This window comes from Zeugodacus cucurbitae, chromosome 2 (assembly GCF_028554725.1).
Source record: "Zeugodacus cucurbitae isolate PBARC_wt_2022May chromosome 2, idZeuCucr1.2, whole genome shotgun sequence".
NCBI lineage: Eukaryota > Metazoa > Arthropoda > Insecta > Diptera > Tephritidae > Zeugodacus > Zeugodacus cucurbitae.
In genome coordinates this window covers 43,436,942-43,581,120 of record NC_071667.1, presented here as the reverse complement: position 1 = coordinate 43,581,120, position 144,179 = coordinate 43,436,942, and the positions used below count along the sequence as shown (strand labels likewise).

General features: G+C 36.3%; 7 protein-coding genes, 1 long non-coding RNA gene and 1 pseudogene across 9 annotated transcripts; 7 read left to right on the top strand and 2 right to left on the bottom strand.

Moving 5' to 3' along the window:
• Positions 1–16,625: 16,625 nt before the first annotated feature.
• On the top strand, positions 16,626–24,105 carry LOC105218614 (esterase B1-like; annotated as a pseudogene).
• A 125-nt stretch (positions 24,106–24,230) lies between these two features.
• Positions 24,231–29,676, top strand: LOC105218603 (esterase B1). Its single transcript, XM_011194299.3, has 5 exons — positions 24,231–24,390; positions 26,346–26,616; positions 26,704–26,854; positions 26,910–27,643; positions 27,715–29,676. Exons 1-5 carry the CDS (start codon positions 24,320–24,322, stop codon positions 28,168–28,170), a joined length of 1,683 nt encoding a protein of 560 aa, XP_011192601.1. The 5' UTR covers positions 24,231–24,319; the 3' UTR covers positions 28,171–29,676.
• A 26,725-nt stretch (positions 29,677–56,401) lies between these two features.
• LOC128922986 (uncharacterized) lies at positions 56,402–59,644 on the bottom strand. Its single transcript, XR_008472127.1, has 2 exons — positions 59,098–59,644; positions 56,402–58,905 (listed from the first exon to the last, which is right to left on the bottom strand). It is a non-coding gene; the product is annotated as an uncharacterized LOC128922986 (long non-coding RNA).
• Positions 59,645–61,860: 2,216 nt separating this feature from the next.
• Positions 61,861–63,226, top strand: Eh_1 (eclosion hormone). Of its 2 annotated transcripts, XM_011194300.3 has the most exons (3): positions 61,861–62,020; positions 62,140–62,279; positions 62,339–63,226. In XM_011194300.3, exons 2-3 carry the CDS (start codon positions 62,162–62,164, stop codon positions 62,521–62,523), a joined length of 303 nt encoding a protein of 100 aa, XP_011192602.1. In that variant the 5' UTR covers positions 61,861–62,020; positions 62,140–62,161; the 3' UTR covers positions 62,524–63,226. The 2 variants fall into 2 exon arrangements, with proteins under 2 accessions (XP_011192602.1, XP_054091365.1); XM_054235390.1 differs by having other exon boundaries at positions 61,862–62,279.
• Positions 63,227–69,787: 6,561 nt separating this feature from the next.
• Positions 69,788–109,910, bottom strand: Pxt_5 (peroxidase). Its single transcript, XM_011194303.3, has 10 exons — positions 109,129–109,910; positions 91,096–91,269; positions 76,659–76,738; positions 74,398–74,488; positions 72,156–72,544; positions 71,921–72,094; positions 70,750–71,680; positions 70,409–70,687; positions 70,214–70,313; positions 69,788–70,142 (listed from the first exon to the last, which is right to left on the bottom strand). The coding sequence occupies exons 1-10, from the start codon at positions 109,137–109,139 to the stop codon at positions 70,092–70,094; spliced, it is 2,280 nt and encodes a 759-aa protein (XP_011192605.1). The 5' UTR covers positions 109,140–109,910; the 3' UTR covers positions 69,788–70,091.
• Positions 77,228–80,323, top strand: LOC105218605 (uncharacterized). The gene is made up of 5 exons (XM_011194302.3): positions 77,228–77,629; positions 79,143–79,334; positions 79,442–79,753; positions 79,807–79,936; positions 79,996–80,323. Exons 1-5 carry the CDS (start codon positions 77,399–77,401, stop codon positions 80,079–80,081), a joined length of 951 nt encoding a protein of 316 aa, XP_011192604.1. The 5' UTR covers positions 77,228–77,398; the 3' UTR covers positions 80,082–80,323.
• Positions 109,911–133,978: 24,068 nt separating the features above from the next.
• On the top strand, positions 133,979–134,848 carry LOC105218607 (salivary glue protein Sgs-5). Its single transcript, XM_011194304.3, has 3 exons — positions 133,979–134,351; positions 134,403–134,585; positions 134,649–134,848. The coding sequence occupies exons 1-3, from the start codon at positions 134,093–134,095 to the stop codon at positions 134,681–134,683; spliced, it is 477 nt and encodes a 158-aa protein (XP_011192606.1). The 5' UTR covers positions 133,979–134,092; the 3' UTR covers positions 134,684–134,848.
• A 1,808-nt stretch (positions 134,849–136,656) lies between these two features.
• On the top strand, positions 136,657–137,560 carry LOC105218608 (uncharacterized). Its single transcript, XM_011194305.3, has 3 exons — positions 136,657–136,918; positions 137,002–137,157; positions 137,232–137,560. The coding sequence occupies exons 1-3, from the start codon at positions 136,675–136,677 to the stop codon at positions 137,288–137,290; spliced, it is 459 nt and encodes a 152-aa protein (XP_011192607.2). The 5' UTR covers positions 136,657–136,674; the 3' UTR covers positions 137,291–137,560.
• Positions 137,561–138,170: 610 nt separating this feature from the next.
• Positions 138,171–142,581, top strand: LOC105218610 (dnaJ homolog dnj-5). Its single transcript, XM_011194306.3, has 6 exons — positions 138,171–140,770; positions 140,829–140,982; positions 141,048–141,172; positions 141,250–141,352; positions 141,416–141,729; positions 141,786–142,581. Exons 1-6 carry the CDS (start codon positions 138,453–138,455, stop codon positions 141,898–141,900), a joined length of 3,129 nt encoding a protein of 1,042 aa, XP_011192608.2. The 5' UTR covers positions 138,171–138,452; the 3' UTR covers positions 141,901–142,581.
• The last annotated feature ends 1,598 nt before the right edge of the window (positions 142,582–144,179 follow it).

The following is a 144,179-nucleotide window of genomic DNA, read 5'->3' as shown; positions in this document are numbered from 1 at the left end:
GCACAAAAGACACAGACATTGAACTTACATATATCAATTTTAGTCAAAGTGGCAACCATGGCAATAACCACATCTCCTTCGAAGTATGTATGTACATATATGCAGCTCAAACATACCCAGTGTGCCGAGCGTGTGAAAAGTTGTGAGAAGTTCGAGGTTGTCTGTGCATTTTCAGCATCCAAGTGCATTACGGCGAAATGATTAGCTTATGTTTGCGCTGATGAATCGATGCATTACAACAACAGCGACAACGAAACCAACGGCACTGCGAATAGCAACAGTATTGCATGCTTTTAAACTAACAGTAAATAACAAGTTGACGGAAAACGCAAAAATGCAGAGATGACAAAATAATGGTTCAGCAAAATATATGGGACTGATAAAAAAATCGAACGTCGCAAAAAATCAAAAATATTTAAATAAAAAACTCGTTGCAAAAAAGTAAACAATAAAATAGTAAGAATTGCGCCAAGTTCACATACGGAGCGTGCAACCGCAGCGCAGCAGTGAGTTACAGCAAACGGAAGTGGAGATTTTATGAAAAATGCGCTGCAACAAATTGCGTAAAAATATTCGCAAGCACACATGGCTATTTGATATAAATACATACATATATATTAATAATGTCTGTTTGCGGACATTCGAACATATGTGCATCTGGGTGGCAAGCGTCGGGGAGTTTGTTGTGCATACCTTTTTTTGTTTTCAAATTTAGTTTTTACTTTATCGCTTTTTTATTCTTGCCCCATCCAGTGAACTGTAAAAAAACAGAGAGAGAGTGTAAGAAAAATGATCACAAATGTTGTCACTTTATAACCAACCCGTTTTAAGTAAATGACATTGTGGAGAGCGCATGCTTCATTTCGCAGATTGAGGCTCCCTCTGCATGTGTATTTGGGGAATTGCGAGCAAGTTGCATACTGCTGTTGTAGGTTGCATCCAGGATCAGCAGGCGGCTCACAAACAAAAACACACATTTATACTATGAATACTTATGTATGTACATATATACACCCCGAGTCACTTGAATAGGTACATTTTATGTTGCACATAAGATACATAAGATGCACTTTTTGAAGTCGAAAGGACCAAATTTAAAGCATTTACCAATTAAGGCCTTTATGGACTATTGCTTCCAAAATTAGTTAAAGTGCAAATGTCGGCTTTAATTTTTCACCCCATCCGACGTCATATGAAAACAAGTAAGGAAGCGCTAAGTTCGGGTGCAACCGAACATGTTATACTCTCGCAATTATTTTATTTAATTTTATTAATATAACACACAATTTGACTTACATATTCGGCATATATATGGTATTAAGTCCATTGAAAGTTTGAAAACCCTAATTTTATATAAGGGAAATAGGTATATGGGAGCTAGGGGAGTTATGACCCGATATCACTCATTTTTGGTACGGAGACATATTAGTGGAAGAACAAGATTCCCTTTGAAATTCATTAAAAGGTATGGGAGACTTACCTATATTTTCGGTAAAAAAAATTATTCGAAGCATTGAGGTCCTCATGTTCGATATATGGGGCCTTGAAAACTTATGGTCCGGTTTCAGCGATTTTTAGAAGGCCGATGCCACACTATATGTAAATGCAGTATTTGTTAGTGTCCGACCGATACCAAACCGATGCCGATGCCGATTCTTTAATCAACAACTTTATTTAGTAAATTAGTATAGTAACAAAAGAAAAACAAAGACAAATAACATCACAAAATAAGTAAACAACTCAGTTATATGAAGAAAATATGAAGTTGTTTATTCATTTAATTAATATTCAAAACTAAATAAATTACATATTATTATAAGATATATGTTGATAGTAAAAATTAGTTATTCGCGTTTTCTCAAAACGAATCAGCAATATAGCTTTTTTTCTTTAAGGACAAATATGAGCATTAAAGCCAATATTCGAAAATAGGAGGTCTAGTAAAAAGATGGAGACCTCCACTCCGATGGAAGGACCAGGTGTAGAAGGAACTGTATTCACAAGGTATTACCAATTGCCGCCAAGCTGCCAAAAGGAGAGATGCGTGGCGCGCAGTTGTGGACTCGGCTATAACCGCGTAAGCGGTGTCTTCGGAAGCTTGTTTGGGAGGTTCTTTTGCATGCACCTTATAGTCCAGGCCATCACCAAGTGATTATCACGTGATCCTGCATAAGGCGAACTTTTAAAAATAGACTCTCCTAGTTACGTATGCTTCTAAAATAGTGGCTTTATGACATTATTTCAAAATCTCAACAAGTTGTTAAACAAAACTGTGAATATTTGTCATAAATCGAATCTTTCTAGCAGTGCTAAATAAAACCTTATATTTAATGCAAAATTATTGAATTTCTTCATACTAGACTTAAATTATCACCATGATGAATTATTAGTTTAGTCAAATGTGAATCACTGTGTTTTATATGGTAAAAAGAAGAATTCAAATTTTATGCTTTAAAGAAATCAAAAAAGTAAAAAAAGTGTATTTTAGTAATCCGAAAGAAGTAGAAAGAATCGGCTAAGAACCGATGCCGATGCTGAATTTTGTGGCCGATACTGGCCGATGCCGATACCAAGGCCGATTAATAGTTCGGTCTCTAGTATTTGTGCAAAGTTCTGTCCCGTTTAAGTGCCACTGCTTTAGAGGCACTAAACTAACAAAAATACTTATTAATACTAACAATAAATATAGAAGAAAAAACATAAGCAAAATATGTATATGTTTTCCTGTAAACAATACTCAGCGCATTCAATGTCAAAAATATTAAAAGGCACTTAAAAGAGAAAATTTGAAAAAATGAAGAAAATTTCAGGCATTTAAGCTGAAAAAGCACTTAAGCGGATACTCTTAAGCGGGGAATTTTATATGTAAATTTAGATAAAAAAAAAACAAGTAAGGAAAGGTTAAGTTCGGGGGCAACCGAACATTTGAATTTATTTAATAAACTTGCAAACATACAAATGGGTAAATTTTCGGCATAAAGTTTTATAGAATAACGAAAATCGTAATATATACTATATGCTGAGGAAATTATTTCATTTTCACCAGCAGGGTACGCTATATCCAAGACTATGCGCTCACTTAATTTTGCTAAGATATCTTACATTTTAACCAATACATATATGCGGAATAAAGCCCACCGTATTTTTGAAAAACCTATAAGTATGTATGTATATGGGAGCTAGGAGATGTTATAACCCAATTTAATAATTAAAATAACAGAACACTATTAGAAGAAAACAATTTCCTCTGAATTACATTAAATTATCTGAGAGATTTACCCAAATTTTCGGTTAAAATTTACCTTTGGCGCTGAGTTCAACATGTTCGATATCTGGGTCCTTGAAAAGTTATAGTCCGTTTTCTACAATTTTTTCACAAGTGAAGTCAGAGATGATATGATTGTGTAAAGTTTTATTTCACTATCTTCATTGGTTCCTTATAAATACATGATAAAGTGAAGGTATCAGATGGAATTCAAATTTGAGTTACTCGTATAAGGAAAGTAGTCGTGGTTGTAAACCGATTTCGCCCATTTTTTATCCGTGTTATCAGGGTGTAAAGAAAATATTATATACAGAATTTCATTGAAATCTGTCGAGTAGTTCCTGATATATGGTTTTTGACCCATAAGTAGGCGATGCCACGCCCATTTTTCATTTTGTAAAAAAATCTGAGTGCAGCTTCCTTCCACTATTTCTGTGAAATTTAGTGTTTCTGTCGTTTTTCGTTAGTGAGTTAACCCACTTTAAGTAATTTTCCACCAAACATTTGTATAGGAGGTGGGCGTGGTTATTATCCGATTTTAACTATTTTCCTGGTGCGTGGTGGGGTACATAAGAGAACCGACTGCAGAAAGTTTTGTTTATATAGCTTTATTGGTTTGCGAGTTATATATAAATAATTGATTTGTGGGCGGTACCACGCCCACTTCCCCAAAAAAAACTACACGCAAATATACCCCTTCCTAATGCGATCCCTTATGCCAAATTTTACTTTTATAACTTTATTTATGGCTTAGTTATGACACTTTATGTGTTTTTGGTTTTCGCCATTTTGTTGGCGTGGCAATGGTCCGATTTCGCTCCGATTTCACTGCCCCAAGGAACATATGTTCCAAGTTTCATTAAGATATCTTAATTTTTGCTCAAGTTATAGCTTGCACAGACGGACGGACGGACAGACATCCCGATTTCAAATCTACCTGTCACCCTGACCACTTTGATATATGTATATGACTCTATATCTAACTTGTCTAGTTTTAGGTGTTACAAACAACCGTTATGTGAACAAAACTAGTATACTCTCGTAGCAACTTTGTTGCGAGAGTATAACAACGATGCCGCGAAATATTGGCACATAAGCGGGAAAGGCACTTAAACAGGGAGGCAATTAAGGGGGGATCACTGTAAAACATAATCAGAATTTTTGAACAAAATGATAAATCGTTGGTAAAGGGGTTTATCACGACATAAAATTCGTATATAAATTTTCAGTAATACTTAAAATTAAAACTACAAAATACCGACGAAAATCTTGTCGGTAGGATGTATTTTTGATTAAGGACCGCATTCAAAATAATACAATAATTTCTACCAAACAAATAAAAACAAATATCAGTTAGTCTCTTAATAAATTAACATTGAGCAGACGATCCATTGAACCACAGTTGGTCACTATAACCAACATAGCCGACTCTATCCAAAAAAAAATTCTAAAAATATAACAGGAGTTCAAAGCAAAAACGAATATCAACGAAAAATGAACCAATTACAGTAAAACCTGTAAAGTTAGACTCGCTCAAATTGGAATAAATGTTCTGTACCAAGATAACATAGTACAAAATAGCCATATATCCACTGTTTAATTTGGACACTGTCTATCTTGGATGTTGGAAAAATGGAAAGCATTAAAATACCTTTCTATCTTGGACAATACATTTAATATGTATGCATATTTGTATGTTATTTACTTATATTAAAGTCGGCAAAAGTCCCCCGCTGAACCCTCAAAATTGTAGCTTGTGACGACGAGCCATCGGTACAGCTCTACAAAGCCGCTGTAGCGAAAGTGGGAGAGGTATATCCGGAGCTAACTAATAGCGGTGGACAGAAAGGATATTCCTTCCAGGCAAAGGGCAAGAGTCTGGATACCGGCTACACCATCTCAGCCGGACCAGATTATGCAGCTTATCAAAGCAATAAACCCAAACTTACCAACGTGTGGTTGGAAATTTGTTAAATCATTCGACGAAGCGTCACCCGAATCGGGCAAGGAGACCAAAAGGGCCACGATGCAGCTGCATATAGATTATGTTGTTTCTGACATATGACTCAATCGAACCGTTGAACAAAAGTGGCGGCCAATTTAATTATGGCTTCACCAAGGTCAAAATGAAGGCATAAAAAGCAGATGCCGGCGCTAACGACCATCTTATCTCTGGTAACGAGATGGGTGAAGTGGAGGAAGATCCAATGGAGTCCAATACTACGGTCTTCTAAGGGCATATAAAATGGATATTAGGAAGTCAAAGTCAATTAGGAAGTTAGCGTCTCGGTTAAGAATAGTAATAGCAAAATCTGCACATAACATTGAGTACCTTCAGAAGCCAGATCAGAGCTGGACTGTATCCTGTGAAGGGTCCTTAAAATTGCTGATAGATACACACATCCCGGGCTCGGTGGTAACAGAGATTGAAAGGGTATCTGGAAGTAAAGGAATACGCTCTTATAACCTTCTTGGACATATAAGGCGCTTTTAACAACGTCCAGCCGAAGGCCATAATCAGCGCGCTTAAAGATCTGAATGTCTCGGAATCAGTCATGAAACTTATAGAACAAATGCTTCTAGGCAGGTTCATAACTTGAACACAGTGGGTTTCAACGATGTGCACATCTGTCCATTGGGGCGCACCTTAAGGAGGCGTGTTATCTCACTTCTATGGATCTTAACAATGAATAATATGTTGTTAGGTTAGAGAAAGGGGAGAGTTCATGTTGTGGCCTATGCTGACGATGTTTGTTATACAAACAAGGCTAAATGAGATAATTCGGTGGGCCAAATCCTGTGGATTAAGCCTAAATGCAAGTGAAACTGAGATAGTGATGTTTACCAGGAAACACAAGATTCCACAGTTCACACCACCTCGCTATAAATTAATAATTTCATTAATTTGTTTTAAAATAGGGCCAAAATCGTTACCGTATGTATACTTACGTGAGTTGGTGTATTTATGTGAACATTATCTCATAATAAAAATTTAACCACCAAATAAGCTACTAAGCTTAATATAGTTGTTGGTTTATGTGATTACAGTAATGGGCAAAAACTTGTTAGTGTGAAATGACGGGTAGCTTAGTCCTTAAATATGTGGGTGTGAGTTTTATGAAGCAGAGTGTTTATATAGTATGCCATATATGTGCTACCGTACATATATACCCGCTTTAAAACGATTTATCAGCTCAGCAAAAACTAGTGATGGTATGGTGATGGTGATATCTAAACATATACATATATAACATATACCAGCATAGTGTCGCATACAAAAAAATGGGTTATCCAGTGAGCATTGCGGGGGGTTTGGCGAGTAGCATTGGCATCGCATTATTGGATGATTTATTGATGTCGTTGTGCTTAGTTTAGCAGCAGATATTGCAATGTCAACGGCACACAACCGACACTGAAGGCGGAAAACACCAGCGAATGTATATTCAAATAAAAACACACAAGCCAATAAGACGCACACGACTAGTGAAGCCGTTAGTAGTATAACATCAGCGGAAGTCGGCTGCATGAAACAGCAATGCAGCAATGCAGCAAAACGTTGGGTGAGCACGTCTAAACCAACGGCTACCATATGGACGCATTTCACCGTTATCTTTACATTTCCAAATCTATTACAACCAAAGTAGTTCGCTTAGTTCATAGTTATCATTTACTGCAGTATGAAGATCTTCCGGAATAGATTATGTATGTTTATTTATCAGGAATACACATTCTTTGGACCTGGAACTATGCCAGCTCTTACTGGGTGCAGCAGCAGGTATATAAAACGAGGACTTTGCTAGCAGCGTTTTAGTTGTGCACATAAAAATGCTAAAGCTAAAGCACCGGCATCTGCAAGTCAGCACGATTTACATTAGCCTTATTACGCTTTGGCTGGCATACAACCAGCTGAGCATATCCTGCTATATATGTATACGAAATAAAATCCGCAAGCAAGCAAAAATACACTTACATATGTATGTATGTACATATAAATAATGCAGAATGAAGAAAGCAGGAAAGTGATGCAAAGTGGAAAAAACTTGAGTCGAAAGAAACATGCCGAAATTGCGGCAAATATAAATGAAATCAAGAACGATTTTCCTCCTTTCCTCCACTACATCCGTGAGGCATCATTCCACGCAAAAGCTGCGAAACTCGTATGACATTGTGACGTGGCGTTTGAATAAGTGTTAGCAATTGCGCCAAATTAAATACAGGAAACTAAACGCTAAGATATACATTATTTTATTTTATAGACTGTGATTATTTTAATTTTTTTCTGTAAAATTCTGTAATGTAAAGGGCATAAAATCCTGTTTGATTCGAAGTTTGCATTAAATCTACAAATATATGATCCAACAAATTCTGTATAATCCTTTAAAAAGTAATGGTAGTGTACTCTTTATGATTTGTTCTCTTCCCATAAGGAAAGAAGTACAGTCGACTCTCGTTAATTCGAAACTCGAGGGACTCTTGATATATTACGAATTATCGAGTGTTTGAAATATCAAATGGTTCGAAATTTGTGAGAGAAAAAAAATAAAACTTCGAATTATTAAGTGTTAGTTAATTTTTATTTATTAATATAAAAATGACAAGAATTAAGAGGTACATTCTTGTACATACATGTATTCATAATGTGAATTAATTAATCTTTCGAAAGAACTTTGTTATACTGGTTTGCTTTAAAGCACAATTCTGCTGCTCACACTGCTCAATCACTTTTTTTAAGAGAAAAAGTGCTGAAATGCTTTTTCATCACTTTCGTTTTGTAGACAGAAGCTTTGTAAGGTATCAAATGAGGATCTTGCTTCCTTAACTGCCACCTCTGCCTCATCTTCATCGTTACTTTGTATCTGACGCAGATAAAATTTTGCCATCGGTTAGTAAACCTGAGACAGCAACATTTTCATCCACTTGAACAAAATAGAAAAACTCACACCGCAATCGTCAAACATTTATACTTTCTAGGGCTCATAACTGACGCTAACTTTTAGTCTGCATACCAACGAAAGAGTAACAGTAACTGAATAACTAAACAAACCAATTCGTGAGAAGTGTGTGCGTCAAATAGTCAAACTAATCATAACAAAAACAAATGCTCGTGTATCTTGATACAAGTTTGAACTTGTCGCAAAATCTACTTACAATCTTTCCGCCTCTTCTCTCTGCAACTTTGAATTGTCGAGTGTTGGACGCTGATGAGTTCGAATTAACGCATCGTTTTGTTAAATAGCAATGATTTTTTCGTTCGAATTACCAAGTGTATGAAAATGTATTGATTTAGTTCGAAATATAAAGTGATTTTGTAGGGAACTCGTGATAACTTTGAATTATAGAGAGGTTCGAATTATCGCAGGTTTGAATTAACGAGAGTCGACTGTATGTGAATTTGATATATAGCTGCCTTAGTTTTAATAATGTTTGATTAAAACTTGTTCAAATAGTATATGTCGAATAGTTTTCGAAACAGTAGTTAGTTGATAATACAAATAGCCTAAAGATAGACCAGCGGATAGACCAAAACAGCGGTAGTTGGGCCCATCGTTACTATCGATATCATCGAACATTTTTTGTTTATAATCATTATTTTATTCTTTTTATGGAAATCAAAAATTACATTATGTTTATAAACAAATATAACAAAATACAGTTGAACTTCCATAACTCGAAGATCAACTAACTCAAAGATCTCCATAACTCGAACTCTTGAATTGGCAATAGAAGTAAAATTTCACACAAAAAATTTTACTATCGAGGCAGAATTTGAAAAGAGTTCCTCTATATCTGTGGAGACAAACAAAATATATGTATGATATTAAACATATAGTTTGCATAAATCATCTAACAAAGGCATTGGATACAGACATTAAGAGCCAAGCAATAGCAAACTGCACTAAATAAAATTACAGAATACATGTTTTAAAGTACCCAAATCTTCAAATATGAGTTAATCGCCATTTTTGCATGTCTCATGTGTTAGTTTAATAATTTTTTATTCATAATCTAGAGGAAATTTGTAGAGTTTGAACTTGAAACGGTTTAGTACTCAAATTGATCAAGTCGGCTTATAAGATGGCCTAGCACCCATCTGACTGATTTAATGATAATCATTCGTTTAGTGAGGGCAGATTTTTTAAAAACTGCGTGAGGATATTTCGTCAAACATAATCTAATTTGGCAATTAAATTTAATAACGGGAAAGGAAAAAGGAAAGGAATGGACATAAAGAGTCTCATAGCAGAACTTTTGCCGAAGCCAAAACGACGTTTGAGTACTCCGGGAGTCAATAAGCTAATAGCTGATATTGTACTTTTAAACTTTTTTAGTTAAACTTTTCCGTAAATTGTGACCGTGGCCACAATGACATCGATAGTTCCATTAACGATTGTTTCATTCTCTACTAGGTATGTGTTTTTATGAGATTTCAACTTTAGAACATTTTCTCATTTTTGCTTGTCGATTTTTAAATGTTTTTTTAGTTTGGTAACAATTTGATTTTACCAACTGGTAGTAAAAAATTATTTGCAAGGCAATCTATCTAAAGTAGTATGTACTCGTATATGTGTGTATTTCCCATGTTTATCTATGATAAATGCATGTGTGCTCTTGCCTTATTGCTCGGTCAACACACACCCGCCTGGCTAAATGGCCTTTTCATTTATGTGCCCACATGCAGCTGGGTGCCCTGTGCCGCCTTCCTGATTTTTGTCATTATTCTCTCGTGCTTTTTAGATCTTCGTAACTTTATATACAGTTTTTTCACCAGGAATTAATCTGCATTTGGCCTTTGAACGTTGACAGTGGCCGAACGGCCTGCAACAGGCTCCAGTGGCTATGTAACTGTTGATGCATATACATATGTATGTATATTACATGCAAGTGTGAGCATGTAATGGAAGCAAGCTTTAAATTGCTTTTGTAAAGTAAACTTAATTTGCTATGCTGTTTCGCCACACCGACGCACATTGGCTGGTTGCGCATCTGGAGAGTGTTCGTGGAGCATAGTGCTCTTACAGCCATATTTCACGCCCTAACTCTACATGAGTTGCAGCTGGACAATGTCAAATGAAATTTAATTCTAAGACACCAGAATCCTCCGAGCTTGGCAATAAAACTCACAGGAGTAGATGACGCATCACGCTCAACAAAAGCATTTGCTTAGCTAGCTGCTTGTGCTGCTTGCTTAAAATGCCCGGCACGCTCCACACGGCAGCAGGACCGAATTCTATTCTGCTATGTCCTGTGTTGCCTGATGACATTCAAAATCAATTTCCAATATACAAGTTGCAACATTGTGACTACGTCTGCAACACAAGCTGGGAGTGGCCAGAGATTGGATATAAAATATCATATCAATTTCATTCTTCCACAGGAGTTCTTGTTGCTAGTTGTATTTGTGTTGATTTGGATGGGTTTGTCGACGGGAAGGAAAGGTATGGAGCATCAATCTATGATTTCGAATACGTGATGTTTGTAACACCAGGTAGTGCTTTCGGGGACATAAAAACATACATCATCTAGATGTAGCTTGCTTAATGAGAGATGCTTATTTTTCACATAATTATTTTATCTTTTACCTCTTTATAATATTAGTATAGATTAAAAACTCTTTATTGAAACATGAACATTGAATAAAACGAAATAACAAACTAAGTTCGGGTGTAACCGAACATTTTATACTCTCACAATTTATTTATTTAACTTTATTTATATTATATGATACACAATTAGATACCGAGAGCTGAAGAGGGAAGCGAAACGCATCTGCAGACAAAAAAAGAAAGAGGCCGAAATGCGTGAGTACGAAGAGCTTGAGAAGCTGGCAGACAGAGGGAATGCTCGAAAATTTTATGAAAAAATTAAGCGACTGAACGAAGGTTTCAAGACCGGAGCATCCTCATGTAGAGACCAAGGTGGTAATCTGGTAACCGATGTCCAGGGCATACTGGGATTATGGAGGGGACACTTCTCCGACCTGCTGAATGGCAGTGAAAGTACAACACCAGGAGTTGGCGAACCCGATTCCCCAATCGATGACGATGGAATAGATGTTCCATTACCCGATCATGAAGAAATTCGAATAGCAATTACCCGCCTGAAAAACAACAAAGCGGCTGGGGCCGATAGATTACCGGCCGAGCTATTCAAATACTGCGGCGAAGAACTGATAAGGTGCATGCATCAGCTTCTTTGCAAAATATGGTCGGAAGAAAGCATGCTTGACGATTGGAATCTCAGTGTGCTCTGCCCAATCCATAAAAAGGGAGATCCCACAAACTGTGCCAATTACCATGGGATAAGCCTCCTAAATATCGCCTATAAGGTTCTATCGAGCGTACTGTGTGAAAGTCTTAAGCCCACCGTCAACAAACTGATTGGACCTTATCAGCGTGGCTTTAGACCTGGAAAGTCCACCATAGACCAGATATTCACCATGCGCCAAATCTTGGAGAAGACCCGTGAAAAGAGGATCGACACACACCACCTTTTTGTCGATTTCAAAGCTGCTTTCGACAGCACGAAAAGGAGCTGCCTTTATGCCGCGATGTTTGAATTTGGTATCCCCGCAAAACTAATACGGCTGTGTAAGCTGACGTTGAGTAACACCAAAAGCTCCGTCAGGATCGGGAAGGACCTCTCCGAGCAAGGTGACTCGCTATCGTGTGACTTCTTTAACCTGATGCTGGAAAAAATAGTTCGAGCCGCAGAGCTAAACAGAGAAGGTACAATTTTTTATAAGAGTGTACAGCTAATGGCGTACGGCGATGATATCGATATCATTGGAAACAACACCCGCGCCGATAGTTCCGCTTTTTCCCGCCTGGATAAGGAAGCGAAGCGAATGGGTCTGGAGGTGAACGAGGACAAGACGAAATATCTCCTGTCATCAAACAAACAGTCAGCGCAGAATAACTCTTGCCAACAGGTGCTACTTTGGACTGAGTAGGCAATTGAACAGTAAAGTCCTTTCTCGACGAACCAAAATCAAACTGTACAAGTCGCTTATCATTCCCGTCCTGCTTTATGGTGCAGAAGCTTGGACGATGTCAACATCAGATGAGACGACACTAGGAGTTTTCGAGAGAAAAATTTTGCGCAAACGTTCAAATAAACACGTCAAGCATCATTTTTTATTTGCTATGTGCCGCGCGTCGGACCATGTTGAACGTCAGAAGGCAAATGAGCTTTTTTCGTCAAGCATGAGTGTAGACGATCAAATTTGCGGCCGTCAAATTGAAATATCAAAAATATCATTCTGCCGATTCTACTATACCAAGTCTTTACAGGTGGCCTCTTCGAGGTAAGTTCCCCCTAATAACTCCTGTGATACAGCTTATTTATCTTTTGCTGAAAAAATGAAGTTGTTTAGCCTGTCCACTGTCAACATTACGCCACGGTAGTTTTGTGGTACGACCCGTGGTGTAAATTTTCCACTGCCTGAGATGTTCTTCTAGCATCGTATAGGTAGTCAGGTGATGTTAACTGAGCCCATTAATTGCCTCATTGCATATTCTAACACAGTGAGACTTAGCGTTGGCGCAGCGGATGGCCTCTATTGCTGCTTGGCCATCGAAAAGTTGATGAACCTGGTGGTTAGGGTGCAAGCACACTTAGCGCTTTTCCTTAATTCGTCCTGAAAGACCGCTGTTGTAGTCATTTAGTTTGAAGATGCTTTCTGTATGTGGGTTTTTATTGAAGAAGCCTACTCCTGTACCTGTTTCACGTTTCGATCCGTCAGTGAATATATAGATTTCACCATTGGTACTATCGTAACTTCTCCTCGTAGCAGACGACATTAAATTTCTCCCAGTCATGTTGGAGTATTAATTTGTTGATCAGAGTGACCCAAAGCAAGGGAGACAGGATTACAAGTCAATTACATGGCATTCGTCCGGAAATAATTGAATAAAAAAATAAATATTTAGTTTAATCTTTGTATTGTCTTAATCATTTAATAAGGGAATCGAAGAAAAATATTTAAAACTCTACCATTGTAACATCATTTCCGGCAAGCCTTCGCAAAAAAGGCATGTCCTATTTTTTTATACTCTCGCAACATGTTGCACAGAGTATTATAGTTTTGTTCACGGTTGTTTGTATCACCCAGAAATAAAAGAGTTAGAGTTAGGAGTTATATATACAAAATGATCAGGATGACGAGTGATGTTGAAATCCGGATGTCTGTCCGTTCGTCTGTCTGTCCGCCACTTCTTAATACAGTCGCCCACCTCCAATACAAAGGTTATGTTGAAAATTACTAAAAGTGAGTTAACTCACTAACGAAAAATGTCAGAAACACTAGATTTTACAGAAGAAATGGCAGAAATAAATGAAAAATGGGAGTAACGTCGCCCATTTATGGGTCAAAAACCATATCTGAGGAACTACTCGACACATTTTACAGGTGAAGGTTTTTTTTAAATACTTTTAACCATTAATGTGGTAGTAATTTAATTTTTTTTTTTTCAATTATATATGTAAATTAATGTATAAGAAATTTTAAATTACTACCACATTAATGGTTAAAAGTATTTAAAAAAACCTTCTCCTGTAAATTTTGGTTTTTGTCGCTTACGCTAAAATGGCGGTAAAGGCTCGATATTTAATTGACACCCTGATAACACGGATGAAAAATTGGCGAAATCGGTTCACAAGCACGCCTACTTCCCATATAACTAAATTTTTTCCATCTGATTCGGCGTTTTTCAAAAATACGATGAGCTTTATAAATCGTTTAATATGCGATATATCTTAGCAAAATTATCTGGGTCGTCTGAAGTCTTCGATATATTTTATCTTGTTGGTGAAAATGAGTAAAATCGGTTCAGGAATTACTTCAGCCCTCATATACTATATATGATGATTTTCATTATTCTATTGGACTTTATGCCGAATATATGGGTCGAATTGTGTTATCTTTATAAAATTACTAGATGTTTTTCAAACCGTTAAACCCATGTACCACCTTAAGTTTAAATGAATTCGTACAGTTTTTGGTATATAAACGATAACTTCAAGATTTCTCTAATTGTTTATCCTTTGCGTGAAAGATTTTGTTTGATTAATATTTCAATTTTCTCAAAAGAAAAACGTTAAGGCAAAAATAACTCCGTAGTCATAACCGCAAATAAATTTAGATACACATGTATTTGTCATTGATTGCCTTTCAGATTGAACATCTATTGAGCGATTTTGAGAATTCATGCAAGACGGATTGCATAAAGTAAGGAATTAATTGAAATATATTATGTACTTATGACAAGTGCGTATACTATATCTAGATATTATGTATATGTGCACATTTGTAGTCACATGAATTTATATGCAAATAACACGTGTGGGAACAGGTGTTCTGTGCACACGCGCACACGCATTATGCAAAATTGGCAAACTATTCAAAGCTAATGGCCAGCAGCATTATGCAATTTCAATATTACTCCGTGAACTGTGTGAAATAACACATGTTACCTGAAAGAATATTATACTTATATTTATGTATATTAATTTCGGTTAGGAAATGATTTTAAATTTATGCATACACAAAGGTATACATATGCACCGGTATATTTTAAGACAAAACATTTTCAACTTTCTTTTCAGTTGAAACGTGTGATTACAACATCTAGTTACCTGAGTTTGATGGAGCTATCATCAATGGGAGGAATTAGCCTCGGGATATAATGAAGTAACAACAAGTAAGGAAAGGCTTAGTTCGGGTGCAGCCGAACATGTTATACTCTCGCAATTTATTGCTATATTATTATTAAGATATCACACAATTTGACCCATATATCCGGCATAAAGTCCAATAGAAAAACGAAAATCATCATATATAGTATATAGGCTGAGGTAATTCTTGAACCGATTTCACTTATTTTCACCACCAACATACATTATATCTAAGATTATATGCTTAATTTCGCTAAGATATTTCACATATTAACCGATTTATAAGCGATTAAGCCCATCGTACTTTTGAAAACTCTATAATTAGGTATATGGAAGCTAGCGGAAGTTATGACCCGATTTTAACCATTTCTGGTACAGAGGCACAATTTTAGAAGAAGCCCCTTACTAGGGCCATCAAATTTTACTTTCATAACTTTATTTATGGCTTAGTTGTTACACTTTATGTGTTTTCGGGTTTCGCCATTTTGTGGGCGTAGCAGTGGTCCGATTTTACCCATCTTCGAAAGCAACCCTCTCAAGGTCCCAAGGAACATGTTTATCGAGTTTCGTCAAGATATCTCAATTTTTAAGTTATCCGGACTGACGGACGGACAGACAGACATTCGGATTTTGACTCGTCTCATCACCCTGATCATTTTGTATAACCCTATATCTAACTCGTTTAGTTTTAGGTGTTACAAACAGCCGTTATGTGAACAAAACTATAATACTATCTTAGCAACTTTTGTTGCGAGAGTATAATAATATCGAGAATAGAGCAAAGAAACCATCGGTTGTACTGTTGCAATCACAATATAAACAAGTAAGGAAGGGCTAAGTTCGGGTGTAACTACATTATACAATGTAGGCAATAAGCTACAATATATCCAAGATTTTACGTTCACTTAATTTTGCTGAGTTATCTCACATATTAACCGGTATATACGGTGTTAAGGGGGTTAGAGGAAATGTAGGCCTGAGTTTGCCCATCTTTGGCAAAAGGCAAAGGCACACTACTAGGAGGAACACATCTCCTTGGAGTTTCTTTAGATTATCTAACAAATTTAGCAATATTCTCGGTAAAATAGCTTCAATGGGCTACAAGATTATAGAGAATAATCGTGAAAATTTCGCCTATCTCAATGCATTGCAATCTAAAAATTTGGACGCCAGAAGAACTGGAGCAAGACAATTTTTTGTACAGTAAAGCCTGTAAAGTTGGACACCCTTATAATTTGGACACTCATTCAAATTGGACAGAATGTTCTGTACCAACATAATATAGTACAAACAATCATTTCTTCATAACATGGACACTCGCGTATCTTGGACAAAAAGTGCTGAACCGCAGCAGACCCCAGGTGTCCAACTTGGACAGGTTTTACTGTATGCTCTCTTACACGCGAAAATGAGTGTGTGCCAGATGCTTTAATCACTGAAGATAAACGTGGTTGCTAAATAAGCAAATTTACAGTATTCCTTATCTTTAGCACTCTGTTAGGTTCGTAAGAAAAAAACTGGATTAAATAGCATTTTACGAGTATAAGTGATTGTTCCTTGTGTATACAAGTTTTAATGTATTTTCAATGCATCAGAATCTCTTAAGTAATTTGTAAATAATCTCTTAATCTTACATTTCATTATACTACAAAAGATAAGTTAATAGCAGCATGTATGGGAGTATTAAATTCCAGCCAAACTGATAAGTCTGTATGAGCTTTGTTTTAAGGGAGAGTTGCGTTTCAAGTCACCATATCCAGTTGATCGGTGGGAGGGTGTGCGCGATTCTACTGAAGTTGCGCCAAATTGCATACAATATAATCGTTATACCGATCGCACTGAGGGTTCCGAAGATTGTCTATATCTAAATATTTATGCTAAAAAGGTATGATATGATGCATATACATACATATGTAGGTATATTCTATAATAAGAACAGGTGTGTCTACTAATTGTTTTTGCCAAATTTTAGTTATAGTCGGAAAAGCGCCTGCCTATTATGGTTTATATACATGGTGGTGGGTTCACAACTGGCAGTGCGTCACGTCATGTCTGGGGGCCAGACTACTTTATGATGAGAGATGTGATATTCGTGACCATTGGATACCGTACGGGAGCGCTAGGTAGGTATAAATGGAATAGAAAGAAATTAATTTCATACTATTTATCTGTAATATGTTTTGGAAAATATAATTTCTGTTTACTATTCATTTACATTCGAAAATCGTTAAACATATAATAAGATCGAAGGCATTAAATTATGTCGGCAGGTTTCCTCAGTTTTCCCGAACAGAAACTGCAAGTTGCAGTTCGCTGGACTCAAAGATATTGTGGCAGCGTAAAAATGGCTTAAAGAAAATTATCAAAATTTCAACGGTGATTCAGATAATACATATTACGGTCTTCGGACAAAGTGCGGGTAGTTGCGCAACGCATATACTTATGATGACACCACAATGTGAGGGGCTATTTCACAAAGCCATACTCATGTCCGGTCTAGTAGTACACATTAGAGAAATGCCTACGTTTTGCCAGGCATGTTGGTTATGAGGGATCTGATGATAACGCAAGCATATTATAGTATCTGCGCACTCTTGAAGCAGAAAAAATAGCCAATTCAAATTTTCTAACACAAGAAGAAAATTATCGGAACTTAACCTTTGCATTAATTCCCACGATAGAGAATGCCAACACACCGGATGCTATAATTACAAAAGATCCATTCAACGCGTTTGCTGAGACAACAGCTTGGTCTCATAAAATGCCATTAATTTTGGGCGGCACTTCTTCGGAGTCGCTGCTGAGTTATAAGTTCTACACAAACTCCCAGGCGCAGTATGAAACATTTAATGTACATCCAGAATATTTACTTACATATGAAATCACGCAAAAATGTGAGCTACCAATACAGAAAGCACTGGCAAATAAAATCATCGAATTACATTTGGAAAAGAAACAATTGTCAGTAGAGAATGCACTCTACGTGATAAACGTAAGTACTAACATATTATCTTAATTTTAACTAAAGCTATTAACATTCCTCTACTTTTTACAGTTAGCCTCGTATGTCTCTTATTACCACCCTATGCATCGGAATCTATGCGCTCTTCGGCACGCAACAGCAGCTACGTATCTCTACCGCTTCGATTTTGATTCACCCGATTTCAATTTGTATCGCATTAAGAGATGTGGTCGTGGTGTACGCGGCGTTGCGCATGTGGATGATCTTTCCTATTCCGCGTGATTCAGAAGAGTTCCACATGATCGAATCTATGATAGATTTATTCACTAATTTTGCAGCCAATTCAGACCCCAATGTAGATCGCATAAAACCAACTGTTTGGGAACCGCTGTCTGCACTTGGTGAACGCAAATGTTTGAATATCTCTAATGAAATTCGGTTTGTGAAGTGGCCTGAATGGGAGAAATGTAAGCTGCATGATGAGTACATCAAAGAGGCGGGCCTAAAATTGTTTTGAGAAATAAAAAAAAGTGTGATACCCATCTATGTTATATGTCGTGTTGTGTTAAATTTCGCAACAAAGTTGCTAAGAGAGTATTATAGTTTCATTCACATAACGGTTGTTTGTAAGTCCTAAACCTAAACGAGAGATATAACCCTATATCTATGTTATACATATATATACATACATATATTAAAATGATCATGGTGACAAGTAGAGTTAAATCCGGATGTCTGTCTATCCGTCCGACTGTCCGTTCGTCCGGTCAAGCTCTAATTCGAGTAAAAATTTAGATATCTTGATGAAACTTGGTACACGTGTTCCTTTGTTTCCTTTCCTAAATAAGCGAAATCGGACCACTGTCACACCCACAAAATAACGATAACCGAAAACTTATTAAGAGCTACATATGTATATCTAAGCCATAAATTATGTTATTAAAAACAAATTTGGTACAAAAGATCGCATTATTTGGATTTAATTTTTTTGGGAAAGTAGGCGTGGCCCCGCCAACTACTAAGTTCTTCATCGATTCAAAACCACGCCTACTTCCAATATACTACAATTTTGAAGTCCATCTCATTCTTTCACTTTACAATAAAGTAAGCACCAGTGAAGATATCGGAACAAAACTTTACTTTTTAACTATACCTACAGTATTTCAAGTGTGGCATAGCCCGTATAATCGCCGAAATCGGACTATAACTTTTCAAGGGCCCAGATATCGAGCAAGAGAAACTCCAAGCTTGCTGCTAATTTTTTATTGAAAATATCGGACAATCCCTCAGATCTTCCAAACAAATTCAAAGTAGATATGTTTCTTCTAATATTGCTCCTCTGTGCCAAAATTAGGCAAAATCGGGCCAAAAATTTTTCTAGCCCCCATATATAATATATACCTCATATACTGATTCCAAACTTTCGATGGACTTTATACCATAGCAAAATTAAATTGACGGAAAATCTTTGATATAATGTAGCTGGTGGCAAAAATAGTTGAAATCGGTCCAGGAATTATGCCAGCTTCCATATACTATAAATATAGTACATATTTAATAATTGTCACTTGTGTCGACTTGTGTGTTATCTTAATTAAATAAAATAAATAATTTGCGAGAGTATATAACGTTCGGTTACAACCAAACCCGAGCCCGGTAAATTTTTACACACTCTTTGTAAGCACATAACATATTCTAGAGTGTGTAACATATTCTCAGTGATGTGTAGTAATACACATATAGATGAGGGTCAATGTGCTTGCCATCAATGGAAAGCTTAGATAGGAATTTTCTCACTAGCGCTAAGCAATCTTTCGACTGCCAAAGCGTGTGTTTGTGCGAGAGTGTGTGCGTATGAATGTTTTGATTCTCCACTGTGTTCTTCTCTCATTGCTTGAAAAGCAGCTAGTATTTTTGAAGCCATTCCTTTCATTGGATGACTGTTTTCATTACAACAGACAAATTTCCTGGCTTGCTTGAATATATTTCTTTTTTTTTAAACCATAGTACTATTTTAGAAAATACAAAACAAAGAAATAAATAAAGTACTTTTCGCTTAATTTCACCAATTTGCGTTCAATTAACCGATGAATCAATTAACAGATACTCGCTTAATTGAACAATTTGTTCAATTACAGGAATCACGCTTAATTGGACCACATGGCGAATTAAGGGTGGGTTTAAAATTTTGAATTTTTTTGTCTTATTAAATAGTACAATATTAAAATAGCCCATCAAGTCATGTAAAACTTAAAACGGGTTTATCTCAAAACACAAATTTTGAAGTCAGACGACAGGATTTGTCGAAGAGTTATGAAGCAATTCTAGAAAAATTTTCCACACATCTTTATTACAACTATTTTTTCGAGTCAGTATATGGCGAAAATTTTACTAAAAAATTTAGTTTTTTGTTCAAAACCTGTCAAAAATAATTTTTTTTTCCTTCGTTCATTAACAAGATTTATCTATGCACTATCGAAATATTTTTGGTTTATTGATTTGGATGAACCAATAATGAGTTATGCTGTCCACGCTAAGAATATTTTTTTTGGACATTCTATGGGGGTTGAGCTTTCGGGATTTGTAAATAAAATTTTCACAAAATACTGTTTAAATATGTTTCTTTAATATGCTGAATAGTTGAAATGAAATATATGATTGTATATATAAAAACAATTGTAAAAATACTCATGTTTTCAACCCCTTAAAACCACTTAACCCAAATGATTTTAAAACACATACTTTTAAGAACTTTTTAGCTTTTTTTACACAGGAGCAAATTGTTCAAAAAACGGCCTCTGCTCGATTAAAACGCTGATTATGATCGATTTACAATACAAAATAAAAATCTACATTATTTTTTGACTCTGCGACAAAGACCGTATTTTTATTATATATATGTTCAATGATCAATTAGCTCCTGCGTGAAAAGACTATAAAATGCATATTTAATGCTCTCATTCACTCAATTTATTCTCTCAGCTTCGCTTTTTTTGTTCAAGTGCCGGTGAGGCCTCTACTCACTTGCTCATGCGATGTGAGTAGGGACGTGATCTCTTTAAACATGCCATTGCTTTACCTGGTTGAGTGCTAAATTTTTGGGTTAATATGCCGCAAAGAAATAAGGCCAATCGCTTGGCAAAATTCCATGGCTACTATATCGATTCAAACGTTTTACAGTTTTTAAATAGGCCAGACCTTCCAAAATTTGTGGTTCACACATAGTGATGGTACAGAGACAGCGTAAATCAAATATGTTATCATTTGACCCGATAGTCGAGCCTTATGAAGAAGAGGGTTGTATGATACCGGAGCGTTCATTTGACGCTGATCCATCATGGCGCAATAAAATATCAATGATAATCGGTGGCTCATCTTTTTTAGGTATTTACACTCAAGGGATCATGTGTAGAGGATGGGATCATGTGTAGAAGTTTAGTAGAAGTGAGGAAAGTTTTTGATTATCATTCACTTGGGAGTGGCCAGAAACGATTTTTCTCCACATGATTCAAGGACCTTATCAGTGTGGCTTTAGACCTGGAAAATCCATAACTGACCAGATATTCACCATGCGCCAAATCTTGGAGAAGACCCGCGAAAAGAGGACCGCCTTTTTGTCGATTTTAAAACTGCTTTCGACACCACGAAAAGGAGCTGCCTTTATGCCGCGATGTCTGAGTTTGATTTCAGATAAGGTTGATGCTGGAAAAAATTATACGAGCTGCAGAGCTAAATAGAGAATAGAGACAATCTTCTATAAGAGTGTACAGCTCATGGCGTACGCCGATTATAGTAATATCATCGGAAGCAACAACCGCGCCGTTTGTTCTGCTTTTTCCCGCATTGATAAGGAGGCGAAGCTAATGGGACTGGAGGTGAATGAGTACAAGACGAAATATCTCCTGTCATCAAGCAAACAGTCGGCGCAATCGCGTCTTGGCTCCCACGTCACTGTTGACAGTCATACCTTTGAAGTATTAGATAGTTTCGTTTATCTGGGAACCAGCATTAACAACACCAACATTGTCAGCCTTGAAATCCAACGCAGAATCACTCTTGCCAACAGGTGCTACTTTGGACTGAGTAGGCAATTGAAAAGTTAAGTCCTCTCTCGACGAACCAAAATCAAACTCTACAAGTCGCTTATCATTCCCGTCCTGCTTTATGGTGCAGAAGCTTGGACGATGCTGTACGAGTTATACGACGACATTGACATAGTTCTGCGAATAAAAAGACAGCGGCTACGCTGGCTAAGTCATGTTGTCCGAATGAACGAAAACACTCCGTTGGAGGGACCAGGAGGGACCTGGTTACACTTGGAATCTCCAACTGGCGCCGAACAGCGAAGGAAAGAGAGGAGCGCCCTCATCGATTCGGCTATAACCAGCTAAACGGTTCAACGCTAATTACATACATACACTCAAGGAAAATCCTGATATTATGAAATTTTTTTTTTAATGAGCCGGCATTAATACTACTTAAATATTTCAGTTCAAATACGTCAAAAGAAAACAAGTAAGAAAGGGCTAAGTTCGGATGCAACCGTGCATTTTATACTCCCGCAATTTATTGATGTAATTTTATTAAATTAAGATAACTCACAATTTGACTCATATATTCGGCATAAAGTCCAATAGAATAACGGAAAAATATATATACAAAAATATCATGTATATGAGGTATGAGGTAATTCATGAACCGATTTCACTCATTTTCACTACCAAGGTACACAATATCCAAGACTATACGCTCACTTAATGCGAAATAAAGTCCACCATATTTTTGCGAAACCTATAATTCGGTATATGGTAGCTAGGAGAAGTTATAACCCGATTTTAACTATTTATGCTACCGAGGCACACTATTAGAAGACACAATTCCCTCTGAATAACATAATATTATATGAGAGATTTACCAATATTTTCGGTGAAAAAATACACTTAGGCACTGAGTTCTTCATGCTCGATATCAGGGACATTGAAAAGTTATAGTCCGATTTTGACAAATTTTGTCATATATAAAACCCTAAATAGTATTTATAAAAACTGGAAGCGTGGGTGAAGTTATATATGTATGTAAGACTCCGGAGCAATTGCGTGGTGCCCAAAAGGTAGCAGAGAACTCGAACTACAATTGGGGCTATACTTAGATTTGATTCCTTATTGGCAAAAACGGGTCTTAGAAAATTAAAACATATTTTATTTCTCAATGAGATATTTTTTGAAAATATTACATAAAAATTGTAAATAATAAATAGCATTTTATATACACATGTCTTGTATTTAAAAAATTATAATGTGGAGTACAAATTGTCATAAATTCGTTATTCTAGCAATATAAAATCACGGTGATTTAAAAATCACAATATCGCTCATCACTAGTTCTAACTATATTATCGCCCTAATGCGCGCATTTCTTGATTACAGATTATTATTATAACAATTCAGTTTTTATACGTATGAGGAAAAGAACTTATTAAATTCCGCTCAAGGTCCATTAGCCTTACATACGGCCCACTCACTGTTGTTGTTTACATTTTCAATAATGTTTACATTACATATTCAACAGTGTGAATGTGTTTTTATAAATATGTAGATATATGCAATATGCTAATTTATGTATTTCACATAAATATTTAGCAGTGTTGTTGGTGCAGTAAGCAAGTACTGTAATTTGGAACACTTACCGATAAGATAGTGATTTCATTAGACAAATTAAGACAAGCTTACAAACAATTATTGTTTCTTAAACATAAGTAAACTAATATAAGGGAGCAATGCGAACTATTTCTAATTGAAAGTCCAACATTGTTTTAAAATATAGCTTGAAATGCATATAAGTAGACATAAGTTGTTTTAAGTCGCAAATACAAAAAAATATATTTTTCAAATATATATATATATATATAACACCTTCGGGTCATTATTGCTATATAAGCGGAAATCTACAAATTTATTGTATGACTTTGAAATTTATTCATGAAATTTGTTTACGTTCCGTCTAGTAATATTTGCAATGCAAATGTACTACAAAATTATATATTTATTATAAGGCAGGGAGTACGTAGTTCCTTTTTAAAAGGAAAAAATAAAAAAAATTTATGTACCTCCTCTTCCTAACAACGTAACACATTTGTCAACTACATTTTCGAAATGATCTTGTGCACTTTAAACAAAGTTGCATTCATAATCAGCTACAGAAATTATTGTTTTAATTGTTTTATAAAAATGGCAATCAGTAATCGCTGTTAACCTCTTTTATTACTAAATTGATAAACTTTACATGTTTAACTAATATGTGTCTCGTATTATCATTTAAATTATTTTCAATATAAGCTTGAATTGCAGGCAATCGCCCTTTAGTTGTGCATACCTCGTTAAAGCAACAGTTTATTAAAGTGTTCTTTCAATTAAAATCTAATGATTAGAACACGTCTTTTTATTACAAATATTTACAAAAATGCTAAATTACGAAGATTACACTATAAACAGTAAGTAATAGAAATGTACAATGTAATAACTGGTGATAAACGATATGTAGTGCACATTTTGATCGACGAAGTTGTATTCATAACAATAACTCGGGGGAATGGGGAAGTGCGTGCTTATCGTAACCAATGTATTCAGTGTAAAGATAATAATAAATATATATAAGATAGATCATTCCATATCCAGGTAAAATATTGGGTCGTTTAATAAGTAATTTAGTTTTTTTAGTGCAATCCAAACAATATTTTTTATTGTGTAAAACATTTTATGAAAATATATATTCTCCATTTTGATGCTATACCTTTTGTCATTTTTGACGATTTGCTTTGACCAACGACTTTATATTATCCACACCGGCTTGAAGAGGACGCGGTGCATCCTCAAGTGTGAAGTTGGCTGCGTGTTTATTTGATGAGATGAGGAGATTCGTCTTGTTCTCATTTTCCAACAGATTCATTCGTTTCGTTTCTTTGTCAAGCCTGGAGAAAGCAGAACTAACGGCGCGGTTGTTAGCTGGCCTTAAAACTATATATTTAGCTCTCCTGCTATTACTATTTTCTTCAGCATCAGGTTAAAAATCCAAACGATAAAGAGTCGCCCAGTCTGAAACCTCGTTTGGTTTTGAACGGCTCGGAGATGTCCTGCCCAATTCTAACTGAGCTTCTGGTATTATCTAATGTCAGTTTGCATAGCCGTATAAGCTTTGCAGGAATACCAAATTCAAGCATAGCGGCATATAGCAGCTCTTTTTCGCGCTGACGTAGGCAGCTTTATAAATTGAAAAGGTGGTGTGTATTTTCCTAGAATGCACAATACGCTCGATAGGCTTATGATTCTTATCCCATGATAATTGACGCTGATTGTGGAGTCTCCCATTATGTGGATTGGACAGAGCACACTTAGATTCCAATCGGCAGGCATGCCTTCATCCGAGCATATTCTGCAAAGAAGCAGATACATGCATCTTATCAGTTCTTCGGCGTCGTATTTGAATAGTTCAGCCGGCAATCCATCTGCCTCGCTGTTTTGTTGTTCTTCAAGCGGGTGATTGATATTTGAGTAGAAAATATTTCGGTTATCTGTTGCGACTGCAGCTTTTCAACGTCGAAGCTTTCTTGAGTTTGTTGACGGGCGTTCTTTGTTGCACAGAGGCGGGTGCGTCTTCGCTGATACCGAATACTGGAGATTGTCATGATTGATTTGATTGCGCGTGTTTCGATCAGAAGACAAACGGAATCTGGTACTACAGACAACCATATTTCCGGCGAAGTCGATCTGATTCTAGTCATTTGTTTTTTAGTTTTGTCATGGAGGCTGAATTTTCCGACTGATTTACCGAATACTCCTTCTTTACCTACGCACACCGAAATAAAATGTATATTTGGTCACATCCTTCTCTTCCGTGGACGCAAATCGGCGATATGTTAAAAAGCTGTGCCTTTTTCCGTCCTTGTCCCCTCCAACGAACTTCTAAGATAGCAGTAATATCAGCCTTCAATCGTATGAGGACATCAACCAGCTGGACAGAGGCACCTTGCCAATAAAGGATGCGGGCATTCCAAACCCTACGCACAACTGCAGAAGCGGGCTTCGCTTTCTCACTTTAGCTCGTCTCCAAATGGATGTCTGTTGGCTACCCAGAAAATACTTGGTCTAAGACCGGAAGTCGTGAGCAGCCTAGGACACTGCCAAGTGAATGGCAGTCAGAAACTTTCCTCACTTACGTGAACTTATAGGACAAGTATTTATGAGTAGAATCAGAAAATTACTGTTTATGTGAATGCTTACATTTCCAAATACAGAACTCAGAAGTTTATTCTTAATAGAGCATTATTTATGAATAACTTACAGAAATTACAATTACATAAAATTTCATTGCGTGAAATCTGCGACGCCAGTTACTACCTCATTAACTGTTACAAAGAATTGTGTTAATTATATTTAAACATTTTTTAAGGGAAAATCCACAAATTACACTGCCTTTGGGTGCGGTCAAAGGCCAACAATGTCAAACCGTTTACGCGCAAGATTATTACAGCTTCGAAGGTATACCCTATGCCAAGCCGCCCTTAGCGGAGTTACGCTTCAAGTCACCACAACCGGTCGAACCTTGGAGCGGTGTCAAGGATTGTACTCAGTGCTCTAACAAACCGTTACAAAAGAACTCGCTCACAGGCCGTGTGGAGGGTTCAGAAGATTGTCTATATTTGAATGTCTATACAAAAACGGTGGGCTTGTCAATTATATATACATATATATTTTTTTTTAAATCATGCGTTACATAATTAAATTCTAATGTATTCGGGAATTTGTAGTTGCAGTCAGAAAAACCCTTGCCGGTGTTGGTTTTTATTCATGGTGGCGGTTTCTATTCAGGAGAAGCCACACGGAAACTTTACGCCCCGGACTATTTTATGAGTGAGCAGGTGGTACTGGTTACGCTCAATTATCGTCTCTGTTCTTTGGGTGAGTATATGTAAATAATAAATAGCAAACCTACATAAACAACTCTCACGTAAAGGTTTCCTCAGTCTCGCTGATCCTGAATTACAAATTCCCGGCAATGCTGCAATGAAAGATAAAATTCTTGCGCTCAAATGGGTGAAACAGTACATCAGTCACTTCAATGGGGATCCCAATAATGTAACGCTTTTTGGTGAAAGCGCCGGTGCTGGTAGCGCTCATGCGATTACGCTTAGCGCTCAGTCCGAAGATCTCTTTCAACGCGTCATACTTATGTCGGGTAGTGCGCTATGTTACTGGATAAATATGCCACAAACTGATTTGGCCTATAGACTAGCGAAAACTCACGGCTACAAAGGTGATAATATTGACGGAGACATTTTGCGATTTTTACAACAATTAGACCCCGCAAAGTTAGTGCAACATTCATTGCTCAATGCAGAGGAACGTAGAAAGTCGTACGTGTATGCTTTTGCACCAATCGTTGAACCATATGTTAGTGAGGATTGTGTACTAGCAAAACCTCCATTTGAGCTTTTGAAAGATACTTGGAGTAATCGAATACCGATGATAATTGGTGGCAATTCTTTCGAGGGACTGGTTATGTACCAACGTGTTAAGATGTTCCCGCAAATAATTGGCAACTTTTTAATCGATCCAGAGTGTATTTTACCGGAGGATATTAAGGCTGTGTACACACCAGAAGAGCGTCAAGAAATGGGTGAAAAGTTATTAAAACTGTTTTTTGACGCCAAAACGCCTGGAGATAGTTTATTTTTAAAATTTCTCGATGTAAGTAGAATACAACGAGCAACTTTGTTAAATCCCCAGCATTTCTATTTTATTTCTGAACCAATTTTCAGATTTATAGCCACAAAATGTTTTGGCACGATATTCATCGCACTGTTTTGGCACGTTTAGCATATGCTGAACAACCCACTTATCAATATCGTTTCGATTTTGACTCGCCCGATTTTAATTTATATCGCGCTATATATTGTGGCAACGAAGCTGTACGTGGTGTATGTCACGCTGATGATTTATCGTATACATTTTTCTCGAGTAACTCTAGGAAAGTCAGCTTGGATTCGGCAGAATATAAAACTATTCAAAGACTAATTGGTTTATTAACCGCTTTTGCAACTAACTCTGATCCCAATTGTGATGCAATTAAACCGGTTGTGTGGACACCACTAGAAGACTCTGAACCGAATATGGCTTTAAATATTAACCATGATTTGAAAATGATGGAATTACCGGAGACTGATAAGTTAAATGCGCAGAATGCCTTATTTACACACAGAAAGCAATTGTACTAAATACTTAGTGAGAATACGGGAGTACACTATATACTCATATAAGTTTATGTATGACCCTCCCTGCCCTCGCTATTACTCTAAATAAGTGTAGTAATTCTAACTTAGTATATATACTTATAAGCAGCTTACGTCACTAATACTAAATGTATTTGGTGGGATTTTATCACTTTGGTACAAAGTGAAAAATTGTGGGAATATTTTAAGGCAAACATTTAAGGAATTGAACGCAAACACAAAAGCTAATTTTAATAAGCCAATACCCGATATGCTCACAAAATGTCATAAAAATCGGTCCAGCCGTTTCGGAGGAGTTTGGCAACAAACACTGCGACATGATAATTTTATTATTGGATTAACTCGTGGACCGAAATTATCTATTATCCCACCACAAAACAAGTAAGAAAGGGCTAAATTCGGGAGTAACCGAACATTATATTATATATTCTCGCAATTTATTTATTTAATTTCATTCAATTTCATTCGGCTCACATTACATTATTTATATGAAAGCTGGCATAATTATTTGACCGATTTCAACACTTTTTGCCATATCTCAAGAACTTCTTGACCAATTATGACCCGGATCTGACGAAATGAAAATAATCTAAATCGGTTCACAACCACACCTACTTCCTGTATAACTCAATTTTTAATTTAATTTAATTAATTTAATCTGATCACTTTATAATATATAAATCAAGAACCAATGAAAATACTACATTGGAGGTGTAGCATCTCTCATTAAAAAAAATATCAAACCATAAGTTTTCAAGGCCCCGATTTATCGGTTGATATGTGGTATATAATATAGCTTAGTGGAGAGTATGAATTAAATCGGTCCAGGAATTACCCCAACACCAAGTGGGCTTTATGCCGAATAGATCGGTTGAATAATGTGTTATCTTAATCAAATTATATATATATATATTTAAGTTTTGGCAAAACCTTATAATATGTCCCTTCCATAGATCCTTACAAATTGCGAAAGTATAAAATGTTCGGTTATACCCGAACGTCGCCGTTCCTTACTTGTTTTCATGTAATCAATTAAAATGTCTAATTTCGGATACATTCCAATGATAGATGTTCTTTAATAGCAAATAGTAAAAATAGCGTGTGAGATATTTCCAGGGGTCTGCCAAACTCAAGAGGAAAATTATTATATTGGAAATCGATATTTGATATTAAGCGAAGTTGTTCACTGATTAACTTATGGTTTGTATGTTTATTAACTTTAGTACTCATTAGCTGAAATGCGTATATTCATCAACATGTATTAGAGCTTAGGGAAAGGACAATCATTTTATGTACAGAATCAAATCATCTTATGTTACATATGTATGTGAAATATACTCCCTTTATTTTTTTTTAATATCTCTACTGTGAGCAATATATCCACTATAAAGCCGATTAGGTCGTCAGAAATCCCCACACTAGAATAGAGAAAGACTAAATCGATTTTATTCACATTTGACAATAAACCACAATATATAATATTAAGGGAAATACTAATTTGTTATTATTAATATGCTTATCATCAACGTATAATTTACATCGCTTACTGAACAATACATATGTACATATATTATAAGGATAATCTAAAGGACGGAAAATATTATATCGGGTATATGTTATGGGAGCTAAAGGAAGGACACACTACGAAATCATGGTAATTTAATACCAAGGCGATATCTTAAATGACAATTAAAATAGGAGGGGCGGATTAACAATCCTCCTTTACGGTATATGGGGGTCGAAAGAATTGTGGGCAAATCTATTTAGAGCTGGTAAATGTTATGAGAAGAGTGGAGGTGTGACGCTCTTAGTAATATTTTTTTAAGTTAAGCTCATTGAAAAAATATAAATGCATATTTCATGTATCCCTCTGCTCCATTTGTAGTATAAAGTTTAGTGAAGGAATATAAATCACCCTTTGAGCGGTCATCATAATAGCTACTGATTGATTTCGAACTGCTTAAATAATAGTTTAACTAATAAACATAGTTTGGTCGCACGTTCCTCTCGTACTCCCATACAACTAACATCAGCCAGTGGCGCTGACAATTCTTTGCTACGTGCTCTCATACCTCAAATATCGTCTGAAAGTTCAGCCGCAAATCGCTTTGCTGGTAAAAATTGCTATGAAATCAGATAATTTATGAAAACTCACGTTTTATGTGTGGAAAGTTTATTCTTCTTATTTCTTTCGCTTATACTTTATCATCTATTTACTTCATTATATTAAGTGTATAGATGTTTTACTACAATCCACAGCATAAATTCACACTTACGAGCGCGTTTGGATGCACATACATAACTAGTATGTGGATATGTGTGTGTGCATGTTTTTTCTCTCGCTCCCCGTTATTGTTTTCCACCGTTTCTTTTATTTTACTACATCTCTCGCTGGTGCAAGGTTGCACGGACTTTTTAACGCCAACTTAAACCACGCTGATTCTGTCTGGAGACCCGCATACATACCCGGTAGTGTAGTATGAAGCTAGTTAGGAAATTTAGAAGCAGATAAAAATGTGAGTAAATAGGGTTATATACTAATATATGTATATTGCGTCTGCTTGTTAGCTGCAGTTACATTGCGTGCAGTTTTTTGCAATTCCGTTGAAGGATAAAATATTTCTCTTAAACAAATTCACACGCCACCATTTACGAAAACACATACATCTTTGGGTGTACGTGTTGGGTGATTTTCCGGTCGTTTATCCTCATTACTGTTCTCATTATAACTTCATATAATATTATATAAAACATACTATACACGAGACTACACAAGAATAAGTGTGTTCTACACTGTCAAGGAGAATTTGAAATAAAAACACTGGTATACAGTGGTTTTGTTGCCCTGGATATGAGACTAATTTTATATATTTATGCTCACAATTCACGAAACTATCAATGATTTTGTAAGAATTGCTCTAAATTTTTTTAAAATCTTTATTTTCATTTTAATTCAAAAAAATCGGAAAACAAGAAATAAAATGACATAAATGTTGAAAATATTAGTTTATTTTGAAAGATTAACAAACATTGAAGTAAATAGAGAAAAAAGTGTTAAAAACTTATACTATATTCCCTTAAAATGCCTTTTATTAGCTTTTCTTTTACAATTCTTCTTTGGACAATCTCTTTTTAAACACCAGCAGTAATTTGCCATAATGTGACAATCCCGGCGACCCTGATACCGTTCTTCCATCACTTTTAGATCGTGGTGGAACCGCTCTCCCTATTCTTCACTATAATTCCCTAAATTATCCGGGAATTTATCTAGATGATTGCGAAGATAGTGTAACTTTATACTCATATTTGCTCCTAGAGTCTGATAATTTGTCAGCATATTTTGCACAATTGTTTCATAATTTGGTGCTTTATGATTACCTAGGAAATTTTCGACTACCAATACAAAACTTTCTCAAGCTTTACTTTCCGGAACAGTCATGACTTTGATAAAAACTGAGTCTTTCATCATTAACCGTATTTGAGGACTATCAAATATTCCACCTTTTAACTTTTCTATACTAAGCTTAGGAAATTTTCTACAAATGTAATTAAAACAGTCCCCGTCTTTGTCTAATGCTTTTACAAATTGCTTGATCATTCTTAACTTAATATGTAATGGTGGGAGTATGATTTTGTCTCTGCTTACCAATGGCTCTCTGATTACATTGGCTTTACCGACATTTAAAGAATCTCTCACAGGTGAAACATCTTGATTCCAATGATGTTGCTTTGCTCTACTGTCCCACATACAAATAAAGCACGGGTATTTCGTGTATCCACTCTGTTTTACATTTTCATACTGCTCTTTGAGTTTTGTTGAATGGGCGATTGGAATAGATGCATATTTATTACCAATGAGCAGGAAAACGCATTTCAAACTTCTTTTAGAACTGTCAATGAAAAGTTGCCACTCAGTAGGTTTATATTCTGTTAAACCCATGTCTAAAAGTAGTTTCGCGATATCATTACAGTACACCAGACCTTCATCTTCACTAAAAAATTGCAATAACTCTTTTTCTCGTGTCCTGTATGTCGTAATTGGTAGGTAGAGGGGCCAATACGTTTTTTTTCTTTCAATCTTGAGGCTAACAATTCTTATCCTTGTTTTGATAAATAGAGATCACGTATTAAGTCACTGAGTTCATTTTGAGAAAATAACTTGGGCGTAGATGTTTCACCTTCCCATTCACTTCCACTTGTTCCCGATTTCTGTGAATTTGGTAACATCATTGTTTCTGAGGGCATTCGAATTACTTTTGGAACGTAAATAGGCCGAGGAAGATTGTGGCCTATTTACTGTGTAGTATAGGACATTTTGTAGATTGTAAATCTGGATATTTCCAGGTTTGATTGCGATTAAAACTTTTAGCATCAACAACGCAAAAGTAACAATCATCGAAATGATTTGTAGGCTCCATCCAGATCATCGGAATACCAAAGTCTAATCGTTCTCCTTTTTTCCATAACCATAAAGACTCAACGCATAACTTACAAACTTTATGAGGAACCCATGTTTTTTCTAGTTTGTCCATTTTGAAACCGAAGTATTCAGTGTAAGCCTCCTTAACAAAGTCTGTGGTGTTTCGTTATTGTTTTTTTGTTAAATAAACATCGCAAATATAACAAAACAAATCAGTACTATATTTACACTTTCTGCTTGACGAACTCATATTTTAAAAGACAAAACAAATATATATTTAAATATGTGCAGTGATTGAAACGAAATATTAACTTATCAGAACTTATTTAGATTCACGTAGAGGTACTTCGTATTGTCGAATAACTGCGATCTCAGCTGTTCTGCGGAGCAAAGGGTGGGGAACGCTAAGAGTAGGGATCACGTGATGTTTGCATGCGCGAAAAAGTTGTGCAGAAGCCGAATCATGACTGATAAAATCGATTTTTATGAAAGCTGATTATTGTTCAAATTATAAGATTTGTAAAAATCATAAAAATAAGAGCACATTCAGTACTTTCATATATATATTCGTGATCTGGACACTTGAAAACATAAAAATTTTCACAGATATCCAGGGCAACAAAAAAATCTTTTTTTGTAGAGCTGTGAAATGCATCGTTTTAGCAACAGATGCCTGCCACGTACGAACAAACGGGTGTTAATGTACATTCACAATGCTCAGTGGTTCCGCCATAGGCCAAAAATCAAAAAATCAATCTCATGATTTTTCTAAATTGTCCACACTTCACATTTGCAAACCGGGTTTTCTTAAAAATCTAACGGTACTGTCTAAAAATAGAGTTAAATGAATGAACAACCGGATTTTTTTTAACGCACATCACATTTTTTTTTTTTTAATTTCGCAGAAACAAAGGACTTCCATTTGTTCTGGTAATTGTTCAGGTTAACGAATCAAGATTATATTTAATGGATTTTGAAGCTAAAGGTATTTACTTTAACTTGTGAAATTAATTAAGACTAACAATATTTGTATTTTTTGTGAAATTAGTGTTTTATATCACCTATATTTTTTTGGATCTCTTTTCTGCGTCTTCAATGTGTTTACATAAAGTTTTATTTGTGTTCCCCCGCGATCTCCCTTTAATTGTATTTAATATAGTATTTAGCAGAGTCTTAAGGTAATAAAAGTGCTAAAGTTGGGTGCGGAAAGTTGCAGATGTATTTGCAATCGTCAAAATAATAATGGCCTTTGAATTAACTATTTTTAAGTTCAAACTCATCATAATTGGGCTAAGGAAGCTTGGAAAGAAGGATAAATCGTGTACGGTTTACTAGAGGATACATTATAAGTTTTTGTTCTAATTATAATGGCTGTTGAATGGCAGTGAATAAATGAACTGTACTAAATTGGTTGATAATTTGCTTTTTCCCTACATTAATTTTTGATATGCTATTATTCTTATAGGTGGAATATGGGGGTTTGATGAGAGAAACTATAACGACAAATCATGTTCAGCTTTTTTCTCGCTTTCTTAACTTTTTTTCCAAAACCTTACTGAAAGTTTTGACGCTCCAACTATGGCCATGAGAAATATTTTTGCACATTATTGCCATATAATAGCAATTACTGTTCTATGGGAGCTATAGGACCTAGTAGTCCGATGGGGCCAATTTTTTTAATTCATATTTCAAATATTTTTCTAGATTTTTGGTGAAAATTTCATAGCGATATCTCAACGGGAAGTATTTATGACCGCGCCTTCATACAAGCTGAACCACTGTGGCAATGTACATATGTACATATCGCTCATTTACATGAATATTCATATGAAATTCAACCTATGTCAATATGTGTTTGAACACAAAATATGTCGTTATTTCGTAAAAAATTATAACTAATTCTGGCACAACTGAGAAGTGTCGTTATTGTGGTTAAAAACTAATGCTACATAAAAAAAGTTTAATAACTTCTTATTTTACGGTTTATTTTTATACGTGTCATAATGAAATTTGTATACAATATGGACGATGAAATTGCGCACATTTTTTCACACTCAACTTAAAAATCGTGTTTGAGTTATGACACTATTCATGTAAATGAGCGATGTGTACTGGTATATATTCATGTGAATGTTAAATTCGAAAATGTAGTGACAGTGAAAAAGTAATACCTGCACTACAAAATAGCCTTAATCTAGTTATAGAAAAATAAAAAGTGTATTATGTATTTAATCCTTTTCTTAAGATACAGTGACAGACATTCGTTTAAACGCAGCCTTATTATACTCTCGCAACAAAAGCTCCTAAGAGAGTATTATAGTTTTGTTCACAGAACAGTTGTTTGTAAGTACTAAAACTAAACGAGTTAGATATAGGGCTATATATATCAAAATGATCAGGGTGACGAGACGAGTTAAAATCCGAATGTCTGCCTGTCCGTCCGTGCAACGGATAACTTGAGTAAATATTGAGATATTTGACGAAACTGTGTACCATGTTCCTTGGGACAGTCAGAGGGTTGCTTTCGAAAATGGGCAAAATCGGACCACTGCCACGCCCTCAAAATGTCGAAAACCGAAAACACATAAAGTGTCATAACTAAGCCATAAATAAAGTTATAAGTAGACGTGGCCCGCGCCCAAATAGGTTTTTTGTATATATCTCGCAAACCAATAAAGCTATATAAACCAAACTTCGGCAGTCGGTTCCCTTCCGTACCCTACCACACACCATGAAAATAGTTGAAATCGGATAATAACAACGCCCACCTCACATACAAAGATTAGGTTGAAATTACTAGTGCGTTAACTCACTAACGAAAAAGGTCATAAATACTAAATTTTACAGAAGAAATAGCAGAAAGAAGCTGCACTCAGATTTTTTACGAAATGTAAAATGAGCGTGGCTTCGGACAGATTTCAATAAAATTCAGCATATAATATTTGCTTTGAAGAACTAAGTTCAGGTGTAACCGAACATTTTATACTATCGCAATTTATTTATTTAATTTTATTAATTTATATAATAATAATTTGACACACATATTCGTCATATTTATGGTATAAAGTCCATTGAAAACTGGAAACCCTAATATTAGGTATATGGGTGCTAGGAGAAGTTATGACTCGATTTCATAAATTTTTAGTACGGAGACATACATAAAGGGTGATTTTTTAAGAGCTTGATAACTTTTTAAAAAAAAAAAACGCATAAAATTTGCAAAATCTCATCGGTTCTTTATTTGAAACGTTAGATTGGTTCATGACATTTACTTTTTGAAGATAATTTCATTTAAATGTTGACCGCGGCTGCGTCTTAGGTGGTCCATTCGGAAAGTCCAATTTTGGGCAACTTTTTCGAGCATTTCGGCCGGAATAGCCCGAATTTCTTCGGAAATGTTGTCTTCCAAAGCTGGAATAGTTGCTGGCTTATTTCTGTAGACTTTAGACTTGACGTAGCCCCACAAAAAATAGTCTAAAGGCGTTAAATCGCATGATCTTGGTGGCCAACTTACGGGTCCATTTCTTGAGATGAATTGTTCTCCGAAGTTTTCCCTCAAAATGGCCATAGAATCGCGAGCTGTGTGGCATGTAGCGCCATCTTGTTGAAACCACATGTCAACCAAGTTCAGTTCTTCCATTTTTGGCAACAAAAAGTTTGTTAGCATCGAACGATAGCGATCGCCATTCACCGTAACGTTGCGTCCAACAGCATCTTTGAAAAAATACGGTCCAATGATTCCACCAGCGTACAAACCACACCAAACAGTGCATTTTTCGGGATGCATGGGCAGTTCTTGAACGGCTTCTGGTTGCTCTTCACCCCAAATGCGGCAATTTTGCTTATTTACGTAGCCATTCAACCAGAAATGAGCCTCATCGCTGAACAAAATTTGTCGATAAAAAAGCGGATTTTCTGCCAACTTTTCTAGGGCCCATTCACTGAAAATTCGACGTTGTGGCAGATCGTTCGGCTTCAGTTCTTGCACGAGCTGTATTTTATACGGTTTTACACCAAGATCTTTGCGTAAAATCTTCCATGTGGTCGAATAACACAAACCCAATTGCTGCGAACGGCGACGAATCGACATTTCACGGTCTTCAGCCACACTCTCAGAAACAGACGCAATATTCTCTTCTGTACGCACTGTACGCATTCGTGTGGTTGGTTTAATGTCCAATAAAGTAAACTGAGTGCGAAACTTGGTCACAATCGCATTAATTGTTTGCTCACTTGGTCGATTATGTAGACCATAAATCGGACGTAAAGCGCGAAACACATTTCGAACCGAACACTGATTTTGGTAATAAAATTCAATGATTTGCAAGCGTTGCTCGTTAGTAAGTCTATTCATGATGAAATGTCAAAGCATACTGAGCATCTTTCTCTTTGACACCATGTCTGAAATCCCACGTGATCTGTCAAATACTAATGCATGAAAATCCTAACCTCAAAAAAATCAATTATTTGCCCTATTTTCACAACATATCATTTGGATTCCAAGAAGATACTATGGACCAAATTTCATTGAAATTGGTCGTGTAGTTTCGGAGATAGGGTTTTTGACCCATAAGTGGGCGAAGCCACGCTCATTTCAACTTCGGTATACCAATTTGAGTGCAGCCCTTCTGAAACATCTTTGTAATGAAATTTAAGGTTTCTGGTGCTTTTCCTTTAAACATAATCTTTGTTTGGGAGGTGGACGTGGTGATAATCCGTTTTCCTCCATTTTTGGACTGTATGAGATAGTACCTAAAAGACTCTAGAAAGTTTCCTTGATATTGCTTTAGTAGTTTACGAGATATGTACAAAAAACTTACTGAGGTGCCACGCCCACTTCTCTACATATGCCCCTTCATGATGCGATCCTTCATATCAAATTTTACTTCAATAGCTTAATTTATGGCTTAGTTATCGCTCTTTATATGTTTTCTTCAAAAGCAACCATCCTATGGTGCCAAGCAACTCGCGTACCAAGTTTCATCAAGATATCTGAATCTTTACTCAAGTTACAGCTTGAATAGACGGACTGAAGGACGGACGGACAGACATCCGGATTTAAAATATACTCTTCACCCTGATCACTTTGGTATATATGATATATGTATATGTGACTATATCTAACTCGTTTAGTTTTAGGTGTTACAAACAACCGTTATGTGAACAAAACTATACTAGCTAAGAGAGTATAGCAACTTTGTTGCTAGAAACTTCTTCTTGATTAGCAAAGGAACAGCTTACGAGGTTATATCCGAGTTTACAACTGTGCGCCATGCGCTCCTCCTTTTGGCCCCTTCCCCACCTGGTCTGCCATTCAGAAGGCTGAAGAAGTGTTCCCTTCACAAATTCAGTATACTGTGGGCATCAACAGCTAGATCACCTCTGGGGGTCTTACACATGTGAGCTCCGGTCTGGAAACATTCTGTTAGTCGTCGAATCTTTTCATAAAATGTTCGAGCACTACATTCTCTCTTTCTTTTTTTGTTGGCAAATGCGTCTCGCTTCCCTCTTCAGCTCCCGGTTCGTGTTGTGGTCGATTGTTGCGAGGTAGGCAGTCTGTTTTCTCTCCACTGCGAAACGACAATTCTCATCGTATCAACTGGTTTTTTGGCGTTGTGGAAGACCCATTGTTTCGGCTGCACCGGTATGCAATGAGTTTGAGATGCCGTGTCACAGCTCCCTTATATCAAGATGCTTATGAATACTCTCAGAGAGCAGGAGTACAAGTCGAGTAGAAAATCGTTAGGCTGTCGGTTGTGATTGCGTTTTGCTGCGCAACATCAACCAGCTTGACAGAGGCCCCTTCCCAATTAAAGGTCCAGACACTCCAGGTTTGCATTGGTTGTCATCAAAATTGGGGTTCCTTATCCGAGGCTGTTGTTTCCTGGTGGGTCCCAAACCCACCGCACAACCGCATAAGCGGGATTCGCCTTCTTACTTTAGCTCGCCTCCAAAAGAATGTATGTTGGCTACCCAGAAGATACTTGGTCTAAGACCAAAAGTCGTGAGCTGCTTGAACCACATGCAAAAGAATCCATCCTGGCCCGTCCCAAGTGAATGACAGTCAGAAACTTTCCTCACTTACGTGAACTTCTACATATGACTCCATCCTCCTTGTTCACATGACATGTTCATATGGCCTTGTGACATCACCCACGCATCACATCACATTACATCATATCACATCTCAACACAACAGATACAACCCACACCACTACACACGAACGCATTATACACAGAATCTAACACCGCTCATCGTACGACACAACAACCACACGATCATCAACGAGTCGAGTGTGGTATTCACCACCCAAATCATTAAAAGGGATTGATCCCAACGGGATCACTCTCATTCGATTCCATCCGTGAACCAGAAGGTTTGGTAATTTTTTCGAGTTCGACATCTTTTCCGTTTATACATATCGTGTTGCCAACTCGCAGTCGCAGTCCTACCAGGAGAAGTCTTTTCGCGCGCTGTGTGTGTGTGTGGTTAACCATCCCAACATTTACTTATTCATTTTAAAATTGTAATAAACGAATTATCCTCCATCAAGGAGAAGTGCAACTTATTAAATTTAAGAATAAAATTTTATAACGTTCTCGAAATATTGTGTGTTTGCCCTTTTTAAAGTCTGGTTATAATTCCATAAGTAAGTATACCAGTGCTTCAACTAAACACTCCTAACAACGGACTCGGTTACAAAAAAGTACAAACATATGAAAGTATATAGTTTTATTGCTAACTGATAGTCAAATACTCGTATATGTATAATGTCAAATGAAATGCTCTATTTGGAGAGGCAAATACAGAGTAAAGTGCACAAATGCATACCAAGACACCAGCAACAGGTAACAAGGAAAACATCAAGGAGTGTCGAAAGAAGAAAAATATCTTAGCACAGTCAACAGGAGAACCGAAGCATCCACAAAATCACGGCATATTTCACACCGTACGCATTAGACTTTTGTAGAGATATCAAAACTTGAAAAGCACTAAAGCACTTACCGTGATTGCATTACTCGCTTTATATATTTGACATATGTGCAGCCATATATGTACATATTTACATATTATATGTATATATAGTATTCATATACCCATCATTAGAGCTGACTACACGTTTCTGTCTTTTAGTTAACATTAATCGATAATTAATCATAACAAATCACTGTTCTACTAATGTCATCGAGAGGCTTTCACATCGAGAGGCCGTCCACTTCCATTTACGCCGTCGAATTTCGATATGTATTGGTAGCTATTTGGTTACGGTCCAGAGGTTAGCATTACTAATAACGTTAAGCCAGAATATCCGCATAACTTTTCGAAGAAATCGATTAAGAAAGGATTGCAGTGATTGTAAAACATTTGCTGCAATATTCCACGTCTCGTAGCCATATAACACAACAGTTTTCACGCTTGAATCGAATATTTTTAGCTTCGTACGTATGGATATACGATCTCCAGATGAGTATGAGTCGCTCTCCAGATTTTATCCAACATGCCGAGGGCCGTGCGACCTTTGGATATACGATTTCGTATATCAGCTGTTGATCCACCATTTTTAGTTATAATGCTAACTAAATAGCAAAACTCATTAACTTCTTTGAGACACGTGCCTGCGATACGTAGGTTTGGCGTTTGGGTTTTGTTGATGCACATGAGTCTTGTCTTCGCTATATTGATTTTTAGTCCCGTTTGTGCGGCGAGAGCACTAACAGCTTCAAGTTATAAGGAGATGTGCGAATACTTATGGGACAACAGACACACGCTCGACGCATCACCAAATCCAACACCAATTACCATGATCGGCACATGAGCAATGGGGTCTGAAAACAGATTGTTCTTTTCGTAACCCCTGCATCAACGAGTCAGATAACCTTTTGTGAATTATATGCGTTATTATTTTATTCACCATACTTAGAAGTGTTATTTCTGTCCAATTTTTACATTCCGATAAATTTCCCTTCTTCGGGAGAAGACTAATACCGCCTTCTTTCAGCTCGTCTGGTATCTTTTCTTTTTAGTAGTTCTGGGTTGATGTTATCCGGCCGGGTTGATGTTGTTCTTTAATGCTCTGATAGCAGCCATTCGGGGACAAGGTGTAAATGGTATGTAAAGCTGGCAACCGCATGGATGAATATCCTCCGACGAAGTTGGTGAGCGTAATTTGGATGTGATTCCAATTTTAATCCATAATACTACTATTACCATTATTCCAACCAAGTTCTAATGTAGCAGCGGTAAAGTAGTCGCTAGTTACGTAATGTAAGTTGGGTACATGTTGGAAGTTGGTCACAAGTTGCCAGCATAAGAACGCATACATATGTGCACATATGTATGTAATAATCACTTGGCAGATGTGTGCTCCGACGCAATGAAGCAGAGAATTTGTATACTTGCCAATGTCGGTGTGGAAGCTAGATGATACCTTGATAGACACCCGACGCTGCTCTTCTCTTTCACCAACTCGTTATGCTCCACTACATCCGCACATCGTCAGCATTTATGCTAACGTACGAGTGCCCTAACATAACTGTGTGCATAAATTGGAGTCCATCTTATGTATTTACTTGCGAATGGTATATTCGACAGCAATATTAGTTTTGTGGTTTGTTTTGTTACGATTTCCGCTATTTCATACCAACTGCTTATTGGAACGTCACTCACCTTGTTACTCTGTCTGTATTGCTTTTGAAGCATCGTTCATCAAGCTCTGATTGCTTATGTATGCTCTTTATTACCCTACACAGGGTGTTTTGGTGGTAACGAATTTCCAAATTTCCGAAAAGTAGTGCAATCAGTACTGAAAATACTCTCCAGGTACCAAAGATATTATTACTATTTCCATTTTTAATTTCAGATGGATTCATACATCACCATCAATTATGAGAGTTGGCGGTAATTACTTCGCGAACTTTTGCTGTCCATGGTATATGCTTCGGGAAAAGTGGTGTAAAATCAGGCAACGGTACTGTATTTAAAAACGCAATATTGTGAAATAATTTAAAATAAAGTAATAGTAAGAACGTTACAATTAAATAAACCAGTTATAAACTAACTGATAACATCGTCAGCATTTATGCTAACGTACGAGTGCCCTAACATAACTGTGTGCATAAATTGGAGTCCATCTTATGTATTTACTTGCGAATGGTATATTCGACAGCAATATTAGTTTTGTGGTTTGTTTTGTTACGATTTCCGCTATTTCATACCAACTGCTTATTGGAACGTCACTCACCTTGTTACTCTGTCTGTATTGCTTTTGAAGCATCGTTCATCAAGCTCTGATTGCTTATGTATGCTCTTTATTACCCTACACAGGGTGTTTTGGTGGTAACGAATTTCCAAATTTCCGAAAAGTAGTGCAATCAGTACTGAAAATACTCTCCAGGTACCAAAGATATTATTACTATTTCCATTTTTAATTTCAGATGGATTCATACATCACCATCAATTATGAGAGTTGGCGGTAATTACTTCGCGAACTTTTGCTGTCCATGGTATATGCTTCGGGAAAAGTGGTGTAAAATCAGGCAACGGTACTGTATTTAAAAACGCAATATTGTGAAATAATTTAAAATAAAGTAATAGTAAGAACGTTACAATTAAATAAACCAGTTATAAACTAACTGATAACAGTAGTGACAACGGTTAGTCGACAGTCACTTTTAATAGAATCAACTAGTATTTAAAGGTGACTAAGTACCAGATTTTGGGAAAAAATATATAATACTTTAATGAAAAACACAAGTGATACTCATTTCGAAAATCAACACAACAAAAGCTCTTATTTTTTGTGTACATAACTGCGTTAAGTCACTGAAGTAGTATAAATCTGGTACTTTTTGGACTAATTCTATTTCGTTCAGAAGTTTCTTGTCTTCAGTAAAAATTTATCTTCCGCTGTTCGATGTTTCACTGCACAGAGGACATGCATATGCTATACAATGCTACTGTTATTTTTATCGATACTCAATTCTCATGTGTATTTGAACACGTTTGCACTTGAGTGCGTGCATGGCGCTCTGTTCGGGCGAATCATGAAATACCCATGAGAATCAATGGATCTTTAGATAACTTCTACGTTGCATTTTATTACTTACCCTCACTAATACTCACTTCGATACTGTCCCGGAATTTATTATTCATTTTATACATAAATCACTCTCCAATCATGCTCAAGCAATGCGAATCATGCACAATTGTATACATACTTACACATGAGTTTATATTATATATAAATGCTTAACATAAATATTTGTTGAAATAACTGTACCTAACAATTGGTAATATATACACTGCTGGACAAAAGTATCGGTCATTTGCCATTAACATGGTTTGATAAGCGACCACGCCCATAAAACATTGAAAACCATGTCATGTCCGTCTTTCTGTCTGTATATGGGTGATTCTACGATAAGAGGTAACTTGTGCAGCAATCAGCTTAAAGTATTGTTTTTGTCCTTTATGTTGCTATTTTTTTTAAATGAATCACATCATATTAATGTAATGTATTAAATAACATTACAACTTACTGCCTAATTAACACATTTTTTTCTGGAATTCCTTACAAAGTCTAAAAAAAAGTCTCTCCCCTGGCTTGTCCGTTGCTACTCTTTATTTAACTTTCGGACAATACATATATTTTTTGTATGAGATGCTAAACCTAAACTAAGTTCAATCATATAATTTTTAAAATTAACTTTTGTCCCGATATTTTTATGTATCTACCCTGCCAAATTTTGTTCCGCTTGTACGACATAAATTCAAAGACGATCGCATTGAAAAAAGCGCTCATTGGATCATTTCAGCTTTAACAATACTACTTAACAATACTAATCGCGAAATCCGTTTGAGCGCTGTTGTTTTTTAGTTACTGCGCCCCGATCATGCCGTGCACTGTATTCGAAAACTGATTTTGTCTCTCCCCTGGCAATTCATATAACGTAAACTATTAATTTAATTTATTTGCCTTTATTGTCCTAAATTACTAACACTGTGAAAATTAAAGTGAAATAAATAATTAACCAAAAAATAATTTAGTCAACGTCTCTCCCCTGCCGTATTTCCCCTGGCAAAATAACTGCCAGGGGAGAGAGTTAGAGACCAGGGGAGACACTATTCATCATGACACCCGGACCGGAAGTCGTGAGCTGCTTGAGTCTTGATACTTTCTTGCGTGAACTTCTGAACATGACCTCTTCCCCACCTCCAGCCATCACCAGCATCAACAAAACCAAAAATATTAGCCTCGCAATCCAACGCAGAATTGCTCTTACCAACAGATGCTAGTTTGGACTGAGTGGACATTTAAATGTTAAAGTCCTCTCTGGATGAACCAAAACCAAACTCTACAAGTCCCTTATCATCCCCGTTCTGCTTTATGGTGCAGAGGCATGGACGATGTCAACATCCAATGAGACGGCACTAGGAGTTTTCGAGAAAAAAGTTTTGTGGAAGATTTATGGTCCTTTAAACATTGACAACGGCGAATACCGCAGATGATGGAACGATGAGTTTCAAACCATATATGCCGAATATGTGAGTCAAATTGTGTGTTATCTTAATAAAAATATAGCAATAAATTACGAGAGTATAAAATGTTCGGCTGCACTCGAACTTAGCCGTTCCTTACTTGTTTTTTTTTCAATTTATAATATATTTTGCGTTTGGAGTTATTGTTTCATAAAAAAATAAAAACTAATTGTTCTTTATAAGTTAGTCAAAGAAATTTAATTGTATTAATGCATGTATTTGGTGAACTATATACCAAAAAAAGATTGGTGGTCCATATTTGCCTACTTTACTATAGTATTCCCAAGACGTGAAATAACATTAGAACGCTGAGACTGAAGTTCAGTTCAACACCCAATTTTACTTTGTATTTTGTGTATTCAACAAGTGTTTTGAGCCACTTGCAATCATTCCAAAATTCTTCCGTTTGCTCTAATGATGTTCAACTGTTCTACTATTACCTCTATAATAGGTAATCGTAGCGCTGAGCGGCAAAAGTGAATGAAGCGGAATCGCTGTGATTTAAATATCGAGATTTTCGTAAATTGTCAGTTGCACTTTTCTACCAATCTATACGTCTGAACGTATAGTATATAACTAATACGTGCGAATGCTGAAAAGATAGTTTAGTCTTTTTATACTTACATACACATGTATAACGGTATGGATTACTATTTGTCAGTACAAATGTATGTATATACATACATATATCTATGTGCAAGGACTACAGAAGCATCTGCTTTTCAATGTGTGCAACCAATTGAAAATCTTTTCAGAAACGTGCGATAACAGTTACTAACCGGGGCACGTACAGGCAGCCATAGAAAATACATAAATATTCATTGAAAAATAAAACATAGAAAATTGCTGAAAGAGAAATGCGGCTGAGCGTGTATCACATTAGTATTTAAATGAAAAAGAAATTATTTAATCCCAACAACAAGTAAACCCCAGACTTTGGATAATATGGGTGAAATGTGCGTCTGTAAGAATTACCTTTGGAGCTTTCAAATTTATTAGAGAAATTTGTTAACACAAGCACTCCATCGGACTGTAACAACTATATTCATAGCTCAATTCATTTTTAATTTAACCAAACATTTCTGCATTTGAATAGTTTTAATGTTTGTTGCATGCTTTCATAAACTCCGTAAAGCCTGTAGCATCCACTGGTAGGACAATATGGACAAATAGAAGGAGCAGTTCCGCAAATAATGTCAAGATTGTTCTAAATTATTATGCATTTAGACCAAGGGATGGGATACGGATAGCTCGTGTGTTAACTTTAATTGTGATAACTTTTGTACTCTCTCAACATGTGTGAGCAGTTTATAATAGCTGTAATCACCACTGATTGTAGCACCTAAAACCATTCTAGATACTTAGGTATAAACGCATGTACATCGAATACACCAGTAAATTCTTAACACTTATGCTAAGGTGGAGTATATAAGAAATTTCCTCATTCCATTGCGCCTAAAACCAACGATGGATGGATGGATGACTTTTTTAAATTTTTTAGAGACTATGTTGTTGCGAAATTCTTTAAGTTGCAGAAAATTACAATACATTTACAATACCTCTATCATCAACATTATCACCTTTTATGTACCGAAAAAATGCTGTCTCTTTCCACTTTTTTCGTAAAAACATTTAATTAAATTAAAATGCTGTATTTTTAATTCGCTTCGCTTTCTTCTGCACGACTTGAGGTATTCACGCGCTATTCAAGCTACATAAATTTCGCATTCCCCACGCTCCACTCACAACCGTTCCCCAACTTGTGGCACCAAAGCTGAGACTGCAGTGCCCGGTACGAGTTCTTCCCCGCATTTATTACGGTCATTTATTTTATTGCTCGTCTTATGACCAGAGAAGTGCCCAGTACAAATGTATACTCAGAGAAAAAGATAAATATATCTAAATGTACATGCCCAAAGATTTGAATATATGAAGATTAATGTCCTTTCATTGCACACTCCCGTACATATTTATAAGTGTTGTTATACATTTTCAGACAGTAGTGACCGCGCATCTAGTACTTAAACCAGAGACAAACGCTTCATACTCATCTCAACACTCCGATACAAATTGAGACTAAGAGTTTTCATTCATTTATGTGCTAATATGATACAATGTGGATGGAAGTTACTTTGTGAGTGTACATATATATTTGCCATGAGTAGCACTTACGCGTAAACTGTACATTTGATTGAATAAATTTACTTTCATTTGATAATATGTTCTTTTATATACTCCCATCTTTCTCGTTTACACCATTGCACTAATTCTCCAATACAGTTTATTTCGACTTATAAAAGCATTTGTGGGAAATTGTGAAGTCATTGTAATGTTTCGTATTTGTCTGAACGCAATTATTATTTTTAGTGAACAGTGGTAATTTGTCGTAATAATTTATGAAACAAGTAAGGAAAGGCACATATTAACCGATATATGCAGAGCCCACCGTGTTTTTGAAAAGCCTTTAATTAAAAACCCCTAGAGTTATGATCCGATTTTATTAATTTTTGGAACAGAGACACACTATTAAAAGAAAATAATTTCCTCTGAATTACAGATGGAATTCAAAATTGAGTTATATGGATGCCATCCGTAGCATCAGAGTGTCTAGAAAGTATAATGTATCGAATTTCTAATCGGCCGAGTAGTTTTTGAGATATAGTTGTTTATCCATAAGTGGGCGACGACATGCCTATTTTCCATTTCATCGGTAAAATTTAGTGTTTCTGACGTTTTCCGTTAGTGAGTGAACGTACTTTTAGTAATTTAAACCTAACCTTTGTATAGGAGGTGGGCGTTATGGTGCGTAATGGGATGCGGCTTTAAGGGGTTTTCGAGATAATCACAAAAAAAGCGGTGGGGCCACGCCCACTTTTCAGAAATAATTACATCCAAATATGCCCCTTCCTAGTGTGATCCTTTATACCAAATTGTATCCTGATCATTTTTATATATGTAACCCCATATGTAATTCGTTTATTTTTATGACTTACAAACAACCGTTATGTAAACAAAACTATAATACTAAGTTCGAATCGAACATTTTATGCTACCGAAATTTGCAAGACTCAAAGGCGTGAAAACACTTTCTGGTACTGGTAATGTATGTGATTGGTGTTGAACCGTTTCGCCGGTTTCCTCCCTTTCCTTCGCAGTTCGGCGCCAGTTGGAGATTCCAAGTGTAACCAGGTCGCTCTACACCTGGTCCCTCCAACGGAGTAGAGGCCTTTCCATTCCTCGGCTTCCTCCGGCGGGTACTGCATCGAACACTTTCAGAGCTGGAGTGCTTTCGTCCATTCGGACAACATAAGCGTAGCCGTTGTCTTTTTATTCACTAAACTATGTCAATGTCAATGTCGTCGTATAACTCGTACAGCTCATCGTTCCATCGTCTGCGGTATTCGCCGTTGCCAATGTTCTGAGGACCATAAATCTTGCGTAAAATTTTCCTCTCGAAAACTCCTAGTGTCGTCTCATCTGATGTTGACATCGTCCAAGCTTCTCCACCATAAAGCAGGACGGGAATGATAAGTGACTTGTAGAGTTTGATTTTGGTTCGCCGAGAGAGGACTTTACTTTTCAATTGCCTACTCAGTCCAAAGTTGCACCTGTTGCCAAGAGTGATTCTGCGCTGGATTTCGAGGCTGGCATTGTTGGAGTTGTTGATACTGGTTCCCAGGTATACGAAATTATCTACGACTTCGAAGTTATGACTGTCAACAGTGACGTGGGAGCCAAGACGCGAATAAAGACTGTTTGCTTGATGACAGGAGATATTTCGTCTTGTCCTCATTCACCTCCAGACCCATTCGCTTCGGCTCCTTATCCATGCGGGAAAAAGCAGAACAAACGGCGCGGTTGTTGCTTCCGATGATATCAATATCATTGGCGTACGCCAGTAGCTGTACACTCTTATAGAAGATTGTACCTTCTCTATTTTGCTCTGCAGCTCGTATAATTTTTTCCAGCATCATGTTAAAAAAGTCACACGATAGTGAGTCACCTTGTCTGAAACCTCGTTTGGTATCGAACGGCTCGGAGAGGTCCTTCCCAATCATGACTGAGCTTTTGGTGTTGCTTAACGTCAACTTACAAAGCCGTATTAGTTTTGCGGGATACCAAATTCAGACATCGCGTCGTAAAGAGCTCCTTTTCGTGCTGTCGAAAGCAGCTTTAAAATCGACAAAAAGGTGGAGTGTGTCGATCCTCTTTTCAGGGGTATTCTCCAAGATTTGGCGCATGGTGAATATCTATTCAGTTGTGGATTTTCCAGGTCTAAAGCCACACTCGATTGGGGAATCGGGTTCGCCATCTCGTGGTGTTTTAATTTCACTGCCATTCAGCAGGTCGGAGAAGTATTCCCTCCATAATTCCAGTATGCCCTGGACATCGGTTACCAGATTACCACCTTGGTCTCTACGCCGGTCTTGAAACCTTCGTTAAGTCGCTTCATTTCTTCATAATTTTTTCGAGAGATGTAATCTCTGTCTGCCAGCTACTCAAGCTCTTCGTACTCACGCATTTCGGCCTCTTTCTTTTTTTGTCTGCAGATGCGTCTCGCTTCCATCTTCAGCTCTCGGTATCTATCCCATCCCGCACGTGTTGTGGTCGTTTGCAACGTTGCGAGGTAGGCAGTCTGTTTTCTCTCCGCTGCGAGACGGCAATCCTCGTCGTACCAGCTTGTTTTTTGTCATTGCCGAAATCCAATTGTTTCGGCTGCAGCGGTACGCAGTGAGTTTGAGATGTCGTTCCACAGGTTCCTTATACCGAGATGCTGATGAGTGCTCTCAGAGAGCAGGAGTGCAAGTCGAGTAGAGTATTTCGTGGTACTGGTAATATTTTATTATAATAGTGGAATTGTTACCAAATCACCACCAAGCTACATTAAATTTTGCAGATATCTTACATACATCTATCGGATTATGCCCACGAAGAATATTTGGTACATATATAACTCGATGTTTAACTCGTTTCATTTTAAGAATTATAAACAACCATTATGAAACATAATCAATAAAACGTCATCCCGATCATTTTAATATATGTATATTGCCAAATATCTAACTAATTTAGATTTAGGTGTTACAAACAACCATTAGGTGAATAAATTATTATTATTATTGTTATTATATTGGGGTTACCATGTTTCACAAAGCTTTAAGTTTCTTTGTAACTTTAAGTATAAGGTATTTGATAAATAAGTTAATTACTAGGTAAGGTTAGTCCAGATAGTTAAAATGATGACGTTAAAAATGGATAAAATAAGTTAAATTAAGTTAAAGAATCATGTCTATCATTTTAACGCTGAATGAAGAACCTATACCTGCTAAGTACTTTTATTTACATAAGGGGATTAATTATTTATTTTAATTTAACATTAAAACACCTTCACTACAACACCCAACGTTCTTATCACTGTCTTCTTGCGCTGGAATGGAAAATTCAAAACAAGAGTGTCGTAAGAAAGGCTCATTTTGACACCTCACTAATTTGTCACCTCTTGTGTATAGTTCGCTAAGTACCCGCAGCTAATTACCAGCTGCACCTGCCAAACGTGAAATTCACTGTCAAACGCATTCGTTTTCCTTCGTTTTGCGTCGTCTGTACCACCACGCGGTCGCAGGCGCTCCACAATTTTCACAGTTTACTTAATTAGTACGCTATTTGGCGCCTTCAAAACTTTTTCACTTTTCCGGGTGGAATCTCTTCCAAGCCACGTTATGCTACACTAGTTTACAGTTATTTGTGTGCAGTCACATACACCTACATACATATATGTATACGGTACTGAGTAAATTCGTGCGTGCGTACGTTCGTGTGCGGTGCACAGCCAGACCGCAGATTTGCGGCAACGATAATGAGACGGCAATGCTACCACGACTTTCATAGAAATTTTTGTTGTTTTCTGTTGGTGAGCCGCAGAAGTTGGTTGGCAGTCCTTTCGTATGCCGAGTGGATTTTGATCAAGCGCATTATTGTTATACATATTAATAATGAGTACTGAACTTACTTTGCAGCTCTTTCAAGGCTTTGTGAGAAATGTTTTTAGTAATGAGGTAATACATAAGTGTTTTTAATAATGAGGTAAGACATAATTACACTAATTCCAGACACAAATGCTTTGGGATATGAGTTGAAAATACAATAGTTGTAGAAATGTGACCTCAAATTCCACAAATTATTTTATTTATATATGTCTTAATTAAATGTAAAAGAACCATAATTATCTACGAATATAATCATGAACATTAATTTTGGCGCACAAGGCATTGGTGTGATACTATGAACTAATTTCGCGATATCTGTTCTGTGAGACAAAATTAAAATAATTTCAAGCCAATTAACAAAACCCAAAATGTTCATTCCTTAAATAAAATAAAAAAAAAAATAATTCAAGTAATATTTAATCGAATAGGATTTGTTCCAGATCCCTATCACATTCCCCCAAAAAAATTTCTTTTAAACTCATGCACCTATTTTCATATTGCAGGATACTGAGCCAAATTAGAGCAGTTCTAAGGATTAGCGCTGTTAATATCTCAAACGGAAAAATTTCATGTCATACTTCACAAACAGCAATCAGTTTTTCTAGCGACGCATAGTTACAATGCAAAGTTTGTGTGGATCTCACAAATGTCTTCTGATTGAACGTAATTGTACGTCAAGTTTTTCATCTAACCATTTGTTTATGTCACGTGTTTTAGTTTATTTCATTTCTTCGGCACAATTCCATTGTACGTTACCTTAACTTGTTTTTTTTTGTTTTTTTTTTTCTAAAACAGTTCTAACGGAATTATCTTATCACATCATCACTGCGGATAATATAATCATAATTGTGTATTACAAATGAATGTGGCTTTAGAACAAGCTGTATTACATCTACCCTATTTGCCGTAGCTGTTTCCCAAAATTAAAAACGTAGAGTAAATACAGTGATTGAGCAACAAGTCTTTACTCAAAAACACCCACAGAAGCAATGCGAATCTCTGCAGGTTAACAATCCATAAACACCACAACACCGCGTCCTAGAACAATATTAAACGATTATTTTATTGTGAAAGTTGTGGGAACTGTGTTTGCCATGCTGGCACCTGTTGCGCAAGTCCTCCACCAGCACCGCCACACATGTACAAGAACTCTCGGACGAGCGCACAACAACACGTTTATGTGTAATTCATATTTCAACCATTTGGAGTGAAGCAAGCTTTCGGCGCTCATTTGTGCGGTTTCGTTAACAGTCAACGTTTTACCCTCAAACTCGTTAAAATGCCACGCGGCGTATGGGTACGAAAGAGCGACATGGTAATTTAAATGGTTTCTTTGTAAAAGTTATTATTAACCTCGGCGGGATTATCACACCTGCTTTGTTGACTTAGCAATGATTCCAGATAAATTTCACATACATACATACATGCATGCATAATAAATATCTTTGTGTGCGCGGGGATATTTGCGAATGCGAGTCAACCATTGAAATGAAATACTTGCCGAATTTCGTAGAAGTGAGAATACTTCGATTAATTTAGAAGTAGTTACTAATCGGTGGATAAATGTTATACTCGCTTTCAATCATTATATCAAGCAGTTAGACATTTTTTACAAGCTTAATAAAAAATTAATAACAAGATAGCAAGGCCTAACCGAAAATGTTGTACTCTCTCAATTTATTTGTTTAATGTTATTAAGATAACACACAATTCGTCCCGTAGATTCGGAGTAAAGTCCTCTGAATTCCTCTGCGTAAGATTAAATTATCTCAGAGGTTTACTTAGGCACCGAGTGTTCGATAACTGGGACCTTGAAAGGTTATGGTCCGATTCGGAAATGAGTGATACTCCTCAAATGCAGTGTTTTTGGAAAGTTTTGTCCCCTTATATTCATTGGAATTGATATATTGTAAAGTGAACGATTTTCCATCGATTTTCCATTGGTGTATAATAAGCACCAAGTGACATTAAAATCGCTGGAGTAGTTCCTGAGATATGGTTTTTGGCATAAAAGTAGGCGACGCCAGGCCGTTTTTTATTTTTTTTTTTTAAATCTGAGTGCAGTTTATTTCAGCCAATTTCTCTGTAAAATTTAGTGTCTCTGACGTTTTCCGTTAGTAATTTAGCGCATTTTTAGTAATTTTTAACATAAAATTTTTATGGGTGTGGGAGTGGTTATTATGCGACTTTTTGAGATAATGTAATTTTCATAGCTTTATTTGTGGCTTAGTTATAGCACTTCACAGCATTTCTAAAGTTCAGGATATCAGAAACATCCACTCAATAGTAAAAATTTGGACTTTACACACCTACTCCATTTAAGGAGCTATGAGAAAAGTGTAACTCTGTTCACATATCATGAATAACAAGTAAGGAAAGGCTAAGTTCGGGTGCAACCGTACATTTTATACTCTCGCAATTTATTTAGAGATTTACCTACATATATTTTCGGTGAAAAATTACCCTTAGGCACTGAGTTTTTCATGTTCGATATCAGGTGCCTTGAAAAGACATGATCCGATTTTGACAATTTTTCCACAAGTGATGTCACAGCTCATATACAGTATTTTTGTAAAGTTTTATTTCGCTATCTTCATTTGTTCCTAATGTAAATATGTACAGGGTGGCTGATGAAAGCCGCTACCAGAAAAAAAATAAATTTTTTATTTTGCAGATTGACTTTTACATTTAACAAAAATGGATAACTGGGACACTGAAACAAAAATTTGGATTGTCCGCCGCTATCCCGCACTGGAGTCCGTAGTTTCGGTTCAAAGAAGGTTCGGCAATCCTCCGAGCAGATGGACCATAATGAGACTTGTAAACAATTTTGCCGAGGATGGGACAGTCAACAGAAGACCTTACCATCGAAACCCCTTCAGTTCGAACGGAGGAAACAATCGCTGCTGTAGCTGCTGCCATACAAAAGAAAAAAAGGTAAGATGCCGCACATGCATCAACGAGCATGGTGCAATTAAATTCCATTATTTTTAAAACTAATTAAGCTATATTTAATAGAATTGAATGAGCTTTAACATGAATAAAAGAAAAATGAATTCTATACACTGAATAAAAAATTATTTGAGTTTCTTATTGTAACGTAGCAAAATTCATCAGCCACCCTGTATTATAAAGTGAACGAATCAGAAGGATTCAAAATTGGGTTATATGGGAAGTAGGCCGTGTCATCAGGGCGTCAAGAAAGTGTTATATACCGAATTTCATTGAAATCGGTCGAGTAGTTCTTGAGATATGGTTTTTGACCCATAAATGGTCGACGCCACGCTACAATGTCGCTTTGCAGCCAGCGTAAAAAAATGTTTTAAATAATCAATTGTTATTAGAAATGATATATCAAAGCTATTTTACACTTTTGCTGGCAAATAACTTCATATTTGTTAGAACTTTGAATAATTTTACATTTAACATATTAGTGGCAGCTCTCCTTCGGCCATTGTCGTTGGCAAAATTAGAAACATTTGTAATTTGCGACAGCGGCAACTTCAATCCTGCTGTCGCGAAGTCATGTTGTTGTCTAAAAAGCTGTGCCCATAAGAACGCGTGTATTTTAATATTTGACATATATCGCTCGTCGCTTGCCGTCGTCTAAGAACGCGATAACAAATTTGGATCCCATACATCCGACATTCTAAATATAATAAGACGTTCTTCTTTATAGAATCAAATTTATTAATTTAGAACTTTAAAACTGCAACCTGAAAAAATTCGAAGGCAGTATTAAATGACTAAATAAATGTCGTTAAATTTTTATAAATAGTGTTTTTCCTCAAAACCCTAAATTAGCCGAACGCAGAGAATGTAAAATATAGAGAAGGTTCAATTGCGGACCAGCGTGTGAATTGTCAAAAACTAACAAAATCCTATAAGCGAGTTTCACCACGGCTGGCTCGGAAGGAGAAATATTAACAGTGCCTCGTAACAGAGCTGAGTATTAATTGAAAAATATGCTCAGAGGTTTACATTTCTATTATTGACGCATGTTAGGCTCTTTGTTTATATGTTGATGCATTTATATGCTTACTATATACAACTGATATGAAATTCTTTTTGCTGATATTTATGAATGCATCCACAATTGAAAATATTTCAAATAAATTATGCGATTTCAGAGGTATATTTGTAAAAAAAAATTCAAACGGACGCACATATTTATGTAATGTTCTATAATAATATACATATGTATGTACATACTTTCATAAAAATATGTTTATATTTTTATACTAAATACATTTCCTATAACACTATAATGAACTACATATTTCGTAACTTAAACTTGCATAAACTGAAACTTACGTATGTACATATATATGTACATATACAGGTACATATGTCTTCAAAAATTCGAATTGTCTCATTATCACTTATCAGTGAAGGACATTTCAAATGTGCGCGCATTGCTCTGTATGCATATACATACATATGTTTGTATGTACTGAACAAACACACAAACTTACAATTGCATATGCGTGCACGTAAATCTGCCAACCATCACAAAAAATCAAAAGCATTGTTCTACAAAAACAACAAGCGCCTCAAACGCATAAGCAGCATCACAAGTCAATATGGCAGCCAATCGACGTAGCCAAATATTGTAGTAAACACAACAAAAACATTTTCATTCATGAACGCAGGCGCACATTCACTTGGCAAAGTTGCTTCGTTCATAAAAGCAGAGCCATACACATCTCTCCGCGCATGCCATGCCAACAAACGCCTTTTCGCGACGATGACAAAAATCATAAATTGAAGATTTTTCTAATGTTCCCTGCAAAAGGAAAAGTTGCAACGCCGCAAAATCTAAAAAAGGATAAAAATGGCAACATAGCCCTTGAGTCGATTTAAAATATTTTTCAGCAAAAATTCTGTGGCTCACAAAAATTTATGTCGATATGTTTGCTTGCTCATACATATTCATACATATTTACGACAAGCCGATTTTCTACCAACAACACAATGATGCGTTGCTTTGGCATTGCGCAGGCGGCCATCAATTTTTCGACACATCGAGCTTTACAGGGCCGTTTCAAGTGACCCCGCCGTAATAATATTTGCGCTTCATATGTATTGTCAAATATTGAAGTATTAATTAGTTATCTATATAATTAAATGAATTTTAATATCTACCAACGTATTAAATCATATTTAGAATAACTACTAATGATCTTTTAAAGAAACAAGGCATAAAACTTAAAGACATTATATGTTGGACATCTGGGCCTCTTTGCCTGCGTACGCTCCACATTCCTTACAGCTCTTTGACATGAACACAAAAAAATCATAAGCTACGGCCATTCGTCGTTGTCCGTGGCAACGAAGATCTTATATGAAGCCATGAGTACACATATTTATTTACATACATACATACATATATTGAATGTTGACAAATTGACATATAGACACAATTCGAATGGTTCTTTTGATATTTGTTTACATGTGCACATATGTAATTACGAATGCGCGTACGTTTATCATTTTGTGATAATATACATATTTATGATTTTATGTGACATTTTAATGACTAAAGTAAATAAATGTAGTATTATTATGTTACATTTAAATAAGAATATAAAGTAATTTAGGTTATTAGATATTGTAAAGCATTACATATGTATGTATGTGGGTATGTGCCTTCATATCAATTATCAACAAAATATCTATAAATTATATGCAAAAAAGTCATATGCGCATTGTATATAGGCAAATATGTAAGCGTACATTTCCTAACATAGAAATTAACACAATTTTTCTCATTTAACACTGCAAACGCTCAATTCTGCTATTTTCTAGCCCTCTGATGTTAAACAGTGGTGAAACTTCCTTATAGAATTCTGTGGTGAAACTTCCTTATAGAAACGAGTACCCCTTCGAAAAGCAAATTAGTGTGGCCAACTAGCCCGCCGTGAACCTTCTCTATATTTTACATTCTCTGCCGAACGTTTAATGTAATTAGTTCCCTTACCACAATAGCTGGTACCAAAACCAGTTAAGTTTTGTTCACTATACATATTCCACGGATAGATGTCGCACTACAACTTCCTGTTAAGTCGCTTTCATCGGAACAAAACTTATCGATAACTACTGTTACTTAAATGTATATAATCAGAGAATGTTAATTAAATGCAGGCACAAATCTAAGCTCAATACAGTATACTCTCGAAAAGTAAATTCTCAGAAAGTCAATAATCGCGGAAAAGTTAATCACCTTTAAGATTACACATGCACCTCGAAAAGTAAATTTTTTAAATACTAAAATTTTTTAATTTACTTTTCAGAGAGTGTGATAAAAAATTCGAAACGAAGCAAGCAGCATTTTTTACGATGTTGCAAAAACACTTACTCTCTTGTTTATCGCGTTTTTTTAGTAAATAAACTCTCCTACTTGATCCACTGGTTTAAAAATGAAAACGATGCAAATCAGGTGTCAGACTTTTTGAATTGTCGTCCAAAAATGGTCAGAAAATATATTGCAAAAGAAAAAAAACAAAAGAATATTCAAGATTTTTTCTCTTCATAGTAAATACATATGTATGTATGTAAATGTAAATATGTTTTTCATGTAAATCCATATATTTTATTGAAGCAAATAAATGGATGAATTTTTTAAGTTTAAAAATGCATTTAATATTATAAAAACAGATAATTTATGTATATATTTGGAAAAGTAAATTATTCGAAAAAGTAAATTACCCAAAATACCAATTGATTTACTTTTCGAGAGTATACTGTATTAGTAACATAATTAGTATATCCACAATATCTACTAAGTTGACCATTTTGAGTTTTGGAAGACTGCAGTTTTTGCTCACGAACGTTTTAACTCATATGGTATAACTTATGTTTGGTGGAAATCCAATACTGGCCTCCAAAAATGTAACACCAGGACATTGAAAATTTAGTCTTTCATCGGTTTATTATGAATAATACTACCTTTACATAGTACTTATAAAATACCGAGAAACTTTTTTGTCATTACCAGGATAAGGATTGAAAACAAAATCAGACAATCTTGGAGACACGGCTGATATGGAATTATCCTCCTTTAATGGAACCACAAGCGCAATGACCCCGCATATACGTGATCTATAATTTATGAACTTAGAACAGTATCCGTAAACACCATATAAGCGACAAATTACAGGTGAAAAATGCAATTTTGGAAGAGTGAAACAAAATCAGACCATAAAGAACGAAGAAGGTTGAAAATCTTACATATTAAAGGCTAAAGGCTACCACACTACATATTAAACAAAAAATTAGTAAGTATGAAATAAGGTGTAATGTAAGATTTAAAAAAATTCATTAATAAAACGAAACTAAATGGAATATTTTAACTACCCATTCATATACATATGTATATCCATAAATCGATACAAATTTTGATTTTCAAATTGCTCCACTCAAATTTTAGCAATGGAAAATTGGCGTATTTCCAGGTGGAGTGAATGATAACTAATGTCTGATAACATAGGTTAGGTTCAAAGGCAGACCCTCGAAATGGGTGTCGCGATGGACCCCCACTTGGACAACTGAAGGTGCCGGTACATTGTAATGCTAAAAGATTCCAAAGTATGCATCACAAATAAGACCGTTGCATATTGCCGAGGTGCTTTGGGTCTAACACAAATTTTATGGGGTGGCTAATGTCTATTCCGGCAAGTTCACATGGTTCGCCAAAAGTATAGCTACCGATATAGTCCAACCTCAGTCTTGCGAACGCTGGACAGTGTAGGAGGAATAGACTTGGTGTTTCCACAGAGCCTTCTACAGCTATGGCAGTTTGTTTCAGCAGGATTCCTAGCCTCATCACATGTATGTTAATTCCGCGGTGTCCAGTGAGCACGCCCACTATTGCGGAAAGGTGAACCTTTTTGAATGCACGTCCTATTCTGCCGACCTCTTGTGTTCTGCTTTCCTTCAAAATGATCTCGCAACCGTAAAGGTTTTAGTAGCTAACCAGCGTTTACCAAGAGAGATCAATTGATCCAGAGCTAAAGAACAAGAGGATAGCAGAGTCCCGACTCGTTCCCAGCATGGTGAAGTAGAACGACGGGTGCACTTTCTTGTGAGCTCAACCGCTCTGTAGTTAGCAGCGATTACGCTGTGACCCGGCACCCAGACGTGTCTAATTGTAAAATAGCTAGACGCTAACGATAATAACCTATGGCACTCCTTAAATAGTTTTGAGCACACATAACAGCTCCTAATAGCTCTGATCATGTTTGAAGGTTCAGGACTAGATAAATAGCTTCTTATATTTCTAGATGTTTTTTCTGGCACTGTTCGACAAGCTGAGCGCGACTATAGTGGATTTTTCACTCCTTGTCATTCCAAATACTACTGTATTAGGTTCTGTGGGGAGCAACTGTATATATGAACTTTACCATAAACTGCTATGAACTGCCAGTTATATTTCCAGTCTATTTTTTATTTTTACATTTCTTGAGTACATCTTCAATTTCTGATTTAAAATACTTTCATTTAGACAGGCTTCAAAAGTGTAATGTTTATAAAAACACTAGTTGACCCCGCAGGCATTGCCCTGCGTGAAATTATTTGTTTTGAAAGGAAAAGAAAGTTGAATTTATATTATGTTGAAAAGTATTTATTTGATACATAGTATTTCGATTTATATTACGATGGATGAATGAACACCTATAGTAACGAAATTTTTTTAAATATTGCAATTAAGTTCCCCGTGCGCTCATCGATAAAACCTCAATTACATTTAATGTTAGGAATTAATAACTTTGCATCTAAAATGTAAAAAATTTAAGCATTAAAGCGCATACGTATGTACATATATTAGTTTGTAGATATGTAATAGGCGCTTATGCGTTTGATGGATGTTTGGTTAAACTAAATGTGAACATATGTAAGTATACATGATGTGGGATATATGAAAACAAGCTTTATGTGTAAAATGTAAAACATTTTTATTTATTTACCAGGATATGCTATACACAAATGTCCAGCCAATTCATTGCTGAAATGCACACTTTTATGTCCTGCCGAGAATTTCACTTAAAAAGCCACAAGCACTTGCCGTTGATATGACGAACGGAAACGAAGGCAATTAACTGTTGCAAAAACCTCTTTACAATTAACAGACTAAATCGCATAATGGAAGGAAATTCTAATTCGACTATTTTCCAAATTGACGAGACTTTGTATAAATACCCGAATTCTGGGCTACAATGACAACAGTCGTCAAAGTGAGATTTCATTAAACACTTGTTAGCATTTGGCTCCAATTGTACTAAACATTTGTGATTATTTTCATCAAGTGAGTAAAGAAGGCGAACTACTACCGAATTTATATAAAATCGGTTTCTTTTTAACCACGCTCGCTGCGACGGTTATAAAGCTGACGTCAAAGATATTTTTTTTATACCGATAAAGTGTGTGAGTGCGCGTATTTAAAAGTGTGAATGAATCTCCAAATAACCGGCGACATCACAGCAGACGAGCAGGTGCTCCAAATACAGAAAGACATTTCGCCGATCGACGCGAGTGTGTAAACTTAATGCGTCTTAATTGACACACATAAATATCCTATTGCAGAAGCTGTTGGAGTCAGATCTCAGACTTAGAAATATCCCATATAAGTGATATGAATCTCCATTAACTTAGAGTCTTTGAACACTTATAAAAGCGGTAGACGACATCTATATCAAAATATGTACATATCTATTCAAAAGATCTGGAAAACTTACTCGGCCTCGCTCAGTCTTTTAGAGATACATGAACTTTAAGTCCTTACAGAATCTGATTTTTGGTTGTCTGTATATTTTAATGGAACGTGAACAAGGCCTTTAAATAAACATTAAAATGTCTCACTTTCTTGAAAAACCAGCTCAATGTTGTATAACAACCAAGATAATACGACCCTTGGCCAAGCTTCTAGTCAGATTTAATTCAACATCACGCAAAAATACTCGTGCCTTGTACATTCCGAAGAACCCTGCTTAGATCCCAATTACTGACTAATTTGGTATATTAAAAAAGAGTCTTATGAAAACAATCAGCACTGGAGTTACTGTTATTTTACAATTTTGCTTGCTCAGCACTTGGAAAGTGAAATTGCTGCAGGCTGTATAGCGGCCGTGTACTTAATGTACTCGCGTTCGGAGTGAATCAGTATTATTTGATTCTAATAAGTAAATGTGCTAATAAAATGCGCATAATAATTAAGTTATTTTAAAACATTTCGCCCATAAATACCGACGCAAATTTAGCCCATACGATTCATGTATCTTAAAATTAACAATTTTTTAATGTATGTATTGCAATACTTTCATGATTCATACACCAAAATATTTCGCATATGCTTGAGCTGAACAAGAAGGTCTAGCCACAAGCTTGAGCGAGTTGCTGCGCACATATCCGCTTTAAAGTGTCTTTATTATCGCTTAACGTGTGGTGACGCGCCTCTTAAATTGCTTTTAGCGCCATCGCAGACAACAAATATACGGTGAACTTTAAAAACGCCCTGGAGGCATGCGCAAAGCGCCCAGCCGGCGAATGAGCTGCGCAAAGCATTCAAGTGCCTGTCTACATATGCACATATTACTTATCTGGCGTATAGAACCTCGGTTAACCATCCGATGTTATTAACTACTCCCACAGCTGCGCGTATCGCATGTACATACATATGTTTGTACAAAGTACGTAAGAGTGCAAAGCGCACGTCAAAATCAGAGTACTATGTACGTATGTACATATGTACAGTTTGTAATATTATGAATATAATCGCAATAAGAAGTTGTCAGTTTTGTTGCCGGCATTTTACACTTCCTGTTCAATTGCCGGTTTCATTTGCAGCTACTACTGCAACGGCGCGGAACACGCGCTTGACATCTACACACTTCTCTTCAGCCACGAGCACAGCTGCAAGGCATACTTGCACAAGTACTTGACTACAAAGCATTGATAAAGTGCGCTTATTGCGTTTCCTTTATGTTTTCTTGAATCTTTATTCGTTTGTGGGTAAATTCCCTATCTACAGACGGCGAATATACCGTTTTAGGCTTTAGAAAAAATTCTATACAAATCATAATGAATATATTTACAGTGCTAACATCAAAAACACTTCCTTGATTTAGCGAATGTCTTTCTTCGCTCTAAGTTTAAGAAAACCCCCATACCACTTCATAACAGAACAGGCTTACTAGCGCGTTACTAAAAACTTACAGAGCAAAGAAATACTCCATTCCTAATTTGTAATAAACAGAAGAATCAGAAGACTTTTAACTGCTGAGACACGCTGTTTTTCCAACAAAATGTCTTCGTTAATGCTTCAACGAAACAGTCGCAAAATACCGTAGAAATAGTATGATCGGAAAGTCTTCATTGAATGAAGCAACTTCGTTAATGATTAAACCTTGTAAAGCCTTATGATGTTAAAACAAAAGACAAAATTTAATTATACTCTGATCACCATTGCTGATCGCTTGGTTCGCTCGGTTAGACTTTTTTATCACGCGTGTTGCTCACGTGAAATCTACAAAGACGGCCGTCCCTGCGCCTGCGCAAGCCAAATCACTTAAGCTGTCGTTGTCGTAATTCGGTGCTTTTTCTCTTTGTCGTCTGTCGTTTGTCGCATGTGCGAATTGCATACGTTTTTATTTTTCTTCGTTGGGCGCAAAGCAGCTGTTAACTCGTTAAATCTGCACGTCAATCGGGAGATCGAATTCATGCGTGTGAGAGATTAAAAGCAAGCGACAAGAAGATTTTTAAATTATTTAATTAAAAGCTGTGCAGGTGTAAAAGACGAATGAGCTTCTACCGATTGTGGACTGAAAATTGTTTATACGTAAATACATAAAAGCAGTGTAGTAACGGTTCAATAACTGTACGAATTAACCAATTGTAAGAAGAAGTAGTGCAATATAAATGATAATAATAGAAATAAAGACATTTTATGTGTATTAATATAATCCGAGTTTGCAACAATAGAACTTACTAAAGATTAACTTCTCTTCCACTAGCTTTCTAAAAAAAAAAACAAAAATGTTCGCCACTACCAAATCCACCATATTCGTTGCTGCCGTCGCTGTAGTACTGATTTGTGCGCTTTCCTCGACCGTTGAGGGCTTGCCATCCATTGGACACTACGGCAAACGCTTTGGTAGGTCTACAAGCACACTTCCACATCTATTATATTTATTATACTTTTACTCTCCGCAGACGCTATGTCCGGTATCGATTTCATTCAAATCTGTCTCAACAACTGCGCCCAATGTAAAAAAATGTTTGGTGACTACTTCCAAGGTCAGACATGCGCCGAGTCCTGCCTGAAATTCAAAGGCAAGGCCATACCCGACTGCGAGGACATCGGCTCAATTGCACCCTTTCTCAACGCAATCGCATAAAGAGTGAGATCACCCAAGCCTGCCACCGCCATCACTTGCTCACTAAGCCGCTGACTTCTGTGCTGCACGCTATCTCTGCTCACCTTACGCCCACGCCATTAGTATTAAAATCACAAACTCGGCGGCGTGGCTGCGTGTGCTATAAATGTATTTGTGTGTATAATTATAATTTTGTGTGAATTTGAACTTTGGCTTCGCTTCGATTGTCTGCGTGACGTACGAATCTTATTTGGGTCATTGCCAATGTGAGCGTCGGCAGCAGCGCTACTTTTACCACTTGCTGAATACGCATCAAGCCAAAAATCACTAAACATAAATTAGCTTATTTATTTTTATTTGTGTAATTTGCATACTATATATTATTGAAATTAATATACATATATTGAAATTATGAACTCAACGAAACGCTTGAAAATGGTTTACAGCATTGATGACCCCATGCGGATCTATGCTAAACCATAAGAGTGGATATAAGGATGACCCACCTAAATACTCCCTAAACCCACGGTAACATAAAGTTCCTAAATAACTAATTTATAGCATTATATTTATGTAATTCAATAGTACCAATTAGTAGTTATATAAATGGATGTGTGTGCTTACTTCTTTATACATATACAGTAGACTAGATGCAAATATTGTAAAACTTGCAACGGAATAACATGAAAGAATTAATAAAAATGATGACATTTCATCTTCCAAATCATATTGTTTTGAATGATTAAAAACAAGCAAGCAAGTAAGAAAGGTATGAATGAAAAGTGCTTTCTAAGTTCGATTAGAACCGCCATATTATATGTCGTAAACATTTTTAGTCACATTCGAATGCCTTATTAGTTGTAACATTTAAGTTATTCCCAATATAGTCACGATCTTTGCCTTTTCGTTTCGTTGTCGTTTTCACCGAGAATAATCTGAATTCCTGTTAATTTACTTTGCATTAAGCTTTCACGTATTCTAATACAGTACGAACTCGGTAATCGCAACTAATAGAAATCTAGGTAGTTGTACTTATTGAGTTTGTTGCACCCAGCGAGGAAAAATATATAACAAGAAATATGACAAATGAAAATCGTTTTATGATATAGAAATCTTATTTTTTTATTCAAAATTTTATTTTTTAAATATATCGGGTTTTATTCCCTATTAAATGCTCCAAAAGACTTTTTTTGTAATAGACTTTTGTTAAGTTAATAACATTTTGATGCTTTGGTTGGAGAATCGCGGTACAGTTAGGTGGAAGACACATAACGGATATCATTTCATCATCACTTTTCATCTCATTGTCTTTAGGATAACACGGGGAGTTATCCAAGACCAATAGGGCTTTTTTGGGAAGTCCCTTTGATTCTAGAAATTCGCGTACCTATAACAATCCAAAAAAATACACATAAATTTTAAACAAAAATTCAATACATTTCGTATTTCTCACATCAGGAACAAACGTATGATGAAACTAGTCTTGGAAAAACAAATAAGTCATCCAAGAGTTCTTGTTAGCCTTGTAGACAACGGGCATTTTTTGAAAATTTTTGAATGCTCTAGGGTTTTTTGCTTTTCCAATGATAAAGAGCTTAACTTGCGAGAAATGTTATTCTTTCCTTACTAACTTTCCGACCAGGAGCAGATTCCTTGAAGCTCACCAACGTTTTATCTGGTATCTGCCTGAAAAACAATCCGGACTCGTCGGCATAATAAATTTGTTCTGCAGAAAGATCAAGCTCCTTGATTTTAATTCTAAAACGTATTACAAATGGGTCGACGGACGCTGTCTTATTGGAAAGGGGAAAGCTTCTTTTTTATGTGGCGGAGGCCATATCGCTTTTTGAAATTAGATACCCAACCATTACTTGCATGAAAACATCCTGTATTTTCTTTTATTTTCTCATGAAGCTTGCGAGCTTTTGCTTTGCCGATACCGACGGATATAGGCACATTTTCACTCCTTTGTTTCAAAAACCACTTGTAGAGAGCATTTTCCATTCTTGGGTATTCAAAAGATTTTAAGGTTTGCCGTTTTCCTGGCCCAGCTTCCATATTTGTGGCATATTTAAGTATACAAGCTTTTTTCTTCTTTATTCTCGTTATTGTCGACTTGTGAACTTTACAATCAATACAAAGAGCTTTTGTCGATACACCACTTTCTAGTTTATCCAAAATTTCAGTTTTTTCTTTAATTGTTAGTTTTATTAATTTTTTTGTGACCACCATGACTTTTACACATAAAACACTACTGGCGCGTTGCAAAATAAACTGATAATGAAAGTCATTTGTTGACAATTGCTCTTAACACACACACACAAACAGTAAAGTCGATAGAGCAACGAATATATAACAAAATATATTGAATATATAACAAAAAAATGCCATAAGAAGAAACCGACAAAAAAAAGAACTGAAGCAAAACATATTTAGATGTAAAGTTGCAGTTATTGAGGACAATATTTTTGAGTAGTTGCACTTATAAAGGTTACAATGCTATGTTTTATAGTGTTGCATGAATCGAGGAGTTGCGTGTATCGAGGGTTGCGGTTACCGAGTTTATACTGTATTATTGAAGTAGGAACCCAATTTGTTCCTTTAATATCTTCCATATAAAATAAATTTAGTGATATTTTGTGGTTTTCATCCGTAACGTCTTTCTTAGACGTTAGTGCAATATTCATGACGCTCCCTTTTTATTCTTTATTATTTTTTTTTGAAAATACCAAAAGTTACGTTATAAAAATGCTATATCTCAGTAACCAATGGCCGACAGGAAATTCAAACACGTACAGTGCAATTTCGATTTCCGCATTTTCGTTTGTAGTTGAGTCTAAGTCTGACAAGAAAAATAAATGAAGGTACCCCTATAACATGCCATAGAATACGATTGAGAAAAATTTAAGCTTAAAAGTCCTTTGCCTTACCAGAATGACTTTGTTTTCAATCGTTCAACAACTATAGCTTCATATTTTTAATACCTTTCGTGACTTTCTTAAAGCTTAAAAAAAGGTCCTCATGAACTGTGAATACAAATCTCATCCAGATCTGCGTATTCTCGCGAGCGTATAAACTACTTTTAAGCATACATGGTGCACAAGTAATAGCATTTGCATTTGCTAGTTAACAGCAGATGGCGCTGCTCATTTCTTTCTGAAAGAAATTAACGGCTAAAATTGTGAGTTATCGTTTACAACCCGACTCAATGCAATTGAAGTTAATAACCTTTTCGTACAGGAGCTAATTGATCAATTAACCGGACTCTGCTCGATTAAAACGCTGATTAAGATCGATTTATGCTACAAAATAAAAATCAACTAAAAATTTTAATTGACTTTTAATCGACTTAGAAATTAAATGCAACTCCGAGACAAAGACCGTATTTGTAATTATATATATGTACATATGTTCTTTGTCTGCAAGTTGTTGACGCTACACAACGTTAGATGTCGCCGCTAAAGATGGCAATTAGCTGATGAAACTTACCAACTTCTTATGAAAAGCAAAAACAAAAATGTGTAACAGTTGATCGGTTATCGAGTAGCCGGCAGTGCGAAGGGCTTCAATTGATTTCTGTGTGAAAAGGTTATAAACAATTCAACTGCAAATTAACAGTCTAAAATTTGGTATTACGAATTTCAACTAAATTTAGTTGAAGTTTGATATAGAGATTTGATAAATAATTAAACAGCACTTTTAAAACATTTTAAACAATACATTGTAGTTTTTTTTTAGTTTTTTTTCAACCTTCACATTCTTAAGAACTTACTTTCTGTCTTGTGTGTTTTAATTTTTTAAGCTCGTTTTCTTTGCTACAAAATAAGTATTTTGTGAAATATAATATTTCTTAATTTATTAATAATATTTATATCAAATATTTAATGTAATTTTTAAATATAATGGGTGATGAAGTTTTTATAAACGAGGTAGGCATTAAACATTTTCCTTCTGTTGCGTTATTCGAGGTATTCTATGTACACTGCTTATAAAAATCACTAAAAATTTAAAATCGCGGTCCATATTATTCAGTTCGTTTTCAAACTCGCAAATAAAATGTATGTATGTGTATCACCTTGTATCACAGCTGTGAACGCATTCAAAAGCGCATTTATGGAGGTGCTCGAAATATACACAGTCAAGCGCATTTCAACGCCTTCGCATTCGCATACGCGAGCTATGTAGCTTCAGCTTTAGTTGTGGTTGATAATACCGAATTTCAGAACATCAACTGCTATGCAGTTTGGTTGCTAATGGTGATGAGCGATATTGCTATTTTTAAATCACTAGTGGTACTCATTTAATATGGGAATATAAGTGAAATAAGTGCTCTGTGGCAATATAGCTATAATTCTGATATTTTATCATAAAATTTTTGTTCTGTTGGTTTCTGAAACAATGTCGTGAAATGTAAAATGAGTTAATAACAGATAAATATTTTAATATTACTTCAAATTATCTTTCAATCTTATTTTTTAAATCAAATCAGATAAGATTTGAATTATCAGCTGATTGTGAATTGCGTAAACTTTCCATGGTTGCCACTGAAAATGGTCTCGCATATTTTCAAGATTGTCGTAAAATAAAATGCATGTAAAAATGAACCGCTGCTTTATGATTAAATGAGTACTACTACTGTGATTTTATACAGAATGATAGAATACAAGATTACGACATTCGTTTACAGTTAGTTTTTTTGGGTTTTGACCGCGACCAAAACAAAAATTTACAAATTGCACGGTGGTACAAAACAATAAAACCAAAACAAAGAGCTGAAGTCAAGGCTAGTGACGATTTTTTAGGTTGACGTATATTTAAAAATATGTACTGTACATAGCATTTCCGTTTTCCATTTGACAATTCTTCTGTTGCCTATTCCCATTCGTGGGTCGTGAACGCTTTAGTCTGTCGTAATCTTGTCTTCTATCATTCTTGATTTTATATTAGTGGTACCATTATCACCCTTCTAAAAATCGTCGAAATTGGTCCCAAAGTTTTCAAGACCGAATATGAGGACCTTAGCGCTTCTAACAAATTTGTTACAGAAAATATAGGTAAGTATCTCATATATTCAGAAGAAATTCAGAGGGAATATGTTTCTTCTAAAAATATGTCTCCCTGCGAAAAATGAGTGAAATCGGGTCATAACTTGCCCTATCTCCCATATATTTAATATTAGGGGTTTCAAACTTTCAATAGACTTTGTACCATATATAAGACGGTTATGTGAGTCAAATTGTGTGTTATATTAGTAAAATTAAATAAATGAATTGCGAGAGTATAAAATGTTCGGTGACACCCGAACTTAGCCCTCCCTTACTTGTTATATGGGACCACTATTGCTATTGCGATCGCAACAAAAAAACTACTGAACTGCTATTGCTACTTTTCGAAATACTATTGCTACTGAACTGTGATTGTGATCGAATTAGAATTACTGAACTGCTATTGCTACAGCAATCGAATTAGAATTACGGAACCAAAGAACGTACTATTATATGTTCTTTGACGGAACTCCTATATATTTGTGATCGAACGCAATTTGCGATTGTAATTCACTGCTATTTACAAAAAATGATCGCAGTTGCTATATGCGATTTTTCAATTACAGTGAAAAAATCATCGATAGTGAAATATCACTCAAGGCTAAGGTTATATTTTACTTGCTTGCTAACCCATAAATAATTCTAATTTCTACATAGATCGATGAATTGTAGCATTTCTTAGAAATTATCGGAAAATAAAACTAATTCTTTCAAGTAGCGCATTTCAGTAGAAAAATTACCATTGTACAATTCATGCCAATATTTAGGGAGAGGGGATAAGGTAATCATAAAGACGTCTAAGTGACCGAACGAAATATAGATATCTACAATCTTAACTATAAATGAAAGCAAATGAGGCAGTGAATTATCAACCACAAATTTTGAATTCACTGGACCCTCAAAGTTAAAAATGAAAACATATATGTATGTACATACATAGTTTTGTAATGTGTTTTTTTCATATTTGTTGTTATTAATAAGTATTTTTGTTATTAATAAGAAATAAATGTGATTTTCATTCTAAAAGAAAAAATATTAGTTCGTAGTATTTGAGAAAAAGCTTGGTAAGTACCTCGAGGCACTTAAGCGAGATTCCTTTAAGTGCCTTTCCCGCTTAAGTGTCTCAAAAGTCTTGCATGTTATGAAGGGGCATTTAAGCGGGGATTACTGTACTAAAATTACACTGCCCCGAATTCGAAATGTATTTAAAAGCCGTTTCGCACAGGAGTTAAATAATAGGGGTGTTTTATTTGACCACCGCAAGGTCATAGCTAAATCACGGACAACTAAAAATCGCTTAAAAATGCAAAGCGGTAAACAAAAGGGATTTTTTTTTTCAAATAAATTACATTATAGCTGAGGGCTCGGGCCCGCATTGCCAACCATGATTGAGCTATGATCTTGTGGTGGTCAAATAAAACACGCCTATTATGCCGCTCTCACTTCGCGAAATTTAAAAGTGGTTTAAGAATATTTTTGTGAATTGCAGCATCGAGAAACTAATTTTGAGGCGATCTTACACTGGAATAAGTTGGAGATCCCTTTACCCCTGATACAAGCTTTGTTAGCTTATGACAAGCCAACATAATTACGTTGGCTAAGTCTTCCATACAAAATAAGCTAATAGCTTAATCTGTTGGTCAAATAAAATACGCCTAAAAAATTAACTGGCAATCAGCTTATGAAACTTACCAACTTCTTATGAAAAGCAAAAACAAAAATGTATAACAACTGTTCGCTTATCGAACAGCCGGCAGTACGAAGGACAAAAAAAATATTTAGAGCACAACTAAGATCTTGAACAGCATGTATATGCACCAGGTCTTTCAAGGAGCTAATTATAATCATATTTAAACAAAATATTATTTATTTCTTATACAGATCTTTTATAACAAATTCATCATATCTTAAGATTCACTGTTTTGTATGTATGTGTATATGAAGAACAAACTGTATGCATTATGTGTGTATACGCTTAAATTTCACTATTTATATTAAATATGTACATATGTATATAATTATTTAATAAAAAAAGAAACAAAAACAATTACATAAAAATTCTTGCACTAAGAAATTGAAGAAAACAAAAATAAGCATTAGTATATATGAGGGTGTCGAGATGAAAATATACTTTTAAAATTTCTTTTGCAACCGCATGGGTCCAAAGTAATATGGAAATTTAAATTCAATGATGTGAGAAATCATTAGCAATAAATGTGTGGATATGATAAACATTATGACACTTATTTTCTAGTGGAAGGCAACAAAGTGACTTAGAGAGGTATGTATGTATGTATGTATGTATGTAAGTATGCACATAAATAGTGAATATTTGCTTTTGAATATAGCAGTGTTGAGATGTAGGAAAATGCAAGAGGGCTATTGGTTCCAAATCTCTAAAATTTTTGTTTGAGAAATTCCTTTAGTTATCATAATGCCCTTATTTTAGTAATCAGCGATAAATTTCAAAATAAAAACCAGCAAATTAAGAAAACGTTTGCCTCATCTCGTTCGTGATTCTGCAATTGAGTTTCGCGCTGCTTCCTATTTCTTCTTGAAATGCAGCAATGTGTCCGGTATTTCGTTAATAAAGTTCTGAAAACATAGTTAGAAATGCCAAATTAGTAAGTAAGAAATCGTATTGTCAAACATTAAGTGCTTCTTACATAAACTGGCTGGTGTCCTACTTCGGGACTAGAATAGTCGGCCCACTTTGTCAGGTCAATTGATGGAATAATGCCGCTCTTGCAAGGCACCCTTGGATTACTAAAGTAATTAAAATATATTTATACAATTTAGAATTGTTGGATAGTATTAATTTTAAAATTAATAAATTTTTTTCGCATTCAGTAGTAACATACATTTCGTGATCTGGCAACACCATAGGATAGATCTGTACTGTGTCGATAAGATCAGTGTTATCACATATGAGACGTGACAGTTTTGCCTTTCGCAATTCCTGCAACTGTTCGGGAGTGAAAGATGATGGTTGGTTTGGGAGCTCATACCAGAAACGGTCACCACGGCGAGAGTAACTCATTTGAGTAGCAATAACGCATGCAAAGGTGGGTCCCAGCATAGAACCAGGTAAAGGCTTCTCAGAAACACCGCCCGACCAGAGGTCAATATCAGCTGGATGCCTTTAATAAACCACATATAAAAACATTCTGTTTGTAACACAAAAGAACAAATGCTCACTTACTCAAAAATACTTTCGTAACGAACAATTGTATCATTTGGCATTGAACCGAACATTTCTTCCCACGAAGTCGAGGTAGGTAAGCCGCAGAACTTTCTAAACTCCATATAACCAGGCAAACCGAACTCACGTCCACGCTGCATGTTAAACGCCACCAAATCCAAACCGAATCGTGCACCCTCCTTCTTGAACAGATGATTCGTTACCTCCTGGGTAATTGAGTCATCCATCGCCTGCGCCACTTGATTCATCAAACCCATGAAATATTCATCCAGCACACCAGCGCGATACAAATCATATGGCCGTCGAATTAAGTCCGATAAACGTTTTGAGGCAATAAATTTATGTGCTTTAGACCAACGTTCCACGGCCGTGGGTAACAACGAATGCCCAAACCGGAAAGCAGCACCAGCAAAAGCATCAATTATACCAGGGTTGACTTTGGAATCATAGCCATCCCAGTAACCATCTTTCTGCAGCACCAAACCGAATTTCTCCATCACCTCCTTGCCCAACAATATCGGCAAGAACTCGTTATAGGTAATATGTTGTACAATAGCAATATTGATGCGACGTGCTTCTTGGAAAATCGTTTCATCATCCCAATGTTTATTTATTTGACCCAATGCAGTCGCTATGCGATTATGTTCGCGCGCCATAAGTGTGTGCATGCATGTTAGCACCAGCTGCTCGTTGACCCGAATCTCGCCTCCTTCAAAGCAAAACATGCTTTTGTTCGGGCGTGTGCATCCCTCATCCGGTATATCGAGCTTCAATGGCAACAGATCTTTAAGCCCATATTCTTGGAAGACGGGATTCATGCGCATCAAACCACCATAGCCGGTACGTAGTTTACGAGCGAATTTCTCCGTTACGCCGTATACAGTGTTGGCATCAATGACACCAGTGAGAGTATTGAACTGTTGGCGGGAGCCTAAAATTAGATATTGAATTACTTCCTTGATACATAGCTCATTTAATATAAAAATGAGCCTTATTTGCTCACTCAGTGAAATCAATATTGTCAGGATTATTATACATATTTGTAATTATAAGAGCGCAAAGCATGTCGGATTATAGTTTATTTATACAACCGACCAACGGAAAAATAAAGCGTTTAAAACCGATAAATTTTCCAATAAACCTGAAACTTTCAATCGTAACAAATACTTACCCAATCGACAACCTGGTCGTGGGGATGGGAATGCCCGCACAAAATCGAGGCATTTGACATTAAAGAGCCGATAGAAGTAGTCATCGTCTGGAACCCGAATTTCGTTGCAATAGGGATGCTTAAGGTGTAAGGGGCGTTTGCAGCACTCTTCCGGATCATTCCGGTTGATAGGATCTATAAGAAAGAGATAAAACTATAGAATTTAAAATAATACAAGTATAAACACTAAACTCACCCAACGGTGTGCCCGTAAGTGTGAAATCATGATCCATAAATTGCCCCCAAGCGATCACCATGACAGTACCAGCGTGATCGTGATAGCCATCATCTGGATGCATTGTACGCGAAACAATACGAGAAATTGGCAATTCGTGTCCAGTAACTGAGATGCGCGGTGCGTTTATGCCATCCGCATATAATGGACCAATTAGACGCTGGAAAGGCGACATGGTGGCACCCCATGTGGGATGATCGATGTTATTGCAGAGACCATCGAAGCGACGATATTTGCCCGGTCGACACTCAACTCCCGCAAAGAAAGGTGGGCACACATCACGTATTAGGGTTTTCGATGTGTCAATAGTGGGCAGACCCTTTTCAATTTCCTCATAGGACAGACCGTATCTGTTGGAAGTACGTGTACAATATTATTCACATATAATTATACATACATATATACATACATATGCATGCCCAATAAGGTCAAATGATATCGATAGTTTGCGAGTAACTAATTATCTAACGAAAGTCCGTGGCTCAAACCTACATACATACCTATGAATACGAGTGAATTTGTTTAACGTGAGTACCTGCCTATTAAGGCCTAACCCCACGTGTATTCAAAAACACAAGCGGATCAATACAATGCGTTGATCAGCGCCCTGAGTTTGCTATGCACCACCAGTACCAATTGGCGTGTGGTATGGACACACCTATGGCACCTTGGTAGGGCCGAGGTCCATCTAAAACCTCTGCCGTGCTTTGGGTCCGGCACCCGGTTGCCATGCAACTCCACACCGAGTAACCAAAGGCCCTCTGCCTGCATTTAGGTTTAGAAACCACAGCCACCACGAAACTCCCCGAAGGGCCGTAACCCAACGAGCAGGCGAAAGCAAAGCCTCCTGGGCTCCTGCTCCCCGTGGCACGAGGTTAAAGTCTCTGGTAAGACCTTGTAGCCGAAGCTACTTCCAGTAGAGCCTTTCCATACTGCTCTGCACTGGTAGACAATTGTGCGTGAACACAATCTTCTAGCACGCATAGATAACAGACTGAGTATCAGTCATTAGCATCAGTCTAATTATCTATTTGTGCATGTTCGAATTTTATTCGCCTCTTACGACAGGCATACCTTGCCTCAGGTATATTCTGGACCCAAACCCGCAGGGTCATTGAGTTTAGTCGCCTCTTACGACAGGCATACGTACAAGGTAATAGTCACTTTAATCCTTTAAATAATGTTTTGGCTAGCCGTCTTAATTAGCTAATTTAAGATTAATGAATTACGAAATGATTATCTTATTGTCACAAGTACAGACCAAATACAATGTCTGTGCAATTGCTATAGATCTAATGTTATGTCAAAACCATATCAATGTCAGTATTTATATTATATTATATTATATAAATATGGCGCAGACGCGCTCCTTCTATTATTTTGGCCATAGCCATGTGTATTACGATTTATTATTGCCAGTAGTGTCATTAAACAATTTGTCTGAAATGACAGCAAATGCTCCAACGCATTAGCACAGTTCTACTAAAATACCTCCCACAATAATGCATTTTCCTACCACATAACGCATTTTCTCTAAACAACAACTTGCTAAACCTCTACTAGACTTCTGAGTCCAGAACTGCATAAAGCTAAGGCCAATCGCAATTTTTTTTTCAAATTCTAATTCATGCGAATTTTTTCGCAAACTCTTTTTGGCAAATGATAATAGCAGTGGCGAGCCAAATTACTATTCCGTTTGCACACGCAGCACCGCTGCCTAACTGTGAATGTTGCAAAATTATCAAATTAACCCAGTTTGAAGTGTGGCCGGCAACTGACCGTTAAGTAGAAAATATTCAATTAACCGCATCCTAATATAGTCATATAAAAATAGAAGATAATTAAACAGAAAATACGTGGTCTTACCGTCAATGAGCATTAATCGTTAAAAATAAAAACTTTATATTAATAAGAGAGACATGTGCGACTTTAGTATAAACCTATCAGAGACCACTGAGCACCACAGTTAGTATATGTAATTTCATTATTTGGGTTTTAGTTGTTAGTAAAACGTAATTTGGGATCATAGAATTAATGAACATTTTAAATATACTAAGAACTATTTGATTACATGCTGAAGCGCTTGTCTAAAATATTTCTGATATATAAGTGTAGTATATTTATTATGTAATAAATTCATTAAAATATAGTGTAATTTAGTATTCTTATTAAATTTATTCTAACACATATTTGCATTACTTACGTCCTCGCTAACTGTATGGAAATATCCAGCAGCAGCTCACCGACTGTTGCCAATTCCTCCGTTTTCCAATCCCCTTTCGGCTGCGAGACATCTGTAATTCAAAAATATTTTATAATACATATGTATGTAGACATGTAGTCTTTTAATTAAATTTCGAAAATACGTACATACAGTATCCCTTCGAATGTAAACACCAAAATGATTATATTTTTCAAGCAGTGAAATTAATCGCTTTGATTGCTTTTTTATTTCGCTTATGGGTATATTGCATTAAAAAAATTAAATTTATATGTTGTACATTTGAACTATTTGTTGCAAAACACGCGATCATCTGACAAAGACAAATATTTAACAACGACAAAAGTATGGATACCCCCGTGTATTATAAGGTTAGCTTATAAATAGAGCTTTAATAATTAGTGTTGGCATTTTTAGCGTTAATTACAGCCAAAAGACTTTGAGACATGATGTCTACCAAGTTCAGAAAAGGTATATGATTCTGGTATAATTTTCCAGGAGTCCTTCAATCTATTGAAAATACTTAATAAGATTTAAGTCGAAGGAATGGACAGGCCATAGTAGGCACACTGTCGATTTTTGATCGAAACATTCTTCCTAACCCAACTTGTATTTTGGGCTCATTATCCTGCTGGTATATAAAGTTTCTTCCAAGTCCACTTTTTGTGCTGAGGGCTCTAAATTTGTACTTAGCATCACTCCGTAGGATTCTCCCGTCATTTGCCTTCGATTAATACCAGATTAAATACAGATTATAGCTACAGCAACCCCAAACTAAACTATTTTCCTATTTAAATGGGAAATATTGCCACAGTTTACATACTTTTGTTGTGTATAAATCTTCAAAAAGTCTTCATTCTGCAAGCGAAACGAAATCTAACGTTAAATATCATACCATTATTATTTGGTAGCTTATCGTATCTATTAATAGTACGAGTATGTGCAATTTTATTTTGCTGAACTCTTGAAACAAATATTCAAATAATAGCAAAAAATGTGGTGGGGTATCCATAATTTTGTCGGATACTGTATATAGTCTTATTGTGGGCTATAACACTTTGACTTTGAACTAGAAACACAATTAATGGAAGTTACGCCAACTACTACTCTTTAATCCGAAACAATGCTTATATTAATATGGAATTAGGTTTTTTAAGAGATAATTTCTGTGATTCTTTCTGATAATAAATAATTATCACATTTTGAAATTACATACATTTACTATTTCCTCCGGCAGAAAAGAGTCCGAAAATCAAAACATAAAACAAAGTCATCCTTGAAAAAAAAGTTGCACCAAAATGCCATAAGTAAAAAACCTGAGTTATTCGACTTTCGAAGTTAGCCTCCAAAATCGAAATACCTTCAAAGGTCGAAGGTGGTGTTATTCCTTACTCAATTATCGCATTTTTGGTGGTTTTCAACATAATTTTTGTATGGGAGGTGGGCGTGGTTATAATCCGAATTTTGGACTGTATATGGAAGTGCCTGAAGGAAACGACTCTAGAAAGTTTCCTTGATATAGCTTTACCAATTTAGGAGATATGTATAAAAAACTGAGTAGGGAGAGGGGCCACGCCCACTTCCCCAAAAAAATTACATCCAAATATGCCCTTTTATAATGCGTTCCGTCATACCAAATTTCACTTCCATAGCTTATTTTACGGCTTAGTTATAGTTCGTTTATCGTCATTTTGTGGGCTTACATCTTGTACGGACGGACCGACGGACGGACCGACGGACAGACATCCGGATTTGAACTTTACTCGTCACGCAGATCATTTTGATATATATAACCACATATCTAACTCGTTTTGTTTTAGGACTTACAACCAACCGTTATGTTAACAAAACTATGAATCTCTGCGAGAGTATAATGAGCGACGCGTCGACCACTTATGGGTAAAAAAAAACTAAACTTCAAAAGAGAAAATATATGGAAATTTATCCGAAAATGATATTTCATAAATAACACCCATATAATATTTTCGTCTAAATTTTTATAACGATATAACCTTGACGAGCACGAATGTGAGGACCAAATAAAGTGCAACGAAGAAAGATTTTTTGGGTTAAAAATTTTTGACTTGTAAGCGTTAATGGTAATTAAAAACTAAAATCTGAATAAGTATAATGTTAACAACGCCATTTGGAATTCCATGTGCTTATTATGATTTAAAATATATAAAATAAGCACACATGATAAACAATCTTTAATGATAAAATATTGTTTATATAGTACTTACGAATTCGTTTCCGAGCATCCAAATAGGCGGTGTTCACTGCATCATAAGTAATGCATGTACTGTCCGCTGTGTAGGGATTTCTGCAAAATAGTTAATAAAAACAATTAGCAAGGCAATTAAAAGTATAGTTACAACGCCTTCAAAGAAAAGTAAAATCTATAAAGAGTGTTAAAGACGCCGTATTATTTAATTTATCACCCTATATAAACGTATGGCTTGAATGTTTCATGGCAGTCGAACAAATTGACTAATAATTGCATTCCATCACACGCTTTAGTAACCCACTTTGTCTATTCTTTATTATCCAATCAACTTGTTGCTCCCTTATCGTTTGCAACCACACTCCGCGCCCATGGCAAAAAAACGGCGGGGAACTCATCATAAATATCATATGAGCGCAGGAATAAGCGAGTTCATTGCCTGCGTCAGCGTCGCCCAGACAACAACAGACTGACGAAAATATAAAAAATGCGACAATACATACATACAATTGCGCACACCCACATGTTATGTCCTCCCATTGTGGAGCAAACAATGAGATGTGCGTCAGAAAGACTGTAAGGAAGCTGATAATCACATTATTGCCATTTCAAAGGGTAAATACCGTTACTCGCCTATGAACCAAATATACAATGTGCAATGCATTGCACTATTGCGTAAAAGTTCCTTAATCCTGATCACAGTAGTCCTGTGGTGTTGTAGCGCTTCGGTTGTGTCACTGTCAACGCTCTCTGCTGTTTATGTGCGAAATGTTCTGTAGTAAAGTCGAGGCTGGATTGAAGTTGCAGCATTTGGCTGCGAAGTGCAAAGAAAAGTGTCTAGAGCCAAAATCTTTCAGCTGTGTGCAGAAAGTTTTGTGTGAAAATGAAAGTGAAAATTCGAGTAGTAGATGGAAACTTTTAAAATTTTGCTTTATTTTTACTATGCTCGCCTGTGGATATAATTATTTCTGCAGTGAGATGTCATCAAAGGTATGCCGAAGTATTCGAGGTTTACATTTTATTGTTTAAGTTTTTAGTTTTTTCGCGAGTAATGAGATAAGCTTAGAAGGAAAGTTTAACAGTCATGTTTCTTAAACAAAAATTGAATTATTTCAATTAAATGTTGTGAACACCCCCTACATACAAATAAAAGGCACATTGTCACCAGTAGTTTTGCTTTTTATAATCTAACTTTTATAATTTCGTTCATTTTATAAATACGAGATGTGTTCAAAAAATAACAGGAATTTTCCAAAAATCCAATTGTTAAATTTTTTTTTTTCATTTTTCAATTTTCAGCGTACTGATTGCTTACTTTGCCTGTAGCAGCCACTAAGCTTAGACATGTGTTTATGAGCTCAGCAATTTTCGCCGGCATACATGCATAATATAAAATGGAGACTATTTTGAAGGCGACATATTAATGTAAACAATTGAATAAATAATTTCAAAAATTAATTTAAAAAAATTTCAAAGAACGAAATTCCTGTTATTTTTTAACATCATTCTTTAGAGGATAAAAAGAAAAATTGTATAGCGTTAGTCTGTCGAGTAAGAGATTATGATATAAAATGTCTCTCAAAAAAGCATACACTAAAAATCCATTTTATAAATACATATATAATAGTATCACTCTTATCAGCTATTTGTTTTACATTTCCAAATTTGGAAATAAACAAGTATTACCACTCTTATTATCCCTGCAAAATAAAATTGACTCTCCACCGGAACAGGTAATTTTATAATAGCCCTCCTAGCAATCCAGAGACGAAAACTGATATTATGGCAAAGACAGAGATTTTTTTTCTCAAAGTATAATAGATATAGGAGTTATATATATGTACATATGAACAAGACCAGGATTGAGAGGTGAACTGATTTCCGATTGTTTGTCTGTCTGTTCGTCCATGTAAGCGATAATTTGATATTCATTTGGTACAAATTTTTGTTAAAAACTGCTAAACGTGCCTTCAATCGATAAGGAAAAACGTCAGAACTATTAAATTATTATAAAGATAACACGGAAGGGGTGCGTGTTTTATGGAAAAGGTAGCACAAAATAGACGCACTCAAATTGGTATACAAAATTGGCCTACATTTTGTCAAAAACCACATCTCAGGAACTACATAATCACATAATCAACTCATGAAATGGGTAAAATCCAGTTTTCAAACTTCCGGAGAATTTACATCGATTAAAAGAAAGTATTATACGATATATGTATATGAAAATTTTGTCCAGTATGTAACTGTTTTGATGCGATTGTAGTGAGGCCCTGAATGGTTCTATACTCACATTTAATTCGTTAATAAGTGCTTACGGATATACTCGTAGGAGCCAGGATCAAAAGAAATAATTCTACACATAATGAAGGAAGCATAATTTCTATGAATAAATTCTTAAAAAGGACAATTAGAATGTTTCAATATCTTGTATACCTTATTTTTATATTAATTATTTTTTTTTAAATACGTACATATATACCGAAATCTGTTATTTCAGCGCTGCCTACTAAAGTTGCCAAGGACACTCCGATATGCTTTTCGACCTCCTGAAGACTGCAGCTTTTGTGATAAAATAGAAAATGCAATTCGTTTACGGGGCATAACAAGTGAGGAATTCGCTTCAAGATATGCCTATGGAGGAGGGCCCGTGATAGTGGAGGATGCCACAAAGAATTGGACAGCACCAACCGTAAGTATAATTTGTTTTTCAAGTCCTTGCCTGCATGTACACATGTATATGTAAGCAGTTACTATTCCAAATATGCAGACGACTAAGGATGGTTCATTCTTTTGCAGAAGTTCAATTATTGGTACTTTCGCGATACTTATTTTAATGCGAAACGCAAACAAAAAATACTCGATTGCCAATTTCTACCCTACAAGACGGGCTTCAACGACCTTTTCAAAGCGTTAGGTATGCCTAAAAACCGCGTGGAGTTGCAGTCCGGTTATCAGCCGTGGTACTTTGGCTGGAGTAATTGTAATCCTGAAACGGCTGAGGAATTTCGCAAGCATTATGGGCGCCCATACTTTCTCCCACCCACATCTGAAAACAATGCGGTAGATTGGTTCTTCATCGGCACAGCTGGATTGGGTGCACACATGCACGTAGGTGTGAATGAAGCAAAATCATAAATTGTATTTTAATTCACTTTCTGTAGATCGACAACGTACGATTACCGTCATGGCAAGCACAGCTTTCTGGCAGCAAACGTTGGCTACTCGCACCGCCACCAGAATGCTACTTTACATGCAAACGCTTCGACACCATCGTTCGAAAGGGCGACATAAGTAAGTTTCTTTTATCTAGATAGCGGTATATTTAACTATTTCATTTATAATCTTCTTAGTTGTTTTGGATACCAACAAGTGGTACCACCAGACATTCGTGCAACCGGGCGAAGTTAGCCTCACCATTGGCGCTGAGTATGACTAAGAGGTATCGAAAGTGCTGTAAAATCTCATGTATATATTTTCGTAAGGTAAAATATCTACAATCGAATAAGTTTTCATACGTTTTATTGAAGGCACGTACTACAGTAAGAAATTTTACACACACATAAAATACATTATCACAACGCCAAACCAAGTTACATATAAATAATATCTTCTCTGAATATTACTCAATTTGTTGTATGAAAGAACAAAGCAAGAATAAATGTGGAAATATTGTCTTGAGTGTACTTCTTTTTAATGCTAAACGTAATTGAAATTAATACAGAACATCCCTTGGTTCCAATACAACATAAAGAAATATAGTACAAGTAGAGTGATGATGACTCTCGGCAGTTGCCGAGAAGAAGGAAGAAGCCAAAAAGGAGGAGTCGGAAGTGCTGAACACCAAGACGACGACACGACACGACGTAGCGACGGCTGATCACAAATGCCGCTTTGAAGCCAGCGTCTTAAACATTTTGAAGACGGCAGCGGCATATCAAACAGCAATTTCATTGTTGCCGTACTAACATCTTTCACTTCAATAAAATTTACATATTTAGTTTAAAGTGAAATTATTTACGCAAAAAATGTAAAAATGGTCGATTTATTTGTTTTAAATAATCGATTGTTATTATAAATGATATATCAAAGCTGCTGGCAAAATAACGTCAAACTTGTGAGAACTTTGAATAATTTTACATTTCACATGTTAGTGGCAGCTCTACAGCGGTCATTGTCGTCGGCAAAATTAGAAACATTTCTAATTTGGCGACAACGACAACTACAAGCCTGTTGTCGCGTAGTCGTGCTGTTGTCAAAAAATCTGTGACCATAAGAACGCGTGTATTTTAATATTTGACAGATGTCGCTCGTCGCTTGTCGTCTTCTATGTGTTCAGCACTGGAGTCGGAAGAAGACGACGATATGGGTTTCGGTCTCTTCGACTAAACAGTTCAACACTAACGTTGACTTGCAACCAATTTTTCTCGACTGTCTTGATTTTGAAATATCTTCGATCCAAAGAAGAGTTTAGCAGCATATCACAAGTTCTTTATGATATGTTCAAGCGTTCCCATGATCTATTGATCCAGACCTGGGAGTTTTTTACCCTGTACATGACATACATAAATTAATTATCTCGATGGAATTTTAAGTTATATGTATATTATAAACTTGCTTTAATACATGATAATCATTTTGTATTCAAGGTATTCGATATTTATATCGCATTTACAATAGTGTTTTACTTCTCGAACTAGTTTTTGCCATCTCAATTATGGCATTTTTTGCCAAGCGCACATTGAACTTTAGCTTGCAATTTTACATCAATACGCAGTCCCTAATTCAATTGGAGTATCTGTAAATTAAAAGAGATAAATTCGCTGGAGATTCCGACATAAATGGTCTTGGCTGGTTGAAGGTGACTTGAAATGCCGTTAAGCAACTCATTTCATTTTGGATCAAGAGTAATTTTTTGTGTCTGCTAGACGACATTTTTGCGAAATCATCCGCCACATAACCAACCGAGCCGGTTGGTGGCGGTTTCAAGCCAATCTAGTGGGCTGAAAATTAAATATGTATATCATTGCTGATACGAAGAAAGCCATACGATACAATCAAAACCAGGCGAGAGAAAAGCGTTAATACAACGCTCGCTTTTTTGCAATCTCAAAGTTACGCATTTCATTACGCAAGTAGATCTTCACTGCTTGGTCTAGGCCATGTTGGTATTTCACTGGTTATTTCTAAAGAGTCACATGACAACACTTAGTAAATTTAGATGAAAATTAAAAATTAAAACGGCCAAAGTCGGCTATAAAAATGTACCAGCAACTTGTTGAATTGCATTTTAGCGCATGCCTAACGCGTTTTGTTGTTGTTGTGTAACCAAATATGTAGTTGTGTGACTGTGTAGAAATACGTTTAAAGTGTGTTTTATAATATATTTTGTTATTGTTGTTATTATCGTAATTGGATAATGCGATTACATTTACAAGAAATTGCGATGAGACAACAATGTACATACCGAAAATCTGGCATTATGGGCTTGCATTAAGGTAAAATTTTGAAACCCTTATAATATTATACTTGACATATTAATTTCATATTAAAATTGCGTCTTCCTTCGTAAATTAAAACTTTTTCACAGCTCTCGCAGATTTTAGTCCTAATGATCTTCGTTTCATTAGAACGATTATGTATTCATGTAGAGTGGATTTTTGACTTTATTCTCCGCTTGAGAACACATTGATTGAATTATTCAATCAATATGCTAATTTCCTCTTATACTATAAGTCATTCAATTAAAAAAAATTCATTATTAAACAAGTAAGGAAAGGCTAAGTTCGGGTGCAACCGAACATTTTATACTCTCGCAATTTATTGCTATATTTTTATTAAGATAACACACAATTTGACTCACATATTCGGCATATACATATATAGTATAAAGTCCATTGAAAGTTTGAAACCCCTAATATTAAATATATGGGAGCTAGGGGAAGTTATGATCCCATTTTAACCTTTTCTGGTATAGAGACACACAATTAGAAGAAAACGATTTCCTTAGAATTAAATTAAGATATCTGAGAGATTTACCGACATTTTCGGTGAAAAATTATCATAAGGCATTGAAAAGTTATAGTCCGATTTCGGCAATTTTTTCACAAGTGATGCCACAGATCATATACAGTATTTGTGTAAGTTTTATTTCGCTATCTTCATTGGTTCCTTATGTAACGGGTGATTTTTTTGAGGTTAGGATTTTCATGCATTAGTATTTGACAGATCACGTGGGATTTCAGACATGGTGTCAAAGAGAAAGATGCTCAGTATGCTTTGACATTTCATCATGAATAGACTTACTAACGAGCAACGCTTGCAAATCATTGAATTTTATTACCAAAATCAGTGTTCGGTTCGAAATGTGTTTCGCGCTTTTTTATCGACAAATTTTGTTCAGCGATGAGGCTCATTTCTGGTTGAATGGCTACGTAAATAAGCAAAATTGCCGCATTTGGGGTGAAGAGCAACCAGAAGCCGTTCAAGAACTGCCCATGCATCCCGAAAAATGCACTGTTTGGTGTGGTTTGTACGCTGGTGGAATCATTGGACCGTATTTTTTCAAAGATGCTGTTGGACGCAACGTTACGGTGAATGGCGATCGCTATCGTTCGATGCTAACAAACTTTTTGTTGCCAAAAATGGAAGAACTGAACTTGGTTGACATGTGGTTTCAACAAGATGGCGCTACATGCCACACAGCTCGCGATTCTATGGCCATTTTGAGGGAAAACTTCGGAGAACAATTCATCTCAAGAAATGGACCCGTAAGTTGGCCACCAAGATCATGCGATTTAACGCCTTTAGACTATTTTTTGTGGGGCTACGTCAAGTCTAAAGTCTACAGAAATAAGCCAGCAACTATTCCAGCTTTGGAAGACAACATTTCCGAAGAAATTCGGGCTATTCCGGCCGAAATGCTCGAAAAAGTTGCCCAAAATTGGACTTTCCGAATGGACCACCTAAGACGCAGCCGCGGTCAACATTTAAATAAAATTATCTTCAAAAAGTAAATGTCATGAACCAATCTAACGTTTCAAATAAAGAACCGATGAGATTTTGCAAATTTTATGCGTTTTTTTTTTTTAAAAAGTTATCAAGCTCTTAAAAAATCACCCTTTATATATTATAAAGTGAAGGAATAAGATGAAATTCAAAATTGAGTTATATGGGAAGATGTCGTTGTTGTGAACCGATTGCATCCATTTTCCACACGTGTCATCAGGGTGTCAAGAAAATATTATATACCGAATTTCATTAAAATCTGTCGAGTAGTTCCTGTGGGCTATGCCACGCCCATTTTCTATTTTGTAAAAAAAATCTGAGTACAGCTTCCATCTGCTATTTCTTCTGTAAAATTTAGATTTTCTGACGTTTTTCGTTTGTGAGTTAACCCACTTTGAGTAATTTTCAACCTAACCTTAGTATGGGAGATGGGCGTGGTTATTATCCGATTTCAACAATTTTCATGGTGTATTGTGGGGTACGTAAGGGAACCGACTGCCGAAGGTTTGATTTATATAGCTTTATTGGTTTGTGAGATATATACAAATAACCTATTTGGGGGCGGGCCATGCCCACTTCCCCAAAAAAAATACATCCAAATATGCCCCTTCCTAGTGTGATCCTTTGTTCCAAATTTTACTTTTATAACTTTATTTATAGCTTAGTTATGGCAGTTTATTTGTATTTGGTTTTCTGCATTTTGTGGCCGTGGCAATGGTCCGATTTTGCCCAAAAGATTTAGCCGAAAGCAGCCCTCTCACGGTCCCAAGGAACATGTGTACCAAGTTTCATTAGGATATCTCCATTTATACTCAAGTTATAGCTTGCACAGACGGACGGACGGACGGACATACATCCGGATTTCAAATCTACTAATCCCCCTGACCACTTTGGTATATATGACTGTACATCTAACTCTTTTAGTTTTAGGTGTTACAAACAACCGTTATGTGAACAAAATAATATAATACTCTCTTAGCTTAGTATAAAAATGCACTATTCCAAACGTTAACAAGTAAGGAAGGGCTAAGTTCGGGTGTAACCGAACATTTTATACTCTCTCAATTTATTTATTTAACTTAATTAGAATTATATAATACATAATTTGACCCACATATTCGTCATATATGTTATATAAAGTCCATTGAAAGTTGAAAACCCTAATATTAGGTTAGAAGCACCGAGGTCCTCATGTTCGATATATGGGGCCTTGAAAACATATGGTCCGATTTCGGCGATTTTTAGAATGGGGCTGCCACACTATAAACGTAGTATTTGAGCAAAGTTCTGCACCGATATCTTCACTAGTACTTACTTTATATATTGTAAAGTAAACAATTCAGATTGTCTTCAAAGTTCTGGTATATAGGAAGAAGGCGTGGTTGTGAAGCGATTTGCCAAATTTTCACAACATATTATTGGGAGGTAAGGAAACTAATACAAACCAAGTTTCATTGAAATCGGTCGAGTAGTTCCTGCTATATGGTTTTTGACCCATAAGTGGGCGACGCCACGCCCATTTTCCGCTTTGTAAAAAAATCTGAGTGCAGCTCCCAGCTGCCATTTCTTATATGAAATTTAGTGTTTCTGACGTTTTTCGTTAGAGATAACCCACTTTTAGTAATTTCCAACCTAACTTTTGTATGGGAGGTGGGCGTGGTTATTATCCGATTTTAACTATTTTCATGGTGTGTGGTGGGGTACGTAAGAAAATCGACTGCAGAAAGTTTGGTTTATATAGCTTTATTGGTTTGCGAGATATATACAAATAACCGATTTGGGGGCGGGGCCACGCCCACTTCCTCAAAAAAAATTACATCCAAATATGCCCCTTCCTAGTGCGATCCTTTATTCCAAATTTTACTGTTATAACTTTATTTATGGCTTAGTTATGACACTTTATGTGTTTTTGGTTTTCGCCATTTTGTGGGCGTGGCAGTGGACCGATTTTGCTCATTTTCGAAAGCAACCCTCTCATGGACCCAAGGAACATGTGTTCCAAGTTTCATTAAGATATCTCAATTTTTACTCAAGTTACAGCTTGCACGGACGGACGGACGGACAGACATCCGGATTTCAACTCCACTCGTCATCCTGATCATTTATATATATATAACCCCATATCTAACTCTTTTATTTCTTGGTGACACAAACAACCGTTATGTGAACAAAACTATAATACTCTGTGCAACAGGTTGCGAGAGTATAAAAATAACAGTTTCAATTAATTTCGAATCTTAAATTTTTCCAACAAGAGGCCGCCATTTCCCACACATCGCATCAATCAATGGATTTATTGAGAGAACACTTCGGTGAGCAGATAATTTCTCGTTAACAGTCGAAATAATCCAATGAGTCATCGAAAATTGTACAACCTCTGTCAACTGAAGTAAGCTACAACTTTGCCATTAACTTCATTTTTTGGAGCTTTTCAAAAATTTAGAGAGGAGAAGGAGTTGAAGCTCGAATACCACCTTGGAAGTACCAAAGTATTGTAGCGGCTGCTTGCTCAGTAACTAGGCAGTGGTTGGGTAGGTGGGCCGACTAAATGCCGTGTAATGTTACGACACCACTCCCGCAGCCACTTTGTCGCTAGAGTGTTGCATACCAACGACATTTCAATCGCAGCTTCAATGCATACTTCTCCGGTACATCTGGTTTTCCTTAAAGTCATACATTGCAAAGTTATGGTTTTCCTTTTATATTTTTTCACTAATTTTATTTTATGTGTGTTTATGCTCGCTTTCATATTAAATGTCGGGTGTAATTTTGGCGACTTGACTCTGTAGTCACGCACCCGCACTTTCGTTTGCAGTCGCTCAATTGCAAAGTAGGAAAACTAGTCTCCAACAACGTCTACTGGCAAAATTCAATTCATTGGACTCTTCCATTTCGCTTTTTCGCTTAGGCAAGATGAGAGTTATAAATAAAAACACAACAATGCAACAAGTATACAAAGAAGTGTTGCAAGTGCGTCATGTGACTTTGAGCCGCATGACAACAAACCAACGTTGCAGTGGCTCAACGACTTGACCAGCAAAAAAAGGCAACAAAAGTTTAGAGCTGAACCGAAAAGGTTAATACACTCTCAAAGCAATATTCCGGAAAAAGGGGTTTAGAAAGTTTGATTGTCTACTCAAAGGTTTAATTTATGCAAAAATTGGTGTCAATTAAAGGATGAGTACTTTATAACGGCGAAGAACTGATAAGGTGCATGCATCAGCTTCTTTGCAAAATATGGTCGGAAGAAAGCATGCCTGACGATTGGAATCTCAGTGTGCTCTGCCCAAACCATAAAAAGGGAGATCCCACAAACTGTACCAATTACCGTGGGATAAGCCTCCTAAATATCGCCTATAAGGTTCTATCGAGCGTACTGTGTAAAAGACTTAAGCCCACCGTCAACAAACTGATTGGACATTATCGGTGTGGCTTTAGACCTGAAAATCCATAACTGACCAGATATTCACCATGCGCCAAATCTTGGAAAAGACCCGTGAAAAGAGTATCGACACACTCCACCTTTTTGTCAATTTTAAAGCTTCTTTCGACAGCACGAAAAGGAGCTGCCTTTATGCCGCGATGTCTGAATTTGGTATCCCCGCAAAACTAATACGGCTGTGTAAGTTGACGTTGAGCAACACCAAAAGCTCCGTCATAATTGGGAAGGACCTCTCCGAGCCATTCGATACCAAACGAGGTTTCAGACAAGGTGACTCATTATCGTGTGACTTCTTTAACTTGATAGTGGAAAAAATAATACGAGCTGCAGAGCTAAATAGAGACGATACTATCTTCTATAAGAGTGTAAAGCTCCTGGCGTACGCCGATGATATAGATATCATCACTTGCATCTTGGCTTCCACGTCACTGTTGACAGTCATAACTTTGAAGTCGTAGATAATTTCGTATACCAGCATCAACAACCCCAACAATGTCAGCCTCGAAATCAAGCGCAGAATCGCTCTTGTCAACAGGTGCTGAGACCAGATAGAGAGCGATCTGGTTACACTTCGGATCTCCAACTGGCGCCGAACTGCGAGGGAAAGAGAGGAGTGGTGCGCTATCATCGATTCGGTTATAACCGGCTAAACGGTTGCTACGCCAATCACGTACATACATACTTTATAAATATATGTAGGCAAAAATTTATAGACGCGAGATATTGATTTTCGTCCCACTGGCTGAGTTCATAAATTATATCGATGGAATTGCGCAATAAGACATAGTTTAAATTTTTTTGCCGAATGTAAAAAAATAACATCCATCATCATCAATTGGCACTACAACCGGGTGTCGGTTTTGGCCGCGTCAATGAGCATTAAAAATAACTTCCTAATGTTTTTATTCCTGTGTGTCCAAAAAGTTTGTTAGATAGATACTAGCGAATGGGAATGCTTGTTGATCGTCATAGTAGAAAAGCTCTTTCTGACAACTGTACGATTTTTAACTGAAACGGAACACTCATGCTACATGAATGAAAAACGAGTTCCATTGCAAATCTTGATTCGAAATTAACTTTCTTCTTGATATCGCACAACCAATGAAGACCTACTGACAAAAATTCCATTATTTATGTCATTATAATTCCCTTCAATGTAACTATATATTATTAAATATGCTGCAATTGTTCCACATTCTTTTTATTCTTGAGTGGAAACATATTTTAATCTTACGTTATTTTGATATCTTTCAAATTTTAATTAAGATTGGCAGGTATCCCATTTCTCGTTCTGGCATTATCATACATAATGAATCCTAGTGAAGTTGACCCACTCAACAACACGGAATACTTTCACTTTCGAGCGGTACCCATCATTTACTGTATATGTGTCAGAGTATGATCATTGATGGTTGAACTTATGAACCTACGCCCATTTGGCTGGCATCAAGTGGCAAACAAGAAAGCAAAAGTAATTGAGCAAAAGTAAAAAACAGTCATTAATTACATTTGTAAATACACACAACCACACACATATAATTATAATCACCTTTTTATTTTTTTATTGTATGTTTGAGTGTAATACCAATGTGTGTATCTGTATCCTTTACAATGTGTATGAACCCCCAAAGCAGTCGATTACGTCGCTATAAAAAGTGAAATGTCGATTTCAAATATAGATCAAATCTATTTATGGGTTCAAGGAAAAAACAAACACAATCCAACAATAAATAATAAACCAAAATGAGAAATTGGTGAAAGTGTAAATCATTAAACCACTTAGGGCACGAATTGAAATGAAATTGTCTTAAAATTTTGAAGTCCATTGAATGTTATTATGCAATATCTAATCACATTTTTACAGAGTTTCATATTTTGAATTTTAAGCCCTCACACAACATTTAGTCTAGATTAGTTATTGGTCATAACATTCATGCCCAACAAAATATTTTGGTGCCCTTAGTGTTTTCGTATATTGCCAATATCTTCATTGTTCGATCAAAAATAAACAGTTACTAAATACTTTTATCTTAACAAAATTAAAATTTGATCTTGTATCTTTTGTTGAGACCAACTTTCTGACATAATGACAAAAATCAACTGGAAACGAATTTTTTCTCACTCTAAATACAGCGGCTCGGATGGCAAAACAGAAATGGTTAAAATGCAGACATCTTCGAAATAGTCCTATAGCACACCGCTCTCCAAGTGATGCGAGTGTACTCACTTGTTGCACATTATGCATCTGTGCCACGACTCTGTGGCGAACCACAGCCGCCAGTTGATTGGCAAAAAGCCATTAGAGCGGATTGCCAGCTGCAACTGTAATTTGGTCACATGGTTCGCCGTTTGTTTGGCGTTTGGTGTTTGGTTGGTGGGCGAATGCGAATGCCACTAACGCTGTTGCTGCAGCCGATGATGCAATAGTACATTGCATCCGTCGCCTTTCATACATAACCAAATAAAACGGCATCTGCCAGTGGTTACAAGCTGTGAGCTGCCGCGCTACGAGATTCATCAACGAGTCGTCGTCGGCTTACAATGCAATCAACGATGGATTGCGGCGGTATGAGAACGTCGCATCGACATGCCTCTTAAAACTGATGGCATCATTAGCGAACTGAGGCGCAGCCGTGACAACAACAACACCAACTCATTGTTCAGAGTTCTTATTATTGGTCATGTGAGCGTTTTACTGGAGCATCTAGTCATCTGAGTGCATTTTTGTATTTCAAGTTACTCATTCAATTTATTCGTCTGCTTGCGGCGCCTCTCATCTCGGCTCATATTGCAATTGCGAACTGCTGACAACTGAACACGTCTGCAATTCTTAAGGAGTCCTCTTTTGTTTTTGGAAAATCATTGACACCAGCAAGCACTCGCTCCATTTGTTTTAATAGCTTGCAAAATCAAGCAGAAAATTAGTTTGTTACACGTTTTATTGCCATTCGAATATTAATTAGACATCACATTACATGCAAATGAGTTTATAAATTACCGTTTTTCGTTGATGATGCCCAGAGCATGCAGACTGGCATGCAGTTGGTGCAATACATGCATGTTGATACTTTCTTGTCTTATAAAATCTATGTTTTAATATTTTTGAATATCCTTGAAATTATCGTAATATTTTTGTGTAATGTTAGGAGGAGTTTGGTTAATTCAGACGTACTATTGTTGCTTGGAATATCGCGAAGTGTTTCGAAATAGAAAAATGTTTTAAATCTACAATGGTTCTAAATGACATCACGAAGTACTTGACTACAAGTATCTCTAAACTGTAATCAGAAGCCGAAGTAAGAATGGGTTGGTGTCTTATGACATTTTTGTTTTTGTTTGTATGCAAGCTGCCGATTGTCATAATTTTTGGTATTGGAATTTATTCATATTGACAAACAAAATTTTCTACAAGGAGCTCCTAACACAATACATAACGGTGTGGTAGTGGGTAGTCTGTTGAATTTCTATAATTCCAATTTCCATTTTCTATAAAGCACTATTTTCATTCTGGACACATACAATATTGTACAATAGAAACATGAGCTCTCGATCAGATCATCATACCAAAACCGAACTTTGTGCCATTAATATGTGGAAATTCTGAACAAAAACAAGGAAGGAAGGCTGTCTGTGAAATTTAGTGCTTGTGGTGTTTTTCGTTAACGAGTTGGTTTGGATGTGTATTGATTATTATCCGATTTTTCCATTTTCATACTGTATTATGGGGTGCCAAAGGTTAATAGGTAAGTTTGGTAGATATAACTTCAGTAGTTTGCAAGGTATGCACAAAGAACTTATTAGTGGGGCCATGGTGATACTTTCCAAAAAAAACTTTCATCAAATTTGTCACTTGGTACAGTGGTCGCCGCTATCAAATTTTACTTTAAATTTTTTATGCTTATTATATCTTTATTTAGTAAATAGTTTATCACTTCACGCCATTTTGTGGGCGTGGAACCCTCTTGATTTAAGGTTAAAATGTTTGAATAATTCATGAACTTACATTGTGCCACGGAAGAGATTCACATTGTAGTCGTAGACAGACGAGCGTCCAGGTCCAGAGAGTACCAATGCGCATTCGCTGCCGGCATGTGTGTTGAGATGTTCACCAAAAGGGTGAAACTGTGCGAATGTGTTGTGATATGGCGCTGATATGGCCGCTGTAAAAATCAATAGTCTGGAAATAGAAAATGCAAAGGTCATAACATTAGTAAGCAATATTTTAAAATGAATTAAAATGATGTGGCATACATAACCGTAATGCATTTAAGCAAATACAGTTCAAACCGATCCCCACGGAGCGAATTGGTGCATTTGGCAGGTTTCCGCCTGCAGACGCACGAAATAACGCTATGCACGCCGACTTAAAGTCGCTAGCTTTCATTTGTTTTACCCACAATGTAAGGCGCAATTTATAAAAAATTCACATTCATTAATAGTGACTTACTGCCCAAACGATTCAATATATCAACTCGAGCGTAACGAAAGTGATTTATCATTTGTCAGCTGTCAAAGTGTAACGTTTGCTGTCATTCAAAACGATATTTTTGCAAATCTTTATATAAACTTTGAGAAATCAGTACACTTTCTGTGGTTACTCCCTGTTGTTGTTGGCTTGGATCAGCGGTGGTAGCTAGCATGTTGAAGCGCCGCGAGAGCCATTCGCTACTCAAAAGCGCTCAATATTTATTGTTTTGCCGCATGCCTTTGGCCGATTAGGGCCAATTCGCCTTTGTGTGTGTGTGTGTGTAATGTAAGTACGTGGTCCGAAGTAACAGTTCGTAGCTGTTGTGGGAGATCGCTCGGGGAAGAAATGCTCCAACATGTTCACCTTCAATTTGGTCATAACAAAAAGAATTTGGAGGTCTTGCCTTCGGGCCATGGGCTGTATTTGAGTGGCAATTAAATGCATTTGAATTGAATTGAGATGAATTGATTTGGAGGTGTCGGAGTGAAAGTCCCAACAAAATGTGATTATTATGCTGGTAAGTATCCATGTATATATGTATGTATATGACTGTACTTTTACAAATTTTTGGTGTGCGATTTTATTCAGTTCAATTTTTAGTTTAGTACATCTTTTTAAAATGTTTTTCGAAAGGGACTAATTGAGCTCGATATCAGTTTATACTTTCTAAATTATATCGATTTTAAAATGTTATGGTTCACTATTTTACTTATTCGGTATTATTTTATATTATATATCGGTTAATATGTGAAAGATCTTCGTAAAATAAAGTGAAAACACTAGTGAAATTGGTCCAAGTATTACCTCAGCGCTCACATACTAAGTATTTAGTAACTAGAGAATTTAGAGAGAGAGGAGAATTTAAGTTTTTTTATCGAATCAAAAAAACTGACTTAAAATTAATAGCTCCCTTGTTTGTTGATGGTATTTAAACTATAAGTATTAATTATGTTCTATCAGAAAAATGTTAACAATTTAAGACTTCATCTCAGTAATACTCCTATATTCATACAGCTTATAATCAAAATTGTTCGGTTGTTGTAACAAATTTGAACTATGACCTATGATCATATTCAAAAATATAAATCTACACATAGAATATATTCGTAAGTTTACAATGCGTATGTATGTGCAAATGTTTGTAGCCTGCATTGAAATATTTTATTGTTTTCAATTTTACGCGTGTTCACGTTTGACATTTGCCTTAGTCACGATCGGAGTAGGCTGATATACACGGTGCATACATACACACGTACAATGTTACGCATTGGTAACAAAATTAGAATTGTAAAAGCGTATTGAAAATCTGCAAACTATTGCAAGAAGGTCATTATTGCGCTCGTTTGTTGCAATAAATTCGTAGGGTTAATTTAAGGTGACAAAATGATAATGCACAGCTAATTGACTAGTGTAAGAAATGGACAAATGATTGACACGAGATATTAATAACTAGTTCGGTGACTGCAATACGGTGCCATATTTTTTCCAAATTGGTGTATTTTTGAAAGTTATGATTCATTTCCATTTTGATATAAAATATGGTAGACCGATTTTTAAACACGTTTGAACATTTTAAAAATGTATTAGCATTAAGTATTTTTTATAGTATTTATAAATACCTAGACGTCCCGTAAATAATAAATCAAGCATAACCAAAACATTACGGATTCCATTATGAAAGAGTACAAAATATAAGAAATGGGACGGTCCTTGAATGGGACCCTTATATTGCTCACTTCAGTTTTGATATTTTTTTTCGTTTGCGAAAGTGTGTATGGAAATTGTCTTGCAATGCATGATTTGTTTGTTGTTCGACTTTTCATTAAAACACTACTAAGATTTGCCCAGACTGATGTCTTCATCGCACATGTTTGCACTGCATATGTCTGTACAGTTAGTACATGCATTTAGAGCGATTTGAAGCACTGCAAACGCGATTGGCAATCGGTAGCGGCAATCGTGTGACGGCAAAGTCGCTGACAGACCAAAGATTCATAAACAAGCTAAATATACACATAACAAACTGTATGTTCCAATGTACGTGTGCAAAGGCAAGCGCATGCAAAATACTTTGACCTACTTAGGCGTGGATTGAGTGAGCGTTCAGTGGATTAGTTGTGTGAACATACTCGTACATATCTGTTATTTGTAGATGTGTTTATAAAGTGAAAAGAGTGCGTGCCACTACTGGCCGCTGTATGGCTGGCGCCTTTTTAAGGTGTTTTACTTAAAAAACTTAAAGAAAATTGAAAGAATAAATATGCACTAAACGGGCCGCAAATGTGCGCAAACTGTCATAACTTACAACTTTGACGTTTAATAGCGCTTGTGGACTCGCCTAAAAGGCATGGCCGTCGCATAAACACATGGTTGCGATTGAAAATCCATAATGTTCTTGCATATTTTCAGCACAAATCTGCATCGACCCAATCGTAACGACAATAACAAGCGTACCGCCTTAAGTCAGTTCGCTGCGGCGTGCTTCCAGTGTTGCTATAGCCCACTAAAAGGAGTGCAAAATGCGCCTATAAAATATCCATATCATGAATGCGAAAAATCAACGTCAAAATAAATATAAAAATATGCAAAGATAAATTAAAATTTGCCAATGTATTTATAATTTATTTGCTCGTTTTGCGATTTTGTTGAGCGAGATATGGAAATGGGTACTGAGCCTAAAGTTGAGCCTAATACATTAATGCGCCGAATATCGCGATCGAAGACTTATAATAGAATATACAGTGGCCGACAAATGTCTACATACACCCCCTGTTTTCGTTGGTTAAAAAGTTAGAAAAGCTTTTTTTAAAAATGTGTTCATACAGTTTCATTGTAATCTTCTTTCTAATCACAATCAACAAAAAATATCCATTTTATTAAATATATTAAAAAGTTGTGAAAGAAAAACTCAAAAATTCCCTTGACAAAAGTCTAAATACAGTGCGAAGCTCATACTAAATACACTGAATGTAGTATTGTGGTAATACATTATTATTTTTAAATTCTCTCACAAAAATAGTTGCTAAGAGAGTATTATAGTTTTATTCACATAACGATTGTTTGTAAGTCATAAAACTATTCGAGTTAGATATAGGGTTATATACATATATCAAAATGATCAGGATGACGAGTAGAAATCCGGTTGTCTGTCTGTCCGTCCAACGCATAACATGGGTAAAAATTAAGATATATTGATATTATACATATTAATTGATATAATCGGATAATAACCACGCCCACCTCCCATACAAAGGTTAGGTTGAATGAAATTCAGAAGAAATGGCAGAGAAGAGCTGCATTCAGATTTTTCTTAAAAATAGAAAATGGGCGTGGCGTCTCCCATTTATAGGTCAAAAACTATATCTCAAAAGTACTCGACCGATTTCAATGAACTTCGGTACATAATACTTTCTTGACACACTGATGACACGGATGGAAATTGAGCGAAATCGGTTCACAACCACGACTACTTTCCATAAAACTCAATTTTATGGAAAAATTATATAATTAAATTGCAGGAGTAAAAATGCTCGGTTGCATCCGAACTTAGCCCTTCCTTACTTGTTTGTATTGTTTTGACGTGTACCCGTTATGTGACTATTATACTCTCTTTAGCAATTTTGCTGCGAGAGTATAAAAAAGCTTTTCTTACTTTCAAACCAACGAAAACAGGGGGTGTATGTAGACATTTGTCGGCCACTGTATGCACATACAAGCTTTGTGCTCCACATTGCCGTCCATAGACACTCGGCCCATTGGCGCTTAGCAGATTTGGTGGCAGAGTGTCAATTCGTGTAATTGGTTTGATTAATAAAGTTCCAAATTTCGATTCGACTGCATTGGATATGAAAAACATAAATGCAAAGCGGTTTGTAGGCAGCGAAACTTTGATTTTGTTATGCACCACAGCGATTTATCTTTTCGGATCTGTTGACTTCATCGCTCTTATTATCGTGACCAGCGTGTCCAGTTTCGAGCTATAGGCTCGAGCGATTTGTCTGTCAATTAGCTGCATAAAATGTGTTTTTATTTTGTCGCGCACAGAGCCAACAACAACATACATATGTATAAGTATTACTACTATTAGTTATTTGGAGGTGAATTGCAAAATAGTCATTGTTTTGGAAAGTGCGTAGGGAGTGGTGGTGTTAATTTTTATCGTCGGAATTGCGAATGGTCGCTCTTATGCGGGTACACCTCCGCCATAAGAGCCATACCATATGTGGGTGCAACTCGTTTTACGACCTACCGAAAAGTGGAGGCCTGTAAACACTTGTTCTTAATAATATGCAAAAGTGTTTTAACATTAAACAATTTTTTATATGAAAGTATTCAAATAAAGTAATCAAAAATTTGTTAAAACAACTTAAATTTGTTTAAACTTTGTAATGAAAACAAGTAAGGAAGAGCTAAGTTCGGGTGTAACCGAACATTTTATACTCTCGAAATTTATATATTTAACTTTATTTATATTATATAAAACACAATTTGACCCACATATTCGTCATATATATTGTATAAAGTCCATTGAAAGTTGGAAACCATAATATTAGGTTAGAAGCACCGAGGTCCTCGTGTTCGATATATGGGGCCTTAAAAACCTAAGGTCCGATTTCGGCGATTTTTAGAATGGGGCTGCCACACTATTAACATAGTATTTGTGCAGAGTGCTGCACCGATATCTTCACTAGTACTTACTTTATATATTGTAAAGTAAACGATTCAGATTGTCTTCAAAGTTCTGGTATATAGGAAGTAGGCGTGGTTGTGAAGCGATTTGGCCTATTTTCACAATATATCATTGGGATGTAAGGAAACTATTACAAACCAAGTTTCATTGAAATCGGTCGAGTAGTTCCTGAGATATGGTTTTTGACCCATAAGTGGGCGACGCCACGCCCATTTTCCATTTTGTAAAAAATCCGAGTGCAGCTTTCATCTGCCATTTCTTATGTGAAATTTAGTGTTTCCGACGTTTTTCGTCAGTGAGTTAACCCACTTTTAGTAATTTTCAACTTAACTTTTGTATGGGAGGTGGGCGTGGTTATGATCCGATTTCTTTCATTTTTTGACTGCATTAGGAAGTGGCTAAAAAAAACGACTGCAGAAAGTTTGGTTTATATAGTTCTATTGGTTTGCGAGATATGTACAAAAAACTGAGTAGGGGGCGGGGCCACGCCCACTTCCCCAAAAAAATTACATCCTAATATGCCCCTTCATAGTGCGATCCTTCATACCAAATTTTATTTCGATAGCTTTATTTGTGGCTTAGTTATGGCACTTTATGTGTTTTCGGTTTTCGCCATTTTGTGGGCGTGGCAGTGGTCCGATTTTGCTAATTTTCGAAAGCATTTTTCCTATGGTGCCAAGAAATATGTGTGCCAAGTTTCATCAAGATATCTTAATTTTTACTCAAGTTACAGCTTGCACAGACGGACGGACGGACGGACGGACAGACAGACATTCGGATTTGAACTCCACTCTTCACCCTGATCACTTTGGTATATATAACCCTATATCTAACTCGTTTAGTTTTGGGTGTTACAAACAACCGTTATGTGAACAAAACTATAATACTCTCTTTAGCAACATTTGTTGCGAGAGTATAAAAAATTATATATCAATTTTCAATAGGAAATAAATATATGTATGTGCACTTTCATCTGATGCTCTATTTCGCTACAAATTAAGGTAGTAATGTATTATCTTCATTATCGACAACGTAAATAAATTAATTCGATATGTTGTGTTTAGAAAAGTGGAAATTTTTATAATTTCAATAGGATTCAACATTGAGAGACGATGCAACAGAGAGATATGGCGCTTTGCTGTAGAGATGTAAATGTTCTGCATGGAGATAAAACATCATCATCGCAACGTTGCGATCGACCACAATACGTTCGGGGTGGTATAGAAATCGAGAACTGAAGAGGGAATCGAGACTCTTTTGCAGACGTAAAAAGAAAGAAGTCGAAATTAGTGAGTATGAGCAGCTTGAAAAGCTAGCCGACATGGGTAATATTAGAAAATTTTATGAAAAGAGAATATCTAGCAACACCAAAAACTCCGTCAGGATCGGGAAGGACCTCTCCGAGCCGTTCGAAACCAAACGAGGCTTCAGACAGGGCGACTCACTATCGTGCGACTTCTTCAATCTATTGCTGGAAAAAATAATACGAGCTGCAGAGCTAAATAGAGAAGGTGGCGTACGCCGATGATATTGATACCATCGGAAGCAAAAACCGCGCCGTTTGTTCTGCTTTTTTCCACCTGGATAAGGAAGCGAAGCGAGTGGGTCTGGAGGTGAATGAGGACCAGACGAAATATCTCCTATCATCAAACGAACAATCAGCGCACTCACGTCTTGGCTTCCACGTCACTGTTCACAGTCATAACTTTGAAGTCGTAGATACTTTCGTCTACTTAGGAACCAGCATTAACAACACCAACAATGTCAGCCTCAAAATCCAGCGCAGAACCACTCTTGCAAACAGGTGCTACTTTGAACTAAGTAGGCAATTGAAAAGTAAAGTCCTCTCTCGAAGATCCAAAATCAAACTCTACAAGTCGCTCATTATTCCCGTCCTGATTTAAGGCGTTGAAACGTGGACGATGACAACATCCGATGAGACGCCTCTTGGGGTATTCGAGAAAAAGGTTTTGCGAGGTTTTGAGGTCCATAACTAAGACCATAATTTATTTTCTAGGCCACATTTAGCAATGCTCACTATATTTAATAAGTCGTAAAGGATTAATGAATGTTTAAAGAATCCTACAAGTTTAACATTCCAAAATGGAATTTATGCTGTAGTTATGAGTAAGTTTGGTGGATTAATTAGTCTCCATTCTACAAATAATGCAGATATCATTAAAGCCACCATGTATAGTGAGTGAAAACGAACGTTGGTACTCTGCGCTATTAGAGTTTACAATGATATATAATACATATATATGTAAATTCGACTAATCAACCAGCTAATAATGCCGATTTTAATTAGAACATTAGCTTCAGAATTTTAACCAGCAATAAAATCGACATAAATGTGAACGTCTCGAGTTCTTAAGCCGCACACACACATGTGAACGTATGCATGTAGAACGCTGCGGCACAGAAGGTGAGAACTTCAATTACAGCTTGTGGCATGGCCTATGGCGAATATGTTATGCCGAAACTCTAACAAACATGTTGGCAGCTGACAAAATGCCGTTCTTTCAAATGCCGTTTTAACAATCTTTAGCAGTGGCCGCAACCCAAAATTGTCAATAAATTATTAATGCCAACTCTGCTAATGTGCTTTTGTGGCGAAGCAAGCAAGACTTACAGCAAAAAATGCCTTCAGACATACATATACATATGTACCATATATACATTTTGCTATCTATGCAGGCCTACTAAATAGAAAGCCAAACTTGATGAAGCAATTTACCTTGATTTTTTTAGAGTAAACTGCATACTTTATTCACCTGCTGCCAGAAGATGTGAATATGGGGAGTCAGGGGATTAAGTTGTACAAGAAACTAAATAATGCGCACAAATAAAGCACTAAAATGTGTGGTTTTTCGAATTTCTATGAATTAACTTATTAAAAGAAATAAAGTGTATTTGTGGTTAAGATCACACAGAAAAAAGCTAAATGACGCCCATACATACATAGATATATTTCTCAGATCACTAAATAGACTCGCACTTGCTTCAAAAATATCGAGAAACAGTAATTTGTAAAAAGGCTTAAGAACTTCAAATAATCTCGGCATGTCGAGTGCCATAAAAACATAACTTTATATAGTGTAAAGCAAAGCAGTGGCATTCGTAAGCGCGGGAGCTCTAATACACAATGGGTTTTTATCGTATTTAAAAAACAGGGGGAAATGGAAAAGATTACAACAAAATCAAATTACAATTAGTATTTATTCAAAGATATTAAATTAATAATAAATTCGATCTTCGATAATAATGATGTATTGAAAACATTAATGAATCAGTCTTGATGATTTATTATCAAATATTTTCTTAATCTAGTTATTACTACCAAGGTCATATGTAGAAGTTCACGCAAGTGAGGAAAGTTTCTGACTATCATTCAATTGGGAGTGGCCAGGAACGATTTTTTGGGATATGACTCAAGCAGCTCACGACTTCCGGTTTTAGACCAAGTATCCCCTAGGTAGCCAACAGACACCCCTTTGGAACGAGCTAAAGTGAGAAGGCGAAACCCGCTTCTGCGGTTGTGCGGTTGGAAGGACCAAGTGGAAAGTTACCTGGCTTCACTTGGTGTTTCCAGTAAAAAGGAGGAATGAGTGACGCGCTCTGGTGGATTCGGCTATAATCGCTTAAAGCGGTTCCTACGCCAAGTATATATATATATACCAAGGAAATAATGATATAAGGAATTAATTTCAATATTTACTTGGCGAAATTCAGATTTGTCGAATACAGATACAGAAAATGAGAGCAAAATTTTACAGTCTCGCAATTTACAAGACTCAGAGGCAGATATATATATTTTTTTCGACTCCTATGTAAGTCTCTTTTTGGAACTACAACCTCTGGGAAAAACTTTAGAATTCTAATCGCTCTTTTACCGAGATGTTGCTGAACTACAATACGTGTTTAGAAGCTATGCAACGTCACAACAGTCTAGGAATTGTCAAAAATTGCACACAAACATACTCACAATAGCACGCATAACATGACATAACACTGGCAACGCCGAAGATCATGTGATCGCACCACCAATTGCTTCAAGTAAGTTTTCAAGTTTCCTTTCACTATTCGTTGGCAAAGTTAAAGCTGTTGAGCTGTTAAGTCCCCAACTAACTGCTTACTGTTGCTATAACGATTGATGTTGGATTTGTTGTTGCGCGGATGATGCTTCAGATGGCTTGAATGGCATGCCACAGATGCCAAGCAGAAATGAGGCAATACGAAATGAGAGTGAATGTTGTATGTAGTGTGCGCAGTGCGCAAGCGCAGATGCGCAAAACCATTTACGCTTAAACAGCATACATGCATACATATACATATATACAAGTGCAAACTTGGTCGCTTGTGCGCGGGTATTTACTTGTGCTTTAAATACTAGCCAGAAATTATGGCTTAAAGCTGTGAAAAGTAGTTTTCTTCGTTTTAGTGTAAACGTTTTTCGTATTAAATTTTGTAGCTTCTTACATTTTCTCGTTATGTTTCTTGCAATGATTGCCGCTTGCCAAACGCTTATTGCCGCCACTTTGTGGATTATGCAAGCAAATATTTAATTTTGTTGTGATTTTATGTAGTTATATTGGAGTGTGACGCAGGTGTTTCCTTTTCATTGTTTTCAAATTCGTCATTGCCACAAAGTAAAGTGAAACGAATCAGAAACCAAATTTTAGACTACAAGTAAGGAAGGGCTAAGTTCGGGAGTAACCCAACATTATATACTCTCGCAATTTATTTATTCAATTTTATTTATTAATCGCAATAAAGTCGACTTGAAAACAAAAATCATTATATAAGTATAGTATATGGGGGTTGGGGTAATTCCTGGATCAATTATCAACTATTTCTCCCACCAAGCGGCATTATATCGAAGCGTTTACATCGACTTAATTTTGCTACGGTATCTCACATATTAGCCGATATATACGATGTAAAGTCCACCGAAAGTTTGAAAATCTTTATATGAGGTGTATGAGGGCTAGAGGAAACATTGGCCCGATTTTGACCATTTTTGGCACAAAGACACTCTATTATAAGCAAAACATCTTCCTCGAATTTTTTTAATATATGAGAGAATTACCCATATTTTCAATAAGAAATTAGTCACAAGCTTTGATGTCCTCAAGTTCGATATCTGGGTCATGGTCCGATTTCGGTGATTTTTATACGGGCTGTGTCACACTAGAAATATAGTATTTGTGTAAAGTTTTGTTCCGATATCTATACTGATGCTTAAATAATATAATATATTGTAAAGAAAACGAATCAGAAGGACTTAAAAAGTGTAGTATAATAAAAGCAGGCGTACTTGTGAATCGATTTGACCCATTTTATTTTTAGCACTAAAGGTCAGGAAAACATAACCACTTAATTTCATATGGTTCTAAGTTCAGCCAGATACACGAAGTTCCTAAAATTCGGTTAATGGGAATCAAATATTGATCAACATACACCAAGGAAATAAGGTCCTATTAAACTACATTATGCAAATTCCATACATACATATGTGTATGTAATTACAACGCAATGAATTTGAAATTATCATTATCTACATATTCTTTATCTGCTTGTGAATAAACATAATTATATTGTTTTGTTTTAAATAATTATATTTGACATAAATACCGCATATGACTTCGCACCATTTTACCTTATATAACTTTACATGTACATACATATGTATGTATATATAGCAACTAAGAGCCACCTGAGTATGTTACTTTATGAAATTCAAAGTGAATGTGCGGTGAAGCAAAGCGGAAGTGTAATAACGAGTGCCCAACATTTATCGAAAATTCAACACTAAACTCATTGTAGCCAGCAGGTAGATTAGTGATAATTGTAAAGTTGATGAATGAAAGCTTAAGCAACCTCTCCACCTTACCAGCAGCTTAAGTCAGCTGACCTTAAAAGAGGAAGTGTTGTGCAACTATATGGGAATTGGTTTTGATTCAAGTTATTTAGTTCACAGAAAGAAACACCATTAATGAAATCTAATCATTTTAACTTTTCACTTTCTTTCATTATTTTTTATCAACAATCTCTCTCTTTTTTAAGGTGAATTATTAGACATAAGGTTAAGGCAGTGATTAGACATAGTCTGACAACATTGCGACGCAGTAAAAGATTTTCTCTAAACTTCCTTATGCACCGGAATCACGTATTTAGTGCAATATTGCAATAAGCATACATTTATAAACAATCAATAACTCATCGCCATTTGAACAATAAATAAGTGCAGTTGAACTTCCATAACTCGAACTTCTATAACTCGTAGTCTCTCTAACTCGAAGTTTGGGCAAATTAAATTGGATTAAATCTTCTAGTATCTCTTTGCACAAGGAACAATTTAGAATAGATTTATAATATAATACCTTTACACATAAATTAAGCATCTTAAGCATTACTGTAGCGTGATATGTGCCACTTAACTAACTGTATCGTTCCTCATAGGCTCAGTTAATGATCTACAGACGACGGCATATTCTTCAAGTTGTGCTTTTGAGTTTGTGGAGTTCGTATTGAGTTTTTAGAAAGGCTGTAATAAATCAAATTTTCATTTTAATTCCCGTACTTTTTGCAAATTGCTTAGTTTCGTCTACAACACCTCAAACTTTAGTTGCATTTTAAAACTCCACGCAGCACATTTTAGCACACGCTTAGTGCCGGAATCTTGCAAAATAATTGGCTATGGCAAAAAAATTGTGCATTTAGTTGCCTTTCCAGTGGCATTCTGACTTGCATTATTTTCAAGCATTCGCCGTTTGTTCCGCACTCGCCATTATTTATACCACATACACGAAAACGCATTGTAAATGAAATGAAAATGTTAAACGCTGGAATTCCAGCAAACGAGCGTTAAACGCTCAGACAAACGATTGCCAAATTCCCGAAAGTTGCTTAAAACGCACACGCACGCAGACAGCCAGATGTGGCCACAAGCAACAACGCAGCGCCGACAAGAAACTGACGGTGCGGTGTTCCGTCGCCTCGCCAATGTGTTGCCAATTGTGAATTAATTTCATATCATTTGCACAAATCTCCGTTCTCCTTTAGCCACCGGCAGCTACGTGCCATTAGTCGCATTCGACACTCGTCAAGCAAACAATTCGCAGCTGCATTGCACTGTACTCACATACTTATGTATGAGCGTACAGTGCCAGACACGCATTGAACGCAGGCGAACGCATTTTCTAATCCTCTTGCATGTGAGTTTGTGCCAGTTTGGGCGCGATCTGTAGATCAAAGCTGTCAGTGCGAATAAATTCATTCATGGCACGTTGCCTGTGCCTATGGCTGTACCTGCACACTGACGCTTTTCATCAAATTTCCTATTTTCAATTAAAAGGCACCTGATGCATGACGACAGCGGTGGTAAACAGTTACATTGTTTCGGGTTTGTTTGACAGCATGTGCATTTATATTAACCGATTGAGGTGAGTAACTCGCCCACAGGGTGTAATAATCTCAATGTCTTGTACTGGTTGCTAAACTCTGTTTATTTAACGGTCTTTCAACATAGTTGATACAAAATGTCAAATGGAGATGTAATTGAAAAAAAAAAAATAGCCGGTTGGAGCGGATTTTACATTTTACGTTGGCTTTGAGAATTAAAGGCAAATGCATGCTAATTCATATCGAATATACAACAGTTACTAAGTATGAGGACAATGATCTTCACAGAAGATACAAATTATCTGATAGAGCAAGCTTTATATTTCTTTAAAAAGATTTGGTTATGCATAAAATGAATGACTGCGAGCATTTGCTCTTGTAGTATACTATTGTATTGCAATAATAATATCATAAGCATTCGCATATTGGTGGTTGCAATCCGTTCACTTTCCACCTAAAGCACAGTTTTGCACTTTTACTTCTTTCACTTAAGAAAGTTAACGAGCAAACAGATCTCAAATGTCCAACGTTTTTTGCATTTCCGTCTCCTTTGCATTTTTTTATCTGATAGCCCTTGCATTTCTCCAATTCACCTTCCAGACACACTCAAACTACTTGATTAAAAGCGATAAAAAAGACAGCGCCAAAACAAATCTGACACATGAAATTTAAAATTAATTTATTATAAAAATTGGAGCTAAAATTAAAGTACAGAGGAGACATTTTAAACAAATTTAGTATTCATTCGAACATCGCAGTTAATTTCAACTTCTTTCGATTCGTTGAGAAATGATTTTCTCGCTCTGAGTGTGTACAAGATGGCTGGCTAGTTACACCATTTATAACTCTAGAACGACTGGTCCGATCTGCTAACTGCGGAAATGCTAAGCAATCATTACGTTTGGTCGGACCATATTTATTTAGCTGACTAGGCGCGCCGGTATACGAATGTTAAAGCCATAACAATCTTTCAATTGGGGTTCGATTTGAGCCCATTCCCTACAAAATCGATAGCCTATAAGAATAACGAGGTCGTTAACCGCATCATTTAAAAAACTCTCACCGTCGACTTTTCGTGTAACTTTGTTCATTATATGGCTTACAAATAAATATGTACATATAAACATGATCACTATGGCAATGGATTCAGTCATTTGATGTTTTTTCTCAAAAGTCCATTAAGTTTAGAAAATTAGTATGCCCTGAATTACCCGGTGTGAGGTTTAATTTACTAATAAAAAGGCGAAAGTGCCATAATGTAGCAGCAGAGTCCCCACAAATGCTACCGCATTTCAGCGCTGGCATTGCTGTAACATTTACTGGCAAAGACCATCAACCAAGCGAACCTTGATACTCGTACCAAAAGTCTAACGGCTGACGATCGACGATTGGAATTGTGGCTTGATGGTTGTTAGCAAGAGGCAGAAAGGTTGGCTGCCACCAGGTTTGGTCGTTGGATAATATAATAAACAATCTATAAGTGTGTAACTGTAAACCACAATTTTATTGTTCGAGCGAATTCCAAATTCTTGATTTTGTAAGCTTTTGCTTTTCTTGCTTCTGTTGCAAGGCGGAACGAATTAAATAATTTTAGAATTTGTGTCAAGGCTAAAATGATAGTTAAGAGCGTTTTGTGGCTTGCAACTTGCCGTTGTTGTAAGCTATTACTCAAATATGTTTACATACATACGTTATTGTATAAAATATATATACATATATGTTTGAAGATGCAGGAAAATGCAATGGTTTGCTAACACTTCCGTTGTGCGCGAACGTGTTTGCTGCCACATTGTTGTTGTTGCACACCACTTGATTGCGAATTGGAGCAATGAAAGTGCATTCAAATGTCTCGTTGAGAGCGAAAACGAGTGAGAGTACAAACCAGAAATGCTGGATTTGTTTCAGTGAAATCAACAAACTGTTCGAGTTGTATCTCATAGGAATTAGGAATGAGAAAAAAGTCGAAAACTTACACATAAAAGCATTGGCTTCTTAAAGATCTCTGGGCGTAAAATTGACTTAGTCGTGCACTTAGACTTTAATTATTTAATATGTAAATAATCTCCAATTAATTAAAAAGCCATTGAATAGCAGGCCACCAGAATGGCAAATTGAGATAAATATATATGAGACTTATGATATCCGATCATCATGAATTTTGTATGCATTTTTATACAGAATTAAAATACAGAGGAACTTCCATAACTCCAACTTCTATAAGTCGAAGATCGCCATAACTCGAACTTTTGAATTGGCAATAGCGTTTAGAAATCAAATTTCCTACAAATTTCCTTCCATAAATCGAACTTTTCGACCAGGGAATAATAAAAAATTTAAAATTTTACTATCGAGTATTTTAAGAGAGCCTCTCTATATCGTATGGAGGCTTACAAAAAATATAATATTACCCATATGGATTACATAAATCGAGTAACAAAGGTTTTGATGAAAGTTCTATAACTCGAAGTCTCTCTAACTCGAAGTTTTTTTGTGGATTATGGTGATTCGAGTTAGAGAAGTTCCACTGTATTTGCAATAGTTTTCAACTCGTTTACCTATACCAGAAATCAAATCAAAACCAGCATATTTCACTTAAGAAGTATCAACGTCAAGATTAAGTCAATGTCAAGTTTACGCTTAGGAGAGTTTAGTCTGTAATACTTTTCCGGTCATCTTCGGAGCTAATGCGCAAGTTGTTTATTATTACATGTAAATATCGGTAAATATCGTGATGAAACTTTTTTCATTGGAAAATATCAGTTAATATTAGGTTGTATTTACAAATACGAAGGCTGGTATATTTCAAGATTTTAACCAAATTATCATGATAATAATAAATTAATTTGTCTTTTTAAATGTTTACATACATAACGAGAATATATGTATTTAATATGTACATATTCATCATACATTTATTATACTCTGATCAAAATGATGCGTTCGAATAATTCTACTCAATTAAATGACCTTTGATTGCCACAACTAAAGAAATACCGTATATACAAAATCTAATTTTTAGAATAATTTCACACATATTTTATTTATTCAAGTTCTATAAATAGATTAAAAACACAATTGTAAGTGCCATATGTAGTTCGCTAATGTTAATGACCTTTCAAACAATGTTTATGCATTTATACCCGTATTACTTGGAGCTCAAGCATTTCAGTACCGGCATACGTACACTTGTATTTGTAGTCATATACTTTATTATTTCACTGATACTAACGACTACTCTACACAAACAACAGTGCACATGTTGCCTGAAATTCTACCGCAATTAGTAATAACATGGCAATAATTTATGCACACACAACAACGGTGAACGTCGTCACTTCAATTTATATTTCTTCGCCTCATATTCATTGCTTTCTCACTTTGGACATTTTCCTCATGGCTCACTTAGTTAAAGCGTAAACTCAGCAGTGCTTGAGGCAGTGCGAACTTTGGCCAACAAGTAAAGCCCTCACCAATGTTTATGCAGCGCTGGCACACCCATTGGCCCAACGCCACTCACGGAAAGTAAAACAATACAAGACGCAGTGTTTACATATTATTAGCGGCAACGACTGTCTGCACAATTCACATCCGTGACCACACGTCAGATTGCTGATGGCAATGAAATCAAAGTCAATGTGAGACAGACGAGCGTTGAGAACTCAATTTAAGCAATTAAAAAATATCGGGTGCGCTTTAAAATATTGGTTAATTAAATCTGCCGCCAACAACTTAATTTTCCATAGGTTTGCTTAAATAGAATACCTATTACTAACAATTTCATACACATCTCGAGAGCTACGTAATTAAAGCATGCAGTTACAAATTAACCGTTTTTTTTTTACTATTAGACGTGTGTAAAAGCTTGTGTGTGGAAAGTGAAGTTTCATGCTACAAGTGAAAGCATGCGAAATAGCCCAAACCCCATCAGTTACAATATTGCATTTTCAGCTAGTTTGTGCCTTAAGTCTTTTGTATGCGCAATCGACCTACCCAAAGCGGAAGTCATCAGATACTAAATACGCCAAAACAAAACTGACTGAAGTAAGTAATGAAAATAACAGCGAAAAGATCAGTATTATGAATTAAAATTTTCCATTGCTTTCATTTGGTATTTCATAAAATACTATATAAATTGTATAAATTCTAAATTACTGGGTGGGGAAGTTGAAGTGCTCCGATTTCAACCTTTTTTACTATAAGGTATTATAGAGTATAACAGATTTTGCTTTGAACATGGTAAACTGTCTATATTAATTGATTAAAAGTGGTTGTTATGATTTAATTATTAAATATGTTCTAATATTATAATCCTCGTACTTTAGCGAAGAGTTGTTCTGCAATCTTCTATAAAAATACCATTAAATATGATTTAAGTTCAAGGCTATATACAATAGAAGCCAAGAAGTTAATTTTGTCTGAAGAAATATCAAAAATCATATTTGTCTTTAAAATTGTTTGAAGATTGAATTCGGAACCAAAGTCGAAATATTCACGAATTTGACGGCATCTTATTTCAATTAAAAGTATTTATTATACCAAAAGGGGAATATGTCAAATGTGTTATTAGTATTACAAGCATTGTCTGCGAGTTTATAAATACATTATTCATAGCACGAATATAAAGCAAGAAGTAAATAAATAATTTAAAAAAAAATTGTATGTATTGTGTGTATGGAACAAAGCTTCGGGAAAAGAAAGTTTAATTTTCTTTCTTATCGAAAAATCAAAGAAAACTTTAAACAAAAAATTACTTTACAATATCTTCATTTTCACGAATTCATGTTCAGAGATTAGGGGCAGGTGTTCAATGTGGCCTTACATTTAAGCCAGTCTTACGTAAGGCCACAACACAATATAACTTATTATATATTATATTCGTTTATTATTTTTATTATTAGGTCTCTTTGAAAATAAAGAAATCTTCAATAACTACTCGGTGATACTACTTTTCACCTTATGTTTTCAGGTAAACCAGCTTAGATTTCTTTTTTCTTCCATGCATTAAATAAACCACGCATTTAACCTGAATACAAAATGAGCAACACATCGAGAATCTGAAGCTTATTTGTCGCACAGAATTTTTCCATAAATTATGAGAAAACACAAGAAGAAAGCACAAACAAGTTAACTAAACAAAAACCTCGATATTCCATCTGGTAGGGATAGGTATAGAGAGTGTATGTATATATGTACATATATATATGTCACTGAAAGATATCGTCACGCAGAGTTTGGAAAAGTTAGAGCCAAATAATATGTGAAGAATATATGACAATAATAATGACAACAAAAACATTTACTTAGTATTCACAAGTTCAATTAAATATTATCATTTGGAAGAAAAGAATGAAATGTCACTGAAATACTAAATTATTTATTCCCCCAACTTACACCATATTAACTGTAGATATAAGAAAAGTAACCATATAAATTTTATTTTTCTTTTTTTTAATTATTTTTTATTCATAACTTACCTCAAAATCATTTTAACCACCCTCGATATGACAACTGGAATAACGGGTCGCTCACTTCGTTGCTGGTAGTTCAGAGGGCCACCACAAATTTGTTTCTTTAATCCAAATATGGCAATAACAATAATTAACAATATTTTATTTCTTCGAATTGCATTCACTTTTAAATTAAATACAATGCTGCATAGTTATGTCCGCGACACAACAAGTAACTGTTAATTATGCTCTTTGGAGCTGGCAACAATTTGTCATCAACACTATGCACACCATGAAGTTCTGGAATACCTCACGCTCAATTTGTCACATGTAATTAAGTGTTTCTCTATTGTGATTTCAGCCAATTAGTGCAAAATGAGTTAAGCCACAAAAATGTTAAGGTATATAAAGTAATTACTGCACCAAAATTAACCTCCTAGTTGTTATTGTTTATATTTTATTATTTCCACCCGCCTTTGTATATAACAAACTTTCTTTTAATTGTAATTTTCAACTCTCGCTTTGCTTTCTTTCCAGCTCGAATTTGAAGTATTCTCTCCGTTCATCAAGAATCAAGATGAAACCTCGTTTTCAAAACAAAAAATCTTGTGTGTTTGTCCGCATTTTCTGTTCTTCTTTCGTTTGCGCAGGCGCGTGCAATTTACAAACACTCCGATAAGCGTTCAAGCTTCACTTTCCTTTTTATAAAGTACCGTTAGCAGTTGAAAATACCATAATCGCCACCACATTGGCGTATGTCCAACGAACGACTGAACGGTTTGGCCAAGTGTCCGCGAAAAAAACCAAACCGCCAACAGCTACCACCAGCGCCGCCGACCAAAGTTGACGCATTCTTCGTCGCGCGGCGTCAGCGTCTTCGAAGCTTTGAGAAAGCTTTTTGTGTGGAAATATTAATGCACTTGGTAGTAGTAGTAGTAAGCAGCCAGCTGAGACCGTAAAGCTATTCATTTGTCACACCGATGTCACCTCAACTCACAGCTCGTCGTGCCTTGCGCGGTGTAGCTACGCAGCTGCGCATGTGTCACGAGCACTTGAATATTTTCTCCCCACGTACTAATCGCGCGTTTAAGTTGTCTTTCCATAGTCGGTAGTATAGTTTTGAGTGCGTGTGGTGAGTTTGCCGATTGCGTATCATCGTAATCGGCGTTACTTTTAAATTACAGACGTACTAGGTTTATGTCAACCATTTTGGGGGCTATTTATGAAAATCTGGAGAAAATATTATACATTTTTGTGAATATCTTTTTGCGAGAGTGTACACATAATTTCATAACTCCGTTTACTTGCACAGAAGTTAGAAGAAGAAATTGAAATGGAGTCTCCTGGACAAATTCGCCTACTTCACCTCTGATACGTAGATGCACTCTTACACTACATGGAAATAAGTACCTCTACATTTCTACATGTTATTTGACACATTTATGGTTACGAATGTCTAGACTGCAAGTAATCTCTAAGAGCAAAACAAGTAACTGGACATAACAGGTGTAAAATCAACGGCAACAGCAGTTATCAACCACTCAAACAACAAATTAAAAAACCTGAAGATGCACCCGTAAGCAGCTTTGTGTGGTGAGATATGTTCGCACAATCAGATCTATGATAAGGCATTATGAAAACAAAACAAAGAGAATTAAACAATCAAAGCACTAACGAGTTCACCTTAAACGCCAGTCATTTGAGCACATGACTTCGGCAGTGACTGTTCTTACTACAGAACTCGTGTTTTCTTCTGCCACTTTTGCTGTTGTTGTTTTCTTTCTAATGAGTACAATTCCTCTATTTAAGTATATACATATATATACACATATGTGCGTGCAACTTTTTTATAGGTGAGCACATGACTGACCGACCGACCACCACGTACAGTATTTACAGATAATTTGTAACGAAATCGCATTTTCCATTGAAAACAGGAAAACCTTAACGCAATCAGCTGATACACTGATTCCAATACACAAATAGGTTGCAAGTTTAATAAGAAATGCTTAATATTTCCTGGACAAATTATTTTTTTCCCCCGTTGGTGCTTTAACTTCGTCCTCACAGTTTTTATACTCTCGCAGCATGTTGCACAGAGTATAATAGCTTTATTCACATAACCTAAATGGGATAGAAAGCTTATAGACATAGATATAGAGTTATATAAAAGTATTATGTACCAATTTATGATCAGGTCACAGAAGAGCTGCATATGTTTCGGTATATAAAATAATAGAAATAGGCGTGGTTTTGGCTCAAAACCCTTGTCTGATTTTTCCTCTTTACAATATATGTACATGTATGTACAATCTTTGCCTAACAAGGATAATGTAATAAAACTATGTATAAATACTGAATTGAAGGTGTTGCACCACTCATATACTGTAGTTAAGTTATAGAATATTACATTTCGTCACTTAACGTATTTTTGTGGGCTTGGCAAAGGTCACAAACATATGAAACAAGTTTCAACAAGATATACATATGTATTTTGTACAAATATTTGCTCAAGTAATTACTAGCAGGGACGAGCGGACAAATTCGCCACAACGTAGTCATTACATTACTTTATTCATGTTTTTATTTCCAAATACTAATTACCGTTTTAACTGAGTAAATAGTTTCGCCTTCTGTCATGTTACCAATGTTAGATTTTTATGCCATCTTATGAAATCCCACTCTTCACTTGTGACGAGTTGTCAAGCTCTAACATTTATATTACGATATTATATGCAAAAATGTGTAACTTTATATGGGCGTGAGAATTTTGTGAGTTAATGATTTGATCATTCATTAATTCAACATACACACACATGTACATATTTGTGGTTTTCATGGCAGCTCTGCGTGCGGCAAATGCAACAAAATTATTCACAAACAAGTAAGGAATGGCTAAGTTCGGGTGCAACCGAACATTTTATACTCTCGCAATTTAACCAATACATATATGCGGAATAAAGCTCACCGTATTTTTGAAAAACCTACAATGAGGTATATGGAAATGTTATGACCCGATTTCAATAATTTTTGGAACAGAGACACACTATTAGAAGAAAACAATTTCCTCTGAATTAAATTGAGATATCTGAGAGATTTACCCATATTTTCGGTTAAAATTTATCTTTAGGCACTGAGTTCAACATGTTCGATAACTTGGGCCTTGAAAAGTTATAGTCCGTTTTCGACAATTTTTTCACAAGTGATGCCACAGATCATATACTGTATTTGTGTAAAGTTTTATATCGCTATCATCATTGGTTCCTAATGTATATATTATAAAGTGAAGGATTCAGATGGAATTCAAAATTGAGTTATAAAGAAAGTAGTCGTGGTTGTGAACCGATTTCATCCATTGAAATCTGTCGAATACTTCCTGAGGTATGGTTTTTGACCCATAAGTGGGCGATGCCACGCCCATTTTCCATTTTGTAAAAAGATCTGAGTGCAGCTTCCTTCTGCTATCATTTCTGTGAAATTTTGTGTTTCTGACGTTTCTCGTTAGTGAGTTAACGCACTTTTAGTCATTTTCAACCTAACATTTGTATGGGAGGTGGGCGTGGTTATTATCCGATTTCTTTCATTTTTGGACTGTATAAAGAAACGCCTAAAAGAAACGACTGCAGAAAGTTTGGTTTATATAGCTTTATTGGTTTGCAATATATATACAAAAAACCTATTTGGGGGCGGGGTCACGCCCACTTTTCCAAAAAAAATTACATTCAAATGTGCCCCTCCCTAATGCGATCCTATGTTCCAAATTTTATTTTCATAACTTCATTTATGGCTTAGTTATAGCTCTTTATGTGTTTTTGGTTATCGCCATTTTGTGGGCGTGGTAGTGGTCCGATTCCGCCCATCTTCGAACTTAATCTTCTTATGGTGCCAAGGAACGCGTGTTCCAAGTTTCATTAAAATATCTCAATTTTTACTCAAGTTACAGCTTGCACGGACGGACAGACGGACAGACGGACGGACGGACAGACAGACATCCGGATTTGAACATTACTCGTCACCCTGATCACTTTGGTATATATAACCCTTTATCTAACTCGTTTAGTTTTAGGACTTACAAACAACCGTTATGTGGACAAAACTATAATACTCTCTTTAGCAACTTTTGTTGCGAGAGTATAAAAATGTGAATAATTTTCACTAAATAACCTTGAAAGAGTATGAAAGCTCTTGGCAAACTTTTCAAGCTTTGGCAATGTCTTCCATAGATAGTCAGCAATCTATTAGACATGGTAATGAAATTGATTTAATTCAGAGAAATTCATTTGCATATTTTTATAGTTATATGTATAATGAATATTTTAAAATGCACAATTGTTTGCTGTCTTTAACACTATTCGAGAAAGGCTACATCTCTGCCTATACTTTTACAAAATAAAAATTGTAGTATTCATCAAACTTAGTAAAAGCTCTTGTGCCTTTTATAAATTTCATAAAAAACTTGAATTAGTATCAACTGATTTTGATTCTTGTTACCTTGGACCTGATGGTTTGAAATACCTATTCAATAGGATCATGACATATTTTGTTTTAAAAATGTTTAATAAGGAGGCGACTACGTATCGTTTCAAGCTCATAAAGCTTTTATGTACTTCCAAGCTTTGCAATTCAAAGCCTTTTAAGTATAAATATTTGTAAATAATTTAAGTAAAAACAACAAAATAAACATTTTTTTAATTTTGTGTCAGTAAAGTTTAAATAAATGTGGCCAAAAATAACTTTCCACAGAGAAGTACTTGTATGAGAGCTGTATTTTATTCTCACCACTTATAAAATTTCTCATCTACATTAAATAAATTTTTAGCATATAATATAGCACACATTGATGTTAAAATCTTCTATAAGTGAAGTATAGCATAAATAAATAATTTCGTTTATATAAGACAGCAATATATATAATATTTGCTATTTTATGACTCAAGCTTTACTAAAATGAAGTACTCCATATATACAGCACTGTGTTTTTCCAAGATGGCGGCTATCTTACCACCGAGAATTCGCCACGAATAAGATTTTCTACTGTATGTACTGTGGTTTCGAATACATCTACAATATATACGCGTGTTCTGTATGTCAGTTTCGGGCATGTTCTATAAATCTTTCCATTTTTCATTTTTCGAAAAGATTATAAGTTAATATATGTTATTTTCACTTTTAGATTCACATTATATTGTTAGGGTATGCTAGGAAATGTAAATTTGGAAAAACTATTATTTAAAAAAAATTAATATCGTTTTTGTACTTCTGTTTTTTCTAATATTTAAAATACAGCTCAGGCTTCTCAGTACATTCACATCGCTTTGATTGACGCCTTCATGACTACCCCACTTTCAACTTTAATTGACAATTTTAATATTGATTTCACCTTAAAAATACTAAACTTTAGACGAATTTTGACAAAATTTAAAAGGAACCAGTACCTGTGGAACGAATGACTAATGAAACCATTCTTTAAATAAAGATAGCCGACGTGTTACAGGCGGATTTTGAGTTTTTGTACTTGATGGGACACTGAAAATTTTTTAAAACTCCATGGATTCTTTGCCTTTCCATTTGTCAAGATTTTGAGTTTATGAGTTCCAGTTGCGTTTGAACAATACAAAAATGTGATTCGCTTCTCCGACTGTACTCCTGGGGCTCTTTTTTCCAAACTGGAGACATACGTTTTTTATGGCAGAAGTTTCAGGAATAAACCGGACTTATTAGTTTCATATATCCGATTTTTTGTTTTTAATTTTGAAGCCATCAATCGCTAGCGTAAAAATAAATAAACTTTGTTTTTCTTGAATTTTCAATGAAGGTTTTTGGCTTTTTCTTCCACCATTATAATACTTACTGGAAAGTTCTTATTTCGCATACGGATAAACCATTTTGGACATCTCTGAAGTATGCTGAGCTTTTATTTTTCCAGGTCCAGGAAATGTGTTGTGTGTATTTTTGCTTTAATGCCACAAATTGTGGATTTAGCAATATTATATTTCTTCACTAAGAACGACATACTCGACCCTTTTTGAAAATGAAATTCCAGCTTTAACGTCGAGCACACAGATTCTATGTACTCATTTTTACGTTCAAAGTCTAAGATGAAACGCTACATGCAAATCAAAACTTGCGACTGAAATTTGCTGCGGTTGCCATACAACGACAAAAAAACCGTAATTGAATATTAAGGAAATTCCTAAATACAGAATTATTTAAAGTCGAAGCAAAATACTTAAAAAAATTTAAATGTTTTTTGTTCATGTTCTAGAGCTTTCTTGCCTTGTTTACGCTGAACACGCTTCCGGGTGTTCACATTTTGGAGCGTTCACGTTTTCGAGCGTTCGCTGTACTTTATAAATGTTTTAAATTTTAGTTATATCGGGTGATCCAAGGTACTTTTTTCAGTATTGTTTTAATTTTTGTTCACTATTGCTTGGCATTTCATCATGAAACGATTTACTCCTGAGCTACGTTTACAAATTGTTCAACTTTATTACAAAAATTCACGTTCTGTAAAGAATATGTTTCGAGCGCTTCGCTCAGCTTACGGTCAACATAATCGGCATGCTGAGCGTACTATTCGCATCACAAATCACCCATCTTGAGACCAGCACTCTTTACTGGATAATATTCGACCGAATAGACCACGTCCAGCACGCTTAATTTCTTCAAAAATGATTCCTGTGAGACGTAACCGTCAATGGCGACCGTTATCGCGTAACGATAACCGACTATTTGATGCCAGAAATTGAAGCTTATGATCTCGGCGACATTTGGTTTCAACAAGACGGCGACACTTCCCACACATCGCATCATCCAATGGATTTTTTGGAAGAACACTTCTGTGAGCAGATATTTTCACGTTTTGGGCTGGTCGATTGGACACCAAGATTGACACTCTCCATCCGAGCCATTACAGAATATACATTACTCTAAATCGAAAAATAAAGCCAAAATCTCGTTCAGAAAATGGTATACCTTTTTTACACCAGTAAGGATACCAAAAGCGGGACATTATATGCCTACATCACATAGAGTTTTCGACAAAGTTTATAAAACCAGAACAGATATCGTAATATATCCCAGATAATACAAAATACACTTTACGATTAGAGTACTCAATAAAATAAAAGACACAACTGCATTCGCATGCATATGTATGTATGTAATGCAATTGCGTGCGCTTGAAAACACACTACAAGCAATTGAAAATCAAACTTCATAGTAGGCTCTAGGCGCAACAAATTGCGGAGCACAAATCGGGCACTGACTTTATTCTTTCAAATTAAATAAGCGAAAAGTAAATGCAAACACATAAATGAATATTGGCGCAATCACGCGACTTTGTCGTAGAATTCCAATTGCAATTAATTGGCAAATTTTTAAGTACCAACAAGCAAGCATAATATTCAAACAGTTCACTGCTTTTGTGTGTAAATGTGTGCGGCATCGACTGACGACGCAAGCCTTGTGAGGCCCTGTAGCCAAGAGGCCAACAAGTCTTTAACGTAAATCAAGTATTGTTGGCACTTAACAATAAATAATAGCGATGACGCAGCAGCAAAAGCAACAGCCTACCACCAATGACCATAATCAACTGATCATGTGACCAACAAGTCCGCATTCGTAAAGCAAAAATGCCAAAAAGAAAAACCAAACAAAATAAATAACTTACAAAAAGTGGTACAAAATAAACAAATCCTGCATAAAAAAGCTAACGCATTGAGTTTGGAAACCGTAAATGTTGCAAGGCATCCAGCGAGGCGCAGAGAGGAGGGGAATGTATTACAAACGCATGACTTCGCCTATATTCCTAGTGGCGGGGGGCCCGCAAGCAAGCGTTACAAATATAGGTAATTTAAATACCATTCGAAATGTTACAGAAAAATGTACTCGCTTTGAAAAACTGTAGATGCCAGTGATAATAAAATAGAGGACCGCGCCTGCTGCCGCCTGACCGCAAGTGTGAACGCGCTTTGCATTGTGCACACACTTGTGCAGCTTTTAATGCATGGTTACGCCAAATAAGTTGTGAATTACATACGTGCATATGTACTGTATCTATAATGAATACGCATGTTTTTCACACACACACACGCACAGCGCCACCAACTGGCTACTTGATCTTGTCTAGCCTGTGAGGTGTACAAAGCAATGCGCCAAATATCTACGAACATACACAACATACATACATACACAAAAACTATGAAAAAGTGAAGGTATAAATTCGTACTGAAACAGGCATTGGCCACACCAGCGTCTATAAGCACTTCTGCGTAAGAGCTGCTCTAAATAAGAGATTCAAAGACGCGAGTGTGTGATTGCGTGGGCATTGGATAATAGCCCAAACATGTTTACCGAACATTTTGCATAAAATTGCCCACATCATTATTAAAAAAGTCAACGTCAGTACTCATTCATTTACTGTAAGTGTAACAATTGGACCTAATGTACTTTCATTATTTTCACTGAAAATGGGTTACAATGCTTTCGAAAATATCCATTTTGCAAAAGTTACTAGCAATTCTTAATTGCACCACCAGTAATGCAAACATTTAACAGAGATCGTGTTAATCCGAATAATACTACCTAGTTAGGTAATTTCATTAAAACTTTCGAAGCACTTCCCAACGAAAAGCCCGGAGATGTGAGCGCTTCCGTCTATATCCAAGAGCACATCGCTTAATTTGATATATTTCTTTTTTTTTTTTTAATCTCAAAAATTAATATTGTTATCAGTGTTCACCAAACATGTAAAGTTAACCTATTATAAGTAGAGATCAAGTCCAACTATCAAAGCTTTTGAAGCCACACGAACTCCTTTGCTACAGAAAGTCTCGCGTGTAGGCGTAAGTCTAGATCGATTCCGCCCATCTACAATACCAAGTGCCAAATTTTATCAAGTTCCCAAAATCACTTTGACTCGTCATCCTGACCACATTTACATAAATATACCAATATCTCTCTCGATGACTCTTAACATCACACTTTGATATCATAAAAGCAGAAATATTTTAATTCCATAACTCGAACTTCTATAACTCGAAGATCTCCATAACTCTGAATTTTGTATTGGCAATAGCGTTTAGAAATCAAATTTCATACAAATTTGCTTCCTTAACTCGAACTTCTATAACTCGAAGTTCTCCATAACTCGAACTCTGGAATTGGCAATAGAAGTTAAATTTCATACAAATCTCCTTCCATAAATCGAACTTTTCGACCAGGGCACAAGATTAAAATTTTTTTTTACAAGAATAAAAATTTTACTATCGAGGAACAATTTGCGAATAAAATAATTAAAACTGTGTATAAATCTATATTTTACAGCTTTTTGAATAATTTTATGTTTTAATTAAAATTCTATAACTTGAAGCCTCTCAAACTCGAAGTTTTTTGTGAATTATGGTGATTCGAGTTAGAGAAGTTCCACTGTATATAATATTTTGACATTTAAATAAATATTTTATATTAAACTACAATATTATTTAGCGGGTAGAACAAGAGAATATACTGCATTTGAAGAACTCTGGAGGCAGACCGATGAATCTTTCACATTGGGATCACTAAAAAATATTGAAGCCAACAACCAAGCGACTGTTAAAAAAGTGTTAAAACGCCACCAGTACTCGTCCAAAGTAGCCAGGAAAAAGGCAAAGCTATCTGTCTCTAAAATCGATTAGCATTAAAAGACATATCAACCTCGCTATAATTAATGTAATAAGCAATTAACCTTGTAGCAATCGTTAAAGTGGTATAAACTCGATTTTCAATGCAACTTTCTTGTGCATATTTTAAACCAATTATACTGAAATAGAAATATTTTTTTAGTCTTTAAACACTTAAGGCTTGAAATGAATCACTATTTGTTTTAATAAAACGTAAGACAACACTGCCTGACGCAAAGAGGTTACGATGTCAGAGGACACGTTAGAGCAAGGTTGCAGCGCAAGTGCTGCCAATTTGTTTGAACAACTGGTATAGTTTTCTCGATTCACAACTCTCTAACGCTCTTTATCTACCTAAAACCATACAATAAATTGACCTGTAAGGCGCTTGTAAAACAAATTAAATCTTTGAGAAAGATAGTAAATAGAAGTACTCAATTAAAAATTAAGTTTTGCTTTTAAACTTCTTCTTATGGAGAGCGTCTAAGCTCGCATTAAAATAAACGTCATCGATATCTTTATTTAATAACTCATTTCATTGCCCCTTCTTGCACTTCTTGCATTGTGTGATTTGTCAAATAGCCCTGAATACAACTTTTCAAACGTGAAAACCATATTTTGAAAGTTACTTTAAATGCTAAGCACTCACCTTGCCATCTGACAAATGGTCCGAATCCATATTTCTGGTGCTAATATCGAGGCAAGAACATCAGGAGCGTTACCACCTTTTACAAGTTTCAACTTCAAACAGTTGGATGTACTCGTAAATTTCTACATATTCACTCCCTTATGTTTGTATTTTATTTTGAATACTTGCATACACATTGTTGAAAATTAACATTTTCACCTTGGCCGCATTTGAATGGTGGTACAAAACATACAAAGCAGAATTATAATGCTATAGTTTCACATACATATGTATATCTATTTATTTACTTATCTCATTCATTGCATTTGATCCACCTTTCAATATTGCAAATTTAATTTCAATCACGTTCAACAAATGATTCAATTCCATTTTCTTTTATTATTGTTTATAAATTCGAATACTTAGAGGAAACGTATTGTTTTTGTTGTACATACGATTTGCCAATAAGTTTGCAAATACATCACAATCATTGAAATTTACGAAATTTCTTTTGGGTACCAACTGTAGAGTAGACAGGTATGTGGGAGTATACACCAGATTCTCAAAGCATTTCACATGTTTGTTCACAGGAGACGGACGGTCAATATTATTCTAATTATTACCAGGTTAGGTTTGTTACAATTTCAATACTTGACAGTACACCATATATGATAATAAGTCTGTTCAAATTGCACTTGTTGTTTGTCTTTTTGGTAATGATGGATGATAAAAAGTCAATTTATTAAGTGTCAAATTGTCTTTCACTTTGATAACTTTCGTTTGAAGCTACAGTGGACACTAAGTATAAAAATATTTAAATGCCGACTTTTCTCTTTAAAGGAAAAATTTTGACCTTTTGATGCAGTAGATTTTCTTGTAGATTATTTAAATACCTCTAAAACAATGTATAATACTTATAATCTCTAAGTGCCTCCCCTTTTAACTGGCTTTTCCGCTTAAATGCCCGTAATATTTAAGCCACAAATAAAATATTGTTTGCAATTTTCCTCTTCTAAGTGCCTTTAATATTTAATATTTTTCATTGAATGCGCTATGTATTTTCAAAAGGAAAACATACATATTTGTGTGACGTTTTTTCATATTTATTGTCATTAATAAGTTTTTTTGTTATTAATAAGAAATAAATGTGACTTTCATTCTAAACGAAACCAGTAAGGAAAGGCTAAGTTCGGTTGCAACCGAACATTTTATACCCTCGCAACTTATTAAGAAAACACACAATATGACCCATATATTCGGCATAAAGTCCAATAGAATAACGAAAATAATCATATATAATATATGAGGGCTGAGGAAATTCCTGAACCGATTTCACTCATTTTACACTATATCCAAGACTTTATGCTCACTTAATTTTGCCAAGATATCTCACATATTAACCGATATATGCGGTATAAAGTTCACCGAAAGTTTGATAATCCCTTATATTCGGATATGGCAGCTAGGGGAAGTTATGACCCGTTTTTAACCATTTACACACACTATTAGAAGAAAAAAATTCTCTCGGAATTACATTAAGATATGTAAGAGGTAACGATATTTTCGGTGAAAAATTACACTCAGGCCCTGAGTTCAACATGTTCGATATCTGGGGCCATGAAAAGTTATAGTCCGTTTTCGACAATTTTTTCACAAGTGATGCCACAGATCATATACAGTATTTGTGTAAAGTTTTATTCCGCTATCTTCATTGGTTCCTTATGTATACATTATAAAGTGAAGGAATCAAATGGTGTTCAAACTTAAGTTATATGGGAAGTAGGCGTGGTTGTGAACTGCCTTCGCCCATTTTTTACCCGTGTTATCAGGGTGTCAAGAAAATATTATATACCGAATTTCATTGAAATCGGTCGAGTAGTTCCTGAAATATCGTTTTTGACCCATAAATGGGCGACGCCACGCCCATTTTCCATTTTGAAAAAAAAAACAGAGTGCAGCTTCTTTCTGCCATTTTTTCTGTAAAATTTAGTGTTTCTGACGTTTTTCGCTCACATTTAATAATTTTCAATATAACATTTGTATGGGAGGTGGTGGTGGTTATTATCCTTTTTCAACTATTTTCATGGTGTGTTCAATGGGGTACGTAAGGGAACCGACTGAAGAATATAGCTTATATAGCTTTATTGGTTTGCGAGATTATACAAAAATTAGGGTAATTTTTCACCGAAAATATCGGTAAATCTCTCAGATATCTTAATTTAATTCAGAGGAAATCTTTTTCTTCTAATATCTAGTATGTCTTTGTACCAGAAATGGTTAAAATCGGATCATAACTTCCCAAAGCTCTCATATATCTAATTATAGGATTTTCAAAACCACGATGGGCTTAAAAGCTTATAAATCGGTTAATATGTGAAATATCCTAGCCAAATTAAATGAGCATATAATCTTAGATATAATGTATGTTGGTGGTGAAAATGAGTGAAATCGCTTCAGGAATTACCTCAGCCTATATCTATACTACTATTATAAATAGGAAAGATTTGTATGTATGTTTGTAATGAATAAACTCAAAAACTACTGTGCCGATTTCTAAAATTGGAAAGCTACATTCACCCCGAGTAACATAGGCTAAATTTATTGCTAGAATCTCAACTTTCTGGAAATAGTTCCCAAAAGACTCCGTGATGGAGAATCTTAATCTGACACTGAAGATCGTCTTGCAAGTCATTCTCTTCGCATCGCAATCGTATGCCAGAGAGTCGAGTAACGAGCGCTTGCACCTGTTTGTTGAACAAAATTTCAAAACCTTCCAAGTACGCGCTTGAGGGTCGAGTACGGAGCGTGTGTGAGAAAGACAACGGACACCAAAGACTAGAGGTCGTAATCAAGTTTTAGCTCATTACAAAGAAAATATAACTTCATGTTCGAATTTTCATTAATTTACTTTTTTTAAATGAACCCACGCAAGAAACGCGAAAGTACATACATATGTATGGGAGAGTGTGTAAAAAATTGAACTTTTGAAATATTTATAGTACTATATATGATGATTTTCGTTTTTCTATTGGACTTTATGCCGAATAAATGGCAAAATTGTGTGTTTTCTTAATACAGTATACTCTCGAAAAGTAAATTCTCAGAAAGTAAATAATTGCGGAAAAGTTAATCACCTTACACATGCTCCTCGAAAAAGTAAATTTTTTAATTTACTTTTCAGAGAGTGTGATAAAAAATCGAAACGAAGCAAGCAGCGTTTTTTACGATGTTGCAAAAACACTTACTCTCTTGTTTATCGCGTCTTTTTAGTAAATAAACTCTCCTACTTGATCTACTGGTTTAAAAATGAAAACGATGCAAATCAGGCGTCAGACTTTTTGAATTGTCGTACAAAAATGGTCAGAAAATATATTGCAAAAGAAAAAAAAACAAAATAATATTCAAGATTTTTTCCCTTCATAGTAAATACATATGTATGTATGTATGTAAATGTAAATATGTTTTTCATGTAAATCCATATGTTTTATTGAAGCAAATAAATGAATGAATTGTTTAAGTTTAAAAATGCATTTAATATTAAAACAAGTAAGGAAGGGCTAAGTTCGGGTGTAACCGAACATTTTATACTCTCGCAATTTATTTATTTAACTTTATTTATATTATATAATACACAATTTGACCCACATATGCGTCATATATATTGTATAAAGTCCATTGAAAGTTGGAAACCATAATATTAGGTTAGAAGCACTGAGGTCCTCGTGTTCGATATATGGGGCCTTAAAAACCTATGGTCCGATTTCGGCGATTTTTAAAATGGGGCTGCCACACTATTAACATAGTATTTGTGCAAAGTTCTGCACCGATATCTTTACTAGTGCTTACTTTATATATTGTAAAGTAAACGATTCAGATTGTTTTCAAAGTTCTGGTATATAGGAAGTAGGCGTGGTTGTGAAGCGATTTGGCCAATTTTCAGAACATATCATTGGGATGTAAGGAAACTATTACAAACCAAGTTTCATTGAAATCGGTCGAGTAGTTCCTGAGATATGGTTTTTGACCCATAAGTGGGTGACGCCACGCCCATTTTCCATTTTGTAAAAAAATCTGAGTGCAGCTTCCATCTGCCATTTCTTATGTGAAATTTAGTGTTTCTGACGTTTTTCGCTAGTGAGTTAACCCCCTTTTAGTAATTCTCAACCTAACTTTTGTATGGGAGGTGGGCGTGGTTATGATCCGATTTCTTTCATTTTTGGACTGTATTAGGAAGTGGATAAAAAAACGACTGCAGAAAGTTTGGTTTATATAGCATATGGTTTGCGAAATATGTCCAAAAAACTTAGTAGGCGGCGGGGCCACGCCCACTTCCCCAAAAAAATTACATCTAAATATGCCCCTTCATAGTGCGATCCTTCATACCAAATTTTATTTCCATAGCTTTATTTATGGCTTAGTTATGGCACTTTATGTGTTTTCGGTTTTCGCCATTTTGTGGGCGTGGCAGTGGTCCGATTATGCTCATTTTCGAAAGCAACCTTCCTATGGTGCCAAGAAATAAGTGTGCCAAGTTTCATCAAGATATCTTAATTTTTACTCAAGTTACAGCTTGCACAGACGGACGGACGGACGGACGGACAGACAGACATTCGGATTTGAACTCCACTCTTCACCCTGATCACTTTGGTATATATAACCCTATATCTAACTCGTTTAGTTTTGGGTGTTACAAACAATCGTTATGTGAACAAAACTATAATACTATCTTTAGTAACATTTGTTGCGAGAGTATACAAATAGATAATGTATGTATATATTTGGAAAATTAAATTATTCGAAAAAGTAAATTACCCAAAATACCAATCGATTTACTTTTCGAGAGTATACTGTACAATTACATCAATAAATTGCGAGAGTATAAAATGTTCGGTTGCATCCGAACTTAGCCTTTCCTTACTTGTTTCAAATCGCATTTTCAAAAGTGGTTCACACTAATTGCTGGCACTAAGCGACAACGGTAAACCTCGGCTTAAAGCCTACAAGTATCGGCTATAAAAAAGAACGGTAAAAATTGCACTTGCAATATTGGCTTAGTTCTTTATAAGCTGTGTCAAATTATGTTTGCAGGTTTAGCTATTAACAAGCTGTTGCACACACTAACATCGAAATATTTTGAAAGGTACGCATAGGTCTTTGTTTTCGCTCTTGTTATAGTAGCACAGCCACCGTTAATTCCGTTGCAAAACACCGTGCTGTAACAACCAGAAAATATTTGAAAAGCAATTAAAAGCCTATGCTCACGTAAAGCACATTGAACGGTGGCGAAACTGGAAGTGGCACGCACAAGTAACACCCATTATGAATTGTTGAAAAAAGCAGTGATAAATTAATAAATTTTAGTATGTATGCGTATGTTTAAGAAATATTAATTTATTGCTATGGCTTAATCACACAGAAATCAGAAAATTACAATCACAATGGTATATACCAAATAGATTAATCTATTTGCCATTCGAAGCTCTTAATTGCAAGGCCCCGGTTTCCACAGCTTAATTTACTATGAATCTATCGCATACATTCTGAATTGAAAGTTACGAGGATAATAAGGCTTCGAATATACAAACAAAAACAGTGCAATTTGAGCGGAGCTCCATGCTTACTTACGGATCTTTATAAAATGTTACACCATATTTTTACAATGAAACTGCTTAAAAAATCTGAATAAATCACAAACAAGTAAACCCATTTTTATAAGCAGAAAAATGCAACCTACCTGCAGAGTGAACGCCCAAAGTCGAGCAAAGCGCTAAGCTGATTTCGAAAAGCGCTGATCAATTTTAGGTACCGCCGAAAAACACTTCAAAAGTGTTTTACTCGCATTGGTCAACTTTACACCCGGCTTCGGTCAGCTCCCACTTTGTGCAATTTCGTATGAAAATGTATGTGCAATACGAGACGAGAGACGTTGGAGCCAAGACGCGAATGCGCTGATTGTTTGTTTGATGACAGGAGATATTTCGTCTTGTCCTTGTTCACCTCCAGACCTATTCGCTTCGCTTCCTTATCCAGGCTGAAAAAAGCAGAACTAACGGCGCGGGTGTTGTTTCCAATTATATCGATATCATCGGCGTACGCCAGTAGAAGATTGTACCTTCTCTATTTAGCTCTGCAGCTCGTATTATTTTCTCCAGCATCAGGTTAAAGAAATCACACGATAGTGAGTCACCTTGTCTGAAACCTCGTCTGGTATCGAACGGCTCGGAGAGGTCCTTCCCGATCCTGACGGAGCTTTTGGTGTTGCTCAACGTCAGCTAACACAGCCGTATTAGTTTTGCGGGGATACCAAATTCAGACATCGCGGCATAAAGGCAGCTCCTTTTCGTGCTGTCGAAAGCAGCTTTAAAGTCGACAAAGATATGGTGTGTGTCGATCCTCTTTTCACGGGTCTTCTCCAAGATTTGGCGCATGGTGAAAATCTGGTCAGTTGTTGATTTTCCAGGTCTAAAGCCACACTGATAAGGTCCAATCAGTTTGTTGACGGTGGGCTTTTCTTTCACACAGTACGCTCGATAAAACCTTATAAGCGATATTAAGGAGGCTTATCCCACGATATTTGGCGCAGATTGTGGGGTCTCCCTTTTTATGGATTGGGCAGAGTACACTGAGATTCCAATCGGCGAGCATGCTTTCTTCCGACCATATTCCGCAAAGAAGCTGTTGCATGCACCTTATCAGCTCTTCGCCGCCGTATTTGAATATCTCGGCCGGCAATCCATCGGCCCCCGCCGCCTTGTTGTTCTTCAAGCGGGTAATTGCTATTATAATTTCTTCACGGTCGGGCAATGGAACATCTGTTCCATCGTCGTCGATTCGGGAATCGGGTTCGCCATCTCCTGGTGTTGTACTTTCACTGCCATTCAGCAGGCTAGAGAAGTGTTCCCTCCACAAACACAGTATACTCTGGTCATCAACAACTAGATCACCTCTGGGGGTCTTACAGGAGTGTGCTCCTGTCTTGAAACCTTCAGTTAGTCGCCGAATCTTTTCCTAAAATTTTCGAGCATCACCCCTGTCGGCCAACTTGTCAAGTTCTTCATACTCACGCATTTCGGCCTCTTTCTTTTTTTGTCTGAAAATGCGTCTCGCTTCCCTCTTCAGCTCTCGGCATCTTTCCCATCCCGCTCGTGTTGCGGTCGATCGCAACATTGCGAGGTAGGCAGTCTGTTTTCTCGGTTGCAGCTGTACGTAAGGAGTTTGATATGCCATCCCACAGTTCCCTTATACCAGTTGCTGATGTAGAAAATCGTTCGGCTGTCGGTTGTGATTGCAGCTTTTCGATGTCGAACTTTCCTTGTGTTTGTTGACGTGTGCGCTTTTCTACACAGAGGCGGGTGCGTATCTTAGCTGCTACAAGATAGCGATCCGAGTCGATGTTGGGACCACGAAGCGTACGCACATCAAAATCACTGGAGATATGTCGTCCATCTATCATAACATGATCGATCTCGTTGCGAGTGATTCGATCCGGGGACAGCCAAGTAGCTTGATGGATTTTCTTATGCTGGAATCTAGTACTACAGACGACCATATTTCGGGCCCCGGCAAAGTCGATCAGCCTCAGACCGTTTGGCGATGTTTCGTCATGGAGGCTGAATTTTCCGACTGTTGTGCCAAAGACACCTTCTTTACCCACCCTAGCGTTGAAATCGCTAAGAACAATTTTGACATCGTGGCGGGGGCAGCGCTCATAGAAGGTTTCTTTGATCACTTCGTCCTTCTCTTCCGTCGGGGCGTGGGCGCAAATCAGCGATATGTTGAAGAACCTCGTTTTGATGCGGATTCTGGCTAGACGTTCATCCACCGGAGTGAATGCCAGGACTCGACGACGGAGTCTCTCTCCCACCACGAATCCCACACCGAATTTGCGCTCCTTTAGATGGCCGCTGTAGTAGATGTCACAAGGACCCACCTTCTTCCGTCCATGTCCCGTTCATCGCATTTCTTGAATTGCGGTGATGTCAGCCTTTACTCTTACGAGGACATCAACCAGCTGTGCAGAGGCACCTTCTCAATTGAGGGTCCGGACATTCCAGGGGCATGCCCTTAAATCATAGTCCTTTATACGTTTGCTGTGGTCGTCATCAAAAGTGGGGTGTCTCATCCGAGGCTGTTGCTTCCTATTCATTGGTTCCATACCCTACGCACAACCGCATAAGCGGGATTAGCCTTCTCACTTTAGCTGGCCTCCAAACAGATGTCTGTTGGCTACCCAGAGGATACTTGGTCTAAGACCGGAAGTCGTGAGTTGCTTGAGCCACATGCAAAAGAATCGTTCCTGGCCACTCCCAAGTGAATGGCAGTCAGAAAATAGAGGTTGGTATTGAATATGGGCGAAAAAGCTAAAAAAAGGAAATTTTGGAAATCTAGGAAGGGACATATCTGGATGTAATTCTTTTTGAAAAGTGGGCGTGGCCCCCAAATAAGTTTAATGAGAATATCTCGCAAACCAATCTATATCAACCAAACTTTCTGCAGTCAATTCTCTTACGTACCCCATTATACACCATAAAACTTGATATAATGGGATAATTGCCACGCCCACCTCCCATACAAAGGTTATGTTGAAAATTACTAAAAGTGCGTTAACTTACCAACGGAAAACGTCGGAAACACTAAATTTTACAGAAGAAATTACAGGAAGAAGCTGCGCTCAGATTTTTTTACAAAGCGGAAAATGGGAGTGGCGTCGCTCACTTATGGGTCAAAAACCATATCTCAGTAACTACCCGACCGATTTCACTGAAATTCGGTATATAATAATTTCTTGACACCCTGATGACACGTGTGGGCGAAATCGGTTCACAACCACGACTACTTTCCATATAACTCAATTTTGAATTCCATCTGATACCTTCACTTTATAATGTTTACATAAGGAACAAATGAAGATAGCGGAATAAAACTTTACACAAAGACTAAATATCATCTGTGGTTTCAATTGTCGAAATAGGACTAAAACGGACGGACGGACAGACAGACATTCGGATTTGAACTCCACTCTTCACCCTGATCACTTTGGTATATATAACCCTATATCTAACTCGTTTAGTTTTGGGTGTTACAAACAATCGTTATGTGAACAAAACTATAATACTATCTTTAGTAACATTTGTTGCGAGAGTATACAAATAGATAATGTATGTATATATTTGGAAAATTAAATTATTCGAAAAAGTAAATTACCCAAAATACCAATCGATTTACTTTTCGAGAGTATACTGTACAATTACATCAATAAATTGCGAGAGTATAAAATGTTCGGTTGCATCCGAACTTAGCCTTTCCTTACTTGTTTCAAATCGCATTTTCAAAAGTGGTTCACACTAATTGCTGGCACTAAGCGACAACGGTAAACCTCGGCTTAAAGCCTACAAGTATCGGCTATAAAAAAGAACGGTAAAAATTGCACTTGCAATATTGGCTTAGTTCTTTATAAGCTGTGTCAAATTATGTTTGCAGGTTTAGCTATTAACAAGCTGTTGCACACACTAACATCGAAATATTTTGAAAGGTACGCATAGGTCTTTGTTTTCGCTCTTGTTATAGTAGCACAGCCACCGTTAATTCCGTTGCAAAACACCGTGCTGTAACAACCAGAAAATATTTGAAAAGCAATTAAAAGCCTATGCTCACGTAAAGCACATTGAACGGTGGCGAAACTGGAAGTGGCACGCACAAGTAACACCCATTATGAATTGTTGAAAAAAGCAGTGATAAATTAATAAATTTTAGTATGTATGCGTATGTTTAAGAAATATTAATTTATTGCTATGGCTTAATCACACAGAAATCAGAAAATTACAATCACAATGGTATATACCAAATAGATTAATCTATTTGCCATTCGAAGCTCTTAATTGCAAGGCCCCGGTTTCCACAGCTTAATTTACTATGAATCTATCGCATACATTCTGAATTGAAAGTTACGAGGATAATAAGGCTTCGAATATACAAACAAAAACAGTGCAATTTGAGCGGAGCTCCATGCTTACTTACGGATCTTTATAAAATGTTACACCATATTTTTACAATGAAACTGCTTAAAAAATCTGAATAAATCACAAACAAGTAAACCCATTTTTATAAGCAGAAAAATGCAACCTACCTGCAGAGTGAACGCCCAAAGTCGAGCAAAGCGCTAAGCTGATTTCGAAAAGCGCTGATCAATTTTAGGTACCGCCGAAAAACACTTCAAAAGTGTTTTACTCGCATTGGTCAACTTTACACCCGGCTTCGGTCAGCTCCCACTTTGTGCAATTTCGTATGAAAATGTATGTGCAATACGAGACGAGAGACGTTGGAGCCAAGACGCGAATGCGCTGATTGTTTGTTTGATGACAGGAGATATTTCGTCTTGTCCTTGTTCACCTCCAGACCTATTCGCTTCGCTTCCTTATCCAGGCTGAAAAAAGCAGAACTAACGGCGCGGGTGTTGTTTCCAATTATATCGATATCATCGGCGTACGCCAGTAGAAGATTGTACCTTCTCTATTTAGCTCTGCAGCTCGTATTATTTTCTCCAGCATCAGGTTAAAGAAATCACACGATAGTGAGTCACCTTGTCTGAAACCTCGTCTGGTATCGAACGGCTCGGAGAGGTCCTTCCCGATCCTGACGGAGCTTTTGGTGTTGCTCAACGTCAGCTAACACAGCCGTATTAGTTTTGCGGGGATACCAAATTCAGACATCGCGGCATAAAGGCAGCTCCTTTTCGTGCTGTCGAAAGCAGCTTTAAAGTCGACAAAGATATGGTGTGTGTCGATCCTCTTTTCACGGGTCTTCTCCAAGATTTGGCGCATGGTGAAAATCTGGTCAGTTGTTGATTTTCCAGGTCTAAAGCCACACTGATAAGGTCCAATCAGTTTGTTGACGGTGGGCTTTTCTTTCACACAGTACGCTCGATAAAACCTTATAAGCGATATTAAGGAGGCTTATCCCACGATATTTGGCGCAGATTGTGGGGTCTCCCTTTTTATGGATTGGGCAGAGTACACTGAGATTCCAATCGGCGAGCATGCTTTCTTCCGACCATATTCCGCAAAGAAGCTGTTGCATGCACCTTATCAGCTCTTCGCCGCCGTATTTGAATATCTCGGCCGGCAATCCATCGGCCCCCGCCGCCTTGTTGTTCTTCAAGCGGGTAATTGCTATTATAATTTCTTCACGGTCGGGCAATGGAACATCTGTTCCATCGTCGTCGATTCGGGAATCGGGTTCGCCATCTCCTGGTGTTGTACTTTCACTGCCATTCAGCAGGCTAGAGAAGTGTTCCCTCCACAAACACAGTATACTCTGGTCATCAACAACTAGATCACCTCTGGGGGTCTTACAGGAGTGTGCTCCTGTCTTGAAACCTTCAGTTAGTCGCCGAATCTTTTCCTAAAATTTTCGAGCATCACCCCTGTCGGCCAACTTGTCAAGTTCTTCATACTCACGCATTTCGGCCTCTTTCTTTTTTTGTCTGAAAATGCGTCTCGCTTCCCTCTTCAGCTCTCGGCATCTTTCCCATCCCGCTCGTGTTGCGGTCGATCGCAACATTGCGAGGTAGGCAGTCTGTTTTCTCGGTTGCAGCTGTACGTAAGGAGTTTGATATGCCATCCCACAGTTCCCTTATACCAGTTGCTGATGTAGAAAATCGTTCGGCTGTCGGTTGTGATTGCAGCTTTTCGATGTCGAACTTTCCTTGTGTTTGTTGACGTGTGCGCTTTTCTACACAGAGGCGGGTGCGTATCTTAGCTGCTACAAGATAGCGATCCGAGTCGATGTTGGGACCACGAAGCGTACGCACATCAAAATCACTGGAGATATGTCGTCCATCTATCATAACATGATCGATCTCGTTGCGAGTGATTCGATCCGGGGACAGCCAAGTAGCTTGATGGATTTTCTTATGCTGGAATCTAGTACTACAGACGACCATATTTCGGGCCCCGGCAAAGTCGATCAGCCTCAGACCGTTTGGCGATGTTTCGTCATGGAGGCTGAATTTTCCGACTGTTGTGCCAAAGACACCTTCTTTACCCACCCTAGCGTTGAAATCGCTAAGAACAATTTTGACATCGTGGCGGGGGCAGCGCTCATAGAAGGTTTCTTTGATCACTTCGTCCTTCTCTTCCGTCGGGGCGTGGGCGCAAATCAGCGATATGTTGAAGAACCTCGTTTTGATGCGGATTCTGGCTAGACGTTCATCCACCGGAGTGAATGCCAGGACTCGACGACGGAGTCTCTCTCCCACCACGAATCCCACACCGAATTTGCGCTCCTTTAGATGGCCGCTGTAGTAGATGTCACAAGGACCCACCTTCTTCCGTCCATGTCCCGTTCATCGCATTTCTTGAATTGCGGTGATGTCAGCCTTTACTCTTACGAGGACATCAACCAGCTGTGCAGAGGCACCTTCTCAATTGAGGGTCCGGACATTCCAGGGGCATGCCCTTAAATCATAGTCCTTTATACGTTTGCTGTGGTCGTCATCAAAAGTGGGGTGTCTCATCCGAGGCTGTTGCTTCCTATTCATTGGTTCCATACCCTACGCACAACCGCATAAGCGGGATTAGCCTTCTCACTTTAGCTGGCCTCCAAACAGATGTCTGTTGGCTACCCAGAGGATACTTGGTCTAAGACCGGAAGTCGTGAGTTGCTTGAGCCACATGCAAAAGAATCGTTCCTGGCCACTCCCAAGTGAATGGCAGTCAGAAAATAGAGGTTGGTATTGAATATGGGCGAAAAAGCTAAAAAAAGGAAATTTTGGAAATCTAGGAAGGGACATATCTGGATGTAATTCTTTTTGAAAAGTGGGCGTGGCCCCCAAATAAGTTTAATGAGAATATCTCGCAAACCAATCTATATCAACCAAACTTTCTGCAGTCAATTCTCTTACGTACCCCATTATACACCATAAAACTTGATATAATGGGATAATTGCCACGCCCACCTCCCATACAAAGGTTATGTTGAAAATTACTAAAAGTGCGTTAACTTACCAACGGAAAACGTCGGAAACACTAAATTTTACAGAAGAAATTACAGGAAGAAGCTGCGCTCAGATTTTTTTACAAAGCGGAAAATGGGAGTGGCGTCGCTCACTTATGGGTCAAAAACCATATCTCAGTAACTACCCGACCGATTTCACTGAAATTCGGTATATAATAATTTCTTGACACCCTGATGACACGTGTGGGCGAAATCGGTTCACAACCACGACTACTTTCCATATAACTCAATTTTGAATTCCATCTGATACCTTCACTTTATAATGTTTACATAAGGAACAAATGAAGATAGCGGAATAAAACTTTACACAAAGACTAAATATCATCTGTGGTTTCAATTGTCGAAATAGGACTAAAACTTTTCAAGCGCCGGATATCGAACATAATAACCGAAAATATTGGTAAATCTCTCAGAAAATTTAATGTAATTCAGAGGAAGTTTTTTCTTCAAATAGTGTGTCTCTGTTCCAAAAATTATTAAAATCGGGTCATAATTTCTCCTAGGTATATGGGACCTAATTATAGGTTTTTCAAAAATATGGGAGCTTTATTTCGCATTAAGTGAGCGTATTGCCTTGGATATAGTGCACTTTGGTGGTGAAAATGGTGAGTGAAATCGGTTCAGGAATTACCTCAGCCCTCATATACTATATATGATGATTTTCATTATTCTATTGAACTTTAAGCCAAATATATGGGTCAAATTGTGTGTTATCTTCCTTTTGATCAGTATTCATTACAATTATACCTTAATTGGAACCACGAATTTAATGAGACTCTGTCAATAACGATAATGTACAATCACTGCAAAATGCAAATGTCCGAGTTTACTGTACACACATATTTATTACATTTTTATATTACATATTCGCAATATTAAAATTCAATTTATCTTGAAGTTAAGCCTATTTAGTAGACAATACCTTATTAGTTACATAACAGCAAATTTTATGCTGAATGTGCTTTCTATTCAGATAACTAATCCCAGATATCGCAATAAAAACTAACTTTCAATCAAATTCAAGTTTGTAATTGTTTCACAAAAGCTCTTGATAATACACATCTTTTATTGTTTTCTTAGGTCCTTTTAAGGTTTCAACAGCTATGGCCGAACCTTTATATGCAGCTTTTGACTTAATATGCTATGGGGAAGTATATTTTCGAAAAACATTGGTTTATCTTTCAATCTGGCCCAATCTGGTCTTATGTTAACCAGATTTTTTTTTTTCAGTTTTCCCGTTAGAACTTTATATATGTATTTATTTAATATGTTGAATCGATATTTGTGAATCGATATTTATAACCGTAAAGGGTATATGTTCATATATAACTGCGTAATACTTTTTAATATGTTCATACCTCAAATGCCCCTTACTCTTCCCATATTGACATATTCAGAACTTAATTTAATTATTTGCCTTATTAAAAACACACTTACATGCACTTATGTGTATGTACGTCAAGTTTCTGCGGGTAAAATGCTTCCTAGCTCGTAGAGGAACGTGTCACCTGTGCAAATAGTAAAGTATTGTTTTAACCGTCGACACCCTTGTCGTTTCGTCTTTACTTTTATTTGGCGAAAAGCAGCCAGCTCAATTTGGAAAATAGCGGTATGAATAATTTTAGTGTTTCTAGTTGACTACATACAAGTAGTTTATTGATTAAAATTCGGGAGCTTTAAGAAAATGTTGTTCAATCGAAATATGTTTGTGTTTTTTCTGCTAATAACGGGATTTGCGTTAGCTGTGAATTCGCAACAGTTGCTGGAAGCGATCGCTACCGGAAGACCCGTGTGCCCGGAGCGGTGCAATATGGCCTTCCGATGCGATCCTTACTATAGCGGTCCACCGGTGTGGACGATAGTAGATGGTGTTTGCAGACTTTTCAAGACAGACTGCCTCTTTGCTAGCACCAACTGTAATCGTCAGAATGAGTGTTTACCAAGTGAGTAAATGATTTCCCTTCAACTGCCTCAACTGAGTAAACTCCATTTAGAGTTGACGACAACTTCCCAACAAATATGTCAGACAAAGTGCATGAATGCGTGTGAGCAAGTGCCCACTATGCCGGTGTGTGCTGCTTTTCCCTATGTAACGGCATATGCGGACCGGAATGACGGTATGATCACCTTCAAAAATAAGTGTGAATTAGACAAATGGTCTTGTTGGAATTCAAAAGGTGCGTATTGAATGGGATTATTTTGTTGAGTTTGATTTATTGCTATTATATCTTTTACCACAGCATACATCTCAGTGAGCGAAGGGACTTGTTTTTGAAAATGCAAAATTGAGTTATCAGTCCATAACTGTTAATGACAATAAATCAATAATTTATCAAAAATATCAAGCTCTTATATTTTTACGTACCTATGTTCCAATTTTACTAAACCATGACATATTTTATATTACGAGAAAATTACAATAAAATATTTGTTCACATAATATGTTTATTTATTAAGGGGTATACATTAATACTACATGGGCTGATCTTTGATCTGATCGAGAGATCGCCACAAATAAAATCCCTTTACCCTTGTCATAGAGTACATTCAGTAGAATGCTATAAAAGTTTCATGGCTCAAAATGATGCATCCCGTTCAGGAAGGTCACAAGTAAAATTTTGATGGGTGAAATGAAATTAGAGTGGAATTTCTCTAACGCGAATCACCATAATCAACAAAAAAACTTCGAGTTAGAGAGGTTTCGAGTTATAAAAATTATCATTAAAACATAAATTTTTCAAAAAACTGTAAAATATTGATTTTCCCACAGTTTTAGTTATTTACTCCGATCTTATAGAAGTTCGAGTTATAGAAGTTCCACTGTAGTTAGTTAGTTACCATCTGGCATCTGATCGAAAAAAAGGAACACTTCTTTGATATGTCTACTGAAAACTATTATAAAATTCAGAAAAAAAAAATTATTACGAATATCGAACGTGAAATTGCATCCGATCGGCCGATTTATGCTTGAATACCGTCGAAATTGGATTCACTCTTTGGACAAACAAGTAAGAAAGCGCTAAGTTCATATATAATATATATAACCGAACATTTTATACTCTCGCAATTTATTTATTTAGTATTATTTATAAAATTATACACTCACTTCACTCACATATTCGGCATATGTATGGTATAAAGTCCCTTGAAAGTTTGAAAACCTTAATATTACGTAGGTATATGAGAGCTAGGGGACTGAGACATATTATTAGAAGAAAAATATTCCCTCTGAATTTCTTCAAAATATCTGATGGATTTGCCAATATTTTCAATAAAAAAAAATTATTAGAAGCACTGAGGTCCTCCTGTTCGATATATGGGGCCTTGAAAACTTATAGTTCGATTTCGGCGATTTTTAGAAAAGCGATTCCACACTATAAATGCAGTATTTGTGCAAAGTTATGTTTCGATATCTTCGTTAGTGCTAACTTTATATATTATAAAGTAAACGATTCAGATCGATTTCAGAGTTCTGGTATATTTAAAGCATTTTGAGTAATTTTCAACATAATCTTTGTAAGAGAGGTAGGCGTGGTTATAATCCGTTCTCCTCCGTTATTAGGCTGTATAATGAAATGAAATGAGTTTGGTTTATATAACTTTAGTAGTTTACGAGATATGTACAAAAACTTAGTAAGAGCGGGGCTATGTTAATAATTTGGCAGACATCTTGAAATACTAATATCACACCCCTGATATATATACTACATGCTTAAATTTTTGGAAGTAAACTTTAGTCTAGTAAGGTATAAAAATATATAACTTTTGGATCCGTTCGGATTCAACATTCACTACTTGTTTACTTTTTGCCTCTGGTATTTGCATACGTACACGTAGTACGTGAGAAAATACTAAAGCGAGTGTGTTGCCGAGATCTACGAAGTTGAACTCAAAACGAAAACAACAAAGAAAAAATCACGCCCGGTGGTTTTTTGAACGACATTCTTATCATTAGTCACATTTACGTTTGTATACCCTATACCCATTAATGTATGAATTATCCATACAAATTGAAGACTAAAGACTTATTTTATTGTAAAACTTGAATTATTTTATTGTAAAACTTGAATATGTAAGACAATTTAAATATTTTACGACAACATACAGGTGTATATATCTGCAAATGTGTGTGTATATATACATGTATTTGCAAATCCTAAGAACATCAGCGCTTCTCTACTGAGAACGGTATGTCCATAATGGCAGCAAGTGACGGAAGCTTATTATTTATACAAGTAGAACTACCGAGGCAATATCAGTTCCAAAATGAAATCGATTGGTGTAACTTGTTTGTTAGTACTTTTGGCAACGCTGTCAGCGCAAGTGGCGTCGGATCATACCCCAGCTGCCGTTCCCCCTCCTAGATGTAGACCAGGACTTGCTGTGGATTGCAACTTCCAAAACGAGAACTTGGTGTGGTCTAAAGACGAGAATAATGAGTGTAAAACGATTGTAAACTCATGTGTTTTCGATCAAGCCAACTGTGCTCGTTACCGCCAGAAACGGCCACGTGAGTAGAAAGAAATGTTTATAACGCCAGTAAATTGGAAATGCCAAGCACAAACTTAATCCATAAGTGTTCTCGAAATACAGTTCTCAAATTGATATCGAAGGAAGAATGTCAAAGGTTATGTGTCAGTGATTGCTCCAATGCGCCAAAAGACACAATTTGCACCCATCGTGGCGGAAAACACTGCACTTTCCAGAGCCAGTGCGAATTGACGAAACATATATGCAATACGGGCGAATGTGAGTTTGAATGCCATTATTAATAATTCATGTAATTTCTAAATTCTTGCTTATCGTTTTATATGGACGAATAGTTTGGTTCCAAGAGGGTCCACTTCCCTGTGGCTCAAATCCTGTGCAGTGTTTCCCTTAACCGTTATATGATTTTTGAAAATTCACCTGAAGACATCGAAATTCTGTAGAGAAAAAGTTCAAAAGTTGCGCCTAAAATAGCAATTAAAAAAACTTTAAAAACTATTCTGAGAAATATTTCTTTGAAAATACTTGCAGAAAGACCAACAATATATAGTTTTCTTAATTAAAATAACCTTAAAGAATTTTAAACCATTTTAAAGGAAAACAAAAACAAACATAAAATAAAAAGAATATATGAATTACTAAAACCCCTAATATATGTAAATAATTTGTTTCATTGAGTTTCATTTTTTTACTCATCTTTAAATGATACATATATTATATGTATATAGAGTTATATGTATAATTTTGATGATGATACATATGCATGTGTGAACTAAAATTACGATATTTTTGGCATAAACTAAAATCAGAGAATAGAATATTCATGAATGGGAACGGATATTCAACTTTATTTTTGAATTTGAAACTACGTAAAAGTATATATAGGGCATAATGAATATTTTTTATTACAATTATAACCAATGGCAATGCTGCAATTGATTAATATACAAATGAGAATATTAAATACACTTCGTATATTTTCTGCAGAGACAACTAACTAAAAGATAATTTTTACGCTCTGTGTGGGTATATGAGTTCAGTTAGTTAGTCGTCAGATGTCGCTAAAAATTATTAATTAATACAAGTTCAAATTTATTAATTTTTTTTTAATTTTTTTTTTTACCGACGTTCTTATAATTTATATACTAAATATTAATTATAATATTTATTATTTCTAAAATTTCACAGAGCTGTTACCAAATCCTTCATAATTTAAACCACAGCTAAGTTTACTTCTTCATTGTTTTTGACATTTTCTCTATTCTATATGACAATCCACGAATATTAGAAATCCAATTGGTAAAAGGTAAAGAATTTTCAGTTGGTACAATAATAATTTTTTTTTCATAGTGGAATATCTTCAAATCCGTTCTATTCTGTGTATAAAATTTTCCTAAAGTAATTTTAGCTTTGGGAAATTATTTATATATGTACCTAAACGCTATTTCTTCCGTATTGTACAACAAATAGAACTGTACCTAAATGCACGCATTCTCTTCATACCGCGCTTTAAATTTCAGCAAAAAAGCGATACACAATATTTAGTGAAGTCTGAAATGTCCACGCACGATGGTTCTTTCAGCGAGGATGCCTACTGTTCTGTGCCACCTAGTGTTGGAGTAGATATGACGCAGCAGTTGTTAGCGCAACATGTGAATCCAGCAGCAGCTCCACCGCAAACGCTTTTGATGGGACACCCATATATGTCGCCCCCTACACAACCGCGGCAGCAGCAACATCAGCATCAAGTCCAACAACAATATAATGAGTATATTTATAATTTGTACGCCTCACAACCTGGACAGCCGGAAACTTATTCTGTGCTTCCCGTTGGTCATGGAAATTTTTTAAAAGTGTATCACTGCCAAGAAAATGCTGCTAATGCTGCGTTAACCAACGAAGCCAATGGTTTATATCACGGACAGTCGCCACAACAGGCTCCGCCCTCGCAGTATCCCCAACCGCATCAAGCGTTCCAAATGCACCAACCACAACCGCAGCCGCCCCCTCCGCAATTCTTTAATAGCTATGAGCTCTTCTCAAGCAATACCTTAATGCCTACTCCAGACAACCAGCCTACTCTCAGTCGCTCTGATATAAAAACTGGAACATTGCAAGTGACGCAACAGGCACCCATTTTTATGATGAATAATCACGAAGAAGCTATGTGTCAACAGGGAGTTAATACGACATCTACTAATATGATAATAAACAATCTTGTACATAATTGGTCACCAAAAGTAACTGGCGCACCCATTCAACAACTTCCAATGCAATCACCCAATGTATTACATAATTCAGACATATGTAGTACTGCCATAGAAACCGAAATTAATAATGGTGGCAATATACATAATGTGTCAGGCGATTCCGATGTTGTTGAAGAGTCAATTCAATTTCCAATTTCTCCAGTCCCTATTCAGACACATCCAACGCCTGTATTGTCACCTAATTCACAGTCTCCCATAAGCAGTAATGAAAATCAAACAAATTCTAAAGAAGCTCTAACACCTACATCAACGAGCTCAGTTTCAATGTCACCAACATCAACAACTAACGTAACTGCTCCTGAGGTGAAGAAACGAATTGTTGCAGAAGTAAAGCCAATGCGAATGTCTTATTCAGATGTTCTAAGCAAAGTAAATAGCCAGCAATCTGAAACAATACAGTTGAACCACAATAATAAGCAATCACAGGCGGGAAGAAGCGGTAAAACAATAGCTTCTGAACGGAAGGGTGATAATATCAAGAATTGCATGGAGAATGCACAGGGAAATGTAGGATTAACTCGACGGCAAATAAGTTTTGAAGATGAGGCAGCCGGACGAGTAAGTAAAAAATCTCCAACGCACGAAAACAAGGAAAATTTACAGCAATTTCCGAATGGTGGTGTTTCAAAGAACACCAAACGTTCAAGTCAAAGCAACATCACTGTAAGTTCCAATTCGACATCAAACAATATCAGCATCAATAATAATACTCAAAGCAAGATTGGGCAGAAAGTAAACCAAAAGTTAAACATCTCAGAAACAGGCATTAATCCGACGGGTGGTAATAAGAGCAACAATAATTTAAGTAATAAGAAGCGCACTAATCGACGCAACGAAGTGGACTCAAATAAAACAGAAATAAATAGTCAAAAGAATCTAAAATCGAATTCTTTTAATGGTGATAAAGATTTCAATGTTTATTACAATGTAACGGCAAAGAACAATGAAAGTGGAGAACGTGTTTCTAGGTCAAATAATAATGGATACGTAGCCGGATCAAATAACGCTAATTCAGCTACTGCAAATGCAAGAAAACCAAACAAATCTTCTTCATTCTACGGTAATTCTAACACATCATCGTACACTACAAATCAATCACGCACACGTTATGGAAATGCTAATTCGAATTCATCCTATTCATATTCGTCAAAACGCAACCGAAACACCAACTCCTCCTATAATGCTTCGGCAGTGTCAACGAATAAAAACTATGAATTAGCGAAAAAATTTCTCTGTGCATGGCTGGAATATACCATAAAGATATTGACTTGGCTGTTCTATTTGGTGTATGATATTGTCGTGCTAGGATGCAGTGTGGCTTATGATCGTTTGGTGCATGTCTGCGAATGTAGCTTTGTGTATATGCAACAGTTGCGAAAAGATTTTAAACAGAACTCAAATAAACCGAGTATTTGGCTGAAAAGCTATTGGAAACGATTTGACGCGCGGTTTCAAAAGAATTCCCAATGGGCCTTGTGGCGACGTTTCTATCAAAAGAAACCGCCTGAAGCGTCAGCGGAAAGTATGAAAAGTGGTCGACTACCACAGACAGGTGGGGAGGCCATGTATTCGCTACTTAATTGTAAAGGAAAAGATGCCTATAGGTAAGTAGGATGTGAAATTAGTAGATATATTAAATTTGTATGCTTAAATTATTTGTAGCATACTGGGAGTGCCGCCCGATTGTTCACAGGAGCAGATACGTAAGCACTACAAGAAGATTGCTGTTTTAGTACATCCGGATAAGAATAAACAAGCTGGCGCAGAAGAAGCTTTTAAAGTGCTACAAAGAGCCTTTGAATTAATTGGAGAGCCGGTAGATGAACATGTGTTTAATGTATAATCAATTTCTAATGCCGTTAAGGGCTTTATTAATATTAGGAAAAACGTCTTGCCTATGACCAGAGTCTAGCTGAAGCTTTACACGCTGAAAAAGCTTGGACTGAGCTGCACGATTTGTTATCACAATTACAAACTAAAATAACTGAAGCTGCCAATACGATAAGGTACGAATGTTAATGAAATAAGTACGATATCATTTAAACATTTATTAAACAAAGTAATAATTAAAACATATTTCCAGGTGTAGTACTTGTGGTTTGCGACATCCCAGACGAATAACAGAACGGCCGCACTACGCTGCTAGAGAATGCGCTTCCTGTAAAATTCGACATTCTGCCAGAGAGGTCAGAATTTTTAATGCGAATATATATACAATTATACTAATTTATAATGTTTTCAAACATTAGGGAGATATTTGGGCAGAAACCAGCATGTTGGGGTTACGTTGGCGGTATCTAGCACTTATGGAGGGTAAAGTCTACGATATTACAGAATGGGCGAACTGTCAAAAAGGAGCACTTTCACATTTGGAACCCAACTCCCACATGGTACAATACCGCATTGTGCGCGGCGCACAGCAACAGCAACAACAGCAGCAGCAACAACAACCAACCACACATTCGCCGCATCACCAAAATCCACAACAGCCGTATTCTCAACAACCAGGAACGCACCATGAACGAAATGGCAATGGAAAATTCAAACGTAATATTCCAACAAGGTAATTCAAAGCAGTTAAATTGCTTGCTTGCTTATATAAAACGATTATAATTGTAGTGAAGCATCTTTACACGAGTTTCTCGATAACTTGTATAGCGGCCAACACCCAAATCCGGGAAATTCAGCATCGACTTACTCGAACCCATCACGTCGACGTACACGTCGCAATTAATTCAACATCGCTTGGATTAGTTATAATCTCTCAATATGTCTCCCCTTCAAACGTACAACTTTTTATTATTTCATTTAATTAGTTAGATGAAACAAAACTACTTTTAATCCTAAAATATGCATTATTGCATTATATGACCACAGAATAATTTAAATTAATATTTGTTACTTGCATACATGTGTACGTATAAACAAGTGCCGTGCAAATGCAAACGACAATGCATATGTAGATATATACATATGTATTTTCATTCAGTTGTTATGACTTATATTCTTAGAGTTATCTATATTCTCTATTTTTTTCAACCTAACTGTATGTTGCCGATTCGATGACAACACAAATGCGAAGGATATAAATTACATATTTAATGTGCACGTCTCGTTTTAACGAAATTTCTACAAACTAATAACAAATATCTTCTACAAAAGAAGCAAAAACAAAACAAAAAAATTTCAAAATTAATACAACGTGAAACCACAACTAGCAAACATATTCAGGCGTAAAAAAATTTCACACATTATATGTTATCCTCGAAACACTTATGACTGCAATATATGCATGTGTATGAATGTTATGTACTATATATTGTATTTAAGTGCATTTGATGTATGATTAGCTGAAAAATCTAATAAACTAAATGAGCAACATGCTATAAATGCACAGTTGTGAACATGCAAGAGATATTTTCTTCGAATCATTAAATATGGCTTCGGTTAATAGATATTGCACAATATAAAGGATATTGGCGAAGGTATGTATGGCCAACTGCAATATTGCTAACTCCAGCATAGAGCCTGACACCTTGATGAAATATCTGTGTATGTCACTGAAATCCTAAACTACTGGTCCGATTTGAATGAAATTTTGTGTGTTTCGGGATTCGAGAGTGGTTAGTTGTTGTTGTTTTAGCGATTATCCAGCCCTTCTGGAACGAAATTACAAGCCTAGTGTTGATGTTGTTGTTGTTGTTGTAACGATTATCTTTCCCAGCCGGAAAGGAAATCATAAATCTAGTTGACGTCGAGGTCATCTAACGGGAGGCCCAGGAAACGTGCTGTTTCGACAGGGTTGGACCAAAGGGAAAGGGGTGTTAGATGAGTAGGGTTCGTTGGGCATTCAAAAAGGTAGTTAGTGTCATGCGGGGACTCATTGCTTGCTGAACATGTATTTTGTATGTCGGGGTTTAGTCTGGATAAGTATTAGTTTAACCTGCTACAATATCCAGATCGAAGTTGCGCAAGGGTCACTCTGGTTTCACGCGGCAACTCGAGCTCTTCGTCTGCTAAAGGTGGTGGTTTGGTTCCAAGGACGCCATTCACTGGAAGGGAGTCAATGAAGGTGTTAATAGCTCCACTGTGAATGGCGTTTAGAGCGTGTCTAAAACTGTCTGCGTCCGCAGTCTGGTCTCTTCGAAAATACCCAAGAAGAAACTGCTTGGTAAGCTGCCTTAATAGACAGCATAATGGCCTCACTGTGTAAATGTGTCTCTGGTGACATCAAGAGACATCCTGTATCTGTTCGGAGTGCGGTGTTTCTTCTGTATCTTCTTCTGTTGCGTGCCACTGCATCCAGGCGACCATACCGGTGCTGCGTAATTTACGACCGGCCGGCCGATAGCCTTGTTTCAAGCAACGTTTCTTTATTCTTTCCCCAAGTGCTACCGGCTAGCGACTTGAGGATTTTGTTGGGGCTCTGTACTTTAGTGACTATCGCGGTCGTGTGTGGAGTGAAGGAGTGCAGACTGTCAAATGTGACTCCCAAAATTTTTGGATTGTTCACAGTCGGTATTGGTGTGCCATCGACGTGAATATTAAGACTTAGTCTGTACTCCTTCGTCTAGTTGGTAAATAGGGTCACCGTGGGTTTAGTGGTTGCGAGTGCTAGGCTCCTCACAGAGAAGAAGCGAGAAAGTTTGAGGAGGTAGCTGTTCACTTTCAAACACATGTCATCGATGTCAGTGCCCGACGTCATTATCGTACAATCATCTGCGTTGGAGGTAACTGAAATTCCCTCTGGTGGTTGAGGGAGTTTAGAAATACAGAAATTAAACAGTAACGGGGAGAGGACACCGCCCTGTGGAATCCCTTGATTAATTTTCCTGAGTTTAGATGTTTTACATCGGAATAATACAGATGATTGCCGACCGCTCAGGTAGTTCATAATCCATCTCTTCAGCCCCGGAGAAAGTGTTGTTTGCTCGATGTCTTCTAGTAGCGTTGCTAAGTTGACCGTGTCAAAAGCTTTTAACAGGTCCAACGCCACTAGGACGGTTCTCTTAC

Bases quoted from the DNA above. Each gene is read 5' to 3' on its own strand.
- LOC105218603 (XM_011194299.3), top strand. From the start codon at position 24,320: ATGATTAGAACACGTCTTTTTATTACAAATATTTACAAAAATGCTAAA. The intron at 24,391-26,345 runs GTAAGTAATAGA...ACATTTTTTAAG, and splicing joins CGAAGATTACACTATAAACA to GGAAAATCCACAAATTACAC. The intron at 27,644-27,714 runs GTAAGTAGAATA...ACCAATTTTCAG, and splicing joins TATTTTTAAAATTTCTCGAT to ATTTATAGCCACAAAATGTT.
- Eh_1 (XM_011194300.3), top strand. From the start codon at position 62,162: ATGTTCGCCACTACCAAATCCACCATATTCGTTGCTGCCGTCGCTGTA. The intron at 62,280-62,338 runs GTAGGTCTACAA...TACTCTCCGCAG, and splicing joins ACACTACGGCAAACGCTTTG to ACGCTATGTCCGGTATCGAT.
- LOC105218605 (XM_011194302.3), top strand. From the start codon at position 77,399: ATGTGCGAAATGTTCTGTAGTAAAGTCGAGGCTGGATTGAAGTTGCAG. The intron at 77,630-79,142 runs GTATGCCGAAGT...CTGTTATTTCAG, and splicing joins GCAGTGAGATGTCATCAAAG to CGCTGCCTACTAAAGTTGCC. The intron at 79,754-79,806 runs GTAGGTGTGAAT...CACTTTCTGTAG, and splicing joins GATTGGGTGCACACATGCAC to ATCGACAACGTACGATTACC.
- Pxt_5 (XM_011194303.3), bottom strand. The intron at 72,545-74,397 runs GTAAGTAATGCA...TACTTCCAACAG, and splicing joins TCCATACAGTTAGCGAGGAC to ATACGGTCTGTCCTATGAGG. The intron at 70,688-70,749 runs GTAAGTGAGCAT...GGTTTATTAAAG, and splicing joins CGTTACGAAAGTATTTTTGA to GCATCCAGCTGATATTGACC.
- LOC105218607 (XM_011194304.3), top strand. From the start codon at position 134,093: ATGTTGTTCAATCGAAATATGTTTGTGTTTTTTCTGCTAATAACGGGA. The intron at 134,352-134,402 runs GTGAGTAAATGA...AACTCCATTTAG, and splicing joins TCAGAATGAGTGTTTACCAA to AGTTGACGACAACTTCCCAA. The intron at 134,586-134,648 runs GTGCGTATTGAA...CTTTTACCACAG, and splicing joins GTCTTGTTGGAATTCAAAAG to CATACATCTCAGTGAGCGAA.
- LOC105218608 (XM_011194305.3), top strand. From the start codon at position 136,675: ATGAAATCGATTGGTGTAACTTGTTTGTTAGTACTTTTGGCAACGCTG. The intron at 136,919-137,001 runs GTGAGTAGAAAG...CTCGAAATACAG, and splicing joins TTACCGCCAGAAACGGCCAC to TTCTCAAATTGATATCGAAG. The intron at 137,158-137,231 runs GTGAGTTTGAAT...ATGGACGAATAG, and splicing joins TATATGCAATACGGGCGAAT to TTTGGTTCCAAGAGGGTCCA.
- LOC105218610 (XM_011194306.3), top strand. From the start codon at position 138,453: ATGTCCACGCACGATGGTTCTTTCAGCGAGGATGCCTACTGTTCTGTG. The intron at 140,771-140,828 runs GTAAGTAGGATG...AATTATTTGTAG, and splicing joins AAAGGAAAAGATGCCTATAG to CATACTGGGAGTGCCGCCCG. The intron at 141,173-141,249 runs GTACGAATGTTA...ACATATTTCCAG, and splicing joins GAAGCTGCCAATACGATAAG to GTGTAGTACTTGTGGTTTGC.